Consider the following 121,401-nt stretch of genomic DNA (forward strand, 5'->3'; position numbering starts at 1 on the left):
TGTAAGATGAATAATAGTCTAGTCTGAATTTTATTATGCAAATATCAATACGTAGGCTACGGAGCCTGTTTGGCAGGTGTAGGCTAGCCTATTTTATGCACATTGTCAAATGGTCTATGAATCAGAATTCGGTTTATTTGCCAAGTAGCCTAGCTTACATTTTCACATACGAGGAAACGAACTGGTGGATGGTGCCGAGGACTTATATAATATATATTTTTTAAAATCATCAAATAAAGTTGGCTAAGTTAAACATATAGGCTATAAAAGCATAGCCTAGAAGTAGCCTAGGTTATGAGGCTGTAGGCTACTGTAGCCTATACATTATGCTATAGCCTATGCACACGAATTAATGATGGTTAAGGTTTAATGTGTTATAAATACACGAGAATGTACATATATCTTCAATCATGTGCATCCATGCAGGCAGCTTTAATGCCGGGTAGTTTGTGAACTGCCTTGGGGAAGAAACTTTTCAGGTGTCCTCACCGGAGAGCCTGGTGACGCAAGGCTACTCTATTCGCTTGGTTTCCGGTGTAGTATCCTGCCACACAAATGCCGAATCGAGCAGACTAGTTTCGCCAGTCGCTACGAATTAGAAACATGAACATACCAGACGAAGTAGCCTATTTCAGAAGAAGTTATTGCAGCATCGCATAGTAGGTTTATGGGTAGGCTTGTTTTTGGACAGGGGGGATCACTATCCGTTTATACCGGAAACCCCAGCTGCAAAGCAAATAGGCCCTAGGCTAGTTTTGATAGACGGCCCTGGATAGTGCAGGTTGCATCCGATGACCGAATTATGCGCTAGTTTCCCCTTGTCACAGGCAAGCCTACAAAACAGACAGGGATCGATGAGGTGGATGGACTTGATGATGGTCGTGTCTGGTGGCCTGGCAGGGACAGAGGTGGGGGCTATTATATGTTAGGTAGAGTAATTTGGTAATGTCTGCGAATGATAGGGGCTGGGATCGGGTTTCATGGTCTTCATTCAAGTCGTTTGCCTGTAGATCATTCGTGGAGTGGGGGATATAGTTTTATAGTTGATCATCTGTCGATCCTTTCCGGACTGATGCCTCTCCAGCTTTTCTGAGTAGGCTACTTTGCCATTTTAAACGTATCCTTGTCCCCTCTGACTGTTTAACCCCCCCCCCCCCCCAGCCCAGCCTAAAGTAGGCCAACTTCAGCGTTTACTCGAGTCCACCTGAAGTGTCAGGTGGGTATATTGACATAGGCCTATTTGGAAACAGCCCATTGGTTCCATTGTGCCAGACCTGAGCATACAGGCTATAGGCTTATTATTAAAAATATAACCAGTAGGCTGTAGTAGGGTATTTCAATATGCCAGCTGACGGGCAGGATTTGTAAGTCAAATTAATGCAAAGTGCATTTTACGCAAGGGGGCTACACATTAAAGAGAAGTGAGACAAGATTATAAAGATACAAAGCCAGTCCAAAAGACAGCTACTATCAATTCGAGTGACATGAGGTCTGACTGATTAAATCACCTCAGCCTTACACCGGTTGTTAAGTTCAGTCAGCAGAGGGCACCACATACCCATCCAGATGCCTTCACCCTCATCACCTACGCCCGACAGGTAAGCGGACTTCGTTTTGTTGTGCGTTTGATTGTTGATAGCTTCACTCAAATTCAGTTCACATTTGGATTTTATACTCATTGAAATATACGTAACTTAATGCCACCAATTTTGACTGATACTTAAATCTTGTACAATCTATCCATGTTTACAGTCTTAAGTATTCTGTTGCTCTTGTCATTTGTTTAATTTGTATTATTTAGTCTTGATTGTGCCCCTTTGTATACTGCTGTGACACTGCAATTTCCCCCCTGGGATCAGTAAACTAGGCTACTTAGGATTATCATGTCCACAGGACTGTGCTTTAGTGTATGATGAATGGGGACCAATTACAATGCTAATAACTAGAACAAACTACAGAAATGTGAGTCACCCAAATCAATAGCCTTCCAGAAAGGATCACATCAAATATTCATAACCATTGTGCTGATGTACAAGTCATGCCTTTCCTTATTTAGTATGACCTGTTAAGTTCTACTAATTGTCAAGTATCAATTAAATACCCATCTTGTGGCCTCAATCTAAGCTCTTCACCTGAAAGGATAGACAGCAGATTGATCAAATTGGCTAGTTAATAATTCACTAAAGGTTGGTTTAATACAGCTTTATCAATTCTAAAATACATGAGACTGCAAGACGATAACTAAATTAAATGCCTTTATTTTAACATTGCGACATCATAATGGTATGATATAAAATAACGAGGTAAAAGAAACATTCAGTAACAGAAATATTAGCAGGGCATGGAAAGTAAATTTATTGTCCTCCCCTGAGACGAAGGACAAGATGGAGGGTGGATTCTTTCTGGATGTTGTAGTCGGACAAGGTGCGGCCATCTTCCAGCTGCTTTCCGGCAAAGATCAACCTCTGCTGGTCTGGGGGGATTCCTTCCTTGTCCTGGATCTTGGCCTTCACGTTCTCTATGGTGTCACTTGGCTCCACCTCCAGGGTGATGGTCTTGCCAGTGAGGGTCTTCACGAAGATCTGCATTCCTCCCCTGAGACGTAGGACAAGATGGAGGGTGGATTCTTTCTGGATGTTGTAGTCGGACAAGGTGCGGCCATCTTCCAGCTGCTTGCCGGCAAAGATCAACCTCTGCTGGTCTGGGGGGATTCCTTCCTTGTCCTGGATCTTGGCCTTCACGTTCTCTATGGTGTCACTTGGCTCCACTTCCAGTGTGATGGTCTTGCCAGTGAGGGTCTTCACGAAGATCTGCATTCCTCCCCTGAGACGTAGGACAAGATGGAGGGTGGATTCTTTCTGGATGTTGTAGTCGGACAAGGTGCGGCCATCTTCCAGCTGCTTGCCGGCAAAGATCAACCTCTGCTGGTCTGGGGGGATTCCTTCCTTGTCCTGGATCTTGGCCTTCACGTTCTCTATGGTGTCACTTGGCTCCACCTCCAGGGTGATGGTCTTGCCAGTGAGGGTCTTCACGAAGATCTGCATTCCTCCCCTGAGACGAAGGACAAGATGGAGGGTGGATTCTTTCTGGATGTTGTAGTCGGACAAAGTGCGGCCATCTTCCAGCTGCTTGCCGGCAAAGATCAACCTCTGCTGGTCTGGGGGGATTCCTTCCTTGTCCTGGATCTTGGCCTTCACGTTCTCTATGGTGTCACTTGGCTCCACTTCCAGTGTGATGGTCTTGCCAGTGAGGGTCTTCACAAAGATCTGCATTCCTCCCCTGAGACGTAGGACAAGATGGAGGGTGGATTCTTTCTGGATGTTGTAGTCGGACAAGGTGCGGCCATCTTCTAGCTGCTTGCCGGCAAAGATCAACCTCTGCTGGTCTGGGGGGATTCCTTCCTTGTCCTGGATCTTGGCCTTCACATTCTCTATGGTGTCACTTGGCTCCACTTCCAGGGTGATGGTCTTGCCAGTGAGGGTCTTCACGAAGATCTGCATTCCTCCCCTGAGACGTAGGACAAGATGGAGGGTGGATTCTTTCTGGATGTTGTAGTCGGACAAGGTGCGGCCATCTTCCAGCTGCTTGCCGGCAAAGATCAGCCTCTGCTGGTCTGGGGGGATTCCTTCCTTGTCCTGGATCTTGGCCTTCACATTCTCAATGGTGTCACTTGGCTCCACTTCCAGGGTGATGGTCTTGCCAGTGAGGGTCTTCACGAAGATCTGCATTCCTCCCCTGAGACGTAGGACAAGATGGAGGGTGGATTCTTTCTGGATGTTGTAGTCGGACAAGGTGCGGCCATCTTCCAGCTGCTTGCCGGCAAAGATCAGCCTCTGCTGGTCTGGGGGGATTCCTTCCTTGTCCTGGATCTTGGCCTTCACGTTCTCAATGGTGTCACTTGGCTCCACCTCCAGGGTGATGGTCTTGCCAGTGAGGGTCTTCACAAAGATCTGCATTGTAACACCTACAAACACAAAATGTACAAATTATAATCAAAATGTGACAACACCACATTCCTTAAAAAAAATCAGCAGCAACCTAGCCATTATTTACAGTAAATTAAAAATAACTACAGTAAAAGTGTGCTTAAAACAATGTCGCTTTGAGCTCGTACACAGTCGTTAATGTAGCTAGCACTCATGCGCCATTTTATGCAGCTAGCTAGATCCTGCCCTTTGTTCAGCTGATGGATGGCTAACGTAAGCGTAGCAAGTCAGCACTGCAGTGGACTAGCTGTGCCCTTGCTCTGCCGTTGTCAAAACAACCAACCTAAACTAATTAGAAATGCTACGTTGTACGACTAAAATCCAGTGTTAGCCTAGATCTAGCTAGAACTGCTTGTTAACAGTTTAAGTAAATACGCCAACACTTTAAGTTGTCGACAAAACAGCTAACGCCGACATTGAACTCAAACATAACTTAATCACAGTCAATGAATAAATCACGTTGCCAATCGGTTATCTTGTTTTAAATTTTTAGTGAGCTTGTGCGAGGCCGTTTCTGTCGCTGGCATTCGTGCGCCATTTTATACAGCTAGCATTAGTTAGCATTAGCTAGCATTAGCTAGTCCTGTACTGCTGTCCTCTGTTCAGCTGGAGGGCTAACGCTAGCGCAGTGAGTCAGCATTGCAGTTAGCTAGTTAGCTGTGACGTTGCTCTACCGTTGTCAAAAATACAACCTTAAACTACATTTAAAACGTTTGCCATGTTCTCTACTTTAGCTTACAAAGCTTAATCAGAATTCCCAGTTGGCCTAGAGCTAACGTTAACGTTAGTTAAAACTAACGTTTCAACATTTTTCAGCGTGAATAAACTGAACAGCTAACGCCGGCACTGAACTCAATCATAAATTCATCAGCCAGTGAATAAAACATACTACTACTCCTACTCGTGCTGTTATTCCATTATCATAGTATTTTTTGGATTCAGATACCAGTTGAAACGACTTACTTTGTTGTCGATGTGCTCCGCCTCTATAACTCTGACTCTTCTTCCGCTGCTCGAAACTCTGACGAGCTGAGGCGAGGGTAGCGCTTTATATACCAAAACAGTATGGTGACGTAACGTCACAAGATTCATCCGCTGGGGAAAACAGTACGTGTCCTCTAAGAGGTATATTTTCGCTTATTTGATAAACTATTTAAAAACATCAACATTATGACCTTTAAGGGATTTTGATTGATACAATGAATACATTATGACATCTATAACATGATGTCATTTAAGTAAGCTCATGGCGGAGGGATTTTATAATGTCTGTGGTGAGATGTCTCCAGAAAGTGCTGGAACCTGCTGGAACGATCAACAACAAGAACCTACTTCCAAGTGTTTGATTGGACGCTTACATTGTTTGTTTGGATAACGATTGGTTAGTTTTGTAACACTATGTTGAAAAATTTCAGCTGCTAACATTAGAGTGTATACCTTTCATACATAATACATACATTTCATACATAAAAATACACCATTGAATATGGTGGTGTATTTTTCAATAAACTAAAATAAGTTGAGTTGAGCTACAGAATCTCACGGACTTGCAAACCTGCCGAATGCAATGTCAGCCAACAGATGGAAACGTGTTTCCCAAACCAGCTGCTTTGTCTAGAAGGGAAAAGTAGGTCAGGTAAGAGAAAGCTGACACTACCAGTAAGCTCACTGCCTTTTTCTGCTCAGTTGCTAGGGAAGATCAAGCCGACATTTACACACTTTAATGTAGGCTACACACACGTATCCTCCATTTTATATATAGGCTAAATACCTTAAAAGTGGTCTTACCTACAAGAATTGTACTGTAATGAAAACCTATATGAACATTGTGGTAATCAGGTTGCCAGAACAATAGACTTTGGTCAACAAATTGATTCTCTCAATATAGATTTCATCTTGGAGATCAGTTCCAAAGTTGTGGTCATCAGAAGACAAAGCATGCTATTGTGAAACAGTGCTCTTTGCTCAGGTTATCAGATTGTACCTTTATCCTATGAAAAGATTAGCCTAACATTACTGGGTCAGGGCTATATGAGATACATTCTTCAGACAGGACAAACAGCTAACACCAGTTTATCTGTTAAACCAGTTTTGTTCCAGTGTAGTTCAACAAAAGAATACCAGAGCTTAGTGGTATTTTATTTTAGGAACTGTTCCATTGTGTGAAAATAGTTTATTTAATGCATTGTTCGTCAGATTATAGCCTACTTGGTGTGGGCCTGACTTGGCTTCATGAGGTGGGTAGTGGAATGAATAAATTATCATCAGCTATTTTTAGGCACACTGGTCCCTGTGGCACAAAGATACTGTATGTCATCTGAACTGGAAGATGTAGGTTAGAGTTGCTTATATCATTTGGAAAATAAGTGTTGCTCATTTGATTTGAATCTTTATCAGAACATCCCAAAGGGATAGCCTACATAATATTTGTAGTTCTGCCTTAATTTGTAATTGTAGGGTGACTGTTGCTGACACCCCTTTGCCACTGAAACATTGCCAATATATGGGGAGAAACACTGAAAACTGTGGACAGGTCACAAGGCTTTTATGAAATTGTGTGAAACATCAAGTAAAAAAAGTTGTAGGCTAGGCTACATGTCTTTTTATATACAAACTTGGCAGAAGTGCGATATTGGCACAGATACACTATTTGTCAACAACTTGGTAGGCTACTGAATATTGAGGACACGGAGTGTTCTGATTTAGGTCACATGACTGCTCGTGACCGGCAACGCATGATTGCCGTCAGTCTTTCCTCAAGAGTGTTGATCCTCACTGGAATGTGTTTGTGCAAGTCTGCTGTAGCCTATTTTGCACCAGCTGTAGATCATAAGGTGAGGTCTGTTATTTCAAAATGTGTTCCAAGAACCACTTAGGCCTTCTGTATAACAGCCCATTTTAAGCAGCTGTGATGTGAAATGTTGAGATAGGCTACTGAAAATACAGGGGAATATATGACATTCAGTGCACGCATTTACATTCTTCATCTGGTATTCTAATCAAGTGGAGAGGCTAGGAGGGAGAGAGAGAGAGAAACATATTCATAGAAACATATTCGGCCCTGAACAGACAGTCCACAATGGCAGAATACCTGACCAGTGTGACTGATCCTCAACTGAGGAAAACCTTGACCAGATACAGGATCTGCTACTGCAGTGGACACAGCCTGGCTGTAGAAACAGGCCGTCACAGACAGACCTGGCGACCTAGAGAGGAGTGGCTGTGTTCACTTTGAGGTAGAGACAGAGAAACAGTTCCTTATGAATTGCACCAAATATAAAAATGTGAGGGAAAAATAGTCTACTTCCCCAAATTTTAAAACACAACTCAATGTAACTTTGAAAATCTTTGTCAAAAAAACTCCACTGTATTCTTGGGGAAATAAGTGAGTGTGCCATACTAGCTGCTGTTTACATATGGTCCTGTGAAAACATGATACAGGAGAACTGACCTATCATTTTCCCTTTCCTTCTTTTATGTAAATACTGTAATACATTTTTATTGTTTTAATTTCCCTGCCCTTATAGGCCTTACTGCAGTATACTTATTTAACAATTTCAATCTTTATGTTGTATCCTGTTCTCGAGTATCCCCATTTTGCTTTGGCAACAGATGTCATTGTATTTAATGCTAATAAAGCTCATTTGAATTTGAGAGAGAGAGAGAGAGAGAGAGAAAGAGAGAGATTGACAACAGATATTGCCAAGCACACGCCTGTTTTGGATACAATAATAACAAATGGAGAGAGAGAGAGATTGACAACAGATATTGCCAAGCACACGCCTAACTGTTTTGGATACAATAATAACAAATGACGGCTCAGTTTCTGTCAGTGCTTTGAGAACCATATTTGCCCGCCCAGTGGGACTTTCTAGAAATGGGTGACTCCACGTCGACAGCAAGGTGCGGCTGTTTCGCAATCTGAATTGGCAGGGGCGTCATCGGAGGACTACCGGTAAGCCTACTTTACTTCCGTGTTTTTATTCCCTGGAATCTGTACGTATGATTGAAAATAGGTTTGTAGTTAACAGATGGGTTAAAGAAAACGTGTCTGCCTGCACATTTTAATAGGCTCTGTCGATAAAACTGATAGATCTGGATACAAGATGGAGCAGGATCGCGTGAAGCATGCAGGCGGATGCCATTGTGGGGCTGTGAGATTCGAAGTCTGGAATTCCCCAGACCTTCTAGTTTTCGATTGCAAGTAGGCCTGATTACAACTAAAAGTTTCTTCCAACTCCCTCAGCCCATCCATTATGTTTATATTATTTTATATTCAAACATGACTGTGTGTCTTTCTGCAGCTGTAGCATTTGCACAAAGAAGCAGAACCGTCATTTCATAGTGGCTAGAAGTCACTTTACACTTCTACAGGTAAAACGGAAAAATACATAGCAGCTACGATTTTAAAAAGTGTATTTGCTTTAGTTGTCAATTAGCCTATATGTTCACGATGTCCCCTTTATTACAGGGTTTGGGTAATTTGACTACATACACATTTAACACCCACACTGCCAAGCACACATTCTGTAGAACATGTGGAGTTCAGAGTTTCTACACCCCACGCTCCAATCCTGATGGATATGGTAAGAACCCCACAACGATTTAAGAACCCCACAACGATTTAAGAACCCCACAACGATTTGCCACCGAGGTATTGATTTCTTGAATTTTAATCAATTTCCAGTCAATTCATGAAAATCAAATGTCATAGGTGGATTATCTATTATTAGAATAATCTACAATTGGTTTGAGGCTTTCTTGTCAAATATTGGCAAAGTTGTTGATCCAGTTCCTGATTATGATTGCACCTTTACCTCGGTCTTTTAACTGGCCCAAAATGCCAAATGTCCAATATGAAACCAACTTTACCTCGACATATTTGCCTTTGTTTATGCTACAAACCTAAAAAGCCCCGTCATTAAAGGTAAAACAGGGGTTGTACAACACTGAACATGTTGCCATGTGCTGTGTTTGTGTGTCCCCAGGCATTGCCCCACACTGTCTGGATCCAGGAACTGTTAGCAGTGTAAAAGAAGAACAGTTCTGTGGGGAGAAGTGGGAGGAGAGTATGCAGAATCACAAAACTATTAGGGGCATGTCCAAACTTGCAGAAGACAACACTCACAGCATTGAACAAGTTCACAAGCATTAAAAAGGGACTTAAAACATACTTTATTTACCATTAAACAGTGTAGGCTACATTGTATTGTCATCATATTGTCTTCCCAACATACCTTTTGAGAATAATAAACTCTATTGGTAATTATGACTCAAAATGAGTGTATACAGCTGTCACGTCTTAGTAGGTACACGTAGGAGTTAGAACATTCTCACAATCATCAATTTCAGTGTGTGGAACAAAACTCAAGTAATTTGGTTAACATCCTGAGCCACATACAATCAGTGCATAGAACATGTGCAAGACATTCACAGTCTTTAATAAATCTTCAGATTCTTTGGTCCTTGTGGGATGACTTTGAATGTGTTGACAAGCATGTAGCGTGAAAACAGAATGTAGAGGTAACGAAACCACAGGAGTTGTGTGCGGTGACAAAACATGGCCCTCTGAGGAAAGTACAGAGAGGGGTTTGTCGGACAAAGATTTATTATGCAGTTGTCAAACACCCTTCAATTGATAGCAGTTTTTCAAAACTTCTGGTCTACTTATATATTACGCAGTAGTAGAATATGTGTCTCGCTAAAGGGCGGAGCAGCAGTATTCACAAATAGAGACTACATTTACTATCAATACCAGATTCTTGAAAGCCAAGCCAATTGTATGGACATTGTCTTTGCACTTGGTATAGCTTGGCTGAGATATTGGTATATTTATCACACTGTGTACAGTACATGTCAACATGCATGTACCTTTATTATCTGTATAGCTTTGTGTAATTTGTAATTATTTGCAAACAATTTTTAGAACACATCATGGAGCCGGCAGTAGCATTTCACTGTACATGGAACACTGTACCATATACATGTGATGAAAAAAATCTGAAGAGAATTTAGTAGTAGTCAAACAATGTCTATTTAGAACCTGATGGTGCAGGCTTATGACAGGCTCACCTTGGCTTGCTGGTACTCCTCTGGGCCAATGATACAGCAGAGCTGGGCAGGGAAGAACCAGTTGACTGGGAGCTCCAGGAAGGAGAGGTACTTCCTGAGCACACCGACAGTCAACAGGGACAGGAGACAGCAGTCTGTGAGACCAGAGAGAGTCACCTTTCATTCTATTTTATGCTCACACAAAGGTAAACGGCCAACTAGTGAGATATGCTGTACATGGATAAAAAACGAGTAGTGATGGTGATGATCTGAAAATAATGGTGATTTGTTGAGGAAACAAACGCAAGGACTTCAGGATAACGCACATGAGTGGTATCCAACAGAAGTCAAGCAGAAAGGTGTTGCGGGGTCTTATATTCAAGCAATACACAGGTATGACGCTTCCAGGGATGTGATTGGCTAACCCATCTGTACACGTCATAATAAAATGGCGGACATCATCAACAGTGGTCAAGAGTACAGGCACGTGATATGAGAAAGGGCGGTAAATCTTGCAGGGACAATGGAACAAAGAAAGGTTATTCTAGGGCAGACAAGGTCTGAGGTGTGTCGACCTCCTGGAGAGGTCATCCTGTTATAAATTAGGTTAGCACAGCTAGGGGTTTTGCATGTGAAAGGTTGAGGGAGGTAGAGTGAAATTACAATTTCTATGACACATCCAATCAAACAGTGATCTGATACTGGTAAATGGACTGCATTTACTGTATATAGCCCTTTTATCCAAAGCGCTTTACAATGGCCTCTCATTCACCCATTCACACACACACACCAATGGCGACAGCTGCCATGCAAGATGCTAGCCTGCTCATTGGGAGTTTGGGTTCAGTGGACTTCCAAAGACAGGAGGAGGCGAGATTCAAACCGCCGACCTTACGATCATTGAACAACCCGCTCTATCACTGAGCCACAGCCGCCCCCACTGTGACTACTGTGATCATAACCGGACAAAGAGGGCATATGAAAGTCAATCAATAAGCTAATCACATTTGATCTAAAATAGAACTGTTTTTTGTCTGTAAGTACAGGGTGATATCCCTTCACTTCATCAAGACAATTATAAATCCCATCGCGCTCAGTAAATGTTTTCTAAAATATGAGTCATAATGTGACACAGCATCTGTTCAACACTCAGTAGACATTTTATTCACAAAATGTACAGTAGAATCACTCTAGTCTGAATACATTATGTAGGCTAATAGATGGGAGATTGATTCATCCTGACTCAGAGGGAGAAACATGAGATGAGAGAGGGGGAGAGATAAAAACCATTTGCTGCATTAAGATGGGTTTAAAAGAGTGACCTAGGGCATCATGTTGCTAGAGAATAATATACTGAAACTTTAATTGTCATATCATAGCCCAGTAAGACCTTAGGACATGGCAAGGTAGGAAGTAGGTAGGTAGTAACTTATTAATACCTGAGGGGACAAAACACCACCCTGCCCCCACTCATCTTGAAATGAATAAAAACTTAATCTGGAAATGTCCTGGTTCATATTTCTTATCCACACTGATTCTGAATCTGGACCATGACATTTTAAAAATGGGGCCTAGATGTTTTATTGTGCTCCTACTCGCAGTACTGACTGAGGAGCACTGGTGCAAGTTCAACAGTAGAGGGCACTCTTTAACTATCAATGTGACAGTACTGCACAGTTTACCTCTATCAATAAGTGATAGGGATAGAAAAAAATACAAATAATCATGGTTGCATATGACAAATTTGACAGATCTAAACACTGTGATATTTGAAAAGTGCTTGGTGAAATACATATGTAAGGGTTCAAAACTCACCATCTGATACTTTCCCAGTAGAAGCAAGATAGCTGTTGGTAAAAGTACACAGGCTTTGAATTGAAAAAAGTACCAAAGATTTGACATTTGACAGTATTTGACCAGGGAAAGGATATGATATGGTCCTTCCAGCTAATTTTCACAGGCCACAGCTCAAGTAGGTAATAGGTCACCATAAAATGTCATGAAAGGTATTGTAGCAGTGTTGTTGCCTATAAAAGCTACAATACCACATATACTATTGGGTACTCTTACTGTTTCCATCGTGGTAGATGTTGGTGAGGGAATTGAGATTGTAAATGTAGCAACCACAGTTGAAATGCTAGACTTAATTATTGCGTGCTGCTCATTGTAACTTATGGCTAATGGTCATTGGATGTTTTACATTACACTTCTCCACAGTTGCTACAGTAACTTTATGCCAGTGTCTCAAAAGCTAGAGAGCAGCTAATTTTCCCTGTATAAGCTAAGTTCAAATTAATAAAATAAAGATGCCTCTCTACCCTGACTTGAGTTTTGTTAAACTCAAGAACAAAATTACAACTCCATAGCAAATCCTCTGGATTTGGCTCTGAGGAATTAGTGCAAATCACTTAAGGGTTCAGCCCTAATGGGAATCATGGGATCTGGTTTGTCCAGCAGCTCCAGTCTTATCCAGGGATGAGGGCTGGCGATTGGATGAGAGCCAGAGACGCAAAGGAAGAGACCACTGACACACTAGTCAATGAAGACATCTGTTCACTGGAGCTACGCTCTGTATCACCCACATCACTATGAAACACAAAGCATTCTTCCATTTCAGATCAGTCTGATGCAACCGGATTGGCTGGACTCGTCCCAGAGCAATGCTCCCCCACCTCTCTTCTTCAGGAGGTGATTTACTGTGGTTGTCTAAGAGCAGGGCTGTCTGTGGAGTGTGGGTTTGGATGACCTCTCAACTATGCAACAGATGAATTATGCAAAACGATGTGTGTGTGTGTGTGAGTGTGTGTGTGAGAGAGAGAGAGAGAGAGAGAGAGAGAGAGAGAGAGAGAGAGAGAGAGAGAGAGAGAGAGAGAGAGAGAAAGAGAGAGAGTGTTTGTGGTATAAGAGAGTGGGTTAATTGGGTGTTGATGTGTGCCTGGATGTTTAGCATGTGGTGTGTGCTTCATAATTATGGAATCTAGGAATGTAGCCTACACGCCTGTTCCTGGGAACATGAGTAGTAAACCTTGTGTACATCACTAGACACAGCGTGTTGTTCAGACAAAAAGATCAAAACATCGTAAACAGCAGCAGAGTAACCATGTCAAAAAAAACAATTCCCTCTTTTGACTGACTTTAAAGGGCACAGTCATGCTTGTTTCAGTTGATATTATTTGGATTAAATGCTTAAATTCTGTGGTTTAGCTGTTTCCCTACATGGAAAATGGAATCACGGAAATTGTGGAAAAGCTTCAAAGGGTAAACATGTCCAGTGACGTTATACTATTGTGATACAATCATCTCACATTTACAAGGGGTGTGGAAGAAGGTCTAATCCAAATCTAAGCCTGTTGGCAGTTATATAGGCTCAACTAAACTGTATAGGCAGAGCCTCCCTCAGGTTATCTGCTTAAGAAGATTAATTATTTTGGGACTTGGACATGAGGCTTCTTATTATTATTCTATGCTTGTCAATGAGGTTGGCAATAAGCCAACTCTCCTCTCAAAGTAGTGTGGGAAAGGGACTCGGGTGATACATTTGAGGAGAAGGAGTGAGATATCCTATCGGGGTCTCCAAGCAGGTGTCCCGGCATATTAGAGTGAACAAGGCTAATACAATGCATACAGTGAACCGTGGTCATGCCCAAAAATCTCTCTGGTGTAGTCTCCACGAGTTTATGATGGGAATCACAGGTACGGAGTATGAGTTCTGCCCTCGTTTGGGATCCATGTTGTCTTAGCCATATCATGAAACCCCTAGTAGACTGGATACAGACTAGTATTATGATAGGCAGACAGATAATAATGAGAGCATGGCGGGCACCAGAAGGCCCAGCATTTTATGAGTGGCTTGCAGAATTGGGTAGGGTAGCTGCCTAAGAGAAGATTATTTTAAGAATTTTTGAATTTTATTTTTTTGCAGTATTTACAAAATAAATACCTGACAGCCTTGTGGATTGCTGTATGGTTGGCATGGCCACTCACTCCTCTTTCATCGAAGGTCAACACCTGAAACAACAAAATGGTCAACTTATGATATCCTGCCTGCCAGCTAACAGACAGCATAGGGAAGTCAGTGTATAAATACCCATATGCCAGAAAGAGAAGGACATTTTTCTCTGGTTAATGGAGGCTTGTCACATGTGTGTCTAACAGCAGAGGCTTGGCAGGAGACAACTGATATTTAAAATACTTTTTCTGCCTCTGTGTCTGTGTACCAGAGGAAACGGGGGGAAAAAACAGGTCAACGGGAAAGAAAATGTGCTTGAGTAAAGACGCAGCAGTTTGCGAGGCTGAGGCTAAATGTACCATGATTATTCCCCTGAAACATGAAGGGCCACCCTACATACTTTCTAACTAACTCATGGAACTGGAGGAGCAAAACAGGGATAATTCCTCATCATTAACAAGACTTAAGGAGACACTCTAGATCAAAAGGCATGACAACATTTCTGGAAACGTTGGATGCTGCCAAACTTAACACCTAATAATAAGAAAAGGCTCCAAAAAGGCAGGCGTTAAGAATGCACGCCTGGCTGTAAATGACTGTGTAACATACACTCTTGCTGGATGAGTTGCTGTTATTTCATAGCCATCAATTGTTCACAGCTCCAGGAAACATCTGGGAAACACCAGTGAGTCCTGCTTTGTCCCCATACACCTCAACATCACTACATTTTCCACTTTTTAAGAGGAATTAATCCAACTCTCTCAATTAACAACTTGGCAGTTTAACCAAATAGTGATCTTTTTGCCTGCACAAATTACTATTCATCTAAGATCTACAGTACATGGGATTAACGCCCTTTGCAAAGGAGCTCCAATATCTAATATATACATTCTCCAATCTAGAGGCATATCTTCGTTCATGATTTATGACAAGATGAGAGGAGAGACTAGTATGATCACAAAGTTAGCTCCTGGGTGTATCTTTGATAACAAGCACAGATCAGTGGAAAAGCTCAAACAAACAAAAAAAAGATCAAATTCTTCGATCTGAAGAGAGCTACATGCATCCTGCTGTGTCCTCCCCTAATTATCTCTCTGAGTGCAGTAACTATGTTTATTGTCTTTCATCAGAGAAAATGGTATACTTTTGAGGCTTGTCTTGGTTGCTAGACTGGGGGGGGGGGAGTTTAGAGTTTCCAGATTCCTTTTGGTCAATTTTCTGGAACTTCCCTGCGTGGTTGATGCCAATCTCTGAGTAAACATGGAGGGAGGGGCTCACATGCACTGCTTTGCTAACATCTTCTTCTGCTGCTGCTGAAGAGACCATATTGCTTCTGGGACAGCTTCTGTTATTTGGTCTAAACACAAACGGAGGCTTACATGGTCCTCATTATCGGGGCCCATCAGCTTAGGAAGCCCCTTTGAGGAATAGACTGATGCAGTACAAATGGCTAGTTGACTGCTGTCAAAACTGATGTCATGCCAAAATGTCTTCATCTCAAGATCTAAAAATGTATTAAAGTATTAAATTAAATGTCCTTAAGTTATATTCATCATAGGTGGAAAGTGGAAAAATAAGGAATTGGATGCAATAGAGGTAAAAGTGGTGCTATTGGACACTAGTGTATGTTCAGTGAAGAATGATCGTACCATGTTTATGGAATATGCTCTTATATGCTTCAGGATTAGAGATGAGGTCAATGAGGTGCTCCATTCCACCTTGGGGTTGTCTGGGAGTTCTCTGGAAGACAAGGTGAGGGTTGACACTGTTCATGAGAGTTACTGCACACCACATTCCACCATATAACATTAGTACACCAACACAAAAGACAAACTTTCTGGTTCTGCACCTATTGGATATTGTGGAATTCATTCTCCATGAGCAGATTCGGCCCCAAGCTAGAAAACAGTTCTGTTGTAATACAGACTGCACCAGTGCATGCTGGGAAGGGTCAGTGGGGCCCCAGCATCCTGTTCCAACTGAAACTATGGCCCTGGGAGAATAAAGAGCATGCATCACACATACAGCCCCTGGCTGCCCCACTGTTCATCTACTCAACACACTGTCTGTGGAACATCCCTCACTAGCTAAAAAATTATCACCCTGGCTGCTTTTTTTCTCTCTTCCAACTCTCTCCCTTTCTCTCCCCCCCTCCCTCCCTCCCTCCCTCCCTCCCTCCCTCCAGAGACATCAAACATTCAAAAGAGAGAGGCAGTGAAGCGCATAGAGTGATTCAGACACACTCGGGTCAAGGCGGTTCAGTTGAAAACAAAGTCCTGAGGGCTTCATTAGAAAGGCGGGTGGAGGCAGAGAGAGAGAAGTTAACCCTTTCTTTGCTACATGTTGATCTAAACCAGCAGCCGAAAGGGAGACTTGGCTGACACAAGGGAGTGAGAGAGAGAGGAGGGGCATTGGATGGGGTTATGGTGTGTGAGAGGGGTGTTTGGACAGAGAGCAATGACATGTCTTGAGCATTTGAAAGTGGAGGGAGAGAGAGAGGCGGGACGCGGGGGTGAACAGAGGTCGTCTCACCTCCCCCTTGGTTCCTGACAATGGAGCAGGACAGCCGAGCCAGGGGAGGGAAGTGATGGATAAGGACACAAATCAAACGCCTGCCATGGCTGTGGGGGGGGGGGGCCTGGGCCGAGGAGTGCTGTGTCACAGGGGTGGGGGTTACAGGGGGCTGGGCTGGCGGAGTCATGGCTATAACCTCCTTTGTCATAGGTAGTTTTGAAGCGGCCTGAAGAAATCTGCACACTCGCTACACCATTAGGTACACCAATACATAAACGAAGGAAGTCTCAGAAAATAAGAAGAGATACTAGAAGTAGTATCCACAAAAAACATGGAGAGGAAACGTATCTTTCACAGTTTGGCAGCCTCTTTCTTTCTTTTTCTTTCCTTCTTTCTTTCTTTCTTTCTCTCTTTTTCTTTCTTTCTTTCCTTCTTTCTTTCTTTCTCTTTCCCTCTGAAGAATTGTTTTAAATTTGTCGTTCCTATGCAAGCCTATTTTTTGAGAGAAATTTGTCTTTCACCCTGGCAACCGTAGCTAAGCAGAGGAGAAAAAGAAGGGAATAAAGAAAAATGAAAAAGAGACAGATGATCTACCTGACCTTTCTAGAGAGATGCAGTCTGAATGTCAGCTTCACTATGGCAACAGTACCAAACGGCCTGGAGTAACCTTGACAGCCCCCCTCCTCTCACTTTGCATGTGGATGTCTAATTGATTTCAGGCATCTGTATGCAGTTGTTGAACTTTGCCCCACTAGAGCGGATGTGTGTGTGTATGTGTGTGTGTGTGTGTGTGTGTGTGTGTGTGTGTGTGTGTGTGTGTGTGAGTATGGATGTCTGACAGGGCTTGTTTAGTCTGGTCACATGGGCCTCAGACCTAGAAAACTGCCAGGCTCCTGTCCCCACAATTGGCTTGCTGTGAAAAGCACCACTGTTAACTCCTTCTTGGTACACTGGTATTAGACACGATAATACATTAGTGAAAACATTACTTAACATTGCCTTGGAAAATCTGGAATAGCCTGTTAAAAATTGAAAGTCATACCAAAACAAGAACAACACACAATTCATTTATAAGCAGGTCATGTGACTGTCTGTATCACTTTCTTCTACAAACACACAGAATCCAGATGCCCTTGACCAGAGTGTTTTAACTGTCCTGTAGTGACTGCATTACCAGTGTTCAGTCCCTGACATTACAATCATGTACATTAGTCATTTAGCAGACGCTTTTATCCAAAGCGATTTACAATAATTGCATTGAACTCACAAGTGCATCTCCTTTCTAAACAAGTGACTAAGAGCATAATCTAGTGCTGAAGCCAAAGTGCAAGAGCAGCAAAATATAAATACAATAGGTGCTTAAGAGGAAGGATCTGGGGAGTACTTCTTGAAGAGGTGAGTTTTGAGCCTGCGACGAAAGATGGGCAGCGACTCTGCTGTCCGGACGTCAGTGGGCAGTTTGTTCCACCACTGCGGGGCCAGGACAGAAAAGATCTGTGACCATTTCGATCGAGCACAGGGGCCTCAGAGTGACGGGGCAACCAATCGCCCTGAGGTAGCACTCAAGTGACATAGGAACACAGCGAGGGGTCCATGCCAGGGCCGGCCCAGCTCACTACTAGTCAGTTACTGTCCTCTGCTTCTGGTGAATACATCAGCCAGGGCTATTTTCACTCTGGAACCAGATCAATGTTATATTAAACGCAGTGGGGGGAGGATGCACTGACTCCTCTCTGTTTTACCCCCGACTGGCTTTGGAAAGCAGCAATACATAACTCCACTTTAGGCCACTGGATCACAGAGAAGCTGTATTATAGCATGGCTGATGTTATGGTTTACCACAGAGTGCAAACTTCCATCCGAATGACCCTCGCTGGTTTTGATCAGGCTGTTTTGGACAGGGGACAGAGTGGGAAGGTTGTCTATGTTTAGGGTTAGATGCCTTCGTCCTGAACAAACTTACAGGAGGTTGAGAGGCAATACAATCAGACTGAGGGTGGTTTAGGTAAGGATGTGGTAACCTCTGCAGAAGTGAAACAGTGACTGAGCTGCAGAAAGAGTGTCTGCTCCAGTACAATCAATAATGTACTAAGTGGAGAGAGAGGTTGAACTTGTGCAGGGAGCTCTCACGGTGTGCAGGGAGCAAATGGAGGTTATGTCAGTGCAAGTGGAGAGGCAGCAGAGCGTGCTCAGATCAGGGCTGATCACAAAGGCCCCATCATGAACATGACCAGGGGCCCCAGAGACTGTCAACACAGCTGTCCTATTCATTGGGCATTAAGCTCTAACGAGGTCCACCCAGTCAGCCTCCATCTGATCAGCTCATAGCCACTGACTAGAGGAGAGAGGAGAAGCAGGATGCTTTATTTCTGGTCCACATACTAAGACCATAGTGCAGGAGAAAAGCCGATGAATAATTTGGATGATGCAGGCTTTTTTTCTGCACAAACAAGATTTATCATACGGCTCTGGTGACCACAGCTGGTCAAAGCCAGATTTGGTTTTGACCAGCTGTGGACATCAGAAGATGACCAGTCAGCCAATCATCACACAGGACAAGCCTCTCCCATGAAATGGCTATCTTTGCACTGTCCTGTCTCGTCCCTGCACCCTGTCCAATGTTGTCTCCATGTTATGCCCCATGCCCAAAAGCAAATTCCTAGTATGTTGAAAAACTACAGTGGCAAGTAAGCACTTTACTTTATTGAGTTTATATCAGGGACAGTGCATACCAATCCAGTTTGATATACATGAAGAATGAATAAAACGGTAAATATGCCAGCATTAGCAGGGTTGCTAATTTTCAGATGAAAGGTAATACAATGACAACAACATGCTGTCCCCCACCCATGATGCATGTTCCTTTGTGGGAAAGGAGTGGTAACGTGATATTTTCTTCATGGATATGAATATATTAAATGCTTTAAGTGTTATTTCTTTTAAGTGCATAGTATCTAACTACCAGAGCTCTAAACTCTGTGTGAAATGTAGAAGGGCCCCTGAGCACTTTCCTAATATTCTGGAAATCCAGAAAACTGATCAAACTACATGTGTCTGGTATATGTGACGGACGAACGCACACACGCAACGTATACGGGTCGAACATCCCTTCTACCTGATTCCATCGGGTTGGGGACAACAGACCATGCAGGTGCGCCATCATTGAACAAGGTCAACGGGGGGGATCACATGATGCAGCAAAGCTAGGTAGACGCAAGCCAAATGGCTCTCCAAATAAGTCTGTTATAAAATCTTTAAAAACACCCCAAAAGTTTCAATTTTTAATGTCATTCGGTCGGACAGCTGCAGTATGGACCGGAGATGCAAGACCAAACTAAATCCATCTAATGGGCAAATTCTGACAACTGTAGAGAAAACTACTGAGACTGGAGACCAAGAGGAAACTAGCAATATCATGGCAGCAGCACAGGAGCACATGTGCGAAGGATACGTAGGGGTGGGACCTATGCCCACCCCCCCCCCCCCCATTGCTCTCTGTAAAGCGCATTGTGTTGCCTCTGTATATGAAATGCGCAATACAAATAAAGTCTGATTTTATTTTATTTGAGGAGATAAGAAACGGCAATCAAGCCCTCTCCAGAAAACTCGACGCCAATACTGCTGAGATCAATAAATCCATCTCTGGACTGAAAACGATGATAGATAAACTCAGCTCCCGCGTAATTGAGGCTGTAGAGCGCATTGGTAACAACTAGTGGGAACAAGGCCAACAACTAGTGGTATTTTATTTCATCCAACAATAACTAAACTACGCAATCATACACTATAGTATGTGGATTAAATGGTGGAAAACTACGCTGCAGTAGATGATTATCTAAACTCATTGGGATACATATAGCAGTGGAGAATAGCCACTGGGGAGAGGCACTAATGATGTCATCACTGGTTGGATGGGAGACACTGGTTGTTACCAGTCGAAAGGAAACCTCACACAGAAGAAGTTGAGTCATACACAAACATGTGGTAACCACCCAGTTGAAGTAGGATTTATGGGCTCTCTGTGAGCACTGGTCTCTTTCTACAACGCCCAGTGGCAGCACTCTTCTCTCTGTATTTGGGCTGGTTCACAGACTACTATCTATCTCTCTGAATTTGTGACATGTCATTCTATGTGACACATTCACATCAAAACTACAATTAAGACAACCCAGAAGTATAGTTAATGAACATGCACGTATGGCTCAAGACAGTCCGTATGTAGCCAAACTGTGGACAATAATTTACAAACATAAAAAAAGAAAAATAGATCACTGTGACCTAGTTTGGAGTCTGAAATATGAAGTGCTCACAGTAGTGCCAAAATTTGTCCCATGGCCCTCAGCAGTTGGCTTCAGTAGACAATTCGGTGGGGGTGGGGAGAGAGAAAAAGTGAAGGGGAATGAGAATGTGCCAGAGGGGGGGGGGGGGGGAGAGGTGGGGGTAGAGCATAACCTCCTTGGGGTAGAGGTTGTTGTCTTGGAAAGTAGTTTAGGGGTGTGTCCTTGGGCAAACACCAAAAAACACAGAGGGGAGGCTGAAGTGGGTCGAGACGAGAGCCAGTTCAGCACAAATGCAGACAGAGCTGACTCAGATCAAAGTTCAGCCATATTCTGTGTGCACAAGATTATAAAATGGTGAGCGGAGGTGTGTGTGTTAGTTTGAAACACAAACTGTGTTCCATGAGAGACAATCTGGGAAGGCAGCCAGCTTATTACTGAGATTCCAGGTCGGTGTCTGAGCTCAAATGCCACTCCTGGCAAGTCCTTATGTGTAATTTCAATTGCAGACTGCCCTGATGTTCTGAGAGCCTGAAGAATTTCTTAGTACAGCCACTCAGGTTGTCCAGAGAGGTTGTCCCCCCCCCCCCCCACCCCCCTCCAGTATGTTTGCAGTGTTTTTTTCTTTCCACTTTCTCCATAACAGGATTTTAGCACAATCTTCTCTGACTCATGTCTGGCCTAAGAAATCAATGACAATGCCAGTAGTCAGAGGAGCCAGAGGACTGTAAACCTTACAGCTGCATCAACAACACCAATGAGCAAAAGGCATCAGATCCGAGTGCTAGCTATAACTAAAATCCAGCTGTTCAAAGACAAAGGGGTGGCTTTATGTTTTCTGCACAGTACCAAGTATAAAATAAATACAATTCTGTTGTTTTTCCATAACTTTACAGAAGACTATTGACCACTAGATGTTTTATTGTTCATGAATCAATATGTTTCTTTGTGAATAATCTATGAAGACCCTGCTTTGGCTCCCACCATTGAGGTCATGACCAGTCCCAACCTGACCTTCTTGTTTGTGATTAACAAAATAATATCCAGCAGTACAGGGGAGTGTGAGCTCCGGGGTGGAATGGACCATGACCAGGCACAGCCTCCTTAATCAAGGCAACAACAGTTGTCAAGACAACAACAGTTGTTTCTTCTTGGGAAAGAACATTGAACGAAACTGCAAATCATGAAGCCATATTATATTCTCATTCTGTCTGAATCACCAGAGATACAATACCAGGCTGCAAAAAATGGAAATTTCAGGGGGCACAGTGTTCTGTTGGGATTGACAACCTCTCTATGCTTTTTGGACCTTATCGTTTGATGACATAATAATACCTCAATGGGCCTGACTGACTAGGGGTATAGGTATCTTGTATTAAGAATGATTCACTGTTTGCTCTGTCGGACACTGCAGGGATGTGGATGGGCTAGGCTGGACCAATTTGATGTGCCCTAAATAGGCAGGCTTGCTGAGCTCAGAGTTGGAGGAGGAGGGGGGGGGTGGGGGGGTTGCTGCTTTCTTGAGATTTGTGCTTATCAGGCTTTTCAAAATGTCAGCTGCATGTTCACGTGTTATTGTTGCTTTTTTTTTTTCCATAGACCTAGAACTGGGATGTCTCACAGTAAAACTATATACTCGTAAATTGACAATGCACTGTGCATCCTTACAAATGTTAGTATAATATCGTTCCAATGTGTTTTCGACTGTTTGTGGCAGATGGCCCTTACTTGCGGTCAAGTACGCAGACTCTGGAGGCTGGTATTCCTAACGCTGCACAGCTGTTAAGAAGTTCTTCTTGCCGCTGGACGCCTTGATTGTAGAAATTGCCTAAATGGTAATTTGATAGAAAAGTTAGCCTGAGTTAGCATTATCGCATGTAACCAAGTATACATTACATATACATAATCCGTCGGTAAAAAATAGTATACTAGCTCATAATCTTAGATAACGTTAACCTATTTAAAAAAAAAAATGTAATGTTTAATGTAGATTAAACTTGGCGTGTTTAGATGACTAGTTAGACAGATCACGATAAATAGTTTTCGCTGAAAACCTACCTTGAGACAAACACAATAGGTAAACAGAGGCATTCAATTCCACAAGCCTTAAAATCGTTGGTGCAAAAAACATGCATTCATCATCTGGATGTGCAGTTACAATGAGTGCTCTGACATCGACGGATACATCGCTTGTTTGAGACGCGTGAGCTTTCTTCTCGCTGTATGACAGGAATTTCACTAAACATGTACAGGACTTTGCAAACTTGTTTCGACATTTATAATAGATACATTTTATCAAAATAAAATAGGACAAAACCACGAGGAAAATGACAAGAAAAATATTCATTATTGTTGACCGCTGATATAAATAATCCGTGTCTACACAAACTTCCCAATAGCAATGGTTCCATATTGTGGTATTTTCCAGTTCATTTTTTTCAGAAATATATTAATTAAGATGTGTGAACATAAATTAGATATACGAGAAACACAACAGGACATGCACATCGAAAGAACCATTGTCTTTAATTTCTATCTCAATTTACCACTAGGAACTTTAGTTCACTTTAGGGGGAGGTTTTGGGCGATACACCACGTCATCCTTCTTGGTGTAAAAAAAATAAATACTTTATATTATTCAACTGTTTTGAGAATTGTGGACATGAAACCCATTATAGTTATAATTAGTTCCACACCAAATGTTGCAAATTGATATACTCGAGTCGTGTGAGAGCCCATTTTGTTCCTAGAAAAAATACGTTGTCCTGCTCGGACCTCGACAAACAAATGTGGTGCAGCCCTCTGTCTGCAACTACTAACGTTAGTCCACAATCCGTCACCCGCGGATTTACTATAATCTAGGTGTAATATATAGACCAATTAGCTAGTTAAGAAGGCGATTTACTTAATATAGCGTTTTTATAAAATGAGGTGAGTGCTATTTTCTTCTTATGTGCACAAATGTCACATGTTTTGAAAATGTATTGAACGCACAATCGAGGTTGAAAATCTCCTTTGCAAGATGGCGACGCGGTTGAGAATTCAAAGGTGAAAATATTGTAGCTCACGTTAGCTAGTCAGCAAGCCAACTAGTCGTTTCGAGGCATCGCCGTGTTGCAAACAAATTAACAACATTTGCAAATCTTACATTTGTAAATTCGGTCAGTGAAAACGAGATTACTCTCCCCGATGTATGTAGCAAGACATCGCCCTTGGTTTGGGCTGGCTAAGATAGCTAATATTAGTTACACAGCTAACGTGTTTTTAGACAGTAAAGTTATAGCATAACAATAACCGATAGGAAGCAAGGAGCTAGTCTAAACAAGTAACGTAACATTTGCTGTCTTACTCATTTTATAATATGGTCATGTCACGTTAGTTAGGTAAGATGTGTTATTTGTTAGCTAGCCAACTTTAATCAAAGAGCTAGCTAGCTAACGTTAGATCAATATCAATGTTTTTGTTTCCACACAATTTGCTAACGTTAGATTTGCATCAGGTTCATACTGTTGTTGTTTGCTCCATAGCTAACGTTAGCTAGCTATTAGCTGGCTTAACTGCGTAGCACTAGCTTAGGGTTTCTATCCGGCTAGTTATTGTATTGTCCTGGATTTTTAATAGTTGGTTTTAGGTACGTTAACGTTAAACCGAAAACTAGAATAACGTTAGTTCTCTATGTAACATGCTGTAGGGAACCACTAAGTTAGCCAGGTTAACGTTACTTTAGTCGTCAGTGAGGAAATGACGATGAGCTTTTGCTTTCTCTCTTGACTGGGGTTTGTTCAGAATCCCGTTATTTATACAAGTCTAGCTCATCCGGGCTTCTCTCCATCTACAACATCATCTGAACAGACCCAGCCACTTGAGAGCTCGTAGTAGGGATGTCTGTAGATGTCTGTGCATCCAGGATAGATTTAGCCTAAATGCTTTCTATATGAAAGCCTGTTTTATATGGCACGACGAGACTGGAGAGAAAGTAATCCTAGGCACCCTTAAAACATAACCTAATCCACGGGCAACTGATTAATTGACAGTCACATATCTTCTAATGCCAGTATGGTGCATAATCCTCTGCTAGTGTCGATGAATTCAGCACTGAATTCACTTAGTAGCACTAGTAAGTTCTACTGGAGATGCAACACTTGATAGTAGGGATGTCCCGATACAATTTTTTCACTTCCGATACCTGGGCTTTGGGTATCTGCGATACCGATACCAATGTGATATTTATTTATTTATTTTACTCCTGAATAAATAACAGCAAAAGTTGGATATAGATGGCCCTTTATTCAAGTAACAGTACTCAAACAGCATTCAAGCTTGCAAGTTTTGCATTCAGCTGTTACACCTTTTTCTTCTGGCAGAGTGAAATATTCCCACATTTGCAGATATCCCCTATTGACCTGACTGGCTAGTAACGTTAGCCTACTTTCCCCCCCATACAGTTGATTAGAAGATTACTGCACGGCACGCGACTATAACGTGTGTATCGGAGCGCGGATCTGAACTTGTTTATTTTTTCCCATCTGATCCCGATCCAGCGTTCTGGGCCAGTAGCGGCCCGATACCAATCCCGTGGATCGGATCGGGACATCCCTACTTGATAGTTGTCCACAAAATTGCTGATTCAGATTTCTCTGTCCTGTGTGTGTCTCCCACAGGTGGTTTGAGTCTCCAGCCATGGTCCAGTTGAACCCCTGATCTTAGCAGCAGCAGCCCAGCCGGCTCAGCCTTAGCCTGAGCCAGGATGTCCAGTAGCTCGGGCTACCCCTCCAGCCAGGGGAACTTCAGCAGCGAGCAGAGCCGTTACCCACCGCACTCTGTCCAGTATACCTTCAGCACCACACGCCACCAACAGGTAAGGCCACTGTACTCACATCACAGAACCTCCAGCTAAATCGTTTACATGCTGTGACATATCATGAAGGCTACTCTTGTATATACATAGTTAAGCAAAGGCTTACGATTCAGGACTCAACAAGTTGGTATGAAATTATGGTTTTAATTGACTGAAACAGTACAATACCAGGCTATACTGGGTACCTGTACCAGTGGTTTATTATTTATGTATATAATTTTAAGTAAACGTTGGAGAAATCAATGTTCTGATGATACAGTTGCCAGCAGTGGTTACAGTGATGCTTGTCTCACATGTAGTAGCACCATGCATGCCATGCCAACCCAGCTTGGTGGTGGTAGCTTGAGTGTCCTGGACACAGCTCAAGCCAATGCTGTATAGAATGTTGCTTCAATCCAGTTGTGGACATAAACAACACAGAATGGGGGAGGTATTAGTGGAAAAAATAGATAGATAGAGCAAAAGGTTACAGTGTGTGTTTGTGTATATAGTATCTTATAGTCTCTACCTCACGTATGGGTCATTAGTGTCCCCCAGCCAGACCTGTGCAATGCAGCCTGAGTGTTTTTCTCCACCCCCCATAGGCTTCAATGCTATAAATCAATTTGTTTATCCCTGCCATGCATAACTCTGGGCTTGAGGAACTTATTCCTATAGAGGCCAGCTGTTCATCTCTAGTATCTAATTTGCTGTCTGACTCCAGTTTCATATTTACTGCAACATAATCATTGCCTCTGATAGTTGTACATGTAAGTTAACACTGTGTGTGGGTGTCTGTGCTGGGGGTGAGATTGTGTATAGAAATAGGCTTCAAGAGTCATATAAAGAAGTTCATCATTGTCTCAAACCTTTTAAATGTATATGTTAGAAAATAATATCCTATACCGTATTATTCTTGTATTGAGATATATATAGCACTGTGAAAGAGCTGGACATACTTTTATTTCAAACAGTTAAACAAGACTGAGAATAAAAAAATACATTTATTTTAAAACTGCAGTCCAAGAATAAGCAATGCAGGTTAGCAACTAAAACAGTTGCTGACCCCACAAACATTCTCTTACTCAACTAATGGACATGATGCATCTATTTGAAAGCCACGTGTCACAATCACATCAATTAAAATCAACTGTGCCACGTTACCAGACTTGCTACCAATTAAGCTTGACCAATAGGAAACAAACACATTGATAATACATTGACTGCTGTCAGAGTTGGTAAAAAAAAAAAAAAAAACTACAATGACTGGTACATTTGTCCATAGCCACTAGCACAATTTAACTTGCTTACAAATATTGATCATGAAGGTCAGTTTATGTTTGTCCAAGTTTAATTTGATCACACGGTTCTGAGAAGTTCACTTACACAGAAAACAGTCCACAGTACATTTCAGGGCATTATTTGTAAACTGTCTAAAGCAGGGTTTGGAAATATTTCCTCTAACTGTATTGAGTGGCTCAGGTTTGTTTGCAGGTCACAGACAGTGTACTGATAGCATTTCCTGCCCTGAGAGAATCATTTTTATTCAGTTTACTGGCCTTGTCAGCAACTTAATTTTGCAGATTAAAGAGATTTTAATGTTATGTATACTAGGCAAAGTAATAAGAGACTTGAGATTTTGTGCACTGAAGCAAGTTGTGCCCATAACCACAGTGATGTTCCACACCCCTGTGTCTTGTTGCTTTTCCAGCTGGTAATACTGATAAACGGGTAGATGTGTTACCATAGATGTTTATGATTATAGGCAGAGGCTAATACTGAAGGCCTAAATATGCTTTTGGTTCAAGGTGCAGAAATTAGGTTAGGTGTCATCACCTGTCGGCTTCCCTCCTTTGATCTGTCGTCTGCCGATCTGCTTTCTTTCTGGTCTTTGATGGGGTCCCTGTCCGTAGGAGTTCACCGTCCCAGACTACCGGACTCACCTGCAGGATCAACAGCAGCAGCAGGGGCGAAGAAGACCCTCCCTGCTCTCCGAGTTCCACCCTGGAACTGAAAGGTAACAGCCCCGTCTCTGCCCTGTCACTCTTAGAATGCTACAGCTAGCCTGCCGCAGACCTCAAATCAAATCAAACTTTATTTGTATAGCGCATTTCATACACAGAGGCAACACAATGCGCTTTACAGAGAGCAATGGGAGGGTGGGCATAGGTCCCACCCCTACATATTCCAGAGGGAAGCAAAAAAACAGTTTCACCCGGGGGCCAGAAAAGTGAGCTGTAAAAATTCTTCCCCGACCTCTCTCAACAAGATGATCGAGCAAGCTCTTGGAAAATGTTTGTCTATTGGCTAAGAACATATACAGAGCAGTAAACATGGGCTAGATACTTCATAAGAGAGACATGACTAACAGGAGAGTGCACAAATAGTTACAGAGAAGTTGCCTACATCGTAGGCCATTATGTGTTAGCTATCCCTGTAGTCTCTAATATGATATTTAAATGAATCATATAACAAAGCACAGTAGGCACTTAGATAGGGACAGCTGACGGCAGAGTGGGAAGGAGCTAGTCATGAGGAGGCAGGGGGCCTTTCCAGGAGCCATAGGGTGGACTTAGGTCGATGCTGACTTAGGTTGATGCTGTCAAGTCCTTGTGTACCGTGTTGTTATAGACACTACAGACAGTTTGCCTTTCCTCCCCCAGGCCCCCAGAGAGACGCCATGGCTACGAGCAGCAGTTCCACACCGTTACCGCCCAGTCTGAGCACGAGTCCCTGGAGTCCAAACGCCCTCGCATGGAGACTGTCTCTGAAGCACACTTCAACCGTGCGCTGCCGGGGGCGGGGGGCAATGTCCTCCCCCACCCACACTCAGTCCAGGACAGCTTGAGGGCCACCATGGATGTCAAGAAGGTGGGCATTGCCCCTCTATCCAACTGTAGATAATGTAACAGGATGAGGATCTGTGATCCAAAAAGGACAATGCACAATAATTAATACACTAAAAACAAAGTGAGTAAGGTATGCCCTGAGCAATGGCCAGGGCGTTTGTCACATAAACAAGGCAACCGTAGTGACAGTAGAAATAGCAGTTTAAACCTAGTTCTTCTTGGAGCTTAACTGAAACTAGGTCTTCAGATCTCTCTCGTAGTCAGGCTGCTACTCGGTTTGCTGGCTCATTCGCAGTAACAAGGTAAAGCAGGTCTGTGTGCTTGCTCGTCCTCAGGCATGTCAGAGTCTGGCATTGGGTTATCATATAAGTAGTTCACTCTTTAAATCCTTTGACCAGCACTGTAACTATGTGCTGCTCACCTGGCTCTTCTTTTCACCAACTGGAGCAGTACCCCCTTTATCCTCCTTGCCAGTTCCTCTTAACCAGCTCAATAAGTGGCGGGTGTTTGTGGTTGAGCACAAATGAGGAGTGGGTGGAGCCAATGGGTTTCCACATACCATGCCCCTCAGCCCGTTACAATACATCTAAGGCTTTTAAAACTCATGGTTTCATGGTAAGATGTTAAACATCTTTCGGTTGTGGTCTAACTGCCTTTGTTTTGGTGCTCCAGGAGACCCAGTTCAGTGGGAAAGGAGAGTCCTCATCCCAAGGAGGGCTGCAGCATGTGGGGGAGGATCAAGATGCTTCCCCCTCCAAACTGTCCAAGGAGGAACTGATCCAGAGCATGGACCGCGTCGACAGAGAGATAGCTAAAGTGGAGCAGCAGATCTTCAAGCTGAAGAAGAAGCAGGTGTGTTAAGCTACCTAAAACCTACATAGACTCACGAGTCTGACTCTAAACACTCAACTTCAGACTGGGGACCATCTCGTAACTTAAAGTAGATGGAAATTTGCATTGCTGCATTGCAGAACCAATCCAAAGTCTTTTGGGCATAGCTTTGTTCAGGTTTGAACTAATTCAAAGCAGTAGACATTGTCATTGTCCATTCTCTCTCGGTCTGGTATCGCGAGACTAAAACCTAGAGCGGTTGGATGAATCACGAAACTGGCAAATGTTTCGACCTACAAGACAAATCGTCTGTTCAGACTCTGAATTCTGTCCCTCAATGCTGCATTGCTATCTAATCATATGTCTTGCGGAGCCAACCTCCATTTCAAATGAAATCTCCCACAATGGATTAGAGTCCAGAAACCATTCTATTGGAATTTTCCTTATGACTGGAGTTTGTGAGGCCTAGGGCTGTGCAAAAAAATCAATACAGTCGAGTGTCGCAGTGTTTTTTTCCACAACACTTATTGATTTTCCAGCCTCTCATTTAAAAAAAGAATATAAAAGAATATTATTTTAATAATATTTATATATATGACATGGCGGCCTCTCTGGAAGGCCCCACTCCCTATGTAGATATAAAGGGCTCATTCTAAGGTAACAAAAAAAGTCTTATTTTCATGGGATTATACACTAATTATAACGTACTTATGAATTATATTACATTTCTGCCAAGTCTATACAAAATTCTGCCACAAAATTCTACACACTGCAACTGTAACGTAGCAAAAATTAGCATCATGGCTAGCAGACATTTTCTGACAAGGAGGGAGAGAATATGAAATAAAAATATTTTCACTTCATTATGACACTGTGGCGGGACATAATGGGAAACACTGTAGCTGCATAAGTAATATATCCACAGTTTTTAGTCTGCCTTATGATGTTAGTAGCCTAAGCGTAGACAGAGTTCTAAATGGCATTGGCATTCAAGCTAGCTAACTAACTTGCTAGATAAAATGGCAGTAGATAAGATAATCCATCATAAAGTGGTGCTTAAAAATTCATCAGAATGCAGGAAATTAAGTGTTTGATGCTTAACATTTCTGGAGGAGGACACTCAGACCCCCAAGATATTTTCAGTTTATTATGAGAGACTGGCAGGAGATAATGGGAAACGCTGTAGCTACATAAGTAATGTAGGGCTGGCCTGAGTAATTCAAGTTTTCCACTACTCGTTTGGTAAATTGGTATTTGGAGCTTAATTCGGTATTCAGAGCTTCCATTCTTGTATTTTTTGCAACAAAACTTTGCAATAGTAGCTCAAACGACCATAGTATCGGTATCAGGGCCGATACTGCGTTAATGTACTCGTAAGAATGTTCTGATACCAACGTCGTCATAACGTTACACCGAGTGACTCGTGGTAAGCGCAAGTGAACAGAAGTGGAGTTCAGCAATGGAATCTGCATGATTGAAAAGATGTTTCCCCCCTCACATGCAAAAGACTGTCATTCTCTCCACTCAAGAGCAGAGGCTCTTTGACCTGCTCCCAGAGCGAGAGTTTAACATGTTTTTGAAAGGTTTTTCAAGGTGCCCACTCACATCCATTGTATGACCAAAACGGTGGTAGAGCAATTATCAGACTTTCTCAAAAGTGGCAGTTTTGTCAGCGTTTTGATCTGAACCATTGTATATGATCACAAGTAACCTTAAAACAGGGCTAAACATGCATTTTCCCTTTACTACTCCTTTAAGCCATTTTGAGTTTTTGATTGATTTTGGTAGGCTCCTATCAGCCTCTAGTGTATCGTGGTACAAAATACATTTTTATAAAACCGGATTGGAAGTGTTTTTTTGTGGAGTTTATGTAGCCTACATTAGAACACGAATGTGAAGCCTAAACATTGCTTGATTACAAGCCAACACATGATAAAATAAACCCACACATGATTAAATCATGAACAAATACTTAGCAAGCTACACAATCTAGCAAGCTTACAATCTACACGTAGCAGGAGGTAAATGTTGCTAATTTGGACAACAAGGGGCACATTACTCCACTTGTCACAGGTAGGCTTAATAATATAGTGTTCAGGTATTTGTTAGGAAACTCCAAAGAGTATTTGAAGCCTGTAAAATGGTATTCAGGACACGCCTAAACTAATGTAACCACAGTTTTTAGTCTGTCTTCTGATGTTACTGTACTTGTTGTCATGTTTGTTTCATATCCTTTGTATGCCATGTAGCTATGTGTTGTTTATAGAGTTGTAAATGGCATTCAAGTTAGCTAGTTACCTAAGCAGACAAGCTATTCCAGCACAAATTGGTCCATAAAAAATTGCCAGAATGCAGGAAATGGAGTGTTTGATGCTTAACATTTCTGGGGGATGACCCTAAGACCACCCGCTTGTGCTACAGGCTGCAGGCTACAGGCTGCCCCGTACCCCTGCCTTTTACCAGCAGCGTTTGAAGGCAATAGCTCTTAGGGCTCTAAGATGCTTATAACGATTTGCAGGTCAGTTAGCTTGTGAACACCACTACTCCTTTAAGCAGGAATGCAAAAATAGTGTCCATCTTGTTTTCCCACCCAGGATTTGAAGGGATTTTTCTTCTTTTCTTTGTGTTGTATTCCATGAGCTCCTAATCTTGTCCCTTGAACCTGGTGGTTAACATAACCTTTAGCACGTAAACACAGAACACACTCACACCAGTCAACTACTTCTCTGTAGCGTAGAGCCAGTAGCAGAAACCACGTTAGCAAACGTTTGAGGATTCTGGTTAAAACAAAACAGGAAACACCCAAACAACCGTTAGCAGAGAATAATCTGATAAATCCTCTGCCTGGGCTCAGTTATCTAAACTGGGATCAGGTCGACACAACTGAGTGCCGATGGAGCCATGTTTTCACAACAGCCACTAGGGGTGTAACACTAGGCAAAAATCAAAGTTCAGTACGTACCTCAGTTTTGTCACAGTCATGGTTTGGTTAATTTTCAGTACAATAACGGAAAAAATTATAAATATAAATTTTACTGTGCTTGTTATATTTTACAACTTTTGTGAACACCAACAGTCACTTTCTCTTGTGCCGCCCTCTCCCCCTCTCTCTTGTGTTGGGAACAAGGTGTCTACTCTACTCTTTGTTCAGATGCGATGAGACATGCTTCTGGCAACACATCATCCTTGATATTTGAAATGGCACCAAATCAGAATATCACTGCTGCTAGGGAAAGAACTATATAGAACGGTTTTGTTTGCAAAAATGTTCACCATAAAAATTTGGTTACCTCTCTCAACTTTGATTCACACAAGCGGTCGCTGAAGCACCCACTTCACTCTGAGGGGATGAGCTGTTTGTCCCCTGCCACAGACAGTATTAGCTAGCTAACGGCATTGCTGTTAGAGAACATCTGAGCTTCCTAACGTTGACTATTCTAACTAGCTACGCTAGCATGATGAACAGTAGCCTAGTTAGCTGCTAGGCTAGTGATATAACTATAGCTGGGCAATATGCCAGCTGGGCTAACTTAGCTGGGTAGCTAATATAACGTAACTTATAACTTACTTAAAGAGTTTTGTCTCAGAGATTGACAGTGTTGTGTTAAGAACATAGTGGGCTGTTTACAGACGGGTCGAGCGTCTGTGTGAAAATTGCTCACAAACCAACACACAAACCAAGCCTGGCATGTCTGCTCGTCTGTCAGTACACGCTTGCACCATACCAAAGGTCCTGTACCGAAACCGCTTGGTACAAATACGTGTACCGTTACACCCCTAACAGACACTATTTTGCACACTGTGGATGGATCCAGAGACCCAGAATTAGGCAAATATTTATGTCAAATTCACAATTGTTTGATTTATGATGAAATGGTTAGGTTTAGGGTGAGGTCGCATTTCTTATATCCTGTCTTCCTGTGTGTGTGTGTGCGTGTGTGTGTGTGTGTGCCCGCGTGTACGTACATACATGTACTTGCATTGTTGACTTAAAAGTTTTTATGTTCGTGTCTCTTAGCAACAACTAGAGGAGGAAGCTGCAAAGCCAATGGAGCCAGAAAAGCCTGTGACCCCTCCGCCAGTGGAGCACAAGCACCGCAGCATAGTCCAGATAATCTATGACGAGAACCGGGTGAGTTGACTGGGGGAATCCCCTTCACACACAGAGCATCTACTGCACAGACAACATGGTATGCTCTACTTCACATGTCGCCACCCACTGTGACTTTATGGAGCTATGAAAGTCTTAAGAAACGATGCAATTTTATCATCTTATTCTTATTTGCTTACTGTCAAACGACTCTATTTTTATGCGTTGGTCAACTCCATTCATGGTAAAAAGTCATGAAAGTGAAGTGCGGAAAGTTGGACCATTCACAGCAGTAATTAAGTCTTAGAACACTTGTATACCTCTATGGTTTCAAGTTGGATTTCTTGTTCTTCATGCATCATTGATGTTTTGAAGTCCTTGGGGGGGAAGGTGTGTGTGTGTGTCTGTTTAGGCTAATTCTTGTGTTTCAAGATGGCTCCATAAGATGGCTGCCTCGGCGCATTGGTGCTCATGGTTTTGTCTTGTCTGTCTATAAATTGTATTGTATATTGTATCACTTTATTGTATTTTGCATTGTCCTGTCTTGTCCTTGCATTTTTTTTAAATTTTCATCCACCAACAGACCAAGGCAAATGACTTGGCTAAATAATTCTGATTCTGATATTCTGGGAACATGGTTGTGTGTGTGTCCTCTAGCCTAGTGTGTCTAGAGTAGTGGTGGGGAGATCTGCAAACAGCAGTATCCATGTTTCAGCAGAGCGAGTGAGTGAGAAAGGAGAGGACTGTGTGTGTGTGGGGGGAGGTTACTGTAGTTCATGTGTCTCAGTCTGCGTTTTGGCAGGACAGCACTGGGGCACGGCTTCCTGCTCAGGCAGCCATTAACCCCTTTAGCAGGAAAGCCTACTCCATCTGTGAGAGCAGAGCTGTGTGCCACGTAGGACATTCCCCTGGTGGCCTTGGTTATCTGGTACAGTCTCTCTGTGCTGAGTGTGGCGAACAGAGAGGAGAATGTGCTCTTTGAATTAGTTTCAGAGAAAGCTAATGGAGTTGACGTTCTGGAGTGGTAAACTAGAAATGCTGCTGCCAGGCAGCAGAGGAACATTCTTTTCTTTCAGCTTTTGTATTGTCTATTTCCATTCAGACATCTGCTGTTGGTTAGTTTTTGATGTATCACTTCACTTGGATAAGATTGAATACTCTGTTATCACAAAAATGACATTGAAAACATCACAAAGGAATTTGTTAGCCATGGGCCCTTTCCCATTAATCCAGTAAAGCTAAATTGACCCATACACTGCCCCAGTTTTAAGCATTTGTTTCATTTTTTACAGACATACAGACATTCTCCCTCTGCTGTTTTATTGACTTATTGAAGAAGCTCTTTTTGTAAGCTCTATTATAAAATTCCTCTTTCCTCTACTGGGCAGCCCAGAGCCTGGGAAAGGGAGCCTGGATTATTGGTCAGACGCTGAGGCAGACATAACCAGATAATGTTTTCCATAGATCCTTACTTGTGATAATAACCTGGAGTTTTCAAAATGTTTTTCTTGTGTGTTTGCACGCCAAAAACATGTAATAAAAAAAATCTTGTATCTCTCTTTTCCTTTTTTTTCCTCATTTTTTGTCTGTGGCCGAAACAGTCTTCTACAAATGAATGTGTGTACATAGTTACTCTCTCTCCATTGGCAAAAGATTTGACAGCGGTCAGAGACCACAGAGACTGAAAGACACATTTTGTGGGGACTTAACCATGCTGTTCTGAGGGAAAGTTGCTGTGATTCTGGGTTTACTAATTGATATTGCATTTTCTTCTTTTGCAGAAAAAAGCCGAAGAGGCCCATAAGATATTAGAAGGTCTTGGTCCTAAAGTTGAACTGGTATGTGGATCAGGATATTTTGATTGTTGAACAATGATTGATTTGTAGATAGATAGATACCTCCCTATGAAGTAAGCAAGAAGTTGGGTATAGCTTGTATAGCAGCTAATGATCAAATCATTACCTGTCGTTTGATCTCTTTTCTTTTCTTTTCTTTTAGCCCCTTTATAACCAGCCATCGGATACAAAAGTATACCATGACAACATCAAGACGTGAGTATTCACTAAGTGAAATAACATTTGAACCTTTTATCATGAATGTCTGCTGTATCGCTAAAGATACCGTTGGAGCAAGACCAGAATGGGTATGAGCATGGTAGGGTTTTGATATGACATCAGTGGAAGATGTACCCAATCAAGGGGAGGGTTACGGCCAATTTATACTTCGTCGTATGACACTTTCGAAAGTGTCGATAGACAGAAATGACGTCACTGTCGACACTTTTTTGTGCCGGACAGGGGTGTCTTGCACCTACCAAATTTTCTAATGTCGCAGACGCCGTCGCTTTTGTCGCTGTGATTGGATAGCTAGATAGAAGGCACGTTCGTTGCCATGGAGGTTACAAAGGTTTCTGTTTGACCTACTGATGCTGGAAAGGACAGAGATTGAGAAATGTTACGTGAATGAATGTTACGCGCGTGCGTGTTCGTGCTTGCATTTTTGTACGTGCGCTTGTAGCAGAGGCATGGCAGGGTTAAAGGCGTGGTTGTCTGGGCCTGAAGGTCAACTGTACTACTCAGTGAGTCTGACTCAGAAGAGATACCTAACATGCTTTAGAATGACAGCGATCTGCTGTGTAGCAGGAAGGAAGAAGGACTGTTGCAGCTGTTGCTCTTTATTGCTCACATGAACTTGACAAGCAGACTGCAATTCTTGGCAGGGATCATGAAGTGTTCTGTAAACATAACATCCGCCTCATACAATGCATACTTTCCCCTTGATCTGTGGCTATGGGCATTAAGGGCATCTCTTGACAAGTAGAGATACTTCGAGGCATGTTTTACTGGTATCAGCAGTTGTGTGCATCTCAGGTAAAGACAAAAAACGCAGTCATTGCAATTCTTCCCGACTAATTGAACCTTTTCCCCTCCCAGGAATCAAGTGATGAGGAAGAAGCTAATTCTGTTTTTTAAGAGAAGGAACCATGCTCGTAAACAAAGGGTGAGTATCCCCGCAGAAGGGGAAGGAAACGTCCAGGAATGTATTGGATGCTTTGAACCCAACACAGACTTACACAGACAGCCTCATAGACATGGACGTGAAGGCACACACCCCACTCACAAGCTGTTCTCTCAAGCAGATGGCTTGAACTGATCAGGGGAAATAAGCCTGTGATTCTTTACAGTTCTAGCTGTCCTATATACAGTGTATAGATGCCCTACTGCATTCCTCAATTCAGTGGCATTTCAGTTTCATGGAGGTCCCCATGCTTCTTATTTGAGGACTTCACAAATGGTCGGCAATCATGCATAAAGGTTGGCCTGTACTCTAAAAGGAGCTTTTTCATTGTTATTTTTTGTGGTCACAGTCTACATGTTTGTGCCCCTAGCACAGAGAACAGTTGAATAGCATTTACTTACTTAACTTCAGTATGTTTGATCTATTCCATGTTCCAGTGGTAAGTGAATTGAGGAACAACTTGTGGCACTTCAAAGAAGAGATCTTGGGTAACAGACTATCCAAACAACTAGTCTTTCTTATCTGTAAACCCATGGTTAAATATAGTCTAATCAACCCATGTGGAAGTGTTTTTCCTTATGTGTAATGGAGGTATGGTTCATTGAGTGCAACCTTTAGCTGGCTGCTTCCAGGTAGGGTCAGGCAGACCTTTCGGACTCTGAACAATGGCAGAGTGCGCATGGCCACCTGCCAAGAGGAAGGTGGATTGTTTGGCTCTGGCTGGCGAGAGTGAAAACAAGGCTGTATTGTCCTGCCTGGATGGAACACTCTCCATCTCCCCACTTCTCTCTCAACATTTAACTCTTAAGCCTCCTCATGTCAAGCCCAGCATTTCAACCTCCAGACTGGCCCCTGCACCCCTGCCTTGAAGCAGAGGGCAGCTAATTCTTACTGTCATTAAGAGTTGAGAGGTTAGCATATACTTGCTAGGAAAGGGAGGGCATTCATGTGGATGTTTTGGTGCTAGATGTTAAGCGACAAACTAAACTCCACAGTGATCTATCTGTATTTATCGTGTTTAGGAACAGAAGATCTGCCAGCGCTACGACCAGCTGATGGAGGCCTGGGAGAAGAAGGTAGAGCGCATGGAGAACAACCCACGACGCAAGGCCAAGGACACGCGCACGCGGGAGTACTACGAGAGACAGTTCCCCGAGATCCGCAAGCAGAGGGAGCAGCAGGAGCGCTTCCAGAGGTAACGGATGGAGGCGGACTGGGCCGTTCTAATGAGACTACTGCCTACAGTGTTGTGGCTTTGGACTTTGGTTCTGAATACTGTCCATAATGCAGCACCAAAGCTGAGGCTCTCACAGTGGAGTGTCCTGAACGGAGTTGGGGGGCTGTTGAACCTCAGAGGTTCTAACACAGTGTAGGACACCTGAAAGTTGTAAGCAAATGCTTTATCCTCCTGCTGGTGATTAGAAGCCATCACATTCTAACCAGGATGACTTCCCTAGCTTACATTTTTTAACCTCTACTCAGCTTTGGAGTGGAGCTAGATGTTGGGATGTGTCTGTCGGCCTATCTGTCTGTCTGTCCGTCTGTCCCAGGGCATTGTGGGAGATGGGGTCAGGGTCCAGCCTCTGGCTGTTCCTGGCACAGAGGCTCTGGGCTTTCTTTGAAATATCCAAACACGGGTTTGCAGGTCAGAGATGTTTGTTCAGACTGCTAGACCATACAATGGGAGTGGGGAAGCAAGCAAATCATTAGCCTAAAATGTCTGACATGTTTGTACTCTGATCAATTTTCCAGATGTTACGTTTTTGCAAAATATATGATGATAAGAGGTGTTTTAAAAAACATTTTGTTTTGGATAATTTGGTGTCTTTGGAAGTCCACCAAAGCTGCATTTATTTTGATTCCTGTCATTTTTCTATTCGTGGACACACCCCGTGACTCGGATCCGCTCCAAAATTTAATGGGTTCTAAGTAAACCATGCTACACCCCTCCACTGAGTTTCATGACATGGTCTGGTAGCTTTTGCATAATCCTGCTAATGGACGAACGTATGTACGGACAAACAAACAAACAAACACCACCGCTGCTCTGTTTAGCCCGTCTCTTCTTTGAAGTGCAGCGGCCCCACAGAGGTCATGAGGGACCGGGATGCCATCGTATGTCACCTGTGCAATGTTGCTCTGTCACTGGTCATGCGTAATGGTCTAAACTGATAGGTTAGGAAGGATTTGTATTCTACAGTGAAGTGGTGACAGTAAGTTCCTGTGGCTGCAAGCATGGGAAGCATTCAATGTTGCATTAGGGTACTATTCAATCCAATCCAGTTGATAAAGGAGCAGATCACCTCAGTTGTATGATAATGATAGTAAAGCTGAACTGATGCTACCTCTCTCCATAACAGGACACATATTGAAGAATAGGAGACACAGAAGAGTAGAAAGGCAGCGGTGTCTCATGGTGCAAACTTTGCCAGTTTACTAATTTCTCATTTTCTTCCACCTCCAGGGTTGGCCAGAGAGGAACTGGCCTCTCTGCCACCATAGCAAGAAGCGAGCATGAGATTTCAGAAATCATAGATGGCCTTTCTGAACAAGAGGTGGGTGTTGCCATTAACAATTGACTGTCCATTAATAACATTGCTTTTGGTCCTCCTTTACAATTCTACACATTCTGCATCAGAGTAAAACATATTCCACTGAACTATCACATTTTTGTATGGCCCAAGAGACCCAAGAGGATTGGTGAGGTTGCCAAAAGGCCCTGGGAGTCATAGTTTACATGACTGTGGAATCACCACGTCTGAGTACTTCCTCACTTGCATCACATCCACTTATAATGATTTAGCCTGGGTCCAGATGTTTGAAACGGCCCACTCCACCGAACTGATTCTTGGTCTGGTGTTGTTCTGAGTAAAAAATGATCGGTCCAATCAGTGCCGCGGGGCACTAACGATTAAAATTAAAGAGGAGTAATAACAATGGCTGTTCAATGGGAATTAAAAGTACCAATTACTTTGAAATCCGAACAGCACTCTGCTTTGAATGCATTTATTCAAAAGGGGAGATGTTATTTTACGTTCCCGTTTCGACTTAAAATGACATTAGATTCAGACAGTTGGTCTCTAGTGATTGGTTATGGAAAATTGAATCTCTCTTGGCCACGGAAATCGGTTAGAGAGGAAGTCAGACCGAAGATCTCAATGGAGTGTAAGGAGTTGACAATTATGTCTGATATCAGGCTGATGATGATTATCAGTCCTCACAAACCTCTTCTTATGTCTTAAACTGACACTTCCCTTAGTTTTCAGAGTTGCTGGATTCGTTGAATCATCATTGACTAATACAGTTGTACTAACTTCTCCCTCTGTTTCCCCAGAACAATGAGAAGCAGATGAGACAGATGTCGGTCATCCCACCCATGATGTACGACTCAGAGCAGCGGCGGGTCAAGTTCATCAACATGAACGGTCTGATGGACGACCCCATGAAGGTTTACAAGGCTCGGCAGTTCATGAATGTGTGGACAGAACACGAGAAGGAGATCTTCAAGGAGAAGTGAGTACATGTTTGATTCACCCAAGAGTGGCAGGTTTTTGTGCACGGGATTCATGTGAATTAACCTACATCTGGCTACATGAACAGAAATGTAGGCCTATGTTTCATTGTTTTAACAGAAACAGGATTGGAACTGGCAAAGGCATGAACAAGAGACTGAGTCAGTTTAATATCCAGCGTCCACACATACCCTCAGACCTCTATTGGCTGATGCAATGTGGAAAAAAGAAAATTCTAAACAAATTAGCCCTCTCGATGATTTTCATTTTTTTCCCCACCACAAATCAAATTCTTTTGGAATGCAAGAATGTCTGACGTCCTAAATGCCTGCAGAGAACGGAAAAACGTTTTAGTGCCTTCGGCCGCAAGTATAGTTTATGGACCTTAGTGACGTCCTGCTCAACGCTGCATTTCTTTTATTCAACAGAAGCTTGTCAGCGACTCACACCCATGGCTGTATTCCGTTTTTCTTTCTTTCACAGGTTTGTTCAGCACCCCAAAAACTTTGGTCTCATCGCTTCCTATCTGGAGAGGAAGGTGAGCCACAGAGGCTTTTTAAACTCAGCTTGAGTTACACCCCCCCACACAAACACACGCACACACAGATAAGCAAACCCTGGCACATGGTTTACATTTCTTGTCTGCTCTTGATTTTATTTGTGAGTGCTCATTATGTCTCCCTGTCATCCTCCCTGTTGCAGTGTGTGTCCGACTGTGTCCTTTTCTACTACTTAACCAAGAAGAACCAGAACTATAAGACCTTGGTGAGACGCAACTATGGAAGACGGAGAGGCAGAAACCAGGTAAGCTTGTGTTCTGAGGCACGAGTGTCACTGAGAAAATGGTTTGGAATTCCCTATGAATATGCATATTTGCTAGAATATGCTGCAGGATTTCTGCATGGTATTCAGTCAGTTGCGTAATACTGATGTGCTTAGGTCAGTCACTGACGCTCCATACATCATTTCAGTGACGTAGCATTTATTTCGACACCATTTCAGTGACGTAGCATTTATTTCGACTCCACATTTGGTGTTTGCAGCAGGGGGCCCTCTAGTGTTGGACTCTGATCCTGGCTGCTGTTGTCAGACCTCCTCCGCCCCCTCACCCCAGGCCACAGCGACTCCTCCTCGGCTCTCAGTGAGCCGCAGAGCCACAGGGGCTGGTGAGGAGTGTGAGGTTTGGGAGCGGAACCTCTTGATCTGAGGGGTAAATAAGAACCAGGCGGAGCGGCCCGGCTGATTTATGGCGGGGCCGCGGAGCAGCAGACGTTCCCAGGAATCTGTTTTATCTGGTTGCCATAGTCGGGAGACTCTGTGTTGCTCTCCAGGGCCCGAGGGGGAGGAGGGAAAAAGAAAACAGTCAGACTCTCTCTCTCCCTCTCAAAACAGTCCAACTCTCTCTCTCCCTCTGAAAACGTAGCCAGTCATCCTCCAGTCTCCGCCTTCCCACTGGTGAAATATGTTGATGCGTAGCTGCAGAAGTTTTTCTATTTCTTTTCATTATCAGAGACTCAGTTTACCCAAGTGGTTATGGGCAGGATTATTTGTTACCCCTTCGCAATGCGGACTGGGGGAGGAAGTTGCTCCTCTTACACTGGGTGAGTTGCTTCTACTTTGAAAGCCCTGATTAACACACAGGTTATCAGTTGCCGTTGTGCTCTGTTTAGCAGCGCGTCTCTCCAGAGTGGTGCATAGTATTGTCGGGTCATCATAAGAACAGTTTCCGTTGGCCTGTTCATGCACCCTCTGTGCTTTGCATTGCACAGTCGACAGAGCCTCTGTCTATTAAAGAGAAACGGGAGATTGTGTGCCGTACTTGATGATTGGGTGTTTTCCACTGGATCGGAGCAGTGGGTTTGCGGTACATAAGTGCGGTAGCTACACCCTGGGGCCGGTGTTGACACAGCCTCCAATCTGCGTCTATTCCATTCACTCACCGAGGCGAGCGGAGACCAGGCCGGGGGGGGGGGACAGAGGAGTTGGGGCAGAGCTGGCGAGAAGAGGGGGCCACAACACGCAGGGTGCAGCGTGTACCCTCCCTCGTTAACTCTGAGATAAGGTAGCCGTGTGTGTGAGAACGTGCGTGCGTGTGTGTGACGTCAGGGCCTTTAGTCAGTACTAGCTACATGCTGTCATTGTTTCCTTTCGTGTGAATGGAATAGAATCCAAGCTGTTTTTGTATTCAGCACTGAATAGGAAATTGTTTGTTTTGTCTTTTCTTTCTATGAGTCTCATATCTCATAATGTCTTCTTCATTGGGTGACTAGTCTGATTGCTCAGTTGATATTTCCATTTCCATCAGCTTTATACCAGTGACGCCAGATTGATGACGAACAAGAACATAATCTCATTGAAAACTGTTCTACCACCAAGGGTTGGATTTCTCCCTGTATGGTGTTTCAGCTCCGCTGTCCCGTGGTGGTGGCACAGGAGGATATGCTTCCCCTCAGGCTTCCTCCCAACGTCCCAACTCAGTGCTGCCTCTGGCTCCTGGACAGAACATTGTCTCTCTCTGATCATTGTCCCAGCTAAACACCTAGATGACGACACGGAGCAGAGGACTAGGCACCTTGGGAGTGGGAAAGCTTGGGAAAGTAATCCGTCGGTGTGAGAATTAGGACTCGTTAATACGACCACACGGTGTTGTACTGGTGAAGTGTTGAGTGTCTCTCACCGTAGTGGATTTCCCTCAGACGGCCTTCTTCAAGCTTATCTCTGTTGGCAGGCTAGAGTGACTGCTGCAGAGTGGAGTGGACTTCCCACTCCTGAGCTACTATAGATTGCACGGTAAGCAGTTGGCTCAGTACAGCCCGTGTGTGTGTGTGTGTGTGTGTGAGAGTACACATCAGGCTTCTAGATAAATAGAATACACTGATGTGTTTGTGTATTAAGTGGACACTGCCGCTACTTATTTGAGAAGCCCCAGTGAATCCACTCACAGTGGGGGGGGGGGCAGTGACTGGGCTATACTTCAGTCTATACACACAGATAGGCCCACTCTACTCAGGATCATCTGATTGTGTTTTAGCAACAGAGCGGCCTCTGTTTGAGAGCTGAGAGCACAGATCACAAGTTTGGTTCTGGGATCACTGTGATGCGTGTGTCCAGCTGTGAGCTGTGATGGAGATAGCACACAGTCCTTTTGACCTTCTAACATGCTGTGCTTCCGGTAATTTATCATTTAAAGGCATGTTGCTTTTAGGTGTCCCCATTGCTTACATCTCTTGGCGTTCCCATTGAGAGGTAAGTGGAAATGGGCTTGTCAGTTGAAGCTGTCCACTATGGATGTTGTGGTGTTACAAACAGGCTGCTGGTGGGGGTGGGGGGGGGGGGGGGGACTGTCTGAAATCGTCTGAGGAAAATAGAGAGAGAGCAAAAGTGAAACAACAATTTTGAGAAATGGAAAAACTGCGAGTTAACGGGAGAGAAAAAAAAAACTCTGACAGAGTCAGCACTGGCAGCCTGTACGAGCTGTACACATGCCGTCTTTTTTTTTTTTCCTCTTCCTCTCCTACATTTCCTTTTCATTCCCTCTCAGCACGACACCCCTCTCAGTCAGCGCAGAGTGGTACGTCCCGGCGATCTAACAGGCCCAAAAAGCTGCCTGCGCTGCTGCGAGTGCCAATCAAAGAGAAGCGCTCGACAGGGATTACCTTGAGTGACCCTGCCTAGATTAGAGCGTGCCTGGGAGATGGGTGACTCTTCAGGCGGCTTAAGTGACCCGATGACACGCTTTCCTGGGGTATGTGTGACTGTGCCGGGGCCCCGGCAGCCCGTCTATCTAAGGAGCTCTGCTATGGTGCTGCCCTGCCCCTTCACCGCTCCTGCTACTGGTAAGCGTTGCCGGGTCGGCCATGGAGGCGCCGCAGGACCGGCCACACCGCCTGTAGGCTGTGGCTCGATCAAGGGCTAAAGGGTTTTAGGACCAACACACACAGGTATGTCGTGATCGTGGGACTCTCTTCCTCTCTCTCTCTCTCTCTCTCTCTCTCTCTCTCTTATTCTCTCTCTCTCTCTTATTCTCTCTCTCCCTCTCTCTCTCTCTCTCTCTCTCTCATTGCTTTCTCTCTATCTCCCTCTCCCCCTTCTCTTACACTGTTCAACTCTTGTTCCCACTCCCTCTCCTTTTCAGTTGTACTTGGCAGCCGGTGACTGTTTTTCCTTGTTTTCTATGCTGTTGCACATACACCTAGTGGCCACTTTATTAGGCACACTTAAAGTATCTAGTACCAGGTAGGGACCCCCTTTTGTCTCTGGAACAGCCTGAATTCTTCGTAGCAGGTGTTCAACAAGGTGGCCTTCTACACTCTGGTGAACTCTGTTATTTGAGTATTTCTGGCCGCTTGAACGAGTTTGGCCATTCTCCTCTGCCCTCTCCTCTCTCATTAACAAGGTTTTTTCCAGCACAAGATGCTAGAACCACCACGTCTGGCACTAGCAATCATAACGTGGTCAAAGTCGTTCAAATCACGTGTCTTGCCCATTCTAATGTTTGGGTGAACAACAACTAAACCGTGTCTACATGCTTTCGGTATTGAGTTGCAGCCACATGATTGGCTGTTCGGAGTAGCAGGCTATCAGGCGTCATCGAGCATCTGAGTGCATCTTCTCATATCACTTATTTTGCATGACTGCACATCTCCATTTTTGTTGATGGTGATGTAGGCTAATTGCACAGATGTGTTTACTTGCAGATAAACAGGAATTTCAACAATTTTAATATTTCGAGCTCGGCTTGGATATACTTTGTATATCTTTGTAGTTTACATCCAGGGATAACCCAGTAACCAGCATAAATGTGGGCCACAGTGGCTCGCTGAGTGCTTTTAGTTTGTTGATGATCTCCTGTTTCTACTACATGTAGCATATAGATGTAACCAGAGATATGATAAGGGCTCACATCGTCCAGTTGAATGTGACATGCATGTAGAAACCTAGTCTCAGTTGTGACGTGACAGTTGACAGGCTGCAGAGCCTCACTCGAGCCACACCCCCTGTGGCCAGTCTTATGTACGTAATCTCCAGTTTTCCACGTTACCTTTCGAGGTGGCGTACAATAGGTCAGCGAAAAGTTACCCCCCCTCGACCCCTCACCCTGTCTCCCAGAGTGTAAAAGCAACTGCCTCGCCAAAGTCTCTCCTTACGCTGAAACATATAGGGCACAGTTCATAGGCTAATATGAACTGTGCGGTTATATCTATGGTCAGTGTGTCTCCAGAGCATAAGGCTGTGTGGTGAGGAGGCCTGGTGTGCATCATGCTCATGCTCTCTGAAACACAGCTTGCTCTAGAGTGGAGTTCACTGTTGAGAATTCCCCTTTTCGAAACAGGCCTACTTATGTAATAGTCCTGTGTTCTTAATCAGACAGGAAGAACTTGATTGCTGTAAAACCTTCACTGCACGAATGCCTGCTTTTGTTCAACATGCAAAGGGAAATGGCTTGGAGTGTGTGTTTTTTCCCCCTCTGTCTACAAGCCCAGGCAGTTAGTTAGTCATCAAGACGTCAAGCAGATCCCATTAGCCTTGTCTCCTGATGCCAAGAAAGTCTTGTCCTCAAAGCCTCCGTGAGCAGGTTCCTGGCTGGCGCTGGCACACTGGTTAATGACACAGGGGAAGAATGGATGAGCCACTGTTTATAATTCTCCCGATCTGATTAACATAGTGCATGGCTGGAGGGGGAGTGAAATTTTGCTGGAGCATACTAGCGATTTTTATTACATTAAAAAAAAAAATTATACTAAGTGGATTATTGGATCATAAAAGGTCAAAGGAAACTAAATTGAAGGTAGGTAAATAGTGGGTACGTGAGTAGTAGCTAGTAGGTCACTTTTCAAAAAGCCTTAAGTCTTTTCCCTCTTCTCATTGAAGTTGCTAAGCAGCCAGTGAGAGATTCCTTCTCTGGCCCCGGTCTCTGTGGTAGGAAAGGGAAGATTGGCTTGTGGCTCTGTCATTTCCCATCTCAAACAGGTCTAGTGAATCAGCAAAAGAGGGGGGAAATTAAAACTCTAGAATATTCAGGCCGGGTCAGAAAAACACTCCGTCTGAAAACATTGCAGACCGCAAAACCACAGGGCCCCATTCACTTTTGGTGAACATCTGTGTGCAGTGCTCTGGACTCTGTGTGGTGAAGGGAGCCAGGCAGGAATGGCTGGGTGCTCCGGCAGCCTCCAAAGCAAACACACGGGCTGCCGCCCCCTGACCCTGCAGGGCAGCTCTGACAGGAGGACTGGGGTGGGTGGGGGCTCCTTGTGTGTCTGAGGAGGAAGTGCCCCTCACATGTGGAGAGAATCATATCATCACAGGGAGAGAATCGGTCGCAGGGACGCATGTTCCTGCTAAAGACCGCACACGCTTGCCACTCCCCCTGTTTTTTATTTATAGATCACTCCTCTTTCTCTCTCTCTCTCTCTCTCTCTCTCTCTCTCTCTCTCTCTCTCTCTGCTCTGCCTCGTTCCCTTTTCGGTCTCACCATTGAGTTTTGCACATTCCTTGGCCCCATCTGGTACCAGCATGGGATGTTTGGCTTGGCATAGCCAGACTTGTTCCAGCACAGCACTTTCGTGGAACAGGCTGGGGGAGGGACGCTCTGGTGTCCTGCGCCAGCAATGATGAGAAAGAATGTTTCTCTGTCCTCAATCAATCTGCTGGACTTGTCTCCAAATCTTCTCCAGAGTTGTGTTGTTTCATGCCATATGTAAGTGAAGTGTAATTTGTCTTCCAAGATATATAGGTACAGCATTATACAAGGTATAATGTATGGAATGTATCTGTATTTACAAGCAGTCCTATTTTCAAGCACTTCAGTAAGACACGGTGATGTTTCGAATGCAGTAGTGTTTATGCATTTTGCTTTCGTTGCTCAAAGTTATGTACTACTGGTGAATAGGTCGTTTTTCCTATTCACAGGCATGACGCACACACAAACGCGTACGCACACACACATGCACATGCACACACAAACTAGGGGACTAGATTATAAGCAGCTTATAAGCAATCACACTTATGAATAGGGGGACGTTCTACCATCTTCATTGCTGCACGTCAGTGAACAATGCATGTTTTGTACTTGTGTACAAGTACGTGTGTGTGTGTGTGTGTGTGTGTGTGTGTGTGTGTGTGTGTGAGTGTGTGAGTGTGTGAGTGTGTGAGTGAGTGAGTGAGTGAGTGAGTGAGTGAGTGAGTGAGTGAGTGAGAGAGTGTGTGTGTGTGTGTGTGTGTGTGTGTGTGTGATCCTGTGGACACTCACTCCATGTGATCATCAAAGGATGGCATAGTCCTAATCTTATCAAGGCAGGGTGTATGACCGGGCTTGTTGAACCTTCTCCTGTTATCCAGTTAGATTTGTGGAAACTGCTGCCTAGAGGCGGGGTCTCCTGAGGCCAGCTCCTCATCACTGTATCACAGTCTCCGTCCTTCACTGACTGGGCCGGCCTACTCTGCTTCATCCAGACTAAATAGTTAAACACGCCACCACTCATATCCACGTCTCACTGTGAACTCTCAAGCTCTCTTTTGGATCCGGGGGGGGTCAGTGTGAGGCGAGCTGGATGCAGGGTTTCTGCATTAGTCAAGGTGGCTGCTTGATTTACGGACAGGAAAGCGTACGACGTTACGATGTAGTCTAGGACTGTTGTCTGATATAAAACACGTATGCGATAATATATGGTCCGATATTTAGTCTTGGATATTTACACGAACTGAGGTGTTTCATGCAGAGGAGGTCCTTCCTAAAGGCTGTTATTCCACCACTCCATTGTGTTGCCTTAAAAGGAAGTGGATCAAAGGGAACTGATTTAGCTGGGAGCCTCAGCCACCGAAGAGGAATCCAAACAGCCAGTCCAGTCCAAACCGGACATGAATTGACATTAGCGAATTGAGCTTTTGCTCAACTTTTGTCAGAAGTTGAACTAAACTGTGTCACGGTGAGCTCTTGAGCCCTGCCTGGAGAGGCGAGAAGGACCTCCTCAAGAAATCCTCAATAAGATTATTCTTTCCTTCTGTTTTCTGAAGCAGTTAACACGGCCCTCACAAGAAGACAAGTCAGACGAGAAAACGGAAGAGGAGAGACCGGAGAAATCTGAGAAAAAAGAGGACGAAGAGAAAAAGGAAGAGGAAGAGAAAGATGAAAAGGAGGAATCCAGGTGAGTTTGGCCAGCCTTGGTTAGCAATTTCACTACACCCTTTCCCACAGGTACTGTAACAGTACTGTTGTAGCCTGGCTAGATTCAGCCTCAAGCCTGACTCATCAGGGGAACATGTGCTCCCAGTAAATTGAAGCCTTCAGTTAAGGTGACAGGGATTCTGAAGTCTCATCACAGGGATCAACATTCCTCTTATATGTGTATTAAATCAGGCCAGAGGAACGACCTCTACCCGTCTATGGTGTGACGACTGACTGACTCAACACAGACTGCTTTCAATGTTCCCGACAGCCTTGTGTTTACTGCTATACACACACATACACACATGCACATATACACGCACACATATACACGCACATATACACACACATACACACACACACATATACACACACACACACACTAAAGCACAAACAGACACGCACACAGCGGCCATCTTGCCTCAGGACTCCATTTGTCAGATGACTCCCAGCCTGTTTACGCAGCTGGTTCAGTGGGCAGTTAGTCATGACTCATGTCCAACCGCTGATGATAAATGCAAGTGCTGATAAAACAAACCTACTGATGGAAATAGGTTTAGGTCCTGTATGTGGATGGACTACCGCTAAAATGGCGTGCGTTCCAGAGCGTTCAGCTGCGCAACAGAAAACACTTGCTGACATAGGTTGGGTAAACAGAAATGAGCACGTAAACAAAAATGTATTTTTATGGATTTTATGAACAAAAATGGATTTATTAGCTATACCATTCATTCCTGTGTAAGGACCAGGGGGAATTGTGACTGTCCCCACTGCCAGTCAGTCATTCACACTGGGGTTATGTTGACCCTCCCCTCAGGGACAGGGACAGAGACAAAGACAAGTGTGACGCCGGCGAGGACGAGGACGGGAAGGAGCAGAGCACGCCGCGCGGCAGGAAGACGGCCAACAGCCAGGGCCGACGGAAAGGAAGGATCACCACGCGCTCCATGGCCAACGAGGCGGCGTCTGTGGCAGCCGAGGAGCCGCAGCCCACGTCCCAGGAGCCAGTCCTGCCCGAGCCCACGCAGACCCCCAAACCTGACTCCACCCAGAAGGGCGTGAGAGAGCTCGCCAAAACTTCCCCTATGAACGTGGACGCCAACAGAGGTAAGTCGTCGAGGTGGTCAGGCGCTGCATTTGGCGGTTGGAGTGGGGTTTTGAGTGAAAGCTGACCTTGCATTGTGACTTGTGTGCTTTTTGGCAGCTGTCAATTTCTTCTTTTTCCTGTAATGGCTCTTTTTCTTTTTTAGTGTTATAGATTTAAACAGGGGTGCGAATGGTCCCAGTTTGTAAAAAGCACAACATATCGAGAACACCATCAGGCTTAAGGCCGTTTCAGACGGGGAGTGATATTCCGCCTGCGTTCTCGCTTGGATCAGCGGGGGACGCACGCGTCCTGCGCGCAGCGGGGAAAGCTGACTACAATTCAGCTCTTGTCGTGGGCGGGCGTGTGCACGAAACGAGCACGCGCGCGACAATTTCACGGGGTCGCGCCCGCTTGCCGCTCCGCCCCAGATTGTCCGCGGCTCCCAAATTGTCCGCCCGCCTCTCTCATTGAAAATGAATTACAATGCGCGGATATCGCTCCTCGTCTGAAACGGCCTTTAGAGTTGACCCTGTGGAACAGTATCCAGTGTTTCCCCTTGGATTTTCTTTCAGGGGGGGTAGTCACCACCCCGGACATGTCACGGATACATGGTGTCAACAGTGTTGTCATAGATGCACATGCACAGCAAGGTGTTTATCTGTGCATTTCTCTACACAAAGGAAATGAGTGCGCATAACAATATTAATATTTATTTACAAAAAATAAAAACATATTACTAGAAAAAGGGTTTTCCCGTTGGGGGAGGGGGGAGGAGCCCCTCCAACGAAATGGTCGGAGAAACACTGGTATCAACGGTGGTTATGAGGGAAAATGACATTTTACCATTTCATGTGATTGAACATGGTCTTTTGTCCAGGGAAGTTCCCTTCAGCAGACTCAGTCTCTCCACCTCCTCTGCTCCCCGTGGTGTCACTCAGCCCTGGCCGCTGTGACCAACCACTGTCCAACCTAACCTGGCCTAGCCCCACCCACCATCACCATGGCAATGCAGCCCGTCTCAGACAGGTGGAGCCGTTGTCATGGCTCTCGGCTGTGGAGCCACTTCCCTTGTTCCCTGTATGGAGAACAGAACTCTAACAGAACCATGCACACGGGTTGTGGTGTTTATCTGGGTTAATACACTAATTCAGTATGAAGAGGTATGGGAGGTAGTTAGCTTCCCGTGCTCTGCTCGTACCCCTGCCCCCTAGTCTGGGGGGTGTTATGTAAGGTCTGTCCCTGTCATGTGATTAACCCTCTACAGTATGTCCTTCACCCCCCCGCCTTCACCAACCCTCTGGCCCAGGGCCTGTTGTATCAGGGATTTATGGAGCACCGTGTCAGTTTTAATCTTTCTGAGTGACCGCGTGTCTGTGTGTGTTGTGTGTCTGTGTGTGTGTGTGTGTGTGTGTGTGTGTGTGTGTGTGTGTCTGTGTGTGTGTTGTGTGTCTGTGTGTGACTGTGCACTACAGTAACCCCCCCGTTTTTCTCAGAAGTGCAATGGCTGCTGAGGGGAGCCATCTGTCTGTCTGACCCTGCTGGCCGGGGGCCAGGGCCGCCTCTCGGTGCTGATTCAGTGGTGGCTTGATCTCATTAGGACTCTCGGGGGGCTCCTGTTATGAGAAGAGGTGCTATATGGTATGCACCCTGCCTGTACTCATAACCCCCCCATCTTTTCAAAAGCGTCTGCGCGAGATTAACGACCACCTCGCTGGAGCCAAACAGTCCTGTGCAACGGCAGATTAGGCCATAGGGCGTTTGTTTGAGCAGGTTTAACGGAGCCTGTGTGGCCAGAGACACCTCGGTAGGAGCCGTCTAAACACCGAGAACGGATCTCCTCATCTTGGGAGGGAGGGGGGAGAAGGGAGATGGAAAAAAAAAAAAAAACGCCGGTCGTAAATGTCAAGGGTTCATCTGCAGCTATATCTGTCCAAATGTTTACACTATCTCAGTGGGTCCCATGGAAGAGAGCGGGCCAGGGTTCACTCTGACGCCCCCTCCCCCCTGCTCCGCCCCTCCCCACCTCCTCTGAGCGTGTAGTCGTGTTCTGTGAATTTGGCTGTGGGCGGGGGTGAGCAAGCGAGAGCGTGGCCAGGCAAGATGAAGGCATGGGGGGTGTGTATGTGTGTGTGTGCGCGTGTGCGTGTGGTTTCAGGGGCAGCGTGACAGTGGGGAAGGAGGAGGGGGGTGGGGGGGCAGTCCGTCGGTTTGTTTGTCTGTCTGTTAGGGCGTTCTGTCGTTCTGTTTGCTGCTGCCCAAGGCCGTTTCCCAAAGAGGGAGGCGGGGCCCCGGCCCTCCGCTGTCTGGAGCCACATCAGCTGACACAGGCCCTCCCCCTCGTGGGTGAGAGCTAGGGAACGGAGGGGGGCCTCTCTGGTTGGCTGGAACAGAGAGAGAGAGAGAGAACACCAGAGCGAGGGAGCATGAGAGAAAGGGAGAAGTAGACTAGAGAGAGAGAGAGAGAGAGGGAAAGGGTGAGCGAGGGGCAGGTCTCAGCAGCCCCTGAATGTAAACAGATTATTAGATTAGCGGCCGTGAGAAGGGGACAGCCGAGAAGCGGACTTTCTCTCTCTCTCTCTCTCTCTCTCTCTCTCTCTCTCTCTCGCGCTCGCTCTCTCTTGCTCTCTTTCTCTGTGGGCTGATGGAGCTGTTCTCTCTCTTTTCTATTTGATTTCGCAGGCGCTGCCGTCGAAAGTGGAGAGACTTCTCGCTGGACCGAGGAAGAAATGGAAGTTGCCAAAAAAGGTAGCGTTTCTTTGATTTCTTTCTCTCTCGTTTCCCTCTATCTCTATGGCTAGCTCAGTCAATCAACTATCTCTCCGTCTCTCCCGATCTTTGGCTCGGATCAGTCTCTCTATCTCTCTCTCTTTTTGCGTTCTCACCCCCTGAGACACACTCAAGTCGCTGACTGCTTAACTGTAGACTGTAGTGTTTGAGGGGGTTATTTTTTCTCGGAGCTGCAGTTTTCTGCGTGCCTCTCCGAGGTGCTCTAGTAAGGCCAAAGCATGAAGCAACAGAGCGTGACACTCATGGCTTCCTCTAAAGATCTGTATCTATTATTCACAGAACACTGTCCGGCCGCCTGATCTTGCCAGGACCCCCCCCCCCCCTCCAAAAAAGTTTCATGTTGCTCTAGTTCCTCCCTCCAAAAACCTTCCCAGTTCACACCGCTTCAGTCCTCAGGCTGCGTCGCTGCAGTTGCCAGTTGCGTCATTGTCACGCTCCATGCAGACTTGACCTCAGCCCCCATGTGCCTATGTCTCCCAGCCACAGGCTCCAGTGGAGAGGCCCACCAGGGCTAAGCTCGTTGAACTGGGGAGAGTAAATAGGATTAATGGGGATGAATTAAGGCTCTCTTTGGTGGGTTTGAAGTTTTAGTCATGCCTGTCGTCTATGGGAAGACGTGACCATACGCCATCTCTTTTTCAGTTTTCTATTTAAATGGTGTTACCACTACCACTTAGAGTGCTCTTCCATGATCCACATGAAATATAACCTAGAGACAGGTTTGGGTTTCTCATATTTCCTGGCGTCGTGTCAGGTTTGGTTTATACGTGCACATTGCATGGCTAAAGTTGAGCCTCTGCCAGCCCAAGCAGTTGAGTCTGGATAAGCCAGGGTGTATAAACAGGTTTAGTGGACGCCAGACCCAGGTCTTAGATCTGAAGTTCTTCCAGGGGGCATGGGAGGAGCTTTAAACATATTTGAGAGGAGCACATCCATTCATTGAGATCATGTGCAGAGGGGGAACATGAAGGCTTAGATGTTAGCACAGGGTTCTGGTTCGTGTCATGGGGGCTTTATGTATGTTCAGCTTTATTAGTCTGGTCAGAGAGGTGCATTCTCTTTTTTGTATCTTGTAAGCTGCACGGCCTGGGAAGGACATGTGAGGGGTGTGTGTGTGTTTGCATTATATACCATACCTATTCAGGTATACAAACTTGCACTATTACAGTTTCACATGACATTACTGTAATGTACACTAATATCATAAGACTAATTGTTAATATGTTATTTGCTCATCTTCTGAGCCCTACCACTTTGAACAACCCTCCCCACCCCTCCGGGTTAGACTGTTCTTGACTGTTCTGAGTTCTTGCAGGGTTCTGTGTAGCCAGCAACTCAGAACGAGACGTGAGTCGGAGTGTTCCAACTGTCCTCATTCGTTTAGCAGTCAGCAATGGTGCTTTGTACTGAGCCCCGCGGCGACTTGTCAGGGTGCCAGCGTCCTTTAGCTCAGCAGAGCAAACCAGTAGCGCTGGGGGAGGCGTGGATGGAGGGAGGGGAGAGAATGAGGGGATAGGTGGTTGCCAAGGGATTCTGCTGGAGAAACACCCTAATGTCAAAGGTAATTGGCCATGTTCCAGCCACTCCCTCTCTGAGCAGTCTGCTCAAACCAGTTTTTTTTAGCCCATCAAAGCTGATTGTGAGGTTGGTGCTGGTCAAGGTAGCCGCGGTGATGCAGGGGTGAGTCAGGGGTGGACGAGCCGGGGGAGAGGTGAGATCACGTTTCTCTTTTGATGGACAGACCTGGGACCAACAATACACATGGAGGGATTGTTCAACCGAATGTTCAAACTTGATGTTAGTTGTGTTATACGTCAGCTGAGCGCGCGTCTCTCCTCCCAGGTCTGGTTGAGCACGGCCGTAATTGGCCGGCCATCGCCAAGATGGTCGGCACCAAGAGCGAGGCTCAGTGCAAGAACTTCTACTTCAACTACAAGAGACGACACAACCTGGACAACCTGCTCCAGCAACACAAGCAGGTACAGCTACAACTGACACTTATCATGCACGCAAATGTGCTCGGGACTCGGTTTCTGTCAAACATGGATACCTGGCATTAGCTGTGCTCATCAGGTTAAATCGCCGTGTAGCACCGTTTGACGGTTGTCGATGTTTGTTTGTTTGTGTGTCAGGACACCCGGAGGGCACGGGGCGACCGCGACGTGTCCCAGAGTGAGAGCTTAGCTTCCACCGCGTCAGCTGACGATGACGAAGACAACCCCGAGGACAGCGAAGGTCAGATAGCCCCTATGCACACACACACACACACACACACACACACACACACACACACACACACACTACACGGACCCAATCAAGAATTCTTTTTGTTCCTGAATAATTCTTTTGCTCTCCATCTGAGACGTTGGATCTGAGGGCATGATGCAGTAATTTGGGGTTTTGATGTCTAGTGTTTGTTCTTAGCTCAAAAAGCATTCTCCACAGGAGGGAGAAAGAGTGTGAAAGAGAGGTTAAGGGGAAAATAGCCTGGCATCCTGTCCATCTTTTTGTCTGCCTCGTGAGAATTTGATTTGAATTAATGATGAAACACGAAGTTTTAATGAGAGAGAAAAAGGGATCGAACGGAAAGAGGAAGAAGGGAGAGATAAAAGATCTGAACTAACTCCGACTGCCAGGCTCACGATTATGTAACTGTCCCTTGGCTTTGAAGACTCAAGAAAGTCCTGCTTGGAACACCGAGTACCAGTACACTCGTTTGATCCAGCGGGCCACTCCTGTCCCTCTCTCTCTCTTCACTCTCTCCCCTCACTGTCTCCTCTCCCCCTCTCCTGTCTCTGTAACCACACACCCCTCAAATGTCCTAAAATGCCCGTTTCGTCTGTCATAACATGGCAGAAAGGGCCTGCTTTGCTTTGAATATTCAAATGTCCTGCTCTTCCATGCACAGGGGTAGGTTGATGAGTCCAGATTTATCTGGTCCATTCCATTTTAGCCTGGCCCAGAGTGGCGACATGAATTCTCTTGTTGTGAGGGTAGGCCTTTATCTGGGGTTGAATAGATCACAAAACTGTTTGCCGAGCCCTCTCTCTACTCAACCCTCGCAGGCTCTCTCTGTTTCTCTCTCTCTGCCCTGTCTGTCTCTCTGGCTGTCTTTCTCCCCATCCTGTCTGTCTCTCTCCCTGCCCTGTCTGTCTCTCTCTCTCTGCCCTGTCAGTCTCTCCCTCTCTCTCTGCCCTGTCTGTCTCTCTCTGCCTCGTCTGTCTTTCTCTCTGCCTTGTCTGTCTTTCTCTTTCTCTCTGCCTTGTCTCTCTCTCTCTGCCCTCTCTGTCTCTCTGCCCTGTCTGTCTGTCTCTCTCTGCCCTGTCTGTCTCTCTCTGCCCTGTCTGTCTCTCTCTGCCTTGTCTGTCTCCCTGTCTGTCTCTCCGCCCTGTGTGTGTGTGTGTCTCTCTCTCACTCTGCCCTGTGTCTCTCCGTCTCTCTCTCCCCCCCCCCATTCCTCTCTCTGCCCAGTCTCTCTCTCTCTCTCTCTCTCTTTTTTTCTCTTGCCACGGAGCCCTTGTTCCCTCCTGGCCCTGGCTCTGCTGAGGTAGTAAAGCAAAGTGTTTTGGCCTTGGCCCTGCCCTGGCCGGGAGGAGGCGGAGAGGCCTCTCCCAACCCTGGCAACCCAACCTGCTCTTGAGGACACCTTGGCCGCGCAACATGATCCTCAGAGGCAGGTGGCCGAGGGAGGGAGGGAGGGAGGGAGAGCAGGGCAGGCAGAGTGCGGATGACTTCTGCTGGGGGAAGGGGGGGGGGGGGTTGAGGTGGAGGCGGTGCTGCTGCTTATCTCGTCGTGTTTTGCCAGCGAGCTGGTCGTCACCATTTGGAGGTCAGTCACATCAGATTGAGATGGTTCCAGATGACATTATAGTTGTGTCTAGTGAGTGAGGGAGGTCACACTTCTTTTCTTTTTTCTTAGCCTCTCAAGGAAACCCAAACTGTTCCAAGGTCTTAGTGTGCAGGCAGACCAGGGGATGCTCAAAGGAACGTATTTCTGTCAGGGGCCTCTTGTCAGAGGATTAGTCATTCAGGCATGTTTTGAGATTTGTTTTTTGTAACCCTTGCCCTTGGTTTTATCTCGGTTATCAAATTCCGCTAGATCAGATTACCTGTTTTGTTTTCATTATTACAGTTCTGGTTGTTTCTCGATGGCAACCATTGTGGACGGTGTTCCATCTGTTCTATAACTTATATGGATTATAAGAGAGGAGTGGGTTTTTGTCCTGGGTCCCGGCGCATCCTGAAGGCTTTTGATCACCATTCGCAGATGTCCCTAGTGTTCTGTGGTGTGCGACGGCATGGGAGCTCACTGGTGTCCTCTCCTGTGTCCTCAGGCGGTGACAACAGCTCTGACACGGAGAGCGCCCCCTCCCCGTCCCAGGCGGACCACTCCAAGGCCGGGGACCCGCAGAGGGCCGAGGGCGGCGGGGGAACGGCGGAGGGGCAGCGCTCCGAGCAGGACAAGGGCCAGGCCGGCGACGGGAAGGGCCAGGAGCCTCCCTACGGGGAGCTGAGGGTCAAGCTGGAGAAGAGCCCGGAGGGCGGGATGGAGCCCGGCTCCCAGGAGGAGAGAGAGAGGGCCCGGGCGGCCTATGAGGGCCAGGTGCACCCCAAGAGCGAGCCCCAGGACGTGGACATGATGCCCTCTGGGGAGGTGCAGGTGAAGGTGGAGCCCGAGGCCAAGGAGAAGGGGGACAAGGGAGAACACGGCGACCGGCAGAGGGAGCAACACTCGGACAACGACTCTAGCGCCACCTGCAGCGCGGACGAAGACGGAGACGCTGAGCCCGAGAGACAGAGGTGGGTGGAATCGGTCTCATCGCCCATCACTACTGCACATTTATTTATTAAAGTTAGCTTAGGAGTGAAGTCTCGTGACCGAACACTCACACATCGGACTGAAGATCCCCAGTAGCCTTCATCCATGTTTTGTATGGCTCTCTGTGATGAGTGAGACTCATATTCCCTGTCTCCCCCCCCCCCCTTCCTCAATACCAGGATGTTCTCTATGGACAAGCCTTCGCTGCTCAGCCCTCCCGGCTCAGTGCTGGTGTCCAAGCAGGCCCACCTCAACATGCAGCAGCTGCAGCAGCGCGCCGCTGCCATCCCGCCCATGGTCAGTCACTATAGCAACCCACACTTTTCTATCAGATATGCCCATTCGGAGAAGCACGGAGGCAGGCAGCAGGGTGAAAGCATGTCTTATTTAGACCAACCTCCCCGTCAAGTGAGTCCATGCCCGTACATTTCCAAAGCCTGTGAAATCTATTTCGTTCAATCAGTTGATTTACCTGCCAATCATTCTGTCATTCAAGATGTTGATTTCTGATGTGTCAGCATTACAGATTGTATGTGTGTTGTTTTTTGGGGGGTTCTGTAATTATATCATGTGCTGGCGCTGTTCTATCTTCGTTCCTTCCAATGGCCTCTCGTGTGTTTATTAAAATAAATTAAAAGAAATAATACTAACTTGAGCACCAGTTTGAGGCCCTAATTGGCATGCCAGAAATTATAGATTAATTTCGTTTTTCTTTTGTCTTGTTTTTTATAAAATGTATGGCTCAAGTATTTTCCTCTCACCAACGTTATGATTTCTCTTCTCTCTGGGGATGGCTTAAAGACATGCACAGAATATTACTTCTTTATTCTGACCCTGAAGTCAATCAAAGTGTACATCCGTGCTCATAGAAGGGCAATCACATAAGAGTTTGTGTCAACCTCAGGCAGTCAACCTCACCTTGGATCCCCCCCCCACCTGTAGGTGCCAGGACCTTTTGGTCAGGGTGGAGTGCCCATGGGTGCCCCCCTCAGTGGCTATGCCATGTTCCAGCACCAGATCAAGGCTGTACATGAGTCGGCCCACCAGGAAGACAAACTGAGGCAGGACCAGGGAGACGCTGAGCGGAGACTCCGCTTTAACACCCGCAGCCCCACTGTGCTGGACAGGGAGGGTAAGAACACCGCACACACACACACACACACACACACACACACGCACGCACACACACCCGCAGCCCCACTGTGCTGGACAGGGAGGGTAAGAACACCACACACACACACACACACACACACACACACACACACACGCTTTAACACCCGCAGCCCCACTGTGCTGGACAGGGAGGGTAAGAACACCACACACACACACACACACACACACGCTTTAACACCCGCAGCCCCACTGTGCTGGACAGGGAGGGTAAGAACACCGCACACACACACACACACACACACGCTTTAACATCCGCAGCCCTACTGTGCTTGACAGGGAGGGTAAGAACACCGCACACACACACACACACACACACACACACACACACACACAGACTATACCAGAGTCTCCCAGGCAACACACAATACATTTTTCAGTTGCTTTCGTTTTCATTCGATGTCAAAGACACAAAACAGGAGAGTCCAGAGATGTTAGCTGACCCGGTTCTAAACCCGCTGCGATGTGAACGCTGAGCTGAAGGCTCGCTGAAGCGCCTCTTGAGGACGGAGAGGGTTCTCGTATGTGATTTTTCCGAAAGGAGTGACCTGTGGTCAGAGCAGGACACACTCCGCCCCTTGGGGCTGACGGGCTCGAGGAGCTTGGACGGAACAGTTCCTTCGTCTCTAAGGGCACTTTGGCACGGCGTCTGAGTGTATCGTGTGATGGGGAAGTGCTTGACGAGACACCCAGTGCTTTTAGCGCCTTTTGTCGGAGCCGTGTGAATGACGGACGACAGACGACCAGCAGGCAGATGCGCCGCTGAGGCCTCTTGTCCCGGCGGGGTGTCGGTGGTTAAGCAGCTCAGAGGCATCCCCGTGTTCGATTCTCACCTGTGCATGTTCATGTTCCCCTCTATGTCTATGTGTGACCCCACCCCCCCCCGTGCATGTTCTCATACGTGTGTCCTCCTGTGTGCTGCAGGTAAGCCCTTCCCCTACATGCCTTATGACATGAAGCTGGCCTTGGACCAGGAGGCCCAGGCCGGCCGGCCAGGCTCCCCCTTCAGGCTCTCCCCCAGGGAGCTGAGCAGGGCCTCTCCTGACTCCAACTCTGCCAACGCCTCCCGCTACAGTGTGCCTCCAGGTAGCTACAGTAATCCCCGTCCCAAAAACCAGCACCTCTGTCCGTGTCTGCCCCAGCAAGCTTCGCCCCCTCTCACTCACCCTCCTTCCCCTCGCCTAACGCCTTCTTTGCTGGAATTTCTGACCCTCTCTAAATTCAAAGTCTGGGTGCTGTTTTTGGGTGTTTCATTTAGAGTTTTGTTGTCTTCCTGTGTTGAAATGAAACACAATTTGATTTGATTTTAAGTTTGGTCGTTGGTTTGGCTTTAACAATGTGGTCTAACATTGGTTTGTTACTGGTTTGTGGAATGGATATTTGCTACTCATACTTTTCATTGGTCGCTTATGTTTTTTCTCTCTTTTTTTTCTTCCTACTGTCACTCGATTATATTTGGGAAGCTCTTTAGCGGCCTTGAGCTCTGTAGTGGCCTGGAAACTGGCCTTTCGACCCTCTGTCCTATGATGAATGGATGTTAATATGTTTCACACAGTCTCCACGCAACCAGGGTGCATCTGGATTCTGTCATGGAAGAGGCTGGCTGCTTTTCTTATCTCTCCTGGCGTGTGAGGCTAGCAGGATGCTGACATCTAGCTCTCCTGTGGGAACTCTCACAAACCCATTTTGCATATTTTGATATCGTTAAATGCAGGGATACTTCTTCCTGGCAGGACACCATGTCTGAGTTGTAATCCCATTTATTCAGCCGTCTCCCTCCCCCCCTGCTGACAGACAGCAGACTGGGCCATACTAGGGAGATTACCTTAGGGCCTGGCCAGCCTTTTAACTGGGCTCACTTGCGGACTTCACTTTTTACTTCTGCCTGACGCCGACACTCGGTATTTAATCATGCACTTATGATGTGGTGTGAGTCAGGTTGAGAGGAACCGCCGTGTGTTGGTTAGAGCAGCCGTATTGGACAGAAGACTGGGTTTATTTTAATTTTAATGAACAACAGGAAACGGCCTGGTTACTGACCCAGAGTTATATATTCACCCAGGACACTGATTCGTGATATTTTCTTTTTGGTGTAGAGGACACCTCCATGCCTTCGCATTGACCCTGTTAATCCGACGTGAGCTTTCAATTTTGGCGCTGAGGATCGGCAAGAAGCCAAATTAATTCTCTGGTGTCATATTATGTGGGTTTGTCCTTCCCTCTGCAGTGCTCCACCCTAATCCCCACCAGGTGGTGCAGGGCCTGCCGGAAGGGGTCCGCGTGACGTTCTCCAGACACAGCCGACCCGCCAACATTCCATCTCCTCCTCCGCTCATTCCAACCTCCAAGCCCACAGACAAGCCGTCCTTCATCCAGGGGGGCTCCATCTCCCAGGTAAGACACCCACTCAAACCATTCGCTAGGAAGGCCAGGACACGCCAACCTAACGGTCCTGCCAAACACAGAAGTGGACCGACGGTAGTGGACCGCGTGTGGCACGGAATAGTCTGGAATAGTCGGTCGGTCACAGTTTGTGAGACACCATAGATGCTGAGGCAATAAGAAAACCACTCCTCCTGTAGGCAACATTAGACTAAAATAAAGAACCATTGTCTGGGGCTTTAGGTGAAAGATCAGTCGCGATCAGGCGCTGCAATTTCAGTTTGATTATGATGTCAATCGTATTGCTTCGTTCCCTTTTAAAGTAATTATCTCCTAGCAGTTTCTCACACCTCTGTACAGTGCACTCGCCCTCCGATGTATTTTCCAACTGCTCTATTGTGTGTTCCTGCTATTTCAGGGAACTCCTGGCACCTACCTGCCATCCCACGCTGTCTATGGGCCCGAGGGGACTAAGAGCTCCGTGGGCTCCATCTCTCTGGGCCTGCCCAGGCAGCAGGACCTCACCAAGCCCGGTAAGACGGCTCCGTCTGGTCACACACGCTCCATCTGCCATCACCACATACCTGCTTGAGAGACACGCCGTCAACATTTAATCCAACTTCCGGATTAAATCCGACCAGTCACCGACGTTTCATATTACCGCTCTCCCACCCTGATTCCCCCCTTTCCATCCCTCTCTTGTCCCCAGTCTCGTACATAAAGCAGGAGGAGTGCTCCCCGCGTAGTGCCCAGGCCGAGGGCCTTCTCTCCAGGACGCAGTATGAGGGTGTCGTCAGAGGTGGGTGTCCCGTCTCACTCCCAGCCCCCCCCCCCCCAACACACAATCCCCCAAAGAGAGGTTATACCAGTGCTGAATACCCAGAGGCCCTCATAGCGAAGAGAGAGGGGAGTAGAGGAGCGTGGCCTCCATACCCTGTTTGCTCAGACGTGTCAGAATGTGGCATGCTGGTGAGGGAAGCAGAGCGAGAGCCTCCAGCCAGCCCAGTTCAAAAGTGTCCTCGCACACTCTCCCCACAACTGACCTCTTCTTGAGGTTTCCACACCACAGCCCCATGTCATCGCCGTCTCCTGCCTGGTTCTCACCTTGACTCGCTCTGGCCCGATATGTAACGCACACCAGACACGCACATACTAAACTACCCCTGCCCCTCACCACCTCCCCCCTCCAGGAGGCCCAATGCAGGAGGGGAGTATCTCTCGTGGCAACCCAGCCAAGGTGGGAGCAGAGGGGCTGCCGAGCTTCAGAGGATCGATCACTCAGGTAGGACATGGAGCTGCTTTCTGTATGCTCAAATACCCCCTCCATTGCTGCCTATTGAACAATGTTGGAAGTTGGATTTAGGGAGAAGCACGCCGAGCGCTGATCTCTCTCTGCGCTCCCCGTCTCGTCTCTCAGGGCACGCCGGCCCTGCCCCAGTCCAGCATCGCGGCTGACCTCCTGAAGGGCACCATCACCAAGCTGGCCACGGAGGACCTGAACAGCCCGGACAAGGCCAAGGGACACGTCATCTACGAGGGCAAGAGCGGTCACATCGTTTCCTATGACGGTATGCCCATAGTGAGGCTAAGACCACTGGGAGATTTACTTTCACTAACAGATAGCTTTATCTCCTTTGAGCTCCAAATCACCAGCTCTACCACAATGAACATTATATAGCACACAGGTAGAGTGATCCCCTCAACCAGTCGGGTTGCGAGTCCAGAACTACCACTTGGATAATAATAGATGACTGACGACATGGTTCCTGTCTCCACAGCTATTAAGAACCCCAGAGAGGCCACGCGCAGCCCCAGAACCGTCCACGAGCTCAAACGCACCTACGACATGATGGAGGTGCCCATGGCCAGAGGACACCCAGGGCGCGAGGGAGCCCCGTTCGAGGGTAAGTTCCTGTGTGTGTATTAAGAGGGTCTCACTGTGTGTGTACTGTATGTAGTTTCAGGAGAGTGACTGTGTGCATTTCTCAGGGTTGATAAGCAGAGCGTTGCCCAGGGACAGTCCCCATGGGGATTCTAAGGAAAGACCTATGATGACTGGATCTATCATGCAAGGTAATGAATACTGTTGGCAAGCGTACAAGTGCCAACACACACTTTGGTTACAGAGTTACAGACCGTATGCATTTTGCGTTCTTCAGTCAGAGTGAAGTCAAATTTGAAAAGCTCTCATGTGTTTTGGACTCCAGGGACACCAAGAAGCTCCGCAGACGCCTACGAGGAGATGAAATACGGGAAGCAGATAAAACGGGAGAGCCCTCCCATCCACTCTTTTGAGGGGGGTATTGGCAAGGGCAAGCCCTACGAGGGAGTGAACACCATCAAGGAGATGGGCCGTTCCATTCACGAGATCCCCCGCCAGGACCAGCCCGGCCAGGACAGCCGCAAGACCCCCGACATGGCCGACAACCGCCGCGCTGCCATGGAGGGCGCCATCTCCCAGGTGAGCGGCAGTGGGCGCGTGTATAGTATGGGTGTATACAGGGCTGAAAATTAACACCTGCCACCGGCCAAATGCAGGTAAAATTTCCAATTGGCGACTAGATTTGGGAAGGCTATCTGAAAAATATATATACTTGGCCGGTAGATTTTTTTAATCTACAGTCCCCTTGGCAGATGACTCACCGTGAGCCAAAAAGTTAATTTTCACCCCTGGGTGTATAGTATGGTTGTATAGTATGGGTGTTGTGCATGTTTGCGTCTGTCTGTGTACTGGGGTAGTCGACAGGTCAGACATTAAAGCTCCTCTCCTCCCTCTCTCTCTCTCTCTCTCTCTCTCTCTCTCTCTTTCTCTCTTTCTCTCTCTCTCTCTCTCTTTCTCTCCCCCCCCCCCCTCTCTCTCTCTCTCTGACAGGGTCACTCTCTCAGCCAGTCTGCCATCAAACACAACGTCAAGTCCCTGATCACCAGCCCCGGTGGCGTCAAGCTGCCCCACTCAATGTCCCCGCTGGAGTCCATGGAGCGGGCCAAGTACGAGGAGGGCCTGGTGCGTCACACCTCCGTGGTCAACTCCGCCACCTCCGTCCTCCGCTCCACCCACCAGGAGGCCGGCAAATCCCAGCTCAGCCCGGGCATGTACGAGGACGCCAATGCCCGCAGGACCCCGGTCAACTACAGCACCGGCACACCCATGCCCAGAGGCTCCCCCATGCTGGGACGCACCCAGGAGGGTACGTCTCACTAACGGGCATTAAGACTGCACTCTAGATGGATGTAACAGATACAAGCATATGTTGCAATATTATTGTTATAATCCTGTATTGATGAAAGGCATTCTCCTCCCCTATGAAGGATGCATAAGCTCCGGGAAGCCCGCTCATGACAGGAAGAGTGCCATGACCCCCACTCACAGAGACAACGTCCCGGCCAAGTCCCCGGTGTTGTCGGGCGACCCCATGGCCTCCCACAGCCCCTTCGACCCCCACCACAGGCCTGTGGTCCCCGGAGAGGTGTACCGAGCCCACCTGCCCCCCCACCTGGACCCCGCTGCGCTCGCCTTCCACAGGGTCATAGATCCAGGTAGGACGCCTAGACCGGCAGTTCCTGGAACACTGCCCGAAGGGGAGCTCCGGCGCCCTCATTCACAGGCAATACATGTCTGGTCTCTGTCCGCACCATTGACGTCAGCCAGGGGGAGATTGGTATCTGTGATCCTTCTGTTCATGTGTTTTTGACGGTCCCTGGCCCCTCATCCTCTTCTCCTCTCCCCCTCCCGTCTCCCCCTCTCCTCTCCTCAGCGGCGGCGGCCTACATGTTCCCCCGGCAGCCGTCGCCGACCGGCTACCACAACACCTACCAGCTGTACACCATGGAGAACACGCGGCAGACCATCCTCAACGACTACATCACCTCCCAGCAGATGCAGGTCATCCCAAGGGCCGACGTCGCCCGGGGCCTGTCGCCACGGGAGCAGCAGCAGATCGCCATCCCGTACCCTCCCGGAGCTCGAGGTAGGGGGCTCTGCCGGGCCCGGCCCACCCTCTCTGTCCCCGCGAGGGGCGGGGCAGGGCAGGGAGAGGCCGCGGGCAGGCGGTGTGTGTGCGTATGAATTGGCGGCTACCTTTTCCAGACGCCCAGAAGCAAATGACCCTGACAAATTGCTTTATAGTTTCGGGGGCTGCAGCTGATTCGGCCCGTACTCAATTCATGAATTGGGTATAGAAAATTTGACGTCTCTTTTACTCAGTGGTTGCCTCTTACAAGGCGACCACTCCTCCATTTGCAATGCAGCCCTGTTGTTTACCTACAACCCTGTAGTTGGGAGCTCTAACAGGAAGGTGGTGGGTAAAAGCGTTACATACGGTGTTCATACTCATCAATTGATGGATCTGGTTCTTGTTGTTCACCGTTGGCCCTTTGCTTCTGTCTGTAAAAGGGATTATTGATCTAGCCCAGATGCCTCCAACTATCCTGTTGCCTCACCCTGGGGGAACAGGTACTCCCACTTTGGACCGCCTCACCTACATCCCAGGAGCTCAGACCCCTTTCCCTCCTAGGGCTTTCAACCCAGCCTCCATATCTCCAGGTGAGGACCCCCCCCCTCCCGTTCCCTCCTCTTCCTCCCCGAGTCCCTGGTGTCTCCTCACAGCCACCCCGAGCACACTGCCCCGCACCCCCCTGGGTGCCCGGAGACGCCAGCTCCTGCCGCGCACACACAATCTAATCGAATGCAAAATCTCGCCCTCTTCCCAAAAACTGGAGGGAAGGATCGATCAGAAAAATGGCCGCGGTTCGTCTTCAGTCCTGGCTCCATTCGAAGTAGCAGCCGTAGCAGGCAGAGACTCCAGAGAGAGTTGCCTAATATCGGTGAAGTCTAGCCAGAGCCAGTTCTTCCTCAGACCCTCCAGTCACTCCCACGGCAGTGTTGTTCAGGAGGCCCGGCCCTCCCCTCATACTCCCAGCCCTCCTGCAGAGTCTCTGAGTGAAGGCGGTGTGTGAACCCGTGTGTCTTGTCTTGTCTTGTCCTCTGCCCGCAGGCCACCAAGCCCACCTGGCGGCCACGGCGGCCACCATGGAGAGGGAGCGCGAGAGGGAGCGCGAGAGGGAGCGAGACCGGGAGCATCGCGAGCGGGAGAAAGAGAGGGAAAAGGAGAGAGAGAGGGAGCACAGGGAGAGGGAGAGAGAGCGGGAGCGCGAGCACAGAGAACGAGAGCGCGAGCGGGCGGTGGCGGCGGCCAACGACTACATGCGCGGGGGTGAGATGGCCTGTGTGGCTTTACAGGAGATCGGGAGCTCTGAATCTTCTCTTGAATCTCGCATAGGGTAACTGTACTTAACCGTGTGTTTGTGTGTGTTTGTGTGTGCGTGTGTGTGCGTGTGTGCGTGTGTGTGCGTGTGTGTGCGTGTGTGTGTGCGCGTGTGTGTGTGTGTGTGTGCGCGTGTGTGCGCGTGTGTGTGCGTGTGTGTGTGTGTGTTGCGTGTTGCCCAGGTGCTGAGCAGCCAGGCAGGCCTGGCAGCCGTGGTTACCTGCGCTCACCGTCCCCCTCGGTGCGGACCCCGGAGGGCGTGGTCCAGCAGCGGCCCAGCATATTCCAGGGAACCAACAGCAAGAGCGTCATCACCTCCCTCATGTGAGTCTGAGCACGCGCCTCACCTACACACTCCGGACCGCACGTACACACACTGGACCTCACCCCCACGTACAGTACACACACTGGACCTCACCCGCATGTACACACACTGGACCTCACCCGCATGTACACACACTAGACCTCACCCGCACGTACACACACTGGACCTCACCCGCACGTACACACACTGGACCTCACCCGCACGTACACACACTGGACCTCAGCGCACGTACACACTCTAGATCTGAGCCTGCGTTCTTGTGCGTGGGCCAGGCATGAGATTAACCTCAGCCGTTTCAGTTAACACCTCTGCCGGCCATTGTTTTTACCGCTACAAAGCAGCATGTATAGTGAACATGGCAGAACCCAAATGTAACAGCTGTATCAAGCGCTCAGACCTGTCCTCCTGACGTTAAAGCCCAATTTATGCTTTGTCGCTCGACACTTTTAAAACCGTCGCTCGACACTTTCGACGTCATGGGCGACACTTTTTGTGGAAAAAAAGTGTCGCCGAGGGCTGTCGCGCACCAATTTTTTTTTCTAATGTCGCTGAGTCTGTCACAAATTGTCGCTCAAGTGTGATTGGATAGCTAGATAGAAGGCTCATGCGTTGCCATGGATATGCTTGTTCCGCAGCCTTGTTTTAGTTTTGGCTGTCATTTGACGTTAGGCTGTCATGGAGTAGAGGAACGTCTCTCCGAGCTTGTGAGGAGATATCCCCACCTATACAATTCATCCCTGCCCCTTCACATATGCCCAAGTACTGTGGAATTCGTGGAAGGGAATCTTTCCCGATCAGAATGAAAACAAACCACAATGAAACCGCTCTCTGAACAACCTCTTTACCTCAGATTAAACTCTTTCCCTCAGAAAGCCACTTCTCTCAGAATGACAACAAACGCGCAACAGAATGACAAGCGTGTGGCTGATTGTTTCCATAGAGATGACGCAAAGTGTCGCCCGAAGCATAAATGCAACATGCAACACTTTTCAAGAAGCATAAATTAGGCTTAACCCTTCCCTGGCCGTGCGTCTCCAGGCCCCCGGCTGCAGCGGCGGCGGCAGCGGCGGCCCAGGCTGGCTCTCGCTACAGCACGGCAGCCGACGCCCTGGCGGCTCTGGTGGACATCGCCGCCTCCGCCCCCCAGATGGACGTTGCCAAAGCCAAGGAGGTCAAGCACGACCGCGAGGACGACATGTCCTCTTCCTCCTCATCCTCGGCCCGGCGGGCGGCCGCCCTCGGCGAGCAGCAGCAGGAGGTGGATCGGCGCTCCATGCAGTCCCCCTACAGCGCCATGTCCCTGCCGGGGGGCAAGCCTCACCCGGGCTACGCAGAGGGGGCGGGGCTAAAGGACAAGGGTTCCGCCACCAAGTCCCGGATCGAGGAGGAGCTGCGTACCCGCGGAAAGACCACCATCACCGCCGCCAACTTCATCGACGTCATCATCACGCGCCAGATTGCCTCAGACAAGGATGCGCGCGAGAGGGGCTCTCAGAGCTCCGACTCCTCCAGCAGCTGTAAGTCACTGCAGACACACACACACACACACACACACACAGAGGGACCACTGGGTGGGGCACAGGCAGAGCAACCACACTTTCTAAAAAGGCCAAGCCTAACCCCTCCATGTGAGAGCTCTTTGACCAACCCTGTATGGGTCCTCTGTCCTCATCCACGCAGTGTCATCCAGCCGCTATGAGAATCCCAGTGGAGGAGCCATCGAAGTGATCAGCCCTGCCAGCTCCCCAGCCCAGCCCCAGCAGGACAAGCAGGACGACAGACAGACACAAGCAGCAGGTCGGTGGACTTTCTCTTCCCTCTTACGAAGAGAAGAGCGTTATTTTTTTTGGTATGAATTCATACATATTTTGTATCAATTGATTGATCAGGGCCCGTTTTCAATTAAAGTTACACACCTCCATGATTTGGAGATTTGACCTGGAGATTCCCATCAAGCTCTCTTAGCTCAATAAGGAAATGCTTTTCTGTTATGCAAGATTCTATTTATTGTCCAATATGTCCAATGTACATGTCTGAAGAAGTCACTTTGCACTCTGGTGACTTCAGATGCGAGTTAGAACCGGTTCAGCTCCCAACAGCGTGATGCAACGCAGGTGGATGCAGCAATAAATCTGCCTTGTGTCAATATGGAGGAAAACACACCAGCGTCTGAATGATCCTACGGCTCCATATCTATTACTGTCAGCATGGAGGAAAATGTAGATCAGCTGTTGTTGGCATACAGCATAAAGTATTCCCCTCCCCTCCCTCCCCAGCTCAGGTCACCAGTCCTCAACCCCCCTCCCCTCCCCCCACCCCTTAGTTCATTCAATCAACGCTGTCTGTCTGTCTGTGGATTATCCCTAGCAGCTGGCATGCGTGCCTTTGACATGAGCCGGTACCGCCCACCGGGGGAGCCACCGCAGCCCAGCCCCCAGCAGCCCACCTCCTCCCAGGCCGACGCATACTCCCAGGTCCCCAAGACCCACCGCGTCATGACGCTGGCCGACCACATCTCCGTAAGTCGGCGCATGGTGTTCAGATGAAGCCCCCTGAAGCGCTCTGTTCATTTACCACCGTAAAAGACCTTAAGACGACTGGCTGATGTCCACTGCTGCCTCCATTGACAGTCCCCTCCCGTCGTCTCCTTTCTGTCCCACAGCATATAATAACCCAAGACTTCGCCAGGAACCAGGACCCTCCTTCGTCCTCCGCCGTCTCCTCCTCTGCTACCACCACATTCCAGAGCGCAGTGCTGCCGGTCTCCAGCTCCGGCCGCGCCAAGGTTCCCAGCCGCTACAGCCCAGAGAACCAGGCCCAGGCCCCTCACCACCAGAGACCCCCCAGCAGAGTGTCCCCAGAAAACGGCCCGGACAAGCCGCGGGCCAGGTAAGCCCAGCACCTCCCTCTGGACTGATGTCCTACCCTCGTCCTGTCCATCAGATTCTCACGGTTCCTCCACCTTCTCCCCCAGGCCTGGTAAATCCCCAGAGCGAGGAGGCAGGCCGTTGGAGAGCTATGAGCCCATCTCCCCTCCGCAGAGCTACCCAGGCATGGACAAACAGGAGACCAGTGCCCCCCAGCCCCAGAGACGAGAGGCTGACAACCCAGAGATGAGGTACAGTGCTTATTACTGCTTGGGCTTCCGTATCCTCACATGGCTAGTTTGAAATGTATGCTAGTCTGAGGCCTTGAGTGGTTCGGGTTGCTTGTGAACATTTTGAGAGACACGACAGTGTATCATATGCAAGTGTTGATATCTTTGCCTGGCACTGGTGAACACAGTTGCCCAGTGGGCAGAATGAGCCTGCTGTGAACCGCTTGGCATGTCCAGTGGAGTGGAAACGGAGTGGAATGGCGCCAGCAGCACGCCTACTCCCTTCTCAGCCCTGTAATGCCTGACTCTTAAACCCCATGGCCTTTCTCTGGTTACAGGGGTGACTCTCGCTCCCCAGGGAGTGTCAGCTACCTGCCCTCCTTCTTCACCAAGCTGGAGAACACATCCCCTATGGTGAAATCCAAGAAGCAGGAGATATTTCGTAAGTTGAACTCCTCTGGTGATTCTGATGTTGGTAAGTGGGTGTCTTATCTTCCTTAACTTATAAGCGTGCATGCCCGAGTCAGATTTTGTGCATCCCGACAGTTTTGTTTAGTCCTGTGCTTTCGCCAATGTTTTATCTGTAGGATTGGTCTGAATACACGAGAGGCATACTCTATACTTTTTTTTGTAATGCCGTCTAGCCATTTTTAGCTTGCAGTGAGACATTTCATTTTTCTAAACGAGCTGATTATCTCCCCTCAGGGAATGCACAACCAGGCACAGAGATCTTCAACTTACCCGCTGTGACCACCTCAAGTAAGTTCCTGGGACTCGTCCGCAGGGGTCAGATTTCGATGTGGGTCAGTGACCACTTCTACACCATGTTCTCTCTCTCTCTCATGGTCTCGCTTGTGCTGTTGTATCTTTTAGGCAGCATCAACCCCAGGAACCACTCTTTCAGTGACCCGGCCAGTAACCTGGGCCTGGAGGACATCATCCGCAAGGCCCTAATGGGCAACCTGGAGGAGAGGCAGGAGGAGCACCAGGGAGGGGGGGCTCCACCCAGCAATAACACCCCCAGCAACGAGGCCCGGCAGGAGGCCAACCCCTCGCCTAGCATGGGTGAGGGGAAAAAACACTCACGTTCTCATCCAAACAAACCCAGGGATGGCAACTGTCCAGAGATTTCAATAAGGCAGTGACTATATTTCCGGCGACCAGACGTAACAATTTCAAGCATATTAGCCATTAATACCATATATATGGTTTAGGGTCAGAGATAGGGTTAGAGTTGGTTAGGTTTTGAAAGCAGAACTTCCCAAAACAAGATTCAGCGCAGTAGCAGCGTGTAGCGGGTGTGTCTATTCTTACGGCTGCCGTAATAGACTGTGCCTTTCAATAAACAGATCGGTCTGATGACATACTCCTTCTGACCCTCTTGTGATTTTGTAATTTGTGTGTGTCCAACAGGCAAGCAGAAACTTCAGGGCAAAGCCAACAGCCGGAAGTCCAAGTCCCCAAACCCGGGCCAGGCGTACGCAGGAGGTGAGCGTCCCTCATCGGTGTCGTCCGTCCACTCAGAGGGAGACTACCACCGACAGCCACCCACTTGGGCCTGGGAGGACAGGCCTTCGTCCACAGGTACCACCCAGCCCTCGGCCTTGTCTGGCTGCGTTTATCGGAACACATAACCAGACACAGTACTTCAGATGGGAAGGTTAACCTGGGTGTCAGAACAGAACACACGCTACTCTTCAGTGCAGATTACAACCATCTAACCAGCTTCCCCTCCTTGTTTTCTCTTGCCACCCCCCTGTCTCCAGGTTCCATGCAGTTCCCCTACAACCCCCTGACCATGCGCATGTTGAGCAGCACACCCCCCACCTCCATGGCCTCTCCCTCCATACAGGCCCAGCAGCCTCCACCAGGGGGCGCCCCAGCAGCCCAGCAGCGAGTGTGGGAGAGGGAGCCTCTGCTGTCGGAGCAGTATGAGACCCTGTCGGACAGCGATGACTGAGCCCTGCCACTAGAGCCCCAATCCCAGAGGAGGGCCTGAGCTCAGGCTGGCCTGCCCACCCCTCTCACTAGTGCTGAGTATGGGGAGCACAGGGGGGGCTGGGGTCCCTTTTGGTGCAACAGCGCCCTCTGGCTGCCAGCTGGAAGAAAGGCAGCCGCCTCTGACAGGCTGAAGTCTTGGTTATAGACTCCTGTTGGACAGGCTTGGACACAGCCTGTTGGAACATGCCTGAGTGGAAGATATGAAAGATGAAGAACTTGTAAAAAATAAAAAATCATAAAGATACTATTTCTTGAATTTTGATTTCTGTAAAGAAATACTCTGTCTTTAAGAAAATCATTGTATGTAAATAGAGTAACCTTTTTTGCAGTGTTTTTTTTTTTTCATAACTTGATTATTTCTCATTTTAATGTTGCTTTTAAATGGATCCACTTAGTTTTTGAATGGGAGGAGGAGGTATTTCACAGTTGGTCTCTCCCTGTCCACCAACCCCCCTCCCTCACCCTGTTACCACAGAGAAGCTGAGAGACACAGACCTGTGGTTTGAACTTGATATTGAGTGGAGCACAGAGAAGTGTAGGCCCCTTTCCACCAAGCACCACCAAAGCCTGAACATTGTGGACATAAGTGAATGAAACAAACAAACACATGCTAACATTGTAATTGCATTGTAAGTTGATGCCTGTCTTTGCAACACTGTGGAGATGATGCATGGATGTAACAATATATCCGCTGGTATAGAGAATAAAAGAAAGCTTTTGTCACCCCTTTTAGACAAAGATGTTGTTGGAGCAAGTTGATAACACTGGTTTCAGAGCAGAAAGGTGAGAAGACTAATAAGCTCAAGGTTGTCCAACTTGTTCCTCTCATAATGACTACTTCCGGGCCCCATGTTGATCTGAATTCTGTGATTGAGCCAGTGTGTGTGGATGAAGCTGAGCGTGTGCAGTGCTGTGCGGCGCAGTGTGACCCGTGTAGCCGTCTCTATGGTTTCCAACCAGTGCAGGATGTTCTGCTCTGCAAGTTGTTGTCATGGTAACTAATGTACGTCAGGAACCTTTTTTAGAGAGGTTTGCCATGCCTTGTGGCTCGAGAAAGAAGGCAGCTTTAACTAATTTTCTCAGAGATATACGTTGGTGTTTGATGTTTATATTTGTTTCTGTAGTCCCTTTTCTTTTTTTGATACTGTCCTCCTAGCAATCCGAGCTCAGTGTAATTTGTCTTCTTGTTAGACAAAACTAACCAAACATAAAGAATGGTCTGCACCATTGTTGCACTTTTTGCTTTGTAATCTTTGACAACAAAAGCATACTACCTGTTGTATAACTTATTCAACCTCCTGCAGAGGATTGTACTGATGAGATGTGCTTTGACTTTGCCCATCACTCATGGAAATCTGGAGTTCCTGTCTTCTCTTATAGCTGGTACATGGTTTTATAGTGTGACACTTGCACCGCAGTTTAAGTTTCTGTGTATGGTACAGTCAGCTATTGAGAAGATTATTGCCATGGCAATGCCATGATCGCTTAAGCCTACTTTATACAGTATAAGTCAAGCTATGGCTCTGGGCATTGTGTTAAGCTTGGTGTTAATGGCAACTGAGTCACCGACTGTCAATAAATCTGGCTCACGGGGGTTGTCTGTCATACAGTATAAATTAGGCTTTAATCTCTGCTCTCATAATATCCAGAATTAATATCAACTTGTGTTTGTCAACGGACATTTAGCTTTCAATTTTGAATTATACTAGGTCAACAAGCATAATGACAAAACATGTTCCAATTGCGAGTTCTTTCAGATATGTGAAAGTGTTTTGGGCTTTCTCTGCTTTTGCTTCGCTTAACAAATCCAACCTGCTCTAAACTTGATATTTCCTTTGTTTTCTTTTCATTTTGATTTTGAATTGTTTAAGTCCTAGATGATGTTCAGATTTTTATTTTCTATCATTTTCAACATCAATGTTATTCATCCTATTTTGATGGGATGTCAAGTGTTTACAACGGCAATGACAAAAAAGTTTACAAAACTTGAATCTTAAAAAAAAAAAACTAAATGAAGCCGGAAAAGGATTAGTGCATCTTTTCAGCTCTCCATCTGTCAGACGCCCAGTGGTGACTTTTTTTTTGTTTTTTGAATTTGAGACTTGAAAGCCCATGTATCCCATGATGTTGAAATGCAATGTTTGTATCGCACAATGTCTCTTAGTAGTCTATTACAAGAGTTCAGACCAATCAATAAAGTGGATCAGTTCTCCACCTCTCTGAAGATGGTTTCTCTGTTCTTTTTATCTGAATACTAATATCCCTGTTGAAAAATACAGCATAGACCAGCTTATTTTTTTTCAGCAGGGATTTCAAGTGTTTGAGGCCATGTGTTAAGAACTACTAACTAACGTTACTGTAGATTTACCAGGGACTAATAGGTGCCATAGACTAAAGGTGCCTCAAAAAATATTTTCTGTAATGTACGTATTTTCCGTTATTTAATTCAAGAACAGAAACTTTTATATATTTTAGATTAATTACACATAAAGTGAAATATTTCAAGCCTTTTCATCTGCATCAGAGTGGTGTGGCATGGAGACAATCAGCCTGTGGCCCTGCTGAGGTGTTATGGAAGCCCAGGTTGCTTTGATAGCGGCCTTCAGCTCGTCTGCATTGTTGGGTCTGGTGTCTCATCTTCCTCTTGACAATACCCCATAGATTCTCTATGGGGCTCAGGTGAGACAAGTTGGCAGGCCAATCAAGCACAGTCTTCTTCATCGTATGGGTCGGTTGTTGCGTCCTCTCCCCGCTGGCTCGGGGCCGAGGGGTTATCCTTTTACCACCCCGAGCCTGGGTGAGGGGGTCACCCGAGCTATATATCCGGGCTTTATATCAAGCACAGTAATACCATGGTGATTAAACCAGTCGCTAGTAGTTTTGGTACCATGGGCAGGTGCCAAATCCTGCTGGAAAATAAAATCAGCATCTCAATAAAACTTAGCAGACGGAAGCAAGAAGTGCTTTAAAATCCCTGTGCCGCATGTCCTCCCCTCTCTCTCTCTCCCACATTTCCTGTCTTTCTACACTGTCCTATAACATTAAAGCTGAAAAGACCTAAAAAATATATCTTAAAAAAAAAAAAAAACCTTCGACCCTTCTGTCTGACTCCACCTACAGGTGAATATGACCATGTGAATGTGTGCCCAGTGATGTTGCAGTGTATTTCAAATGCACAACTTCAGTTCTTCAGGAGAAAATGCGGTCTAATCAACAATTTATTGAGCAAGGACATCTGTTGTAACTCACATGTTAAACTACTTAATTTAACACAGTTCCTAGTTTAGTTTATTCATTATTCTTAATAAAATGAATACAGTATGATAAAGTATAAAAAATATACTACAATGTCTTTAATAATAGTAACCTTCTGTAGGGTTGTTCTGCCCTACAAAGGAAAAGGCCAGTAACTTCAATTTTGGTCGAAAATTAGTTATAATCATTTTTGCCACATTAAAGACAGTAGATCTGCCTTTGTCTGTACGCTACTGTAGACCTCCTCCCCGCGTGGGGGCGGTATTCAACCTGAGGGACGAAAAGCAGCGATGGGAAGTCACTTTTTTCTTTAGATACTTTAAGAATATAATGCAAGGAATTAGTTACATAGAAATGTGTTGTATGCTATAACGTAATGTAGCTAAAGGTAGACAAAAGTCTCTCGCTTCACTCTTTGGGAACAGTCTGTCTGGGAACTGCTCTCCGGCAGTCCTCGCTAACGTTAACAGTAGGCTACTGTTCCCCTGAGAGATGGCCTCGTTACCTGCGGTGGCCGAGCAACTTTTCAAAGACATTCAGAAAACATTCCAAGAAAAATCTCAAAGTGAGTGCGTAGAAGCTGCATGTAATATTAAACATTAAACACTAAATATTAAACAGCAGACTCTCAACGCCAGACCCATGAGAGTTATTTCGCTGATACACTACGTAAGCTACGCTAACTACGTTACTGTATGCTGCAGATCTCTATTAGGCCCTATCTAGTATGCGGAGCGCAGCGATTCAACGTAATATTTGAGTCTGGGGGAGACTGCTAGTAGTATTAGTAGCCTAGACTGAGCAGAATAGGCTAGTTGTGCACTCAGAGCTGATGGTGATATAGCTTACTACTAGCCAGTAGATGGTACTGTTGCCTCATACAGACATGCAAATGCTTACAGTTAGATCTATGGTTAGGTGGTCTAGGGGTATTAAAATAGGTAGCTGAAAGGGTACACCGCTGATATTTTGTTATTGTGTGTTCTGGGAGCGCTCTTCATCCTGACTGAGATGAGATTTACTTTTGAGATTTCAACTTGTCTAAATGTACCTTTCATACTGTGCCATTTACCCAGAGGCATTTCAGGGGGCGGGAGGTAGGCAATTCAAGTGTGTTATTGGTATATATCATTTTTTGTCCAACCTGATAATATAAAGGAAATTGCCTGCTCATTATAAATGCCTTACATCTTTAAAGAGTTGTGCTGCAATAACGGTGCTTCATGTACTGGAGACCACCATATGAATACATTTTCTAACTGTTTTTTGTGTTTTTTTTGTAGTTCCTGATGACCTGCTAATTGCGTGAGTGTGACCTTAATCAGCTTCATAGTCATTATTTCATGAGACAAGTTGTCATTTAGTTTTCCACTTTCTGTAGTCACTTTTTGTTGAGGGATAATGTTACCCCAGTCCTTGGACACACTCACTGCCACTCTGTATTCTCATTTGAGAACCACAACACTCGGAGTATAGTCATAGTTTATCCTCCAAAACAACTTTTAAATAAAACACCCACTCAGTATCATAAATGTCAAACAGGCCGTGCCCTACTTGCCCTGGTTGGTGGTTGGGTATTTCCTGATGCCGTGGATACTGTGGCTGAGAGAGTTGTCACTGAGTGTGGGGGCCTCCTCCCTCCTCTAACAGTCACATCCCCTGCATGTGGCTGAAGGCTCTGGTTCAGTTCGACAACTCTGTATCCCACTTGTACCATTCTGTCTTACCTGCATTCAATTAGTGTAAACTGAGGCAGCAATAGTTACCACTTTCATCTCTCTGATAATTGTTTACCTACATTTACACAGGAGTGTTCGCTCTCCCTGTCTACCCTGGATTGAGATTTAGTTGAGTCATTCTAGGTGGTCAGATTGATCCCGTTCCTTATTTGGTGCCTCTCTCCTCCCCTAGGCTGCGGTTTGTGTTCGGGGCATGTGCACTGCAGGCCCTGGACCTGGTGGACCAGCGCTCTGTCACCTGTGTCTCATCTGCCAGTGGGAGAAGAGCCTTTCAGGTCTGGTAACACACCTTTTTTTGTTATTATGTTTTACATTTTATTTAACCTTTATTTCACCACGGGAGCCCATTGAGACCAGGGTCTCATTTTCAATGGTGCCCTGGTTACAAAGCAAGGATCCTGTTTGTGGACAGGATCCGCTTTCAACACCATCCTTCCACCCCAACTGCCCGACTCCACCTGCAGGTGGATCACTGACTTCCTGTTTGACAGGAAGCAGCATGTGAAGCTGGTAAAACACGTCTCTGACTCCAGGTCCATCAGCACCGGTTCCCCCCAATGTCGCGTCCTCTCCCCTCTACTCTTCTCCCTGTACACGAACAGCTGCTCCTTCAGCCACCAGTCTATCAAGCTCCAGAAGTTTGTGGACGACACCACCTTCATCGGGCTCATCTCTGATGGTGACGAGTCCACCTACAGGTGGGAGATTGACCATCTGCTGTCCTGGTGCGGTCAAAACAACCTGGAGCTCAACACTCTTAAGACAGTGGAGATGGTTGTAGAATTCAGGAAGAACCCACCTCCTCCCACCACCCCATCCCTCTGAATGATTCCCCAGTCGACTCTGTGGACTCCTTCAAATAGTTCAATGCTAAATGATGAATAAAACCCCATCGGAAAAATACTTGATTGGATGAGCCAGACGGTCTATCACCGCCTATAACATGGTAACTTCAACCGCTCCTCGCTAACTTCAACTGCTCCTCGCTAACTTCAACTGCTCCTCACTAACTTCAACTGCTCCTCGCTAACTTCAGCTTCTCCTCACTGTCATCACATCTAAACCCACCCTATAATAATCTGTTATTATTTCAGATTCCTCAGAACCAATGCTGATTGTCCCTGGCCCTGAAACGGTCTAGAAAGATTGTGGCTGACCCCTCCCACCCGAGTCACAATCTCTTTGAACCACTCCCCTCCGGTAGGAGGCTGCGGTCCATCTGGACCACGACGTCACCTCACGCCACAAAAAAAGCTTCTTCCCGACTGCCACAAGCCTCATCATGTCCCCCTCTGACTCTCCCCCCTCTGACTTAGTCCATTTTGCACTACTTGCACATGACCTCTGACTGTACTGTACATATAGGCTCGCATTGTACACACATCACAACGGAACACACATTGTATATATAAAAACATTGCACGCACATTAACACATTGTACACATGCTGTACACATTGCACACCAATTTGTATTTTGCATTTTGTCATTTGCACTGTCCCGTCTAGTCCCCCCAAAGCAGTGTTATTTCAGAGCCAGGCTATTGCCGCAATTCAATTTGATTGCTTGGCACGTTAGATACATCAGATAGCTTATAATCGGTCATATTGTCCTGTAAATACTACTTTAAATATGTGTTAAAATAGCCGACTAATTTATTGGGAGCGTTAATACCTTTAATCGTTTATAGGGATGCGTTAATCCGGCGTTGAGTTCATACCAAATGAAGCCTATTTTCTGCAGGATGTGGGCTATATTTTGATAATCTGTGCACTTTTACGGGCCCATTTTACAAATCTGATTCCGCAGAATCATAACAATCCAAGAGATTCTCTCATAAATCCTGGCCCAAAAAGCCACTCTAATCTCCTCATCTTCAAAATGCGAAGAGTTTGCAGTATTCTTCAGACAAGATAACAAATATCAGACTGAATCTAGATTGTACCATCCTAAATGTGTGTGAGCCACAGCCTTCAGCTACTCTTCCTGTGTCTAGAACTGTTATGAGTCACTTTGTTGCTACTGATAAAGAAACATTCAGGAAAGAAGTCATGCAACTAAAGCCCTCCACCTGCGCACGTGACCCTATCCCTACACCTTTTTTTAAAACAGTGTTCACCTGTTTAGAGGAGGAAGTGCTACTGTAGCAATTGTGAACAACTCTCTGACCACTGGTGACTTCCCTTTAGCACTAAAACTGCTATCGTGAAGCCCTTCCTCAAGAAAAGTAGTCTAGATCCCACAGTGCTGAATAATTTCAGGTCTATCTCAAATCTTTCTTTTTAAAGTAAAATTCCAGAGAAACTGGTTTACAAACAATTAAATTACTATCTTAATTTTAACTGTATCTTTGATAAATTCCAATCTGGCTTTCGGCCTCACCACAGCACTGAGACTGCATTAGTCAAAGTGGTCAACGACCTAAGGTTAAACACAGACAACAAAAAACTGTCTATCCTTGTACTGCTTGACTTGAGCGCTGCCTTTAATACCGTCAATCACAACATTCTTATTGAAATTGACTTGAGAATTACGTTGGGCTCTGGTTCAGTGTTAGGCTGGTTTAAGAGTTATATTTGGTTTCGAGACTATGTTGTCTCTCTTGATGAGCACCTCTCGGCCAAAACCAGCATAACTTGTGGGGTTCCCCAAGGGTTGATCCTGGGACCAGTATTGTTTAGTCTATATATGCTGCCGCTGGGAAATATCATCAGAGAACATGGAGTCAATTTCCATAGCTATACTGAGGACACACAGCTGTATATTTCACTATCACACTAGCCCGATAGATAAACTGGTTGTTTGCATTGACCATGTCAACCAGTGGATGTCACATAATTTCCTCCAATTAAACAGACAAGACTGAGGTTTTCATTATTGGTGCTAAGGCCCAGAGAGAGACATTGTGCACGACTCACTAAGTCCCTGGCCAAAAACAACAAGCCCTTAGCAAAAAATCATGGCGTGCTTTTAGATCCTGATTTTGAATTTTAACTCTCACATCAACAGTATTACTAAAACCGCCTTCCTCCACCTCATACACAGAGAAACTCATGCATGCTTTTATTTCCAGTAGACTTGACTATTGTAATGCCCTCTTCTCTGGCCTTCCTAATACATCTGTCAACAGACTTCAGATCATTCAGAATGCTGCTGCGCGTCTTGTAACGAAAACAAGGAAGAGAGAGCACATCTCCCCTGTCCTGAGGTCCTTACACTGGCTACCTGTAAAATTCAGAATGGATTTTAAAATTGCATTGCTGGTGTTTAAATCACTGAATGGCCTCGCACCTGAATATCATTCAGACATGCTAGTGTCATATAATCCCCCTCGACTCCTCAGATCCTCTGGCACTGGCCTCCTGGTTGTCCCTCAGGTGATGACAAAGAAGTACGGGGAGGCGGCATTTAGTGTCTATGGCCCTCGCCTCTGGAACAGCCTGCCAGAGGATCTGAGGGCACCACAGACTGTCCGGACTTTTAAAAGTAAACTGAAGACGTATCTTTTTAGCCTTGCATTCCAGTAAACCCTGTCCCCTGTATTTTATTCATTGTTATTTTCTTTTTTTGTAGTATTGTTGTATTATTGTGTTCATTTTAATATTTTACCTTGTTTGTTTATTTATTTTTTCTCTATTGTAAAAGCACTTTGAATTGCTTTTGTGTATGAAAGGTGCTATATAAATGAAGTCTCCGACGTAACTTCAGGCGAGGCACGAACGTCACGGCCGGGGTAATCGGCAGAGGTTAATCAGTCACACCCCGTAATGACGCTAACCACCAGCTGACTGTCAGCTGTCATAGCATTGGTTCAGCTCGCTAGAGCGCATGTATTTAAGCTGTCAAAACATGTCATTGTTCGCGCTTGCCATTACTGCTGGTTGTGTATTTGCATGCTCGCTGCTGCTGCTGCTCCTACGCCCTTCGCTCGTTCTCTTGCCATTATTGCCGATCGCTCGTATCTGCGCGCCCGCTGCTTTCGCGTTCTCTGCTCTTGCGTTCATGTTTGTGTTTTGGTGGCGTTGGCCCTGCATCCCACAAACCACAGGTGTCACCCATCTGTAGGGAAGCAGGCCGGTAACCTCCATCTCCACCTCCGGTCCCGTGCCTGTCTCCTGGTTCCAGCAACTGGTCCTTTGTTCTCCCTCTGGCTCGATGGCGGATCACGGTAGAGCGGAGTGGTGTTGTTGTTTCCTTCGTCTCCCAGACGACCAGCTATTGGAAACCGAGCAGTTACGATTTATGGCAGTCGAAACAGTGTCGAAAATGTAAACAATACCTACCTGGATAATAGGCGCACTTAACAAAACATACAACACAGAGCCGAACTCAAAAATGCAAACAAAAGTCACACTGAGCCGGCGAAATAGCGCTAGACAAAAACAAAGACAGAACAACCCTGTTCGGGGACAAAAACAGACACTCCGGAGATTAGCTGGTAATCGCACTCACTGCGAACTTCAACCCTTTGGGAATTGCACTATCTGCGAACTTCAATTAGGCCTATTTGGAAATCGCACTCCCTGAGAACTTCAACTATTTTGGAAATCGCACTCACTGCGAACTTCAACAGGTTCCCTTCTGTGCTAATTCTGGAACATCGAACTAAAACAACCCAAACGTTATCCTAGAAGTGCACTCTCACTTCTTAACTACAGCCGACAAACAATCTAAACTGTACATCAACTGTAAGGGAGCGAATAAGTCACAAGACCAAAATCACACTTCTTCTGAAAGAAAACCCCTCGGTAACGAAACAAGGACGAAGTCAAAGAACAATACAATATCCCCAATCATACATCGCTATTGTTAAAAACAACGCCTTAGATCGCCACCACCTACTCCCCCCCGGGGGGTTTGTTTTCAACAATACGCCAGACCAACAACACAATCCGAAACGAAAACAAGGCAAATACAACTCAAAACCATAAGAGGGTTCGTTCAAAACGTACCTGTGAGTTCAGGAAGCCAGTGAAAGAACGAGGGGAAATAATCTCATCTGCGCTCTGGCGCAAGAGAGAAGATTGGTTTTCCAAAAACCCACTATGGATTCGACACGTCTGCGGACCCGTTCATCCACTCGGATCCGAAGCAACACAGGCAGTTCTCCCTTTTCTTTTCATCCGCGTCGCCAACTGTAGAAGATTTTTAACTGATCTAGTCAAAAAGGATTTGCCAAGATTCACTCAAACAGGTTAAGTGTGGTTTATTGAGAAAACATATGAGCGCAAGGACTTCAGGACAACGCACGTGAGTGGTTTATCCAAGTGAAGTGCCGCAGTCTGGTCTTGCGCGGCCTTATATTCAAGCAATACACAGGTATGGCGCTTCCAGGATGTGATTGGCTAACCCATTGTACATGTCATATTAAATGGCAGGCGTCATCAACAGTGGTCGAGAATACAGACACGTGACATGAGAAAAAGCGGTAATTCTTGCAGGGACAATGGGACAAAGGATGGTTATTCTGGAGCAGACAACGTCTAGGTCTCTCGACCTCCTGGAGAGGTCATCCTGTATTAGCACAGCTATGTGAAAAGTTGAGGGAGGTGGTGAGGTGGTGAAAACTACAATTTCTATGACAGTGTCTAGCTCATTCAGGGGCTTAGTTGTAGGGTCTGTGGCATGGATAGTGGCGTGGTGGCGAGACACCGCCCCCTTGGGTCACAGCCGGTCGTGGACAGTACAGTGACCTCCGGGCAATCTCCATTTACCCACCAGTGATGATCATGTGTCTCTAGCTCACTCAGGGGCTTAGGCGTGGATATTGGCATGGTGGCGAGACTCCGACCCCTCGAGCCCACAGGGGAGGTTTCCCTTGTCCCCTCGATAACAGTGTACTGCTCTCCGGGCCACCCACATGCACCCAACCGTGAAAACTGTGTCTTTAGCCAACTCAGGGGCTGAGATGTGGGGACGGTGGCGTGGTGGCGAGACTCCGCCCCCTCGGGTCAGAGGCTGTGGGGGGCAGGTCAGTGTTTGCCAGGCCATCCCCATGCACCCCTCATTGGAGACCGTGTGTCTATAGCCCACTCCGGGGCTGAGCAGTAGCTGTGGAGGTGTTGTATGGAAGTTGAGGTGAGAAGCAGTAGCAGTGAGAAGCAGTAGGTGTTTGTTATAAGTACTGCTAGAACTACGCTCAACAAGGAACACAGTCGATCTAAGCCTGTTGCTGCCCTCCCGTGGCCGAAAACGGTAAATGCAGTCTATCTGCCTCTTGTGGTAGCAACATAGAACTGCAGGTTCTGGGACCACTGCCTCTTGTGGTAGCAATATAGAACTGCAGGTTCTGGGACCACTGCCTCTTGTGGTAGCAACATAGAACTGCAGGTCAACAACGGGATGGAGGAAGCCAGAGAGGGAGGGAGGGAGTGACAACCGGACATTTGCTATCATTGGTGCGCTGGCTTACAGCCACGCACAAACATACATTAAAACAAAATAAAAACACAGAATAGAAAGACATCATCTACATTAATCAAATAAAAATAAAAACATCACACACATTAAACACAATAAACATAAAAATATATAAATCTGATAAATTGTTAAAACTGAAGAACTGCTAAAACTCATAAGCAACATTATTTAAAAACATGCATACTCCTCAAACTCAATTCCCTTTAATATGACACTACTAATATTAATGTGTCCCATAGGCTTAACACTTGTGTGCTATAGGCCACCTACTGAAATATTCAATTAACATGTAGCATTACTGACCAAATTCATACTGGTATAACGCTATGGGAAGAGAACTTAGAACTGAGACCAGTAATCCACCAGATGTTATGACAAAACAAAATCTTTTAGAACTTTGAAACCCCCATTAAAACAGCATTCTTGTAGTTGTAGTGTCACAGGACCTGTCTGGTACAGTTGCGGTCACTGCGCCCCAAGTTTCCTGTAAACGCCTCCAGCTTTGTGAAAATAGAAAAAACTGACCCAAACACAGAAAGTGGTTTTCGGAGAGAATTCAGTTGGAATTTCTTTGATAAGTTATCACAATGTTATTTCTTTTCACCTCAAGGGTTCTCTGGTGTCAGTTGTCAAACATCCATAGACTTCAGAGAGTTAGTTTCCCTTTTTTGTGTGAAAATAATACCATTCTTACTAGAGAGGTTCCTTTTTTCAGTGTTCACATGTCACTGGTTAAGTTCCAGGAAAGATCACAAAGGTCAGAATTTAGTTCGGTAATTTTGTTGGTAGAATGTCTCTTTTGATAAAGCCTCAACTGTTTTTACGTCTGACATTATTGTGAAAAGCACAGAACATGTAGAGTAGTCAGAGTCAAGTTTATTTATATCTAGCACATGCTCATACAAGCAAATGTAACAGTGCTTAAGATTAAAAAAAACATAAAACATAAAAACATAGTACATGAGTCGAATCAACTGTCACTCAAAAATCGTTGTTAGGCAGTGGCGTGCACAGACATTTTGGGGGGCAGGTGCTCCGGGGGGTCATCATTACGTTAAATCCATTCATTGATTATGACTAGCGTCTAGCTTGTTATAAGCAGGTGGGCAGTCGGCTAATGTACGCTCAGCTGTTTGGCGGCGCCCCCGTCAACAACTCGCGCGACAATCAAATGACAAATCTGTCGTCGTCCCCCCCCCCGCCGCGCAAGGTGCCCTCATTGTTCACTGAGCACCTGCCCCCCCCCCCCCCCCAAATGTCTGTTCACGCCACTGCCTAACAACGATTTTTGAGTGACAGTTGATTCGACTCCCCCCGGGCCTCACCGAATTCCTCTCTCTCTTTGGTTCCACTTTGCCGGGCAAAATACAATTGAATGGGCTTCATTTTCTTCATTTTGTTAACGGTACTGGCAGGGCCATTCGGCTGCACAGTGGTTTTTGAGTGAGAGGGCAGCTGAGCTGTCATCGCGCGTCATTACGAGAGTTCTGCGCGTTGCAGGATGCAGTCGTGGGACTTGTAATAAAAAATAAGTTGTGGCGACTTGTAGTTTTGTATACGGGTGCTCGAAACTTTGACTCTTGATCCAATTTGCATGGATTTATTTTAGGCAAAAAATGCGAGTGAAATAGTTGAAAACAGTACTCGCACAGTGTGCTCCTAAATGTTTTTTTCTGATCGCACAAAACTATTTTTAGTCGCAAAAGCGAGTAAAATGGTCGCACCTTAGAGCCCCGAGTACATAGTAAATAGTAAAAAAAAAAAAAAAAAAGCAAAATGGATAATATGAAAAAAATAGAAAATAATTTGAAATAAACAGTACATTGTAAAGACAGACAATACACGGTTAGGTTTTCTGGCAAGGTATTCCAGAGGCTTGGTGCATAAAAACTGAAAGCTGCCTCCCCATGTTTCTTGGTCCTGATGGCTCCAGGAACTGTTCAAATTTCAGACCTCAGGGATCTACTCGGTTTACTGTATATCTTAAGCTCCGAGCTCCATAAAGGAAAGGATATGAGGAAAAATGACTGAAATAACATCTCTCAATTTAATTCGGAAGACTGAAAAAATTAGTTAGACCTACTGCCTAATTGGATGCAGCCCTGGACTCTGTAGCACCTATGACACTGAAAAAGGTTGTAGTCAAACAGAAAGCTCCATGGGGAAATGAGGTCAATCAACTTAAGAGAACATGCAGAAGGGCTGAGTGTGAGAAATTTTGAGAAACATTTTGAGTATCACCCAGGCAAGACCAAATGTTTTGTTTGTTGACCCTGTTCCTCCACGGAACAGCTTGTATGCACTGGCTGCCACAGAGATTCTGAGCAATGTAGTGTCAAAACTTAAGTTGTCTACATGCCCTCACGATCCTATTCCCACCAAGTTTTTTCAAGACTATTTTTAACTCTGTCTGAGGACACTGTCCTAGTAAAATCCCTTCTGAAGAAAAATAACTTAGCCTCTAATTTTAGACAACCTTCCCTTTCTAAGCATATTCTAGAAAGATTGTATTCAAACAGTTAAATTACTTTCTAGATACTAATTGTATCCTTGATACTTTTCAGTCTGTTTTACGCCCTCATACAGTAGCACAGAGACAATGCTGGTCAAGGTTGTCAATGACCACAGAATCAACACTGACTTCAAAAAGCTCTCTGTCTTTGTCCCTCTGGACCTGAGCACAGCTTTTGACACTGTAGATTATGACATACTTATTACAAGACTTGAGAACTGGGTCGGCCTCTCTGTTCCAGGCCTCAACTGGTTCAGGACCTACCTAACTGGCCAAGAGTTTTTTTTGTCGTCCTTGGTGATCACAGCTCAAAAAACACTTGACATGTGGGGTCCCTCAAGGATCCATTCAAGGGTACTTTTCAGTCTGTACAGTATATGCTACCCCTATGTGACATCATTAGGATGCACAATATTAGCTACCATAGCTATGCAGATGACACCCAATTCTATCTTTCTGTGACACCCAATGGTACTGCTGACCGTTTGATAGAATGTATTGCTGATATGTATAGATGTCACAGAACCTCCTCCAGCTAAACCAGGACAAAACTGAGGTGTTGATCAATGGTGAAAAAGTTGAAAGGGGGAGACTATCTGCACATTTAAAAACACTGACACTAAACACCAAATCCCAGCCAGAAACCTAGGTGTCATGTTTGATTCTGATATTAATTTTGAGGCCCAAATTAAGAATGTGAGATGGGCATCTTTTTATCACTTGAGAAACATTGCTGGGTGAAACCTTTTCTCTCCCAGGTTGACACTGAAAGACTACGGCATGCTTTTATTACTAGCAGGTTGGATTACTGTAATGCTGTCGCGTCTGGTCTACCAAAGAAAGCTTTTAGTCAATTTCAAATGATACAAAATGCTGCAGCATGAGTCCTGACTTAGACTAGGAGAGCACACATCACACCAGTCTTACAATCACTACACTGGTTACGTATGTCCGTTTTAGAATAGATTTTTTAAAAGATTATTTTATTCGTTTATAAATCACTCCATAGTCGTGCCCCTGAATGCATGTGTTTAAATGAGTGAGTTCATTTGCAAACATATTTGTTTTCACCCAGCCATAGCTTTCAGGTTAGTGTTTATGTGGAGAGCATTCTGGGAAAATGGGGACAAACAGAGCTGTGAGAGAGCAAGCTGTGACGCCCCAGGCTGCTGTAGCAGACGTGGCTGTTGGGATAACTGACCTGACCTTGGTTGGCGCTAGGGAGCCCTCAAAGTCTGTAGGACACAGCCGACTATTATACTTCTTTATTATTTGATTAATGACGCATTATTCCCCAATATAACAAGTGCCAGTAAGTGTAACGCTTCGTTCACACAGATTGCATGGTTGCATTGCGTCTAGCAAGACTCGAATACGCGGCCACGTACATGTTCACTTGCAAGATCGTAATCCTGTCGTCATATTATCTATGTAGCTAGCGTTATACTAAAAAGCCATGTTCCAGGAGTTCCATTTCGATTAACTGACCTCATAGTTTGAAGCAATAATGCAACTTTCCTGCCTGAAAAATGTGTTACAATTTTTTAAAAATGACATATTAACAGTCATACATACAAAATTACAACAGTTGATGGTGGCGGTGGGTGAGAGGAGATACGGTCACAACTTCTGGTTCAAGAGCGCATAGATCTTTACTGCAGAAGTTGAAAAAACAAACTCATGCAGAACACGAAATACGCAGCAACTGCTTCTGCAATGCAATGATGCACTGTGTTGCAGCCTTCCATAGCAAATGACTGGACTTCCGGTGTAACGCAATGCAATCATGCAATCTGTGTGAATGCAGCTTAAGCCTCGGTCATTTACCAACACTGTTATCCCTGGCTCTTTCTGAGAAGAGCGGGATTCTGGAGTTTGGTAAATAAGGTGGGAGGAAATCCTGTGTCCTGACCAGAGGAAAGTTAGTGTTAGTTTGTTTGACAGAAACAAGGGGTTGATGGATTTAACCGGTCCTCCACTGCCCTAGCTACTCCTCTCTCCTGTTCTCTTTTTCTCCCTATTTCTCACGCTTTCATTGTACAGATGGTAGGTATGTTTGCCAAGAAATAGCTTATCGATTTGTTCTTAATAGTTTCTATCTGCTCACAAACCCAAACCCTCGAATCCCTCAATGATGAGGATGGAAATACAGACCTGGAGAATCACAGTCTCAGCCGTTTGATTTGGTATCACTTCACTGTCACTTCTCCCCCTTTGAAAAGACACAGACCGAATACTTTGCAAACACAGTTTGTAAATTAGTAATTCAACAGTTTCGTTCATATAATTAAATAGATTACTTTTTGGGAACATTCAGTCACACTTTAAGAATCTCCAGAGGACAATTATGACTCAAGTGAGCAGACATCTGTTGGAGACTAGCACAGCATATTCTAGAGACAGTGTATTATTTCCTGTAACTATTGTTTCTCATCCCACCAGCCCAATCATCTGCTATTCCTTTCCTAGCTGTGCACCAGGCATAGACCTCTCAAGTGATGTCATCAATTTGTTTGTCAATACATGGATTTTACATATCCTGGGTTAACCACAGACTGTGATGAGGGCAATCACGTAGAATATATAGAATTTGTCCTTATATGGGCAAAGCGCGGACTACAGTGTGATGTCAGACGTCAGTGCTCCTGACGTCAATGCTCTCATGCATTGATTTGTTATTGTCTTCTGGTCCTAATGAATATGATGGCCTTTCCCTGCTTACGGCCTGATGCTGGTTGTTTACCATGCTGGCTCATTCAGAACTTCAGGTGACCTTTTCAGTATGTGAACATGGGATAGCCCGTTGGTTGACAGCTAGCCAGGATACAGCCAATCAGTACAGTGGAATGTTAAAGGTGTAACACCTGTAGTTGTTATGAAGAAGCCTTTAAAAGAGCATGTTATGCTTATGGATAATCTAGTTCATTGACAAAATCATGTGTTCTGAAGAAATAAGTTGGCAGTTGTTTGACAAATCCCAAATACATGCCAAAGATGCACATACTTGAGAAATGAATAACATGGCACACTTACTCCAGTAAAACACTGCACACATACATCAGATATGAATACCACTGTAGCACCTCTAGTTGGCATTTGCAACTAGAGATGATTGACATGTTTTTGACTCCTACTGTACTTTATGCTGCCATACCAGTTATGTTAAAGTGTCCCTGTTCCCGTAAGCATGTGATGTGAATATTGTTTTGGTTTTACTATGTAAATAGCCCTCTTACAGAATCTCGTGCCTCTATGACTTCTCTGAATATCATTCTGGGGATTGTTCAAGCAGATACAGTATCACATCACAGTCTCTGAATGGATTTGAATTTGTTTTTTCTTTTTTGTGTGTGTTTTTTTTTTTACATTATCCACCACTCTCACATGGCCAAGAGGAGAATTTTATCCTCAAACTGCACCTTTGTCACATCCTGTCATGTGTGATGCGCTGTGTATGTCCTTGGCTGGTTATCTCGGTGTCTCTCCTCCCTGGGTCTGGCAGGGAGTTGCGGCCGTCCGACCCAAGACCTCTGACGTTGTCTGTCTGTTTAGAGCAAAGACAGAAACAGCAGCAGCTCTCAGATCTGTGTTATCATTTCAGGCTCTCCAACCCATCTGTCTTGCTGGAATGTAAGATACTACGCAGTCAATAAGTACAGCTTTAGATACAACACTGTGGAAACTGGAAAGACCAACGGCGTCATCAAGTCAAACAGGCATCATAGTTATTTATATTCAGTGTAAACATCACATTTGCATGCGTGTATATTTTTCGCTCCTATTTGAAGGCTTGGCCAAAACGTTGTGTTCAACTGTATTGCAGGAAGTAAAGCGCAACAAAACATGACTGAGCAAAGTCTAATACAGTATATATTGTGTGTTTTGCCAGCTCATCACTAATTAGGGCCACCCTGTGTTGACACACCCCTGAAATGTGACATTCTATTTTTATGACAAATCTAACCAAATAACATAAGACCTATGGCAGAGCTAACATAAGAGAGAAACATGCCTGGACTTCCAACAAACCGGGTGGTTTCCTGCTCTCTCAGTTTGCTAATGTGGAGCTGACATATTAAAGAGGTGGCCCTCCAAACTGGCCCTCTGGCTCATCCATCAAGGCTGTCCTAGGAGGAGTATATAGTCCTGCGAATTCCTAACAGGACTTAAGCCAACTCTGCTGCAGCTGGTTTTGTCATCTATAGAGACGAAGGGTATCTCTAGACTTACAGTCTGCCTATGGAATCCCCTCCTAGCTCCTGCCAATGACACCAGCCAAGCAGAGGAAGGAGAACACCAGTGAAAACAAGTGTCATTTGTGTTGGCCTGCATGTTGCATTGTGGTCAGAGCTGTGGCACTGGTACGATTCAGGAAATGCCAGCTTAACGACAAAAAGCCACCTCGTGAGCTGGTTTTCAATGGCCTGGACTCTGTACTGGGTCTTTCCCACGACCAGCTCTCTCCCTAGCTAGCCCTCTCTGGTGGCTCACACACCTACTCACCCATGTAATTCTCCCTGCAGTGACTCATTCATAATGAAATGTCACTTTTTACAAATGAGGTGTTTTGTTTTTGTAGGTCACAGGGAAGGTAATTTAGCAAGACTGCACAGCTCCGAATTTGTCACCAGTAGGAATAATGGAGCCTGTTTGCCATCTTGGGGAGGCATTAGTTATGTTGTCTAGGCTGACTAATCCTCCGACTTAATATCCTTGTGTGTCATGTGTAGAATAGCTGTGGAGTTTAAAAGTCTGCCAAAAAGTATGGACTGAGTTCTGGTGGAGTCTTGTCAGCGTGGACTCCTTCTGCTTCCTGGGTTCTGTCATTTCCCGGGACCTCAAGTGGGAATTGAACATCAGCACCCTGGTAAAGAAGGCACAGTAGAGGATGTACTTTCTGCGGCAGCTGAAGAAATTCAAACTACCACGGTCCATGATGGTACAATTATACACCTCCATCATTGAGTCCATCCTCACCTTCTCCATCACCACCTGGTTCCTTACGCGCTACAGTCAAGGACAAGACTAATTTACGCTCTGCAGAGAGGGTGATTGGCTGCGCCCTGCCCTCCCTCCAGGCTCTGCACGACTCCAAGGCGCTGAAGCGGGCCAGAAAGATCATGGCCGACCCCTCCCACCCGGGTACGACCTCTTCACACTGCTCCCCTCTGGCAGGAGGCTGCGGTCGTCAAAGACTAAAACAGTTTGACACAGGAACAACATTTTCCCCACGGCCATCAGCCTTATCAACCAGGCTCCCCTCTGATTCTCTCCCCTGACCCCTGCATTTTTTGCACTAAACTGACTACGGAACTTTTGTAGTCCAATTGCACTGCTAATTCTTGCACTATTTTTGTATCTTGCACTGTCCTGTCCTGTCTTTGCACTTGTCCATTGTTGTAAAGCACAACGATGTCGCAAAAAATCCTATTTATGTATAGTACAAATGGCAATAAACGAATTCTGATTCTACCAAACCGATTGCATATGACGTGTGTGAACCTATGTGCGAATCTTTTAAAAATGAATCCTCCCTCTCTTGTTTCTTCCTCAACTATTGAAGGCTAGTGCTGATCTGAATGCACTGGGTAGGCGAGCAACCTATCCTTCAACCAAACCCAGTTCTGTTACACCGGAGAAATATCTGAAGAGGGAGGGAAGGATGCATTTCTAAAAAGTTTGTGTCAGGACGGGTTGACCCCATGGACTGGTGAACATGGGGCCATAATGAGCTACAGCTGTTTTACTCCAGCTACTCTCTCCCTGCTCTACTTTTACAGTCGTCTCCGCTCCACTGGAACTGTGCAGGTGTGGTTTTGCATGGAATGTTTATCTTTGTCAGGGTAAATATAGCATCGGCATAATTCAAATTCTGATCATTCTGAATGTTGTTTGATCAGGTACTTATTGTAGCGCCAGAGAATCCCGTTTTGAAAACCAAACATTGCAGTGTTTTATGAGGCATGGTTTTTGAATGAATTCTACACTCCGGTAGTGTGGGACAGCTCTGCCTCTGACTGAGGGTGTGTTTGCTCTGTCTCAGGTGGTGGGAGGCTCTGGGCGGCTGTACACCTGCTTCACCTCCTGTCACTACTGCCCCTGCCCAGCGTTCGCCTACACTGTGCTCAGGAGGAACGAGAGCCTGCTGGTGAGCGCCATCCCCCCCCCCCCCCACACACACACACACACATACACACGGAGCTGAGCAAGGGTCACACTCACTCGCATTTTCCATTCTGAAGCCATCCATAAAGGAAGAATGGAGACAGGACTCATCCATTTGTGGTGTCCCCTCCCAGAACGAGCCAGTTTAATCTGTTTACCAGATAGTCAGGGCATATTTTAGTCTGTTCTTTCAGAGCCTCTCACCTTTTGATTGAACTCATCTATTTGAACTGTGCCCCAAAATATCTGCTTTCGCTGCAAAACAACCTCAGCTCCCTCTCTGGATGGAAGACTCGCGTCCCCAGAGGGCAATGCTAAAATCAGCCTGAGAAATCGAGAGCAGCAGCAGACTCTAAACAGCCCTCATGTGCTTCAACAGAACACAAATATCATTACCCATGAAAGGAGTCCAACAAGTCATTAGACAAGTAATGAATAGTTCTCTATTCCCCCCAATTATCTTCTATGGTCTGTATCTATCATTGGCATCCATTGACCAGAAGGATCATTACTGAATCACACATTCAACCTTTATTTAAGATTCTTGGAAGAAATCATTGAGGGTGACTCATATTTACAATGATGTCAAGATCCAACAAAGTTCAGCAAACAAAATAGATTAAAATAAGTTAAAATACCTACCGTTGTAAATAAAATCGGACTCGGCAACAACAAAATAAATAAAACATACAAAAAATAAGGTACAAAAGTATTTAGGTGTAAGTCACCTTGCAGGAGATTCCAAGAGTTCACTGCACTGATACTAAAAGCAGTTTTACCAACATGTTATGACACAAGGAACTACTTGAACAACCAGGCTGTCACAAAGCACCAGGGCTCCATTGTAGCACAGATGGGATATATGAAGCATAGGTTTAGGAATGGACCAGCATGAGTGGGAGGAGCTTATATGTTGATTTAGCGGCACTGCAGACTTGAGAAGACCAGGCCAGGTTCTCTCTGCCTCCCCAGAAGTAGGTCATGTGGTGCCTGCTGGTGGGGTCACACGGAGCCTGGAGTCTGGTCTGTCAGCTATAATACCTGCCCAGCAACAGAAAACACTTATGTTTCTCTGTTGTCACCAAGAGAAAGAATAGGCTCATATACAGTATTCTGCATCTGCACGACAAACGCTAACACAGACTCGTGTTGTGGACGCACATTCATTTTTAATAGATGTAATAGCCACACTTTGAAAACAAGTTAATCACCCTTGCATTTATCATGATAATGATAGGTGTCGCCACAAACTCATTTGAACTTGCGTTCACACACAGACACACGTACATACTTGATATTTTGATCGTCTTCCCTCGATCACTCACTCACACCTGCACACTTGCATGCTTTCTATTTGAAATAGAAATAGCATCTCTTGATCACAGACACAGACACTCCGCGCTACTGTGACAGTGTGACTAAGCGTCAGTGTTTTTCCTGTCTTCTTCTCTGGTCAGTGTAAGCACATCCTGGCGGCCTACCTGAGCCAATCCATGGGAGCGTCCCAGCTGGAGACTGTGTCTGACCAGCAGATGACCCTCATCCTCTCTGGGAAAACAGCCACAGATACGTAGTTGTCCATATAGAAGGACCATGGGTCAATGCTCCAGCCGTGCCGTCCTCCAGACTAACAGCCCGACAGCACACACTGTGATGGCCTCCTCTCATTGGCTTATTGTGAAGATGTCAAAGACTCTATGGGGTTTTAGGTCACTATGTTCTGTTGAGAAGAATAAGCCTGTGGTCTGTGGTTTTAAGTTGGAATTCTGTTTTTTTTGCCCTTTTTAACTACAAATTCTCAATGTGCTGTTTTTTTTATTTATAAATGCTGTTTTTGATCTGCTGCCAGAGAATGTCCATCTGTTCATTTTGACAATGGAATAACATGTATTTCACAAGAATATGTTTATGTATGATGTGTACATCTCATCTAAAGTGTCCCTTGGCAAAAGGAGCAGAGAAGAGTATGGGTGCCTTTTTTGTAAACTATGAAAAAACAGTAACAATATAAACATAGCTTTTATTTACAAAATAGTTCACCATACATAAGAGATTTGATCATGTTAAATAGCAGTATTGGTTTACAGTTGGAATAATTTGAGTGAAATAATATCCCTTGAGCAGGGAAACAGTTAACATCATTGTGACCAGTGGACATTTTGTTGATTAGTGGCAGTACTGTACAAACATGTACAAACATGTACAAATAGAATGAAAGGCGGGATTGTTAAAACTAGATTAAGTTGTTCTTTAATGGTTTTCTCTAAACCATTGGAAGGCAATAGTCTGACATCAATCACTCACTAGATTGTAGAAGCTTTAACACCTACAGTTTCTTTAAACACGTCACACACAAGGACAGTAATACCAGTACAGTGCAGAATAGATGTCTCCATTGGAATGTACTTGAAGTTTGGCACACTCCTATTTAAGCCCTTGGAAGTTATTTAGAGGTGATGTGTGTTGAAGTTAACATATTTAGAAATGACAAATGAAATACTGTAGTTGTCTTGTAGGCTTTACCTTAAAAGTTTACCTTAAAAACACCACTCAACATATAAACCAACACAATCAAGAAGCACACCAAAAATCTATTGGATTTAGGAGCAACCTAAAATGTCAGTGCATTTTTTATTTTCATGTTTTGACCATGCAGTGGTCAAACCATTGTTGTTTTTGGTCGGGGGAAGCACAAACGGAATGTTAGGGTCATATTAAATCAGGGTCTCTTGAGTTGCAAACGTAGTGTAGTGTACACATGCAAATGCGGACCATCACATCCTAGAAACAGTTCCAACAGCATCGGCTGGCAAAGAGCTTGATCATTTGAATAAAGCTGTTACAGTAATGTGTCACAAGTGACCACACATACAAACATAGTGAAACACAGTCACCACTCGAACCTGGTTCCACCTTTCACAAAACCTATCATGTTAGTGTTCCTCATTTCATCCAACAGTGGGACCTGATATGGCTTATTTGTGTAATGGACTGAGGGAGTCTTAGCTGATATGATGGAGTGGTTTGGAGGTCAGGTGACAGTATTGACTGTTAATAGTCTGGCATGTTTCAGGGATTGTTTAGACACCAGCCTCTTGTGTCTGCTATAGGGAAACAGATGAGAGTGGTTGCCTGTAGTGGTAAATGGACGGCACTTATATAGCGCTTTTTTCCAAAGCGCTTTACAATGGCCTCTCATTCACCCATCCACACACTTTCACACACCAATCGCGGCAGCTGCCATGCAAGGTGCTAGCCTGCTCATTGGGAGCTCAGTTTGGGGTTCAGTGTCTTGCCCAAGGACACTTCGACATGTGGACAGGAGGAGCCGGATTCGAACTGCCGACCCTACGATCATTAGACGACCCGCTCTACCTCCTGAGCCACAGCCAACCACCAGCTGGGCACACCAGAGTGGGGATCCGAGCTGTGTGGGCCACAGGGTTGTGGGGGCTAGGAGATGGACCTCCAAGTGATGCCAGAGCTAGATATGACATTCATATGGGGTTAAATCCCATGATTTGCCATCTTGTAAAAAGCAGCCATTGAAACATGTCTATAAATAATTCACAGGAGTGCTGAAAATTGTTTGCCACAGGTCCAAACCTTTATGTCCTCAGTGAATTTTATTTATGTATTTCATAACTCAGGCTCCCAGCTGAATATACAGGTACTCCTGAGCTTTCCCCATTTAAATACAGAAACCATGATATTTGCTGACCTCAAGTAGACCATACCACTCAATTGGTGCACAAATGAAGCCATCTACTGTACAGTAGATGTGGTATGTCCTATCACGACATGTTCAGTCGTAAAAAGTTCCTGCATACATTTTTCCTTGGGCAGAGTTTCCTCTGCAGTATGTCTGTCTACTGGAGTCAATCACAACTAAAGTACAGCACACACCTCATTCAGGATGCCTAATGCAGATTTACATAATATTGTTTTGTCTCTCCATTTTCAACTACATAATAATAATAATAAATAAATAACCAGACAATGGTTGAACACTTTTCTCATATTTTTCTTCAAAGTTGAGGCTAGAAAAAGGAGTGGTTTTGAACTGTGATATGATGTGTAGTGATAAATATTTCACCACAGAGTCTCATAGTGATGAATTCATAAGTGGATCAGTTTCACAGTCCAGCAAATCCAGTCAGCTTCAACAAAATAAAAAGAATCCTTCATGACAGTAAAAGTAGGCTGAATAAGACTCGTCTGCATTTTACCACCTGGCCCCTGATACTCAGTGCGATTCATAAATAATGCTGCACATTCAAGACATTTGAAATGTATCAATTTATCTTCACATATTATACCCTCTTTGTTCTGTAAACATATCTATCCTCACAGAAAATGGCATTCAAGATTAAAATACAATAAAATTAACACATACAGTATTGGGGGGGGGGGGGGGGGGGTTCGCAGTCACACACCCCTCATAGCGCCCCCTAGAGCAAGGGGTCAATAGTCATGTGAATCTGGTCTTGGTTTCGCCTGCTGCCATTGGAGCTGAGGTAGAGCTCCTCCCTGCGGCACAGGAAGTGGCGTGACAGGATTTTGCGGAAGGTGTTCCTGAAGTCCTGGATGCGGTAGGCGTAGATGATGGGGTTGACAGCTGAGTTGAAGTGGGACAGCATGATGGCCACGTACATAACAAACCTATTAGCATGCGCCCCATAGAAGAGAGTCAGGCAGTTGATGATGTGGACGGGCAGCCAGCACAGGGCGAACAGGCCCACGATGATGGAGAGGGACTTGGCGGCGCGGATCTCCCGCTGTAGGAGGTTGTGGTGCGAACTGTCCCCGTTACCCACACACTTGAGCTCGATCTGCCGCATCTGCTTCCGGGCCACGGTGAAGATCTTCACGTAGATACCCAGCATGATAAGCAGTGGCAGAAGCACACAGCCAAAGAAGTTGAAGTAGACCATGTAGTGCATGTCGACCACACTCTCGAAGAGACAGTTGCGCTTACAGCTCGTCAGAAACTGCGCTCCGTCGTCCAGCGCAGCCACGGGGGCTCCGTCTGTGAAGTTGTCCCCTACAGAGCTGCTGTTGGGCGGACTGACCTCACATGCCTTCTCCTTCCGGTTCCAGCCCAGGAAGGGGATTAGGCCGATGACAAAGGACAGGATCCATAAGATAGCGATGATCTCTCTGGCCCTCTTCCCTGTCACCAGCTCCTTGTACCTGGAGAGGAGAGGAGAGAGGGAGACTTGACTTGAGACTATGACCTGAGACTTGTAGTGAGAAGTCTACTGTAAATGCTACAGTGACTACATGTAAACTGAAGCCCCTGTAAATGGAATTCTCAACTTGAAAAAAATGTAATGCCACCGTGAGCCAAAGATAAGATATGATGATAGCAGTATGTACTGTAATATATCCAGTCATCATATTTAATGAGCAGGATAATCAAGAAAGGCAAAGGCAGATGTCCTCAGTTTCCGCACCTTATTCATCCAGCGTGACCAATGGGATAGACATAATCAAATATTTCCATTAAGCACATTACCACCAGATAGAGAGGGACCAGGTCAGTTTTCCTCAGCCTAACTGCCCAGAGGTGGGTAGAGAGGGACCAGGTCAGTTTTCCTCAGCCTAACTGCCCAGAGGTGGGTAGAGAGGGACCAGGTCAGTTTTCCTCAGCCTAACTGCCCAGAGGTTGGTAGAGAGGGACCAGGTCAGTTTTCCTCAGCCTAACTGCCCAGAGGTGGGTAGAGAGGGACCAGGTCAGTTTTCCTCAGCCTACACACCCAGAGGTGAATATTTCACTGTGGTGAAAAGGAAAGCATTTCTCTTATCACGCTGCTTTGATGTGCTCACATCCTGTTGACATCAAATCGGCCACAGACACACCTAGGCTGTGTTCGGAATCGCTCCCTATTCACTATATAGTGCACTATATAGGGCGTCAGCCATTTTGTTTGTAGTGTCCGAATTCTCCACGGAATTTTCGTTCCCTATATAGTCCACTATTTATTACCCACAAGTCACCTTGATTTCCAGGGTACAGTGCATGTACCCTACATTTTCTCCGGTATACCACAATGCAATGCAGTTGAGTTGTCTCGCGAAGAGGGCTGTGAACGGAGGATGGCGGCGGCAACTTTCGTGTATAAACTTAAGGAACTCTAGCTTGCGGAGCTAAATCGTAAACATGTAATGTTTGTAAACATGTTACTTGATCGTGCGCTTCATAGCTAGCTAGGTAGCGCGGCTATAGCCAACGTTACATCTTGCAATTAACAGACAGGACCAAAGTAGAAAAACCACACATGCACATGATTAGAATTTAAATTTCAACACTTTATTTGGGATTTAACATTCAAAATGAACACACAAAAGCAAATCCGATACTACCTGAGTGAGTACATCTCAACCTGCAGCGTGAATGCTCCCTGTTAGACTTGTTTGTTTACACGAGGGCGCATCCGCCTGCATCACACGAATGACCGACGCATTTTTGTGACGTTCGGTGTAGTGTCCGAATACTCCTTAAACCATTCCCTAGGTAGTTCACTACATAGTGAACCCTATATAGGGAATAGGGAGTGAGGGAACGAGGGAGCGATTCCGAACACAGCTGTCGTGCCCTAGCAACATGTTTACGAAGACAGGACGAAGACAGATTATGTTTTTGGTGCTGTGTGTGTTAGTTAGTTTGTTAGTCAGCAGAATTATGCAAAAACTACCAGATCGATTTTTATGAAACTCGGTGGAGGGGTGTAGCATGGGCCAAGGAAGAGCCCATTACATTTTGGAGTGGACCCGAATCATGGGGCGGATCCACTCATTATTTTTCACTTTCGTTAACACTGCCAGATAGACCAGACCAGCACATACGGGTACTTTGCAATGTTTAGTACATCCATGGCTAGTTAGCTCTTAGCTATCAGAGCTTAACGATATGAGCACACTGGGAATGATTGATTCAGCTAGCTAGCTAACTAGCTATTTTACCGGTATTAGATGCTGTGGGTCCTGTCATATCTAGCTAGAATAGCTAGGTACCTGAGATACATCAGAGAGCAGAGCTGAAGAGCACCTGTTTGGCCAACCCTAGCTAATGGACAACCAGTATTATTTTTTTTAAACATTTGTAGCCTCTAAGTATCAGTACCTTAATATCACTGCACATGCTGACGACATGCATCATGGATGGAGGTCTACGCTCCGAGTGCCCTTCTAGTTTTATAGTTGTTTACTATTTTACTAACATCATCTACTGTATTGCCACTCACACTTACACACTTATTATATATACAGGACCATTAAGATATCCAGAACATTGGTAAATGGCTCAGGTATTAGACAGATGTTGGACTACAAACCAGAGAAGGTAACTGGCTGTGGTACTGCATATGGGTGTATACTGTATATAGCTATACAAACATGTGCTGCACGGTTCGCAAGGGAATAGAACAGACTCTAATTACGCTTTGTGATATTGTATTGGTAAGCTTTTTAAAATGTTGTATTTTATTTGATTTCTTATCTTTGTCTTTTTATTTGGTTTTATCTTCCATCCCGTTTTTTGTTCTGTTCTGTTGTAAAGCACTTTGAGCTGCATTTATGTGTATGAAAGGTGCTATACAAATAATGTTGTATCATTATTATTATCATTATTATTATACTGTATTTCACAAAGCATAACTGTGGTCACTGGCACCGACACATTCTTTCCAAATATCTACAAAACAGATTGAGCAACAGTAGTTAAAAATGGCTTAACAGTGTGTCAGGGCGGTTATTTCCCTTGGCACAAGACTGAAGAATCTGATTAAGTAAATATAGATCTCTAATCGACACAGTGTGACTGTGAGCACAGAGGCTGTTTGATACTCCATTTGAGGTGTGTCGTGTTGTGTCACATTAGAGTCCTTCTGACTCTCACCATATAAGCTGGCCTCAAGATATATTCCAAGCTTCTGTATGGCAATGAGTTAAAGTTGCTTACAATTGCCAGGTTCACATGTACAGTAGTAATCACTGATCATTGAACAAGTGTGACAGCTTGACTGCTAGGCACATCATTTACTGGAAGGCACACAACAGGAAGTGATGTACTTTTTTAAATGTGGTAAATTTACCAGTGAAATATCTGTGAGCTGTATTCTGTATTATCATAATATCCTGGAATCCTCCTCTCATACACTAAATGATTCATCCCTGAGTCCTGCCCCTCTATGCCCCCTTTGTTCTACAGGGCATATATACATATGGACGAAAGTATTGGGACACATTACACCTACAGGAGCTTTTATGACATCCCATTCTATCATCGTATCACCCAATCATTAATATGGAGTTGGTCCCCCCTTTGCAGCTGTAACAGCTTCCACTCTTCTGGGAAAGCTTTCTACAAGATTTTGGAGTGTGTCTGTGGGAATTTTCATCCAGAAGAGCATTTGTGAGGTCAGACACAGATGTTGGACGAGAGGGCCTAGCTCGCAATCTCCGTTCTAGTTCATCCCAAAGGTGTTCGATGGGGTTGAGGTCAGGGCTCTGTGTGGGCCAGTCAAGTTCTTCCACGCCAACCTCACCTCACCAACCATTCGCCAAACCCAGACTCGTCCATCAGACTGCTAGATACAGTAGAGAAACGTGATTCGTCACTCCACAGAACACGTTTCCACTGCTCCAGAGTCCAGTGGTGGCATGCTTTACACCACTCCATCCAACGCTTGGCACGCTTGGTGATGTAAGGCCCTCTCGTCCAACATCAGTGTCTGACCTCACAAATACTCTTCTGGATGAATGGGCAAAAAAACAGACACTACAAAATCTTGTAGAAAGCCTCCCCAGAAGAGTAAAAGCTGTGACAGCTGCAAAGGGGGGACCAACTTCATATTAATGCCTATGAATTTAGAATGGGATATCATAAAAGCTCCTGTAGGTGTAATGTGTGTGTGTGTGTGTGTGTGTGTGTGTGTGTGTGTGTGTGTGTGTGTGTGTGTGTGTGTGTATGTGGTATATACACACACACACACACACATTGGGCTGCCAAATTACATTTGAGGGGATTTTGGACCATTGCTCTAGGCAGATCCTTCATATTCTGGGCTTGCACTTACTTTATCAACTGCCATCAACTCAGCCCACAGGTTTTTGATTGGATTGAGGTCTGGCGACTGAGATAGATTTTGTTGTCACGGAACCATTTCTGTGTGGAGCACATTCTTTCAGTCCTAATTTAAATAACGTTTGGCAGACTCCAAGCACTTGCTTCTGTGTCTTATGGGCAGAAAAGGCTTTCTTCTGGCAACCCTTCCAAAGAACCTGTGTTTGTGGAGGTGGTGTCTGATGCTGCTTTTTGAAACCTGGGGACCCCAAGATGCCACCAAGGCCTGCCGTTCTTTCTCAATGATTCTTGGGGATTTTGTTGCTTCTCTCACCACCCTCCTCAGTATCCTGGGGAGTTGCATCCTCTTAGTAAGTTACTAATGAGGTTTTCAATAGTTCCATATCTTTAGAATTTTTAAATAATTACCCTGACACTGCTCAGAATATAGTTAAGTATTTATTACATGCAAATGGTATTTGGAGTTTTTCTATAATTTTATTGTTTATAATTCTTTAAAGCAATACATAGCATTTTCTCTGGTTTTCTCTGAACTGCGCCCCCAAAGGCTCTGCGAGTAAGTGCACTGTCGTACTGTCGTATTGTTATCAGATTGTCTTTTTCTGGCTTCCTCCTTGATGTTTCACTTCAGTTTTCTCACCTCCGCCATGATATCATTGAGCTAAAAAACGCATAGACGCCGGAATAGTTAGCTACTACTGTGTTGTTTAAGCACAACGTTGCGCATGCGCACTTCGACTGAATGCTGCGTCCCGGGGGCGCGAGTTCTAAAAGGTAATAAATGTCAATGTATTATCTTTCTGAGTAGACTGTTTGGACGATTCAGCTTACTTTTAGTAAATCTAATTGGAGAATTAGCACCAGACATGTTTGTAAAGGTCCAAATATGTATTGCTTTAAGATATTGTTTGTTCATTGCCTGTAATGGGTGCCAGTAATTTTGGAGCCAACTATGCATAGTTCCATGTATTTCATATAACTTTAACTCTTTCTAACTCTCCATTTCTCTCTCCGACTCTCTTTGAGAGCCTATGAATGGACAGCTGAAGGGATTAGTTCTGGCATGACGACAGTACGCTGGCATCTCTCTCTCTCCTTTCTTCCGTTCCTCTCCCCACACATCCCTCTCTAACCCCTCGGTCCCTGTGCCTCCGTCAGGGGGCCACAGACCTCACAGGCCAGTGTCATAGAAATTGTAGTTTCACCACCTCACCACCTCCCTCAACCTTTCACATAGCTGTGCTAATCTTATTTATGACAGGATGACCTCCAGGAGGTCAACACACCTAGACGTTGTCTGCTCCAGAATAACCATCCTTTGTCCCATTGTCCCTACAAGAATTACCGCTTTTTCTCATGTCACGTGTCTGTATTCTCGACCACTGTTGATGATGCCTGCCATTTAATATGACGTGTACAATGGGTTAGCCAATCACATCCTGGAAGCGCCATACCTGTGTATTGCTTGAATATAAGGCTGCGCAAGACCAGACTGGGGCACTTCTGTGGGATGAACCACTCACGTGCGTTGTCCTGAAGTCCTTGCGCTCGTATGTTTTCTCAATAAACCAGACTTAACCTCTTTGAGCGAATCTTGGCAAATCCTTTTTGACTAGATCAGTTAAAAATCTTCCACACCAGGCGGCACAGTCACAATCACGCAACAATCACGTCTGGCTTTAACACAAGATGTCCACAGTCACAATCACGCAACAATCACGTCTGGCTTTAACACAAGATGTCCACAGTCACAATCACGCAACAATCACGTCTGGCTTTAACAAAAGATGTCCACAGTTCGGCTTCACACTCAGCACAACAGGTGGCTTGATGCCCTTGGTGTGACCCATAGGATTTACACTTTGATTTCGCATTGTAAGTACACAACAATCCTGTTCTTGGAGTGAGCTAGTGTGCAAAAGGCACATGTACTATTGTTGCAATAGAAATAGATGTGCCTTCCTCAAAAAATAAACTTTGTTGTGGTGCTAAACCAAAATTGTGAACATCAAAAAAGGACATCAAAGATGCATGGTAGCACTCACCAATAAAAGATAAATGGACAGATCCTCTATTTCACCGGTTTTATTTTTGCCGTCAATGGATCATGCTAACGTTTCGGCCAGAGGCCTTCCTCAGAGCATGAATGAGCTTGGAATCAGATGGTTGGTGAGTGCTACCATGCATCTTTGATGTCTTTTTTTGAGGCACATTTACTACTGTCTGTTCCCTCTGCGCCTAGAGGCCAGTCTGGTACAAAGCTATACTTAGAGCCGAGGCACAACTAGGAGCATCATCACCACTTGTGACTGGTTACAGTCACAGGCAACACAGGCAAAAGCCCCATGACTCAGGTTGGCAACTTATGAAATGGGAACCTGAATAAGTTTTTTAGTCACAGCAGGCTATAGGCTCGCAGCCACACCAGCACACAATAATCCCTCTCTCTGAGCATGGTACACCACTGGGGCCCTTAGAATGCACAGCGAGTATGAGAGGGAGCGGAAATCTCTCCGAGGTCTATCAGCCTACCACTTGGAACATGGTTTACCACAATCTGCCCAGCAGACAAGACCGGTGTGAAAAACAAAGCCTTTTCTAAGAAACATGCAAAGGAAACATCGTCTCTGAAGTGAGACCATGTACCAGGTTCAGCCAGGTCTCCACCATCTCACAGAAGCCGAAGAGTCTGGCCCTTCACTTGTAGAGAAGCCAGCTGTCAAAACACTGTGTTCTGAGAGACAACCAATCTCCCTGAGGACTAAAGACCCACCAAGCACACACACACACACACGTGCATACTTGCACGTACCCACAAATGACAATGCACACACACATAAATATACATGTAGCATGTGATCACATCCAGTCAACCATTCTCTTTTTCTCTCAAACGCAGGCACACACAAAATGGCTATAGAGGAGTAATATAAGTGTATGCATTGTCACACATTGTTCTCATTGTCATGTGAATGTGAGGCTGGAACGAGGCTTAACCGTAGAAGTCATGTTTTGGGTTTTCTTTCCCCAAAGAATGCAGTAGTAAGAATGTCATGCTTTAACAAGGATTGAAAAGAAGTGCTTTAGTTGAGGGTTGGAATCCATCTCCCACTGTAAATCATATAGTGTCAATAGTGCAAAGAGAAAAACTGGAAAAAGTTTTTCTCTCCTTGTCGATGGAGAGAAAGAAAAAGGAAGAAACATTGAGATCAATGAATCATTGAACAATTCAGAGACAGATATTCTCCTCCAAATATGTTACGGTGGGCAAAATATGCCAATGTCTTAAAGGAGTAGTAAAGGGAAAATGCATGTTTAGCCCTGTTTTAGGGTAACTTGTGTTCATATACAATGATTCAGATCAAAACGTTGACAAAGCTAGCATTTTCGAGATAGACAAGAGAGAAAGACACCAATTACACCCTCGGTGAGTTTCTTGTCTTTGAAATCGAGGGTTTAACATGTTTTTGAATGATTTTTCAAGATGCCCATCCACATCCATTGTATGACCAAAACGGTGGTAGAGCAATTATCAACTTTCTCGAAAATGCTAGTTTTGTCAACGTTTTGATCTGAACCATTGTATATGGTCACAAGTAACCCTAAAACACGGCTAAACATGCATTTTCCCTTTACTAGCCTACTCCTTTAATTTGAGAAACTGAACATTTTAAACACCTTGCAGGTTGAGAGCAGTGAGCGCCCTATCTGTTCTAAAACAACCAATCAGAAACATATATTGCCATGTAGTTTCACAACATACTAGGAATTTGTCTCAGTCTAAGTGGTCTATGTCCTCTACAGAATGCTATGGTGAGTTTGCCCGGTACACAGTCACAGCCAGCTCTGTCTGCTGCTGCCATGACCTGCTGTCAGTCAAAGGACACTGTGGCCAGGTATTGATCCCAAAGCGTCTTCCATTGTCTCAGGCTCTGAGAGGGTGTGATTAATTATTGTGCCTCAGGCTCCAGCAATAATCTGCATTAAAATACACATCAGTTACTGTACCTCGCCTGTTAAGATGAAGAAGAGGGAAGGGATATCTATTGCGATAGATCAACCCAGCAATATGCCACAAAGACAATCATTGGTATCTAGAAGCAGTCACACAACTGTGTTAAACTTAGGGTAAACGGAGGGGTGTTGTGGAGCTGTAGCCCTTCTGTAAGTCCAAGTTCCAGGATAAGGTAAGAGCTTTTTTTACATTTAAATGAAATGGAAATTTGCCTTCTGCACTCTAAAACAGACAGTAAAAAGCAACTAAAATGAAGAGTTTTTCAGGAGCAGCAGTACTCATGGGGTTTTGTGTTAAAAAAAAAGGTGTCCCTGTTTAGAATGGTCACAGCAGAGGGCACAAATATGATTTCTTGCAGTGTAGTCTACAGTACCCGTTTTCCCTGGCTAGTGGGACCTTACCAGTTCATGAGCCTACTAGACCAGACACCAAACATAAACACAACTATTGATTTGGGTGAATGAAGATAGATGTAAGCCTAGTGCAGGACAAATTGGCCATTAGGCATTATAAGCTGTACAGTATTATCAGTGTACTTTAGAATCTAAAGTAGCCTATACTTAAGAATCAATGGGGAGGCCAAAATCATTCATTGTAACGGCCATTGAACAGCAGGAAAGCGCGGGGCATGCTATAGGACGATAACCATGATAAGATCAACAGTTCAAGTTTGATCAACTTCCCATATATAAAAAAAAGTTTATTTATATTAGTTACTAATAAAACATGGATCAGATAATTCGATAGGACTTAATGATTTAAAAAATAATAATTTTGCAGTACTCACCTTAGTGGGATTTTGACTGCTAAATATCTATCGATTGCCACTGCAAGCAAGCTAAAAATTGAGCTTTGAGTCAGTACCAAAACAAAGCAACAGAGGAAAAGACATCCATAGAAGTCCAAAAAGATACCGATGCTTATGGTTATGGCAAATGGGATGGCAAGGCAACCAACCAAAATATCTGCCACTGCCAAAGACACCAAAAAATAGTTCGTAGCGTTTTTCAGAGTGGTATTGATTGCGACAGCCCAGCAAACCAATACATTGCCGGATATGGACAAAACGGCAATTATCAATTCAGTGACTATGTAGAACGTAGCCATCTCTGCAGGTATTTTACACTATTAAGTCGCTAGTCAGAAGTAGGCCTACGAGTGCCATGAGGGACACTGCTCCATGGTCCAACGGGATGACTTTTTTTTCAATAATCCAAGAATATTCCCAAAGGATGATTTGATTCTGTGAAAAGAGAAAGAAAATAAGTGGCTATTTTAATTCATAACATCTTATGTGAATCTATATAATTAATCTTTAAATGTATCTAAATAAATCTAAAAACACTTCAATCATTAACATTTTAGTTTGCTTCCTACTTTCCCTACCAAGGATGTTTCTTTTCAAACACGCTCACATGTTACATATCATAGAATCTCTTATGCAATCGAAAGATCAAGCCCAATGCAATGCATTTAAACTACTTACCACTCTTGACATTGCAGGCTACATTCCATTAACTTTCGATCGTCTCACTTCCACATATTGGCTGCGCGTCCCGTGGCTCCCTCATGACTCTGGAGCGGTGGTGGGAGAATGGCTCAGAACTTCCCTCAACACAGGTTTTCAACTAGCGAAAAAACATCATAGCCACGCCCCGAATCAAAGATATCTAGTGATACTTCACTCATCGTGCCCTTAACAATCTCAGATGAGCATCACCGTGTACGCGCGTAGCGAGTAGCCTAGTAACCTAGTACGCTCCAATCCATACGCTCTCAGGTTAATGTTTTATCTGTTTTTCATAAAACTAGTGGGACAAAACCATCCCTTTATTCATACATCTGTTTCAAACGGAAGGTGCGTAGCAGAGGGAATCAAAAGCTGCGAAAAGACCCCATATAGCCTACTGTCTAACTTCCAATCCAAATGTAATTGAATATAGCCTGAATCAAATTTAGTATTTGTCTGATGAAGGTCTAGTACTGAAACACATTTTAAATGTAAGTGTGCGGGAACATTTTGATCTCTTGACCTGTGCTAATGGCCAATTGAATGATCAGTGTATACAGCACCGTGTGTGACTATAGGACATATGCATTCATGGAAGAATGACAATCAGCCCAGAGAAAGAGGCAAACACACGCTCCCCCCTTTCATTCCCCCCTCTCGATATTTCCATACACAAATATTTTTACAACCTTGACACAGATTTAATTGGCTTTCTGGGAATAAAATGACCAGGACAACCCTAAAACCACCGACATGGACACTGATAACATTTTTTTTTTTTTTAAATACTAGGTTCTATGTGGATGAGTGGTTACTGTTGCTGTGTGTGGCCTGTTATCCTGGATCATAGGTGAGTGTTTCAGTGTGTTTCTGCAGTCATAAAACATGTTCCCGTTATGTCCCTCCACGTGGTGAGGAACGATGGTAGGTCAACCCCTAGACTAGCAGTGTGGTGAAGCAAGTTTGCACCCGATTCTTTATTGACTGTGAAAACAGTGATGATTGACAAAAGCTCAACAAAACTTTATTTAATAATAAATAGGACACATTATAAAGTGATTTGATTCCGTCAGCCCTAAACCATTCAAACAGCTAGAACACTCTGTATCAATCTGTTTTCATAAAATAGTGTTCATCTAAAAAACTATTCAGAGCAACATTTACTGACGTGTTGGTAATTGTTGGTTAGTGTAGCATCACAGATGGCACCTTAATAACTCAGTCAAAATAGGCAATTGTTACCTTTTGAAGAACTAAGCATATTTAAAAGCTTCAATATGCAAAACCAAGCTCTTCCTTTTAAAGTAGCATTTCAAAATAATACATTGAACAGTTAAACAGAAAAATCAAAAAAATAGTTCCAGCAATTTCCTTTTTTGCTTATCTTAAGTGCTAACAACAAGGTTTGATATGGATATATGTATCTTACTTGCAGAGTACTCTAAGGGTGCTTTCACATTAGGGACCCCAGGCCCAGATCTGAGTACACTTGACCCCAAAGTCAGTTGGTCAGTTCTCAGTTGGTCAGTTTGAACACACGTGTACCGTGCCTGAGTACCCGGGCCCCGGCCAACTTGAAAAGGTGGTCTCGAGTACGGTTCATGTGTACTCGAGCACGGTATGCACCAGGTGTGAAGGCAATGGTGCCCAAACAGGGAAGTGGACTGCTATTTATAATGTTATGTATGATTGGCTTGCAAATGTGGCGTCATAACTATTCGACTGTCCCGTTCAAACATAGCTGCGAAAGGATCACTCTGGACTACTGAAGAAATTAAATGCCTGCTCCAAATTTGGGCAGATGAAAATATACAGTCACAACTGGACAATACACACAAAAATGCAGAGATTTATGCATCAATTAGAGAGTACTTGTTGTACATGCGCGTGGATTCAGTAGGATAACAGAACAGTGCCAATAAAGAAAGTCAGACAGCAATACCACAATGTGGTGCGCAAGTCTGGCAGCTCAACTGATGCGAAATAATCGGGGAAAAAACAAGTTCGCCTACTATTACCAAGTAACAACCCATCTCACCACTTCAAAAAAAAAAGTGGCGTAGATGGTGACGAAGTATACTCGGGTACGGAACAACATTGCAAAGTGAAAGCTGCCCGGCGGGGGAGTGGGGAGGGGAACATCATACTCCGGCGTGGTATGCAATCGTACCTGATGTGAAAACGCCCTAACAGCATTTGAACAGTGTCAACTGTACCGTACCAGAACGAAGGAGCTGGGGAAGAGCAACTCCAAGCCAGTTCAAAGTTCAAAACAACAGGAGGGTCCTTATCAAGGGTTAGTGGGGTGGGATGGATAGAGAGGAGTCCACTCAGTCTGTTTAAAGGAGAAAAGCACAGCAGGACTCCCTGTTGACAGAAACGGGTGGGGGGGGGTCTGGACCGGCGGAAAGTGCTGCTGTGCCACCAATCTTCCTCCTCCTCTTCCTCCTCCTCTTCCCTGGTCAAGTCTCAAAGTACTTGTAGATCTGTGAGACGTACTGCATGACACTCTGCCAGTCTGGTCTGTCTGTGTGCATCAGCTCGTCAATGTCCTGTGGGAAACAAAGACACACAGAGGTCAATGACATGCTCCCAGTGTACCGGCAGGGACATTTCACACAAACATCACATTACACTACGCTATAAATAAACACAGTGCGGACTATCCAAAAATAAATATCACATGATTGATTTTCATCATCCTATCATTCAGACCCATTCAGACTCAGTGGTTCAGTGAGTTTCAGTAGTGTGCCAGTGTGCTGGCCCCAGATCCATCCAGAGCTGACGAGAGAGGGGCAGACACGGGTGTCCCGGAGACAGCCAGCCTCCAGCAGACTGCCCTGGGTCAGCCTTACATAACAGCAAGGGCAGTCAACTAGGCGTAAATACTCTCTGGGCACAAGAGGATTTCATGGGCACATCAAGAACCCATGACTGGTGAATATTTGTGTCTGCCTACAGTAGCTCATAAAGCCTGAGAATGGCTGGTCTTGTCATCCAGTAGGTGCGGACTTCCCTCTAACGTTGTGGCAACCCTGACATCCCACTGGAGCCACAGTGTCTGGGACTCTTGTTGTTATCACGAGATGTTGTGAAGTGAGCCTTCCTTCAGATTCACACTGAGCATTACTACCCTCTCTCAGCGCCTCAGTTCACTAGGGCGTAGGTCTCCTGGAGGTTTGTGTATTCTCAGAGCTCTCTCTCTCTCTCTTTCTCTCTCTCTCTCTGGGAGTCATTTCAACATTTTAGATGCTTTAAGAACCAGGCAAAGATCCAAGTGCACTTCAGTCTCCCATGTTGTCCCCAACAACCAACTGCTAGAGAGTGTCACATAGCTCTAAGTGTCACATAGCTCTTAGTGTAGACCTAGTCTGAAGGCAAGCTGCCCGTGAGGACTGTAGGGCAGGGATGATGACATTGTCAAGTCTGGTTAGCTTCCGAAGGACCAGTACTGCCAGTGTCCTAAAACAATTATATAACAAAAAGCTAGGAGGGTTTAAACAACAATGTAAATAAATCCTCTTATGAGCTAAAGAGCTATACATACAGGCTTTACTATATGGGTATTAATGAATGTGAGGGTATAAATGAAAATTGATAGATTTCAACGAGATGCAGGACTGTCGGAAGTATGGATGGCCTGACTAATCATCTGAATGCGAGGCGCTTACAGTATATCTGTTGGTGTGTGTTGGTGTGTGTGTGTATGTGTGTGTGTGTGGAGTAGAATTAACGTGCCCCCGAGACAGATTATTGGGTCACAACGACTACTGTCTCAAGACATCAAGTTGTTGACATTACAGGACGAGTTGCCAGGACATTAAACCTAAACTGTTGATACTTTCCTCATTGAAAAATAGCAGTGCTGTTATTTATCACTCTTTTGCCTGCTTTCTCATGGAAACGGTATTTCTCTCTGACCCTGTTTACACCTTCCATTAAAATGTGTTTTTGGTGATCAGATAAAAATACAGGTGTAAATGTGGCCAAAACGTTTTGAGGACCGATTGCGATCCGATCGCCAAACCACCTCCGGAGGTGGTCAGGGATGCATGTCGACCACATTTAATATAAGTGTAAATGGAAATGCGTTTTCAATCCACATATCAACAACGTGGGCGGAAATACGTAGCCGTTGGAACGCGCCGGTTCCAGACCAGCAAAGAAAGAATTAAAATGGATCCCGGTCAAGGTTGGAGTCCAGAAGAGACAAAAGTGTCTACTCTCAATTTGGTCGGACAAAAATATTCAAGCATAAACAGGATGTGACGTTCGATTGTCAGCTGGACAGAGTCAATCGGATCTCAAACGGATGGGGTTGAAGATAATCGAAACGCATATTAATGCCAGGTGTAAATGTAATCAGGCTTAATCACTATCTAGTAACAATCTCGATATGAGACGCATTTTAATGCAAGGTGTAAACGGGGTCTCTCTCTCTCTCTCTCTCACTCACACACACACACACACACACACACACACACACACACACACACACACACACACACACACACACACACACACACACACACACAAATACTTTGCACACCATTATTGTGTGCCACAGTCTGACATTTTGCACCACAGAGACTCAGTTTGAACCAGCTGCTGCTGTGTGTGTGTGTGTGTGTGTGTGTGTAGGGAGAAGTCCATGGATGAGTAACAGAACATCACATCCATGTGTGCACAGATGTCACTCAGGCACATCTAGACATGCTGCCTCTCCCCAGGTGCTCAGCAGCTTCTCTCGGATGCCTGACACCCAGAGTACAGGTGTCCCTCAGCGACAGGTGGGGCAGTGGCATAGCTTTACTACTTTCCTCTATTGCTCTATAAAATATTCAATGTATTTGAAACATTCACATCTAGAATATTAATGTAAAACAAAAGTTCGGTTGATTTTAAGAAAAGAGTTTTGAATCCGTGCTCGAGGCCATTGGGCAGTGGACTCATTGCAACAAATCAAGCAATATCGCGGAGACGGTGGAAGAAAACATCACTGGCTTCTATCTAAGATGTTGTTCGTTCTGTATTTGACTAAATATCTTCCAGATGTAGTGGACCGAATCAGAGCATTCTGTCTCTGTCGCTGGACCGGGTTCCGGCTCCTCTGGTGTTGCTGTGACCTCTGGAGGCTGGACTCACCAGGGAGGGTTTGATGCCGATGCTCTCCGCCGCCTGAAACGCCAGCGTCAGATTCCGACCCTGAGGAAAAAACAAACAGAGCTGCTGAGGTCAGGCTGCCATGACAGATGAGACTCTTCCTCCTCTTTCTCCCCGTCTTCCCCCTCGTTCTCTACCGCACAGAGAGTATCCACACAACAAAAATCGATAGATATGTCCGTAAATAAACCTCCTGGACACCCAGGCCCCGCACCCTGGGGACCAGGCCCAAACATCTGTCTGAGGAGGGGGGTGGCGGGGGGGGGGCACAGAGTCACTGATCTCTCTGGGACCCTTCACTGTGACCATGAACGTCGTAGTCTTTGGCTCCCACATATGTGGATGTGAGGAGCCAGTTTAGAATAGAGTAATACCGGTTTAATACAGATTTCGTTTGTTTTGGACGGCTGACCGTTGTTCGACATGTGAACGTAATGGCGTTTGAAAGCTGAGGTTGGCAGGCCAAAGACATATGGGTCCGTAGTTTGGACTTCTGGGGTGTCTGTTGAATGTTACCACTACATGCTCATTTACCTACTGAACATTCAACCATGATAGAGAGTATCGACGGCTGAGTAGACAGAGTGGAATCTGACGAAGACCCACACGGGTCGAAACGTTGACACCTTTTACCCAATAAATAGTCCTGTGGAGTAGCTGTGTGCGGACCTCAACTTTATCAGATGTCATTTTGTCCTGCGCCAGCGTGGTGGATGTGCTTGGCATACATTTTATTGTATTTCATAGACAGAGTGGAATGCCGTGATTCTAAGACTGGGAAGTCAGTCAGCAGAACATATATTAAAGCCAACACAGGCCTACTGAATAATTCCCTGGGATGGGCTGGCTTAGCGGTAATCTCTGTCATTGCGACAGTGTTGCGTTCTCCCTGAGGCCAGAGCCAGCACGTCCCAGTTGTCCCGTATATTGTGCGGCGGTGCCCAGGCTCTGAAGTGTACTTCTCTGTTGTTGATGGTGAGCTGTTTGAATTAACACTCAGGATGAACCCTGACAGCAGCAGTATGTGTGTGTTTGCTTCCCTCTGGAAAATGTAGAGGTAGGATCTATGTCCATTCCCCCTTTGTTCTCTGCACATAAAGTGTATTGTGTTGCCTGTATATGAAATGCACAAATAAAGTTTGATTGGATTTGTGTGTGTGTGTGTGTGTGTCCTCTCCCCGCTATGTGCCATCACTCCTGACATTCCATTTTAGTGGCCTGGGGACACGGAAACATCCTAATTAAAAAAAGAAATGGTGTCAGCAGGGTTCTGTACCTTGTCTTGACTGATGAGTTCCTGGTAAGGGATGTGGGCAGGAAGGTACGTGTGTAGGAGGGCACAGAACGCCAGGCCATCACTCCAGCTGCTGCTGAAGTTAGTCACGTCTATGTTCTGGAAGACAGAGACAGATAGAGGGATAGACAGAAGAGGAAGAGAGAGAGAGAACATTGCCAATAATCTGTACCTTGCTTATTCCTCCTCCAGGGGTAGGAAATGGGCCAGCCTAATGTTCTACTTAGAACATGCTACGGACATGAAATGGGACATTACATGACTCACCAAAGTACAGGAAGCCACACACAAATGAAAACTAATAATGTTACATGACCCTCCCCCATCGACCCCCTACACTAATCAATAGGTTAGCTCGTTTCCTTCTGGGAGCGTGTTGAGGGATCCTTGTATTGCTGTGTGCCGAGAGGGGCTTGTACACATATGTTCCATGTTCTTCTACTTCTCTACCCCTGGGTGAGACCTGCATGTCAGCACGGTGTGTGTGTGTGTGTGTGTGTGTGTGTGTGTGTGTGTGCGTGCGCGTGTGTGCATCCTCATGCATCATATCCAGATAGGACAGGACATTCTGGGTGGTGGGCGTGTCCTCTCCACACCCTTCCATTGAGTGTGACGGTCCCTGTAGGACACAGAGCCATTTCCTGTGTCCCCCCGTGTCCCTTCCATGTGCTGCCAGACACGTTGGGAACACGGCTGCTGGTCCGGCGGAGGCTTCCCCGGGGATGTCTCTCACAGGCCCCCGTAGACCAGACACCCCATCTATCGCTTTGATTGGCTCCCTTTAGAGCGGAGACCCTGTCACGAGCTGCTGCGGCCCAATCACGGCAGAGAGCCTTTCTGCTCAATGAGGGGGTCACCAGCTCCAATCCAGCAGGTCTGGTCTGGACCAGATGAAGACTACACTTTGCTTGATGGGTTCAGATTCTCAGGAGGATCTCTGAAGTCCACGATACTGTCGTTTTAGCAGAAGCTGTTCTTTGGGGGTAGCCACAGTCAGTCTCATGATAACAAGCCCGTCTTGCTATAAGGTCCAGAGAGGGTGAGAGAGAGAGGATCTCCCTGCCCCTCGATCCAAAGAGGAGGGACTGAAATTGAACTGAATCCTGTCCCTCACTCATCAATCACTTCCTGATTATTGTGTGCCTCTCCAGCCGGTAGACATGCACGATCATGTCACATTCTTCACATTATTGTGGCTTATCTCTTTCCAGAGTGGATCAACAGACAGCGACCCAGGGCCAATAAACAAACACACATACCAAATACAAACACCGCCACACACACACCCGCCCACACACCCCCACACACCCCCCCCCCCCCCCCCCCCCCCACACACACACACACACACACACACACACCTGATAACAGGGACAAACTCAGATAATGACACACAAGCTGAGAGGAGGAGGAATGAACAGGAGGGGAGGACAGGGGAGGGGTTGAGGAGGGATTCCAACCAGTCCAGACTCCCATCCTGGTCTGGTCCAACCCTGAGGGTGGGGGGCGGGGGACAGAGGGGGACACAGGGGGGAGACAGGGAGGGGATAAGGGGGAGGGGGCGGCCAGGAATGTTAGAATAACAGCTGACAGCAACAGCGGTCTGGGAGCAGGCTCAGAAAAGCAAACACAGCATCAAGCGACAGGAAACGTCTCACTCCACACAAAAGATAGAGCTGGTCATCTGAAAGAACCAGAAAGAGTAGGAGACAGAAAGAAAAAGAGAGAGAGAGAGAGAGAGAGAGAGAGGGAAAGAGGGAAAGGGGGAGAGAATAAGAGTCTGAGAGAAGTAGAAAAAAAATATGGAGATGATCATCATACAATTACATAAACGTGAATCCAGCTGGAAAGTAGATAAGAGCTATGATAACTGATAACTGTACGATTTCATCAGGAGTCACAGTCAGCCTCTACAAACAGCTGAGCAAACACAGGGGCCGGCAGGAAACTGTCCCAGAACTGCACAGCTCATCAACCAACATTCACAGTTGACTTGTTCACACAGTGGCCAAGGGGAAAGGGTGAACCTCACCAGAGGATGTTAATATCACGTCCAGTTACACAGTGAAACCCTAAGTGCTATAATGGCATTAGTACAGTATATGTCTGCATCCTGTGACGGTTCTGAGGTCCATGTTGTTGGGAGTGTGGCCGGAGACAGTATGTGGCTGAAAGCTGGACTTATAAGACACTTGACACCCAGCTGACACTTGCTATTATCACATTATGGTGCTGAAGCCTTGTAGATCACAGAGACTGGGAGGAGAGATCAGAACCTAACTGGTGATGATGGAGCAGAGCACACACACTGGCAAGGCCATCACGAGAGCAAACACAGAGACACACACACACACACTCTCTCTCTCTCCCGGGGGAATGATGGATGAGCAAAAGTACAATACTACCTGATGATAGAGAGCAAAAACCATTCACATGGGCTGCCGGGTGGCCATTCGGGCACACAAGAGTGATGCATACAAACACGCAGGCACACATGCTAAAACCCATCAGCAGGGTCTGTTCAAGCAGGAAACAAGCTAACAGAGAGCTGTGAGACGGATGAGCCACTCCGTCAGTGTATCCCTCCTGCCTCTGAGCCCTCTCTCTCTCTCTCTATAAAACAGAGTGAAAAAAGCCAAAGAGAACGAGTAAAAAGACAAAGAGAGATGGGTAAGCTGCAGTAATGGGCCAATCATGCAATGAATCACCATCATGAGCAATGACAGGCTAAAAGCCCTGAAAGGGACAGGGCACATAAACCCAGAGGCTGAGTCAGGCTACGAGTCACATACTGTAGCTGTAGTTAACCAGCAGCCTGCCTGCATACACGCACATACACACCCCCTTTAGGGCAGGACACAGATAAGCATACTATCTATGGGTGGTATTGTGTGAGTAAAGTTTGAGCCAGACTCCCTAGTTTTACTGTTCTGTACCAGGAAAACATTTCGGGGAAGAGGAGACTACATGCATCCTGCAACTCCACTGTCAACATAGTTCTAATATCTGGAGACCGAGTCCCTCACCCCCCAGGCAGTCCTCCCCACGCCCATGTCTACAGTAGGTCCCCTTCCTCACGCGGCTGGGGCTGTGAGCATTTCCCAGAGAGGGCCGGATGAGTCTGTGTTCAGACCAGACTCTCAGCCTTTCCTCATTGTTCCCATCCTGAACAAACAACGCTTTTATTTTTGTTTTGCTTTTTTGGTTAATTGAAAAACCTGCCTGGTAGATCTGAGTAAGGACATCAAAGACCATGGTAAAAATACAGTGTGTGGGGGGGGGGGGGCATCAAGAAGAACCCTTTCTATTTCTAAGAATCCTTTTCTAGTCATGACACATGTGCTTGTGGCTTTGGGGGAAGACTCTCTGTATCTGTGTGTTCAGCTCTGTGGCGACGTGAGCGGCCTCCTCAGTCTCCCCAGCAGCTCCAGCAGTCAGTCTGTGGGGCGGCTGGGGCTCAGTGGTAGAGCAGGTCAGCGGTTTGAATCCCACCTCCTCCTGTCCATATGTCAAAGTGTCCTTGGGCAAGACACTGAGCCCTAAATTGCTCCCAGTGAGCAGGCTAGCACCTTGCATGGCAGCTGCTGCCATTGGTGTGTGAATGGGTGAATGAGAGGCCATTGTAAAGCGCTTTGGATAGAAGCGCTATATAAATTCAGTCCATTTACCAATCAATCCCTGCTTAAGGCCTCCTCTGATCGATCGGCTCTACTAGTATTCTCATAGGTGGACACCCCTCCGATGTGAATAATTATTGACCAATTTCTATTATTTGTACCATTGCTAAAATTGCTGAGAAACGTACGGCTCTTCTAAAATTCATTAATGATGTGTTCTCATCCTTTGATAAACTCTGCCAACTCACAGGTGCATTTTTTTTTTTAAATCAATCTTTCCAAATCCTTTGATAATGGTTGATCACTACCTCCTCATTGACAAGCTCTATTCTTTGGTTGAGAATGAAATGCTCTCCTCTGGTTTAATTTATAGCTAGCTCCTTTTTCCTCTGTGCGCGCACCCCCTTTATAATGGAGGTCTATGGGCCTCTGCTAAAAACTATGATAAACATGCATTTTCATTTTTAAAAAGGAGCTAGCTTACTATCGGATCGGTTAAATGTTGTTGTGTACCGATCGGTTTCATTGAGGACAAAACGACATTTGAGCTAAACTTGCTATGACAGCGGCGTTCCCTTTTACCCCCCGGTAGTTAGACTGTGGGGGGTATAGTCTGTCCTAGGATTAACTATACCCCGGGGGTAAAGTGTCCTAGGATATTTTAACTTTTAATTTTAAGTATTGCGGGGTTTATCTCGGTCCTAGGGGGGGTTAGTCTGTCCTAGGACACTTTAACCCCCAGGGGGGTTAATCTGTCATAGGGGGGGTTAAAGCGTCAGAGGGGGGGGGGTTAATCTGTCCTGTTACACTGGGCTGGAATCAAACCCAGGTCACTGCAGCAAAGACTAGCCTTATTGTATGCACCCTATCCCGCCAGGGGACCCCATCTATTTTATTGTTGAAAAGGGTGTTCCACAAAGTTCCACCTTCGGACCACTTCTTTTTTCTACCTCAAACATGCTCAAATTGTCTTGTTCAGCTTTAAGCTGATGACCCTGCTATTTATTCTTATAACTCTGATATATTACAAATCCAGAATTCTTTAGTCTGATTTTAACTTGGTCCAAAACTGGTTTCATAACAGACGTGTATTGAGTAAGAAGAGGTCCTGCAGCAAAGTGTCTGGCATAGTCGCTCATATCTCTTTGATTTGAATCTCTGATAATGGTTCACCACCCATTGAAAAAGCTGTTTGTTATAATCTCTTAGACTTTGACTGACCCTGAACTCTCATTGATTTTCTTATATTATTAAAAGAACATATGGTTGTCCGAGTTCACTTTCTTGCTCAATTCCTTGTTTTACATTCAAAGTCAGAAAAATAATAATTTCTCAGTTGATACTACCTATTATTGATTATGCTGACATTGTCTATCAGAACACCTCTGCCTGACCACCCACATATTCTAGGCCCCTAAATGTCCCTAAATCTAGAAGGCAATTTCAATGGGTTCAGTTCATCTTCAAATTTGTTTAATTGTCCTTCCTATTTGAAAGTTATTGGTTCCATGTAGATCTTCAAGGACTAGCTTTGTATTTAGCATCATACGCCCTGTTATACTGTAAGGTTATTTATGATATTATCCATATCAACATTTTGATGAATTTTGAACTCTTGAGATATTAGTGCTCATTGCTCATATCACAGTTAAGTACACAATCGATCTCTATGGGCATATAGAATATCCTTCAAAAGCAACACATAAACCCATCCTTCAAAAACACCATAAACTCTTGTTTTCAAAGACAGGAAACTCAGCGAGCTCACCGCACAACACCGCAAGTGAGCAACATAAAACTACAAACTACCCAAAACAATTCAGAAGTAGGCCTATTTCCGGCATCAGATTAATCTAAACTTATCTGGTTTTGGTGTTTATACAAGTCAATGCATTTTAATAAATTAGATAAATAAAACCCGATATGAAGCATACTTTGCAATAATTTTTATGTCAGAACATCATGATTTACCACATTCACTCTTCTTCTGGGAGGTGTTGACCTTCATCAGAACCCATCCAGTGGCACAATCCTCTGGCAGATCCTCGGTTCGAATACACATATACTAGCCATAGAAATCCGTTTGTGCCAGATCGGAAAATGATCTAGCCAATCAACGTTCTAAGAGGAAATACAAACTGCTACGCTGGGTGGGTTTGTTTAGGTGTGACAGTATTGAGGAGCGGTTGAAGTTAGCATGTGATAGACGGTGATAGAAAGATTCAACCAATCACCTGCCAAGTATTTTTGAAAGTGCCTGCCCTTTTCCAAACAGTTTCCAATGGATAGTTCCCAGATGATTATGTGAAGCAGTGGCGCGTCAGGTTACACATGCATACACCAAGCCTGGAATTTTGTCATTTTAGGGGCAAGGCCATTTGGCCTTCGGTGTCACTCAATTTTTTAGGGCACAAAGGCCACATACCAGGGCACAAAGGACATTGAGTGAAATAAGTTATAATATAATAATTATAGGGGCACAGTCATGCTTGTTTCATTTGATATAATTTGGATTAAATGCTTTAAATATGTTTGTACTGCCTTTTTAAAATCCCAGTCACTGTTTCCCTACACGGAAGAATCGCAAAAATCATGGAAAAACGTAACAGGGCAAACCTAGTAACGTCACTGGACTGGTTTGCCCTTTGATGTTTTTCCACGATTTCTGCGATCCTACAAACATGCAAACAATGCACATTTGCACTTTCACGCACTACTGTATACATCATTTACTATATTGTGTTTTTATTGTTATTTTATTATTACTGCAATGTCGAGGAGCCGAAATCCAAGAATTTGACTCTCTTACACCTGCATAAAGGCATGTCACAATAAAGGTGCACACCGGCACGTAGCCCATGGCCATCGAGGGCTCAGATGGGGTACGTGCGAATCAACAGGTACACACATCACGCACACTTACCTTGAAAATGATATGCTACATTTCTAGAGGCTATCCTCCTCTTAATCTTTCAACATCTCACCCCCAAATGTACGTACATGAATAATGGCATAACAATAAAGGAACTGCAGACGTGCACACCGGCACGTAGTCCATGGTGATTGAGGGCTCAGATGGGATACACGTGTGAATCAACACATACACATGTACACACATACTGTACACTTACCATGATAATGAGATGTTACATCTCTAGAGGCTATCCTTCCCATCTCATCAATCAGTATCTCACCCCCAGATGTTGACGCTGAAGAGCTCTCTGGAGGCGTGAGGAGATTCGTGCTGTGCACCATACTCCCTGGTCTCATCCTCACCATGACAACAGAAGCAAATCCATCTGTGTGTGTGTGTGCGTGTGCGTGTGTGTGCAGTTTACCACATTCATTCTTCTTCCAGGAGGTGTTGACCTTGTTTTTTGTCAGAGCCCATCCAGTGGCACAACCCATACTGAATCTGAATTCAACCCATTCTGAATTGACCCACCATCTATAACATTTAGCTTGCAGCATCCAAGTTTGTACTTATATCTATGCCAAGCTAACCAGTTAGTATTATCCAATAAGGTTTATTCTAGCCTGAACATCAAACGCAGTCACTCTCCCCTCACCCCCCCTTTTTGGAAAACTCCCCGGATCTGCACGATTCATGAATGACCCAATTGACAAAAAAACGGCGATTGTAGCCGAAAGGCGACTAGTTTGCAGGTATGTCAGACCTGCAAACTCTGTAGTAGTGAAAAAGGTGACGACATACAAAACTAAAACTAAAAACCCAAAACTAAAACCCTCTATATTCACTGAAACTACCATGGTTAACATGAAAAAGGTGACTGTAGCCAAAAGGTAACAAGTTTGCAGGTCTGCTTATTTCTTTTTAATATGTGTACCGAGTTATGTTTATTTGTGTCTGTATGAATTAATTAAGTGTAATGTAATGCCTTGTGGAGTTTATTCTGCAAACTATTTTCACCATGGGGACAATAAAGATTTATATATATATCTAATCTATCCATCTTCTTCACTATTCACCATCCTGGTCTCAGTACAGGTTACAATTAGGTTCTGCATCCAGCATTAAGAAGAGAGCTACGGTGCCCTTGGTGGTTTGCTGTGTTTCAAACGGCTAGAATCCTCTATTTGATTACAATGGGGCATGTTTTTTCATCTCAGTTTAATTATGGGGCTGTCTGACCAAAGGCCTTCCAATAATGGGGCTGCACCTGTATAACAATATGTGACACTGGGCTCTCTGGGAGAGAGGCTGTCTGAGAGAGCGGCCATGTCGGCTCCACCAGGACACATGAGGAGGATATACGAGCTAGTCTCCTGACACCACCACCAGAACTACACAGAGAGGACGGCAACAGCGGAGTCAATATTCATACAAGGCTGGCATATGACCCTTAATTACCTGGCCTCTTCAACCTCGAGAACATGAATTCAGGGATGAGTGTGTCAACTGCCGCGTCCTTTTAGTGAGGAAATATGCCTCAAGTGGAGGAGGAAATCAAAACGGAGCACCTGTGAATGGATGAGCCATGCTAACCTTTATCGAAGCACAGTGACTGCAGTGCGAAGTCATTGCTCTGTGCTTCCATCAGCTCTGTGTCTCACAGCCTAAAAACCGGATGCGTGTGACAGGGCTGTCTGCCATCAGACATTAGCAGCTAATTACTGCTCCTCTCCTGGACTCCTCCTGATGGTGAAGCACCATCGTCTACTCTGACCTTTCCCCAGCCCAGATTAAGCTCAATTTGCAGCAGTAACCTTTATTTCGGGCCGTGCGGTCTGAGTGGGCCTGTGGCCATATCTGTTCCTTCCCAGCAATGGGCCTGCTGTTTGGGCCCTGCTCTGCTTACTGTAACCCCCCCCCCCCCGCCCCAAGTTCTTTGGAAGTCAGAGGCAGCCTGGGATTATCATAATGATGTTTCACTCACACCTGAGACTGAATCTACAGAATTCTGTGGAGACACACACCACATGGGAAGTTGTGTGCATTTATGCAAGTGTGTGTGGGGTGGGCGTGTTTCTCCTTCTTTAGATCCGGTCTCAGGAGTGAGTGAAACTTCATCTCTTTATAACAGCAGAACTGGACGATCAGCAGGCGGTTATCTCGACAACCGGCCAATGTACAGTATGAAGTTGAAATTCGTCAGGTGCATTCCTCGGCAGCCCCTAAACGTGCAGTGTTTCCTGTGAAGTTGTTTGGAAGTGCTATGGTAAACCCAAGATCCATGATACCAAAAGGATTATTATTGTACCTCCGCCCCAGCGAAAGCGTAGCGCGAGAGGTAATGATTTTGGTGGCTTGTCTATTGATTTCTTTATTTATTGGTTGGTTTCTTGGTTGGTTTATTTGTTAGCAGAATTACAGTATGCAAAAACTATATCCAACCAATTGTCATGAAACTCGGTGGTGTGTAGCATGGGCCAACTTAGAACCCATTAATTTTGGAGCAGATCCGACCCGAGGACGGCGCCACAGAGCCGCCCAAACAAGGCCGCCCGTTCAACTCCATTCATTTTTTTGGACTTTTTCAAACTGGGGCAAAGAATTCCCGCCCATTCATATTCAACGAGGGGCTCTTGAAGCGGTCATATCTCAACGTGGGAAGGTCACAGAGACACAGGGTTTGGACTGGAATAAGGCTCT

General features: G+C 45.6%; 6 protein-coding genes across 13 annotated transcripts in view; 2 read left to right on the forward strand and 4 right to left on the reverse strand.

Moving 5' to 3' along the window:
- Positions 1 to 2,241: 2,241 nt before the first annotated feature.
- On the reverse strand, positions 2,242 to 4,996 carry LOC311318597 (polyubiquitin-C). Its single transcript, XM_084449965.1, has 2 exons — positions 4,950 to 4,996; positions 2,242 to 3,964 (listed from the first exon to the last, which is right to left on the reverse strand). The coding sequence occupies exon 2, from the start codon at positions 3,954 to 3,956 to the stop codon at positions 2,355 to 2,357; it is 1,602 nt and encodes a 533-aa protein (XP_084306091.1). The 5' UTR covers positions 3,957 to 3,964; positions 4,950 to 4,996; the 3' UTR covers positions 2,242 to 2,354.
- Positions 4,997 to 9,150: 4,154 nt separating this feature from the next.
- pigl (phosphatidylinositol glycan anchor biosynthesis, class L) lies at positions 9,151 to 23,131 on the reverse strand. The gene is made up of 7 exons (XM_084449418.1): positions 22,836 to 23,131; positions 22,506 to 22,605; positions 15,636 to 15,726; positions 13,978 to 14,045; positions 11,853 to 11,884; positions 10,059 to 10,192; positions 9,151 to 9,554 (listed from the first exon to the last, which is right to left on the reverse strand). The coding sequence occupies exons 1-7, from the start codon at positions 23,122 to 23,124 to the stop codon at positions 9,426 to 9,428; spliced, it is 843 nt and encodes a 280-aa protein (XP_084305544.1). The 5' UTR covers positions 23,125 to 23,131; the 3' UTR covers positions 9,151 to 9,425.
- Positions 23,132 to 23,574: 443 nt separating this feature from the next.
- Positions 23,575 to 73,063, forward strand: ncor1 (nuclear receptor corepressor 1). Of its 8 annotated transcripts, none has more exons than XM_084449756.1 (47): positions 23,575 to 23,708; positions 25,439 to 25,635; positions 27,528 to 27,631; positions 28,278 to 28,485; positions 29,136 to 29,315; positions 33,313 to 33,426; positions 35,166 to 35,222; positions 35,383 to 35,435; positions 36,318 to 36,384; positions 37,425 to 37,597; positions 38,867 to 38,957; positions 39,737 to 39,915; positions 40,398 to 40,452; positions 40,617 to 40,718; positions 47,928 to 48,058; positions 48,896 to 49,185; positions 51,845 to 51,910; positions 53,795 to 53,931; positions 54,085 to 54,187; positions 56,287 to 56,752; positions 56,951 to 57,179; positions 57,714 to 57,903; positions 58,866 to 59,027; positions 60,169 to 60,335; positions 60,742 to 60,856; positions 61,033 to 61,122; positions 61,514 to 61,605; positions 61,741 to 61,891; positions 62,102 to 62,227; positions 62,313 to 62,396; positions 62,531 to 62,784; positions 63,196 to 63,511; positions 63,633 to 63,860; positions 64,079 to 64,291; positions 64,717 to 64,866; positions 65,318 to 65,536; positions 65,770 to 65,911; positions 66,951 to 67,429; positions 67,593 to 67,709; positions 68,280 to 68,431; positions 68,575 to 68,801; positions 68,887 to 69,030; positions 69,348 to 69,484; positions 69,715 to 69,768; positions 69,883 to 70,074; positions 70,423 to 70,593; positions 70,776 to 73,063. In XM_084449756.1, exons 2-47 carry the CDS (start codon positions 25,525 to 25,527, stop codon positions 70,967 to 70,969), a joined length of 7,482 nt encoding a protein of 2,493 aa, XP_084305882.1. In that variant the 5' UTR covers positions 23,575 to 23,708; positions 25,439 to 25,524; the 3' UTR covers positions 70,970 to 73,063. The 8 variants fall into 8 exon arrangements, with proteins under 8 accessions (XP_084305882.1, XP_084305885.1, XP_084305883.1 ...); XM_084449759.1 differs by having other exon boundaries at positions 69,348 to 69,451; XM_084449757.1 differs by having other exon boundaries at positions 68,283 to 68,431.
- A 1,694-nt stretch (positions 73,064 to 74,757) lies between these two features.
- Positions 74,758 to 92,674, forward strand: zswim7 (zinc finger, SWIM-type containing 7; the record flags this gene model as incomplete). The annotated part of the gene is made up of 5 exons (XM_084450455.1): positions 74,758 to 74,830; positions 75,549 to 75,570; positions 76,177 to 76,279; positions 90,979 to 91,083; positions 92,558 to 92,674. 5 exons carry the CDS (start codon positions 74,758 to 74,760, stop codon positions 92,672 to 92,674), a joined length of 420 nt encoding a protein of 139 aa, XP_084306581.1.
- A 2,877-nt stretch (positions 92,675 to 95,551) lies between these two features.
- adora2b (adenosine A2b receptor) lies at positions 95,552 to 105,310 on the reverse strand (the record flags this gene model as incomplete). Its single annotated transcript, XM_084449534.1, has 2 exons — positions 95,552 to 96,293; positions 104,991 to 105,310. 2 exons carry the CDS (start codon positions 105,308 to 105,310, stop codon positions 95,552 to 95,554), a joined length of 1,062 nt encoding a protein of 353 aa, XP_084305660.1.
- Positions 105,311 to 108,175: 2,865 nt separating this feature from the next.
- The window catches only part of specc1 (sperm antigen with calponin homology and coiled-coil domains 1), a gene marked incomplete at both ends in the record, with an annotated part of 52,680 nt that continues 39,454 nt past the window's right edge, over positions 108,176 to 121,401 (reverse strand). Inside the window, 3 exons of the mRNA XM_084449397.1 lie at positions 108,176 to 108,265; positions 110,862 to 110,921; positions 112,156 to 112,272. Of these exons, the coding sequence (XP_084305523.1) occupies positions 108,176 to 108,265; positions 110,862 to 110,921; positions 112,156 to 112,272 (267 nt within the window). The remainder of the gene's footprint in view (positions 108,266 to 110,861; positions 110,922 to 112,155; positions 112,273 to 121,401) is intronic.

This window comes from Borostomias antarcticus, assembly GCF_949987555.1.
Source record: "Borostomias antarcticus genome assembly, chromosome: 15".
NCBI lineage: Eukaryota > Metazoa > Chordata > Actinopteri > Stomiiformes > Stomiidae > Borostomias > Borostomias antarcticus.

What these genes read in the sequence shown, in the direction of transcription:
- pigl (XM_084449418.1), bottom strand. Translation starts at nt 23,124, where the DNA reads ATGAATATTTTTCTTGTCATTTTCCTCGTGGTTTTGTCCTATTTTATT. An exon ending in CCTATTGTGTTTGTCTCAAG is followed by an intron (nt 22,606 to 22,835) that starts GTAGGTTTTCAG and finishes ATTACCATTTAG; the next exon opens with GCAATTTCTACAATCAAGGC. An exon ending in TACTGGGAAAGTATCAGATG is followed by an intron (nt 10,193 to 11,852) that starts GTGAGTTTTGAA and finishes CTGGTCTCACAG; the next exon opens with ACTGCTGTCTCCTGTCCCTG.
- ncor1 (XM_084449756.1), top strand. Translation starts at nt 25,525, where the DNA reads ATGTCCAGTAGCTCGGGCTACCCCTCCAGCCAGGGGAACTTCAGCAGC. An exon ending in CCACAGGGTCATAGATCCAG is followed by an intron (nt 63,861 to 64,078) that starts GTAGGACGCCTA and finishes TCCTCTCCTCAG; the next exon opens with CGGCGGCGGCCTACATGTTC. An exon ending in GCTGACAACCCAGAGATGAG is followed by an intron (nt 69,031 to 69,347) that starts GTACAGTGCTTA and finishes CTCTGGTTACAG; the next exon opens with GGGTGACTCTCGCTCCCCAG.
- LOC311318597 (XM_084449965.1), bottom strand. Translation starts at nt 3,956, where the DNA reads ATGCAGATCTTTGTGAAGACCCTCACTGGCAAGACCATCACCCTGGAG.